Genomic DNA, 144,179 nt, shown 5'->3' with positions numbered 1-144,179 from the left:
GAAAAGTGAAAGTGAAAATCGCTCAGTCACGTCTGACTCTTTGTGACCCCATGGTCTATACAGTCCTTGGATTCTCCAGGCAAGAATACTGGAATGGGTAGCTTTCCCTTCTCCAGGAGATCTTCCCAACCCAGGGATCAAACACAGGTCTCCCGCATTGCAGGTGGATTCTTTACCAGCTGAACCCCAAAGAAAGCCCAAGAATACTGGAGTGGGTAAACTATCCCTTCTTCCCACCCAGGGGATCTTCCCAACCCAGGAATCAAACCAGGGTCTCCTGCATTGCAGGCAGACTGTTTACCAGCTGAGGTACCAGGGAAAACCATAACCGAAAAAGAGGAATGAAAACTGAGTATAGAAATCAATTAAGTAGAAAGCAAATACACGATCAAGAAAATCAACAGAGTCCATTAGTGATTCTCTTAAAAAGAACATTAACACTGATAATCTTTTAGCAAAACCAATTAAGAAAAAAAGAGGGAACACACATTAACAAAACCAGTAAGAAAAGGAGGAATATCATTATGGATCTTCCCAACATCTAAAGATACGAGATATGAACCAGTGCTCCTTAGATCTTGCCAACATCTAAAGATATAAGATATGAAACAGTGTTATTCTAATTTGAAAAACTCTTTATAAAATGGACCAAATCCTTGAAGACAAATTACTTGTGAAATATGACTCACCAAAATCTGATACAAAAAAAAGAGAGAAATATGAGTAATCTTATATTTGTTAAATAAACAGAATCCACTAAGAAAACTTCAACCTCCAAATGCTACCACTTCCACAGAGCTCAGAAATGACTCCCACAAGATAAAGGAAGAGAGGGAGGGAAGGAAGGAGGGCAGGAAGGAAGGGTAACACAGAGGCTACACTATGAATGTATGAGTTGACCTGGATCTTGATCTCCTTGAACTCCCCTCCTACAATCCTTGTATTTTCATCCCCTCACCATTTTGCACTTTAGTACTGTAGTCCCTGGTGGTTAGGACAATAATCAAGACTCTGTCTGCAATGTATGAGTCCCAGGTTTGATCCCTGGGTGAGGAAGATCCCTGCAGAAAGAAATGGCAACCCACTCCAGTAGTCTTGCCTGGAAAATTCAATGGACAGAAGACCCTGGTGGGTTACAGTCCATGGGGTTGCAAAAAGTAGGACAGGACTGAAGCAGCTTAGCACACTTGCACCGCAGTCCTTCTCAATTTCTATAGCCCCTCCCAAATCCTTTTCCTGAACCCCATGAAATCTCCTCATTATTTCAAACAAGCTTCTCTAGATTCTTCTTGGGTCATTGTTTCTACTCTAGATTTCTCCTAAACATGGTACTTCACTTCCAACAATCCACTACTGAGGCTGAAATTTCTCTTCCATACCTGACTCCTAAGTGTTCAATTTTGATTAAGATAATGAAAAGACATGCTATTCTAATATTATCTTGCTACATCACCACCACTTTGACTTATCTTCACATCATTAAAACATGTCTGAAAATACAGAAAAGACAGAACAGGGGGAGGAAACTAGTGACAGAAAGAGAAATAGAAGAAACCTGGAGCCATTCATAAAAATGTGAGAGCCTAAGTTAGAGCAATGGTAGTCAGGGAATACAAACCACAGTCAGTGCTTAAATATCAGAGCACTCTCCAATTCTCTACTTTTAAGTGTATCTTAACTGAAATTAATATCAAGATATCAGTATTCTTAGGATGGTAACATTGGGACTTCTAATTTCACAGAAAGTTTCAACAGCACACACTCCATTTTCATTCAGATGCTGATTTATCAAAATATGGTAGAGACACCTGTAGTGTTTCCACAAATTTATCTGCAGTTGGAACCATCATTAGGACTTTGTGACAATGAGGAAGTTTACTTGAGATGCCAGAAAATGGGTTTGTTTAAAAAAAAACTTCTAACTAAAATTCAAATGTATCTTGAAAATAATTATTTTTAATAAGAATGATAAAGAGAATGGAAGGAAATGTTGAAGAGATTAATAGATTTATGACATAAGTATTGTAAGAGTTTCACAAATGTATACTTATCAAGCAGTCTTGTATGTCAGTCATACCTCAATAAAGTACTTTTTAAAAAGGAAAAGAATTGTTTCCTTAAGGGCCTCAACTAGAATCATCAAATTTGCTGAAGGTGAGATTAGAAAAGATCACTTTTCCAAAGATCTTCCTGGACATAACACCAAGTAGCTGATTGGCTGTGGTGTTATGGGCCTACTGCAGATGACCTCAGGGCTCTCCTGTCTCATCAGATGGGATGATACTCCCCTAACCCGAGCCTCTTACCTTAGGGAATTCACTGTGATAACTGACGATATCTTCCTCCAGCCCAGCTGCTCTGATGGGATTAATATCCTGGAGATCCAATCTGCAATTGGGATAACAACTAGAAGCCCATGCCAAATACTGTGATTATCCACTCACACCATAGTTTCACTGTTGTCTTTACTGCATCCACCTTGGCACAGGTCAAACACACTTCAGTTCAGTTCATTTCAGTCACTCAGTCACGTCTGACTCTTTGTGACCCCATGAATTGCAGCACGCCAGGCCTCCCTGTCCATCACTGTCTCCGAGAGTTCACTCAAACTCACGTCCACCGAGTGGGTGATTCCGTCCAACCATCTCATCCTCTGTCTTCCCCTTTTCCTCCTGCCCCCAATCCCTCCCAGCATCAGAGTCTTTTCCAATGAGTCAACTCTTTGCATAAGGTGGCCAAAGTACTGGAGTTTCACCTTCAGCATCATTCCTTCCAAAGAACACCCAGGGCTAATCTCCTTTAGGATGGACTGGTTGGATCTCCTTGCAGTCCAAGGGACTCTCAAGAGTCTACTCCAACACCACAGTTCAAAAGCATCAATTCTTTGGCATTCAGCTTTCTTCATGGTCCAACTCTCACATCCATACATGACCACTGGAAAAAACATAGCCTTGACTAGACAGACCTTTGTTGGCAAAGTAACGTCTCTGCTTTTCAATATGCTATCCAGGCTGGTCATAAATTTTCTTCCAAGGAGTAAGTGCCTTTTAATTTCATGGCTGCAATCACCATATGCAGTGATTTTGGAGTCCCCAAAAAATAAAGTATGACACTGTTTCCACTGTTTCCCCATCTATTTGCCATGAAGTGATGGGACCAGATGCCATGATCTTCGTTTTCTGAATGTTGAGCTTTAAGTCAACTTTTTCACTCTCCTCTTTCACTTTCATCAAGAGGCTTTTTAGTTCCTCTTTTTTTTAGTTCTTCTTTTTGCCATAAGGGTGGTGTCATCTGCATATCTGAGGTTATTGATATTTCTTCCAGCAATCTTGATTCCAGCATGTGCTGCTTCCAGCCCAGGGTTTCTCATGATGTACTCTGCATATATGTTAAATAAGCAGGGTAACAATATACAGCCTTGGCATACTCCTTTTCCTATTTGGAACCAGTCTGTTGTTCCATGTCCAGTTCCAACTGTTGCTTCCTGACCTGCATATAGGTTTCTCAAGAGGCAGGTCAGGTGTTCGGGTATTCCCATCTCTTTCAGAATTTTCCACAGTTTATTGTGATCCACATAGTCAAAGGCTTTGGCATAGTTAATAAAGCAGAAATAGATGTTTTTCTGGAACTCTCTTGCTTTTTCGACGATCCAGCGGATGTTGGCAATTTGATCTCTGGTTCCTCTGCCTTTTCTAAAACCAGCCTGAACATCTCGAATTTCATGGTTCACATACTGCTGAAGCCTGGCTTGGAGAATTTTAAGCATCACTTTACTAGCATGTGAGATGAGTGTAATTGTGTGGTAGTTTGAGCACCCTTTGGCATTGCCTTTCTTTAGGACTGGAAAGAAAACTGACCATTTCCAGTCCCGTGGCCACTGCTGAGTTTTCCAAATTTGCTGGCATAATGAGTGCAGCACTTTCACAGCATCATCTTTCAGGATTTGAAATAGCTCAACTGGAATTCCATCACCTCCACTAGCTTTGTTCATAGTGATGCTTTCTAAGGCCCACTTGACTTCACATTCCAGGATGTCTGGCTCTAGGTGAGTGATCACACCATCGTGATTATCTGGGTCATGAAGATCTTTTTTGTACAGTTCTTCTGTGTATTCTTGCCACCTCTTCTTAATATCTTCTGCTTCTGTTAGGTCCATACAATTTGTGTCCTTTATTAAGCCCACCTTTGCATGAAATGTTCCCTTGGTATCTCTAATTTTCTTGAAGACATCTCTAGTCTTTCCCATTCTGTTGTTTTCCTCTATTTCTTTGCATTGATCACTGAGGAAGGTTTTCATATCTCTTCTTGCTATTCTTTGGAACTCTACATTCAAATGCTTATATCTCTCCTTTTCTCTTTTGCTTTTCACTTCTCTTCTTTTCACAGCTATTTGTATGGCCTCCCAAGACAGCCATTTTGCTTTTTTGCATTTCTTTTCCATGGGGATGATCTTGATCGTTATCTCCTGTACAATGTCACAAACCTCCGTCCATAATTCATCACGCTCTCTATCTATCAGATCTAGTCCCTTAAATCTATTTCTCACTTCCACTGTATAATCATAAGGGATTTGATTTAGGTCATACCTAACACACTTAGATAGCACTGAACACTTCTTAGGAGTCACTTCAGGTCCTCTTAGTTTCACTACCTCATATACGTGATGTGCTTCAGCTACTGTGTCGTAAACTTCAAGACTTCATTTTCCTGCTCCCTCAATATCCCTACAAATGTGATATGAGCTCCCCACTCAGTTGATTAGGTGCACCAGTGTGCTGAGACTGTTCCCTGCCACAAGTCCCACTTCTGGCTTCCTCCAACTGTGACCTAGGGACATTTAAATGCACCAGTGAAATCCTTTCACACCTTTTCCTTGTGTAACTGCATCTTGACCCCCAGTATGGTCATTTGTCCATGGGTCTTCACATGCCATTTGGGATCACCATTGCTTGGTTGAGCCTATTCTATTGTCACATCCTCCACATACCATCATGATGGAGTGTGTGACTCTGACATTTAGACCCTATGAGTATGATAAACTTTGTTGCCCACAACTCTTCTATGACCCCCCCCCACCATGTAGCCACACCCTAGTGACCACTACATCAAAGAAAATGGAACAATTACCATGATGAGACTATGTCACAGAAGTCGAACCCAGAAGCTGGATCTGTATGAAACTTTTGACCTCACCTCTCTGCCTCCTGTGACACATCACAAAGATCCTTCACCCAAGTATGTTCTAAAGGCTGTATCCATAATCTCGAGTCATTCTGGTAATAAGACAGAGGCTTTTCCTGTTAGAGATCCCCACACAGACCAGACAGGACTAACCTGAGCAGACTACTCCAGTATCCCAATCATGGGTATAGCTATCATTACGATGGTCTTTAATATTAGAATGCTTACAGTCACTGACAGTTGACTCCACCCCTTTACATGTATACAAAAGCCAAATGGGGCCAAGTCCTGGTCCAAAATAAGCCCCTCCAGGAAAACCAATGGCAGCTCCACACCCCAGCTGTCTGCACACTACAGATGCATCCTTCAAGCTCCAGTTGTGATCATCCACTGTGCCCCATTCTCCTTGGTGCTTCACTTCCACTCTCCCCTCACAGCGGTGGGCTCCATCCTTCAACCTCAGCTCCAGAGCTGCAAAAGAGACACAGACACAGGACACAGGACACAGGAAAGATTTTAGGAGATTTGCAGTGATATAAGTATTTAAAATATTAGCTCTCTGCAGAGCAAAAAATTGCATGGTATATAGTATTTGTTGACTTCTGTGGTATAAATATTCGCACTGTGGCACAACTCCCACTGTGCCATCACTGAACGTGGAGCAGGAAGGGAGGCACCAGGTGTTTCTCATGAGCCTGTAGAAACAGCTCTACAGATACCTCCAAGGATAGGCCTTCAGAGACTCTGGGTGCTGCCCTCCCTGTAGATGTGCCCAAGGCTACTAGGCCCCACCTTCTCTATCTTAGTTACAGCTCATGGCCTGGGATCCAGGGAGGAATCCTCCCTCTACTTCCCTGTCCATAGGGAGCATCTCATCCAGCTTAGAAACAGAGGGCTGTGGAAACAGGCTCTAAAATGTCCTGGCTATTCCTGCCATCTGGTGTTCATGTCCTTGTGTAATCCACACTCGAATGTACCTAACATGCATCTAACAAATGGAATTTGACAAAAGTGATCAGATGTCACTTTAGCAATTAAGTTAGACAACTCTGGTTTCTGCATATAAAAAGGAGTTCATTTGTAAGAACATCATAGATGGCGACATTACTAGTGTTCAGCAACACTTTATGAACATATGGAAATAGTAATACTTCCTTGCCTGTTTGAAGTTAAGCATAACCCTGTGATCTGGATCATTCAATGAAGTCAAGAACAAATGATGTCAGTTCCACACAGAAACAGCCAGTATATTTTTCTACCACAGCAAATACTGAAGCCTTGTGTTGCAGTGGTAGCATAATGAAATTGTGGAGCATTCAACAGCCTGAGTGCTTGAAGAATTATGATAGCAGAAGTCCTGCCAAAGTGAACAGAACTTGTCATACAAGGATAAATTTGGGTTGTGTTTTTTTTTTTTTTTTTTACTACAATATACCTAGCTTAACTTATATGCAGAGTACATGATGAGAAACGCTGGGCTGGAAAAGGCACAAGCTGGAATCAAGATTGCCAGGAGAAATATCAATTACCTCAGATATGCAGATGACACCACCCTTATGGCAGAAAGTGAAGAGGAACTAAAAAGCCTCTTGATGAAAGTGAAAGAGGAGAGTGAAAAAGTTGGCTTAAAGCTCAACATTCAGAAAACGAAGATCATGGCATCTGGTCCCATCACCTCATGGGAAATAGATGGGGAAACAGTGGAAACAGTGTCAGACTTTATTTTTTGGGCTCCAAAATCACTGCAGATGGTGACTGCAGCCATGAAATTAAAAGACACTTACTCCTTGGAAGAAAAGTTATGTCTGACCTAGATAGCATATTGAAAAGCAGAGACATTCCTTTGCCAACAAAGGTCTGTCTAGTCAAGGCTATGGTTTTTCCAGTGGTCATGTATGGATGTGAGAGTTGGACCATGAAGAAAGCTGAGTGCCAAAGAATTGATGCTTTTGAACTGTGGTGTTGGAGTAGACTCTTGAGAGTCCCTTGGACTGCAAGGAGCTCCAAGCAGTCCATTCTAAAGAAGATCAGCCCTGGGTGTTCTTTGGAAGGAACGATTCTAAAACTGAAACTCCAGTACTTTGGCCACCTCATGCGAAGAGTTGACTCATTGGAAAAGACTCTGATCCTGGAAGGGATTGGGGGCAGGAGGAAAAGGGGATGACAGAGGATGAGATGGTTGGACGGAATCACCCACTCGATGGACGTGAGTTTGAGTGAACTCAGGGAGATGGTGATGGACAGGGAGGCCTGGCGTGCTGCAATTCATGGGGTCACAAAGAGTTGGACATGACTGAGTGACTGAATTGAACTGACCTGAACCTAGCTTACTTTTACTAAAATGGACAATAACTGAAGAACATTGACAAAAAGAAAAACACTGAGATAAAGATTAGGTATATAAAATTGAGAAACACCTATACTAACATCTAAATCCCCAAGAACAAAAAGAGATGCCAGGGTAGAGTAGATTGAAACTTTTAATTTATCGAAAGGAAAAAAATAGTTGCCAGTCTAAAATTCTACACTCAAAACCAGTCTCTCAAGGAATAAAGACCTCAAACGTGCCATTACCAAAATGCTGAGGTAGGAGACAACAGCCTCCATCCTCTTAAAAATAAGACCAAAGGGTAGACAGTGATCAGTAATAAAAACAGCTCCAGAAAGATCTGGAATACTCTAAGATGTTTGACCATGCCAAGACACTGTCATTTTGGTGGCATCATTCCATCCTTCAAACCAGCATCACTCAGAGTTTCTCTCACCAGGAGAGTAAGAGCAGGCTGAGTAAGCAGTGTCCCTAGCCTTTGGGGGCACCATATGAAAGTCCTGCTTCAGGTTCACTTCACACAGACCTGCAAAGCTGAGCCAGTCTTATAGAGATGGCTAGGCATAAGAAAGAAGAGCAAAGGACCAATAGCAACCACATGGCAGGAGAAGTCACACTTCACAGTGACCTTCTCTGCAGACAGATGCAGCAGATTTTACCCCTGAAAGAATTAATAACAGCACAGATGATTGTTTCCAGTAGTCAGTCATGTATGGATGTGAGAGTTGGACCATAAATAAGGCTGAGCACTGAAGAATGGATGCTTTCGAACTGTGGTGCTAGAGAAGACTCTTGAGAGTTCTTTGGACAGCAAGGAGATCAACCCAGTCAATCATAAAGGGAATCAACCCTGAATATTGATTGAAAGGATGGATGCTGAGGCTGAAGGTCCAATACTTTGGCCACCTGGTACAAAGAGCTGACTCGTTGGAAAAGACCCTGATGCTGGGAAAGACTGAAGGACAAGGAGAAGAGCAGCACAGGATCAGATGGTTAGATAGCATCACCAACTAAATGGACATGAGTTTGAGCAATGAACCATTGTTGGTCTCAGTCTTTGCTGCATTCCTAGGCCTTCCCACAACCTGAACACCTGCAACCATAATCTCCCCCCACAGAGGCACCCACAACAGGCCCCTAAAGCCTAATGTGTGCACACCATTGGCTCTGGCCACCACCACTGCTGGTCATGATTTCTAGGCTTTGGAACCAGAGGCACTGTTGAGGATACCAACAACCATTCCAGTGACAGCAAGCCCCCTGCAACACTTGCAAAACACCACGCAGTTTTCAATGCTGTGGACATCAGCAGCCTGAGCCAAACGGATCTCATGTCCTACCAGACCCAATGCCACCTTATGCCTCTGCTTTTGGCACCCTGGTGAACATTCCAGTGTTCCCCTACCCAGAGGTGAAAGGCTTTCCCTACTGAAATCATAATATAGATTCTGGTACAGATGACTGCTATTTTAAATGTGCAGGCATCTACAAGAGAATAAGACATCAAGAAGAATCAGGGAAGCAAAATCCCACCAAAGGAAAACAGTAAACCTCCTGGGAAACTTGTTCTGGGATGCAGAGGAATAGGACGGGGAGACCACTTTCTACCCCACAAATTCATCAAAAGAACATTTAAACACCGAGTAATTCCACAAAACAACTTCTGAATGCTGGCAGAGGACATCAGGCACCCAGAAAAGCAGCCCATTGTCTTCGAAAGGAGATTTTGAATTTTTGCTTTTTGGTATTTGTTATCAATTTTGTACCTATATATTTATTAATAATTTTGGGGATTTTGGGTTTTTTTTTCTCTCTCTTTCTTTTTCTTCTTCTTTTCTTTAACATTGTATTTTTGAAATTCCAAACTCTACTCTAGATTTTTAGGTTTTGCTTTTTGGTATTTGTTATCAATTTTGTACCTATATTTTCTTTATAATTTTTGTGACTTTTTTTTCTCTTTCTTTCTCTTCTTCTTTTCTTTAACATTATATTCTTGAAACTCAAACTCCACTCTAGATTTTTAATTTTTGCTTTTTGGTATTTGTTATCAATTTTGTACCTTTAGGAACCCAATCTTCAGTACCCATTTTTACTTGGGAGTGAGATTACTGGCTTGACTGCTCTCTCCCCCTTTGGACTCTCCTTTTTCTCCACCAGGTCGCCTGTGTCTCTTCCCTAACCCTTCTCTGCTGTATCCAACTCTGTGAATTTCTGTGTGTTCCAGACGGTGGAGAACACTTAGGGAACTGATTACTGGCTGGATCTGTCTCTCTCCTTTTCATTCCCCCCTTTTATCTGCCTGGCCACCTCTGTCTCCTTCCTCCCTCTTCTCTTCTCTTCTCTTCTCTGTATAACTCCATGAACATTTCTGAGCAGTCCAGTTCTGGAGTGCACATAAAGAAGTGTTTCTTGGTTAGCCTGCTCTCTCCTCTATTGATTCCACCTCATCTCATTTGGGTCACCTCTAACTCCCTCCTTCCTCTTCTCTTCTCTTCTCCATGTAACTATGTGAACCTCTCTGGGTGTCCCTCACTGTGGAGAAACTTTGCATCTTTAACGTAGATGTTTTATCAATGATGTTGTATAGAATGATAAGTTTTGAGACTACTGGAAAAATAAGACTGAAAATCGGAAGCAGGAAGCTTAAGTCCAAACCCTGACTCCAAGGAACTCCTGACTCCAGGGAACATTAATTGACAGGAGCTCATCAAATGCCTCCATACCAACACTGAAACCAAGCACCACACAAGGGCCAACAAGTTCCAGAGCAAGACATACCATGCAAATGCTCCAGCAACACAGGAGCACAGCCCTGAGCTCCAATATACAGGCTGCCCAAAGTTACTACAAAACCATAGACATCTCATAACTCATTACTGGACACTTCATTGCACTACAGAGAGAAGAAATCCAGCTCCACCCACCAGAACACCGACACAAGCTTCCCTAACCAAGAAACCTTGACAAGCCACCTGTACAAACCCACACACAGCGAGGAAACGCCACAATAAAGAGAACTCCACAAACTGCCAGAATACAGAAAGGACACCCCAAACTCAGCAATATAAACAAGATGAAGAGACAGAGGAATACCCAGCAGGTAAAGGAACAGGATAAATGCCCACCAAACCAAACAAAAGAGGAAGAGATAGGGAATCTACCTGATTAAGAATTCCGAATAATGATAGTGAAAATGATCCAAAATCTTGAAAGCAAAATGGAATCACAGATAAATAGCCTGGAGACAATGATTGAGAAGATGCAAGAAAGGTTTAACAAGGACCTAGAAGAAATAAAAAAGAGTCAATATATAATGAATAATGCAATAAATGAGATCAAAAACACTCTGGAGGCAACAAATAGTAGAATAACAGAGGCAGAAGATAGGATTAGTGAATTAGAAGATAGAATGGTAGAAATAAATTAATCAGAGAGGAAAAAAGAAAAATGAATTAAAAGAAATGAGGACAATCTCAGAGACCTCCAGGACAATATTAAACGCTCCAACATTCAAATCATAGGAGTCCCAGAAGAAGAAAACAAAAAGAAAGACCATGAGAAAATACTTGAAGAACTAATAGTTGAAAACTTCCCTGAAATGGGGAAAGAAATAATCACCCATGTCCAAGAAACCCAGAGAGTCCCAAAACAGGATAAACCCAAGGCGAAACACCCCAAGACACATATTAATCAAATTAACAAATATCAAACACGAAGAACAAATATTAAAAGCAGCAAGGGAAAAACAACAAATAACACACAAGGGAATTCCCATAAGGATAACAGCTGATCTTTCAATAGAAACTCTTCAAGCCAGGAGGGAATGGCAAGACATACTTAAAGTGATGAAAGAAAATAACCTACAGCCCAGATTACTGTACCCAAAAAGGATCTCATTCAAATATGAAGGACAAATCAAAAGCTTCACAGACAAGGAAAAGCTGAGAGAATTCAGCACCACCAAACCAGCTCTCCAAGAAATACTAAAGGATATTCTCTAGACAGGAAACACAAAAAGGGTGGATAAACTCGAACCCAAAACAATAAAGTAAATGGCAACAGGATCATACTTATCAATAATTACCTTAAACGTAAATGGGTTGAATGCCCCAACCAAAAGACAAAGACTGGCTAATGGATACAAAAGCAAGACCCCTATATTTGTTGTCTACAAGAGACCCACCTCAAAACAGGGGACACATACAGACTGAAAGTGAAGGACTGGAAAAAGATTTTCCATGCAAATAGAAACCAAAAGAAAGCAGGAGTAGCAATACTCATATCAGATAAAATAGACTTTAAAACAAAGGCTGTGAAAAGAGACAAAGAAGGTCATTACATAATGATCAAAGGATCAATCCAAGAAGAAGATATAACAATTATAAATATACATGCACCCAACATAGGAGCATCACAATATGTAAGACAAATACTAACAAGTATGAAACAGGAAATTAACAATAACACAATAATAGTGGGAGACTTTAATACCCCACTCACACCTATGGATAGATCAACTAAACAGAAAATTAACAAGGAAACACAAATTTTAAATGACACAATAGACCAGTTAGACCTAATTGATATCTATAGGACATTTCACCCCAAAACAATGAATTTCACCTTTTTCTCAAGCGCACACGGAACCTTCTCCAGGATAGATCACATCCTGGGCCATAAAGCTAGCCTTGGTAAATTCAAAAAAATTGAAATCATTCCAAGCATCTTTTCTGACCACAATTCAGTAAGATTAGATCTCAATTACAGGAGAAAAAATATTAAAAATTCCAACATATGGAGGCTGAACAACACGCTGCTGAATAACCAACATATTACAGAAGAAATCAAAAAAGAAATCAAAATTTGCATAGAAATGAATGAAAATGAAAACACAACAATCCAAAACCTGTGGGACACTGTAAAAGCAGTCCTAAGGGGAAAGTGAGAGGGTAACAGGCAGGAAGGCCAGGGGTCTCCAAATAGAGGAAATAGCCTGCAAGTGTCAGACATTTTTATCTCTCTTAAGCGGCAGGAGGAAACAAACTAGCAATATTTTTTCCTTCTCTATACAAATTTAAAGGGAGGTTTCTCTTAAAATACTGTGTTGCCATAATGACACCCGGTTTCGCCTGAAGTTAGCTATTCTCGAGTCTAGAGATAACCAATGCCTTTTTCTTATGGAAATGTTTGTCTTAAGCTATGCTAATGTACTATGCCTTTACCCCAAAACTCTGTCTCCAAGTCGGTTCCGCCTCTTGGCCCAGAACCTACTTGACAAACCAGTATGGATATTGTTCCCCTAATCTATGTAAATGAAACTATTTGTATGGTGGTCTGCCCTTCTTCAAGATTCAAGTTAATCATTTTATGGCCCAGGATAAACCATTTATCCCAAAATGCATCTTATGGGTGAGGGGCCTGGTGCCATTCTGAATTTTAAGACATTCCTTTCTTTCATTAACAGACTGCTAGTGACTATATAACATCCAGCTAAACACTAGCAGGGGGGTACTCTTTCTGCCCCCTTCTGATGCCTATGTCAGAAGCTTTCTCTATCTTCTTTATACTTTAATAAAACTTTATTACACAAAAGCTCCGAGCGATCAAGCCTCGTCTCTGACCCCGGATTGAATTCTTCTCCTCCAGGGGCCAAGAATCCTGGTGTATTCGCGTGATTCAACAACAACCTTTCATCTTGGGGGCTCGTCCGGGATCCTTCAGGACAAGGTAAGGATGCTTGGAGCTTTAGTTCTTTGTTCTCTTAGCGAACACGTTTTCTGCTATGCTTTACTAACTCTACCGTGTGCTTGTGTGAATGAATGGCATGCCCTGCGTGAAACAAGTAAGGAGCCCTGCTCTGCGGTTCCACGGTGATCTCATACGGCTCATGGCAGAAACCTGTCGGGGCGTTATACCGACCTGCCAATGCCAAGAGGCACCCAATGTCTCCTTCGGGAACCGACCAGAAATGGGCAAAGCGTGTGGACCGAACTCTCCTTTCTTGGTCAAACTTTTCGGTCTCTTTGACCATTTCATAACTCCTTGGGAATTAGAAGTACTAACCTAATCTATCGGATCATAGACTTTCAAGGGACTTGTGATCTATACTGTTACTGTGTATTGTGGCTTAGGTCCCAAACTTGGATTGGTAGTCAAGAAAGTGTCTAGCCTCGCTAGGAATCGAAAGTTCGGAAGCTAGATGGAGCTCTAGCTCCCAGAACATCTCTGAGGTTAAAGGTTACTCAGATTGGGACTGCGATGGGTTTTTTTTTTCTTTGGTAATGCCGGCTCTTAGTGGATCAGAGGAGGCTGTTATACTGGTGTGGTGATGCTTGGAAAGAACATCTCAGTTTTATGTTCGCGTCGGTCTTATTGTGGTCAGGAAATACTCAGGGTCGTGCACAGGCACTCAGGTGACGAATGTTTCCCACAATGGTCTTAGCTTGGGAGGCATTCCGGAAGGTTACTCTGATTCACCCCGGGTGACATCAGAGGCAAGCAAGGTTAAGGGTGAAGAGCTGGACGTCAAGTAGGGATGCTATCAAGTCTACCCCTGGTACATCCCCACCCCATCTCGGTGGTAGAACCGGGAGGGACGAGTACGGCGCCTGCGTCGGTAAGGGACAGACTAAGTCCGACCAGGAAGGAAAAGCTTTTGGTGTAACGTCTGTCTACACCCCCATCTAGAGCAGGGAGGGACGCCTCCGGTAGAAAAAATGGCGCTGGTCGCTTTTTTTCTCTCTTACAGATGGGAGCTAACAATTCCAGCCTCACTCCTTTGAACTGTATCCTGAAAAACTGGGATAGATTTGATCCCCAGGGCTTAAAGAAGACACACCTGGTCTTCCTATGTGATACTGCATGGCCACGGTATCCATTGGAGGACGGCGAACGGTGGCCAGTTGGAGGGTCTCTTAAGTATAATACTGTTCTACAATTAGACCGGTTCTGTAAGGAACAAGGGAAATGGGTAGAAGTAGCATATGTGTTGCCCTTTTTCTCTCTGCGAAATATGCCAGACTTATGTCCTAAGGGTATAGATTTGGGTGTGAAACCTTCAGCTCCTCCCTATCCTCTTCCTTTGCCCCCGTACCTGGGACTCCAAACTGGGATTCAAATTGCCCACATGGAGGTCCAAACAACTCCTGTCTCAGTACGACCTCAGACTACTCTGGTTTCAGTAGAAACTCAGACCATCGAAGTAAGCGATGAGATGGAGGACAGGAGACAAAGAGAAGAGGAAAAACAGGTTTCTCCAATCTATCCCTGGGATCATATGCGCAGAGCAGCCAGAGAGACCGAGGAACAGCCACACAAGCTGTTGCCTCTTTATGAAACACCCACCGGGAGAAATAATCAGTCTGTGAGAGTTAATAAGCCTTTTTCTTATCAAGAAATACAAAGAATCAAGGAGGATCTGGGAGACTATTTAGAGGACCCAGAAAAATATATCAGAGCTTTTAAAGGTGTTACTTTGCTTTATGATCTCACTTGGAAGGATGTGATGTATATCTTGGGACAAACGCTGACTCCTGAGTCAAAGACTCGAGTTTTGGGAAAAGCGGTTGCTTATGGAGATGAGTGGCTTGGTAATGAATCAGTAGGGAAGAGGGAGAACGAGATAGCGGCCCTCCCCACTGGGAATCAGGCGGTCCCAACTATAGAACCAGACTGGGACTACAACACAGCTAAAGGAAAATGAGATCAGAGTCATTTTGTTAGATGTATTCTTGAAGGACTTAGGCAGGCGCGTTCTAAGCCTTTAAACTATGGCAAATTGGCAGATATAGAACAGGAAGAGAAAGAAGCTCCTGGTAAATTCCTAGATAGACTGAGAGAAGGCCTTCGCAGATTCACTGAGATTGATCCCGAAAGTGAAGAGGGAAAAGTGATCTTAAAGGATAGATTTCTCACTCAGTCGGCTCCAGATATCCGCCGTAAGCTATTAAAACAGGCGTATGGACCAAATCAGTCTTTAGATACTCTGTTACAACTGGCTCAGACAGTCTATTATGGTAGGGAATATGAGGAAAAGAAAGAAAGGCAAAAAAAGACAAAGGAAAAGGCGGAAGCCTTCGCCATGGCTATGAAAAACGTTCTTAAACAGCCTGAGAAAAATGCCCAGAGGGGCCCAGGTGAAAAGGGATGGGCTTGCTACTGCTGTAGAAAGGAGGGGCACCTCAAGCGGGATTGCCCTCAGGCATCTAAGCCGCCCCCGGCTCCATGTCCGGTCTGCAAAGGACCACACTGGAAGAGAGACTGTCCCCAGAGGCGTAGGTCTCCGGGGTCGGACTCTCAAGACAATCAGGACTGAAGGTGCCCGGGGGTCCCCACACAAGCTCCCGTCCTAATTACACCTGAGGAACCCCGGGTATTAATAGTTGTGGGGGGCCAATCCGTCGATTTCCTTTTAGATACTGGGGCAACTTATTCTGTGCTTACTGAAGCCCCTGGCCCACTTTCTTCCCGATCCGCTTCCGTAATGGGACTGTCTGGACAAGCCAAAAGGTATTATTTCAGTTATTCTTTATCTTGCAACTGGGATTCTGTGCTGTTTTCACACGAGTTTCTGATTGTGCCAGAATCTCCCTCACCCCTTTTGGGAAGGGATATACTGAGCAAGGTCCATGCCTCTGTTTTCATGAATATGGAGCCCTCCCTTTCTCTCCCTTTAGTTGAACAAAATGTAAATCCTAGAGTATGGGCTGATAGAAAATCTGTGGGTCGAGCACAAAATGCTATTCCTGTAGTTGTTAAGCTCAAAGACCCACACATATTTCCACATAAGAAGCAGTATCCACTGAAACCTGAAGTTAAAGAAGGGTTAAAACCCATCATCGAAAATTTAAAGGAACAGAGACTATTAATTCCCCAACAGTCCTTGCAACACTCCTATTTTGGGTATAAAGAAATCAAATGGTAAATGGAGACTAGTTCAAGATTTACGAATAATAAATGAGGCTGTAGTTCCTTTACACCCCGTGGTGCCTAATCCTTATACTCTATTGTCTGAAATTCCTGAACGGGCCAAATATTTCTCAGTAATTGATTTAAAGGATGCCTTCTATTCAGTGCCTTTGGCGGAAGAAAGTCAATTCCTATTTGCCTTTGAAGACCCTACTCAGCCAGCTTCTCAGTTAACCTGGACAGTTTTGCCCCAGGGATTTCGTGACAGTCCTCACTTATTCGGACAAAGTTTGTCACGGGATTTACAAAACTTTAACAGCTCTGAAGCAGTGGTGTTACAATATGTAGATGATATTTTGCTCTGTGCTGAGACAGAGGAAGCTTGTTCGCGAGCCTCAGAAGATTTCTTAAACTTTCTGGCAGGCTGTGGTTACAAGGCATCAAGAGAAAAGGCTCAGCTTTGTCAACAATCGGTTAGATATCTGGGCCTAATCATATCAGAAGGGACTAGGGCCATAGGCCCTGAGAGAATTAAACCTATACTAAATCACCCCCTACCTATGACTTTAAGACAATTGAGAGGATTTTTGGGAATCACAGGTTACTGTCGCATTTGGATTCCGGGTTATGGGGAACTTGCCCGGCCTTTATATAAACTTATAGCTGAAACTCAGCAGGCCCAAACCGACAAACTGGTTTGGTCTCCAGAAACTCAAAAGGCTTTTAAGGTTCTTCAGACTGCTCTCCTGCAAGCTCCAGCTCTGAGCTTGCCCACAGGGTCAGAATTTAATTTGTTTGTCACTGAAAGAAAAGGTGTGGCATTGGGAGTTTTGACACAACCCCGAGGGCCTCACCAACCTATTGCTTATCTAAGCAGAGAATTAGATGTAGTTTCACGTGGGTGGCCCCACTGCCTAAGAGTAATTAGGGCAGCGGCTTTATTAGCACCTGAAGCTTTAAAAATAATTAATGGACGAAACCTTACTGTACTGACTTCTCATGATGTGAGTGGAATCTTAAATTCTAAGGTTAATATTTGGATGACAGACAGTAGGCTTCTTAAGTATCAGTCATTGTTGTTAGAAGGACCAGTAACTAAGCTTAAAGTTTGTGGAAATTTAAATCCTGCCACTTTCCTTCCTGAGAAGGAAAATGAAACACCTGATCACGATTGTTCTCAATTCCTAACTTTAAACTATGCAGCTCGGGAGGATCTAAAGGATACCCCATTAGACAATCCTGACATGGAAATATTTACAGATGGCAGTTCTTTTGTTCAGGATGGAAAGCGTAAAGCAGGTTACGCCGTGGTGACTGCTGAACAGGTTTTAGAAGCAAAATCTCTCCCCCAGGAAACTAGTGCTCAGTTAGCGGAGCTTGTGGCCCTGACCCGAGCTCTAGAGTTAAGCAAAGGGCAGCGGGTAAATATCTATACAGATTCTAAGTATGCTTATTTGACTTTACATGCTCATGCTGCAATATGGAAAGAGAGACACTTTAAAACAGCAACAGGAGAACCTATTAAGCATTTCAGAGAGATCGAGAGACTTTTAACTGCTATATATTGTCCTAAAGAAGTAGCTGTTATGCACTGCAAAGGGCACAGCAAGGATGGGAGTAAAATAGCCGAAGGTAATCATCTGGCTGACTGTCAAGCCAGAAAAGCGGCACTTTACGAAACCCCTTCACTACAGACGCCTTTGATCTGGACAGGTCCTGTGGAACAGGAAAGACCACAATATACTGAGGAAGAATTAGAAAGATATGAGAAACGAGGAGCAAAGATTACTGATAAAGGATGGTTACAGTCCGAGGATGGACGATTAATAATTCCTGAAAATGCTCAGTGGAAAATTCTTAAGGGTTTACATCAGAGTTTTCATTTGGGTGCTGAGAGTACTTACCAAATGGTTTCTCGTTTGTTTGAAGGTAAAAATGTAATGAAAACTTTAAAGAATATTATCAAAAGGTGTGAGATTTGTCAAAAAAATAACCCAAAGACTGAAAAGCTAGCAAAATCTGGATTACAACGAAGTGGGAAGTATCCTGGAGAGGATTGGGAAATTGATTTTACTCATATGCCAAAAGCTAATGGATATTCTTGCTTACAAGTTTGGGTAGATACCTTTACTGGATGGATTGAGGCTTTTCCCTGTCGTAGTGAACAGGCTAAGGAGGTTATAAAGATTTTAATTCATGAAATTATCCCCAGGTTTGGGCTGCCACGGAGCCTTCAGAGTGACAATGGCTCCGCCTTTAAAGCTGCTGTAACTCAGGGGGTATCTAAAGCTCTAGGAATAGAATATCACTTACACTGTTCCTGGAGACCCCAATCCTCCGGGAAAGTTGAAAAAGCTAATGACATTATCAAAAGGCATCTGCGCAAATTAACTCAAGAGATGCAGGACAAATGGATTAAAGTCCTACCCATAGCTTTAATGAGGGCTCGAACTACTCCCAAAAAAAGAGAGACTGTCCCCCTTTGAATGTATTTATGGAAGGCCTTTCTTACGCACAGACATTGTTATAGACCCTGAAGCCTTGGAATTAACTAATTATGTAACTCAGCTCTCAGCTTTTCAACAGACATTAACAGAACTCCGGGAGAAGACTCCTGACCCAGCCTCCGAGTCAAGCAGGCCTCTATTTGAGCCAGGAACCGAGGTCCTCATAAAAACAGTGGGATCTGGGGGGCCATCCCTCGAGCCTCTCTGGGAAGGTCCTTACCAGGTTATTCTTTCCTCTCCCACAGCTGTCAAAGTGCCAGGAATTGATTCGTGGGTACATCATACTCGAGTTAAGAGGTGGCACCCTGACCAAAATTAAGTGACTTCATTTTATGTCTTTACTTTCTATGCTCTGACTTTGTACCTTTTAGATGGGCCTGATAACCTATGTGAGCTTACTTCTGCTGACTCCAAATATCCTGAGTCTGCCGTTGGATCCTCAAGACAATGTCTTCCTGTCCTGGGCTCACTCCTATGCTGCATTCCACAATCGGTCTAACTGCTGGGTCTGCGGAGCGCTCCCCTCTTCGTCAGTGGAAGGCTTCCCGTGGTGGACATCCCCACTTCAAGGAAAAGACTTTCTCCAAGTCTGTGAATACCTTCGACAACAATCACATGCGATGCCTCTTCTTCATCTGATGACATCTACCAACCCTAAAATGCACTGGTGCAACACTTTGTACTCTAACTATGGACATAATGTGACTTTTAATTTTGATTCTAAATGTTTTGTTCTTGCTGTTTGCTCCCTGCATCTGTAATTGTATAACTGGATTTGTTTCTAGCCGCATGAAAGCTTTTAAGTTACAAATGGTTGCTCAAACTCCTGCTACTACTGTAGCTTCCTCCAGCTATTATTTGGGGCCCCTGGATCAGATATCCTCAATATGAGGATTAGGAGAATATGTTGCCTCACCAATTTAGGGACAACGCCCCTTGTCAGCTCGGAAGTAGTTATGGAATGAGAACGACGCCCCTTTTCCCTAGGCAACATAATTCTCCTAAAAGAAAAGGGGGAATGAGAGGGTAACAGGCAGGAAGGCCAGGGGTCTCCAAATAGAGGAAATAGCCTGCAAGTGTCAGACATTTTTATCTCTCTTAAGCGGCAGGAGGAAACAAACTAGCAATATTTTTTCCTTCTCTATACAAATTTAAAGGGAGGTTTCTGTTAAAATACTGTGTTGCCATAATGACACCCAGTTTCGCCTGAAGTTAGCTATTCTCGAGTCTAGAGATAACCAATGCCTTTTTCTTATGGAAATGTTTGTCTTAAGCTATGCTAATGTACTATGCCTTTACCCCAAAACTCTGTCTCCAAGTCGGTTCCGCCTCTTGGCCCAGAACCTACTTGACAAACCAGTATGGATATTGTTCCCCTAATCTATGTAAATGAAACTATTTGTATGGTGGTCTGCCCTTCTTCAAGATTCAAGTTAATCATTTTATGGCCCAGGATAAACCATTTATCCCAAAATGCATCTTATGGGTGAGGGGCCTGGTGCCATTCTGAATTTTAAGACATTCCTTTCTTTCATTAACAGACTGCTAGTGACTATATAACATCCAGCTAAACACTAGCAGGGGGGTACTCTTTCTGCCCCCTTCTGATGCCTATGTCAGAAGCTTTCTCTATCTTCTTTATACTTTAATAAAACTTTATTACACAAAAGCTCCGAGCGATCAAGCCTCGTCTCTGGCCCCGGATTGAATTCTTCTCCTCCGGGGGCCAAGAATCCTGGTGTATTCGCGTGATTCAACAACAACCTTTCAAAAGTTCATAGCAATACAGGCATACCTCAAGAAACAAGAAAAAAGTCAAATAAATAACCTAACTCTACACCTAAAGCAACTAGAAAAGGAAGAAATGAAGAACCCCAGGATTAGTAGAGGAAAGAAATCTTTAAAACTAGGGCAGAAATAAATGCAAAAGAAACAAAAGAGACCATAGCAAAAATCAACAAAGCCAAAAGCTGGTTCTTTGAAAGGATAAATAAAATTGACAAACCATTAGCCAGACTCATCAAGAAAAAAAGGGAGAAAAACCAAATCAATAAAATTAGAAATGAAAATGGAGAGATCACAACAGACAACACAGAAATACAAAGGATCATAAGAGACTGCTGCTGCTACTGCTAAGTTGCTTCAGCCGTGTCCGACTCTGTGTGACCCCTGAGATGGCAGCCCATCAGGCTCCCCCGTCCCTGGGATTCTCCAGGCAAGAATACTGGAGTGGGTTGCCATTTCCTTCTCCAATAAGAGACTACTTTCAGCAATTATATGCCAATAAAATAGACAACGTGGAAGAAATAGACAAATTCTTAGAAAAGTACAACTTTCCAAAACTGGACCAGGAAGAAATAGAAAACCTTAACAGACCCATCACAAGCATGGAAATTGAAACTGTAATCAAAAATCTTCCAACAAACAAAAGCCCAGGTCTAGACGGCTTCACAGCTGAATTCTACCAAAAATTTAGAAAAGAGCGAACACCTATCCTACTCAAACTCTTCCAGAAAATTGCAGAGGAAGATAAACTTCCAAACTCATTCTATGAGGCCACCATCACCCTAATCCCAAAACCTGACAAAGAAGCCACACAAAAAAAGAAAACTACAGACCAATATCACTGATGAACATAGATGCAAAAATCCTTAACAAAATTCTAGCAATCAGAATCCAACAACACATTAAAAAGATCATACACCATGACTAAGTGGGCTTTATCCCAGGGATGCAAGGATTCTTCAATATCTGCAAATCAATCAATGTAATACACCACATTAACAAATTGAAAAATAAAAACCATATGATTATCTCAATAGATGCAGAGAAAGCCTTTGACAAAATTCAACATCCGTTTCTGATAAAAACTCTCCAGAAAGCAGGAATAGAAGGAACATACCTCAACATAATAAAAGCTATATATGATAAACCCACAGCAAACATTATCCTCAATGGTGAAAAATTGAAAGCATTTCCCCTAAAATCAGGAACAAGACAAGGGTGCCCACCCTCACCACTACTATTCAACATAGTTTTGGAAGTTTTGGCCACAGCAGTCAGAGCAGAAAAAGAAATAAAAGGAATCCAAATTGGAAAAGAAGAAGTAAAACTCTCACTGTTTGCAGATGACATGATCCTCTACATAGAAAACCCTAAAGACTCCACCAGAAAATTACTAGAGCTAATCAATGAATATAGTAAAGTTGCAGGATATAAAATCAACACACAGAAATCCCTTGCATTCCTATATACTAATAATGAGAAAATAGAAAGAAAAATTAAGGAAACACTTCCATTCACCATTGCAATGAAAAGAATAAAATACTTAGGAATATGTCTACCTAAAGAAACTAAATACTTATATATAGAAAACTATAAAACACTGGTGAAAGAAATCAAAGAGGACACTAATAGATGGAGAAATATACCATGTTCATGGATTGGAAGAATCAATATAGATTCAATGCAATCCCTATCAAGCTACCAACGGTATTCTCCACAGAACTAGAACAAATAATTTCACAATTTGTATGGAAATACAAAAAACCTCGAATAGCCAAAGCAATCTTGAGAAAGAAGAATGGAACTGGAGGAATCAACCTGCCTGACTTTAGGCTCTACTACAAAGCCACAGTCATCAAGACAGTATGGTACTGACACAAAGACAGAAATATAGATCAATGGAAGAAAATAGAAAGCCCAGAGATAAATCCACGCACCTATGGACACCTTATCTTTGACAAAGGAGGCAAGAATATACAATGGATTAAAGACAATCTCTTTAACAAGTGGTGCTGGGAAAACTGGTCAACCACTTGTAAAAGAATGAAACTAGAACACTTTCTAACACCATACACAAAAATAAACTCAAAATGGATTTAAGATCTAAATGTAAGACCAGAAACTATAAAACTCCTAGAGGAGAACATAGGCAAAACACTCTCCGACATACATCACAGCAGGATTCTCTATGACCCACCTCCCAGAATATTGGAAATAAAAGCAAAAATAAACAAATGGGACCTAATTAAACTTAAAAGCTTCTGCACAACAAAGGAAACTATTAGCAAGGTGAAAAGACAGCCTTCAGAATGGGAGAAAATAATAGCAAATGAAGCAACTGACAAACAACTAATCTCAAAAATATACAAGCAACTCCTGCAGCTCAATTCCAGATAAATAAATGACCCAATCAAAAAATGGGCCAAAGAACTAAATAGACATTTCTCCAAAGAAGACATACAGATGGCTAACAAACACATGAAAAGATGCTCAACATCATTCATTATCAGAGAGATGCAAATCAAAACCACTGTGAGGTACCATTTCATGCTAGTCAGAATGGCTGCAATCCAAAAGTCTACAAGCAATAAATGCTGGAGAGGTTGTGGAGAAAAGGGAAGCCTCTTACACTGTTGGTGGGAATGCAAACTAGTACAGCCACTATGGAGAACAGTGTGGAGATTCCTTAAAAAACTGGAAATAGAACTGCCTTATGATCCAGCAATCCCATTGCTGGGCATACACACTGAGGAAACCAGAATTGAAAGAGACATGTGTACCCCAATGTTCATCGCAGCACTGTTTATAATAGCCAGGACATGGAAGCAACCTAGATGTCCATCAGCAGAGGAATGGATAAGAAAGCAGTGGTACATATACACAATGGAGTATTACTCAGCCATTAAAAAGAATACATTTGAATCAGTTCTAATGAGGTGGATGAAACTGGAGCCTATTATACAGAGTGAAGTAAGCCAGAAAGAAAAACACCAATACAGTATACTAACACATATATATGGAATTTAGCAAGATGGTAACAATAACCCTGTATACGAGACAGCAAAAGAGACATAGATGTATAGAACAGTCTTGTGGACTCTGGGAGAGGGAGAGGGTGGGATGATTTGGGAGAATGGCATTGAAACATGAATAATATCATATATGAAACGAGTCACCAGTCCACGTTCGATGAATGATACTGGATGCTTGAGGCTGGTGCACTGGGACGACTCAGAGGGATGGTATGGGGAGGGAGGAGGGAGGAGGGTTCAGGATGGGGAACACGTGTATACCTGTGGTGGATTCATGTTGATATGGCAAAACCAATACAATATTGTAAAGTTAAAAAATGAAATAAAATAAAAATAAAAAAATAATAGAACTATTAAAAAAAAAAAAAAACCCTCCTGTAACTGGCTCAAAGTAATGCAGATCCAGGAATTGCCCAACAAAGAATTCAAAATAATACTTCAAAAGATGATCAGAGTGTTACAAGATAACTCAAATATTTAATGATACCAATAAAACAATGCAAATAAAATAAGAATAATAAAGGTATATAAAATATTTTTTTAAAAAAAGAACTAACCAGATATTTTGAAACTGAATAATAAATGAATGGACTTCCCAGTTGGAACTAGTGGTAAAGAAGCCACCTGCAAATGCAGGAGATATAAGAGACTCGGGTTCAATTCCTGGGTCCACAAGATCCCCTGGAGGAGGGCATGGCAACCCACTCCAGTGTTCTTGCCTGAAGAATCCCATGGACAGAAGAGTCTACAGTCCATAGGGTCACAAAGAGTCAGACATGACTGAGGCGACTTAGCATCCACACAATATAATGAATAATCTGAAAAATTCAATACAGAGATTCAACAACAGACTTGACTAAGGGAAAGAAAAAGAAAAAAGAACAATTGAGTTAGAAGAAAGATCAGTTGAAAGTATCCACGTAGAGAAGCAAAAAGAGAATGAAAGGAATATAGAAAGCCAGTGGGAACTATGGACACCATAAAGAGGAACAATGTATGCAATGGAGTCAGGGCAGGAGAAGTGAGGGAGAAAAGAATTAAGGGCTGAGGACTTCCTGGTGGTGCAGTGGATAAGAGTCCACCTGCCAGTGCAGGGGACATCAGTTCAATCCCTGGTCCAGGAAGATTCCACATGCCACAGGGCAACTAAGCCAGTGTGCCACAGCTACTGAAACCTGTGCACCTAGAGCCTGTGGTCTACAGCAAGAGAAGCCACTGCAGTGAGAAGTCTGTGCATTGCAGCGAAGAGTAGCCCCTGCTTACTACAACTAGAGAAATCCTGTATGCAAGGAAGGAGACCTAGTGCAGCTAAAAACAAATAAACCCTGTATACCAGACATCAAAAGAGACATTGATGTATAGAACAGTCTTTTGGACTCTGTGGGAGAGGGAGAGGGTGGGATGATTTGGGAGAATGTTATTGAAACATGTATCATATCATATATGAAACGAGTCACCAGTCCAGGTTTGATGCACGATACTGGATGCTTGGGGCTGGTGCACTGGGACGACCCGGGGGGATGGTATGGGGAGGGAGGAGGGAGGAGGGTTCAGGATGAAGAACACATGTATACCTGTGGCTGATTCATTTTGATGTATGGCAAAACCAATACAATATTGTAAAGTTAAAAAATAAAAAAGAAAGGAGAAAACACAGGCTGAGAATTTCCCAAACCTAGGGAAAGATCTGGACATCTAAGTTCAAGAAGCTAATAAGTCACCCCAAAATTTCAATCCAAAGAAACCTTTTCTAAGACTCAGAGTTAACTGTTCAAATGCAAAGACAAAGAATTCTAAAGGTCTAAAGAGAAGAAAAAATTCTGTGACCCAAGAGGACTCCCATAAGGAGATCAGCGGATTTGTCCAAGGAAACCTTGCAGACCATGAAGAAAGATTGATAACATACTCCACCCTCACTCAGTGGAAAGCAGCTCCAGAGAGGGACAGGAGAGGGCACGAGAGAAAGTGCTCCCTACAGAGTCACAGCAGATCCTGGGAGGGGAAAGGACCGTCCCAGGCCCCTAGCACATCAGGAAACATCAAAGGGACCAGGACAGGGACTTGGGAACTTATACGCCTGAGGGTGTGCTTCAACTGATCTCTACAGACGAAAGGTTCCCTCTCCTGACTGCAGACTCCTCTGCTCCACAATGAACACCTGGTGGGAAGAGGTGAGGCTAGCAAGCAGAGCCTCTCACTTTAGAGCCCAGTGCTTGGCAGACAGGGCAACAAGCAGAGGGGAGCCCGGGGGATGGGGGAGAGGAGCCAGAGAGGCAGGCAGGTGTGCCATTATCTCTGTTCTGGTCACATGCAGCAGCATGACACCCAGCCCTGTGGACACCCTGTGTGCTTCACAGTCCAACGGACTCAGCCTCTCTCAGCAGCCCCATTCCTGTCATACAGACAGGCTATACCGCCCCTTACACACACGTGCACACACACAAACACACACACACACACCCTCACACACACACACACATCACACACTCTCACACATTCCTCACACAGTCCACAAACACACACAGTCTTCACACCCTCACTCACACATTCTATTCACATACACACACACCTTCACATACACACACCCTCACACATTCCTCACATACTCACAGACATATTCCTCATGCCCTTACAAACACACACCCTCACATACTCCTTACCTTCACACACACATACATACAGAGCCTACAGGAGCACAGACATAGGAAACATGGGGACCCAGCAGGAGTGCTCACACACCAGGCACATGGGAGTATATGGGAACAGCCCAGAGTCCCAGCTGAGGTCAGTCGCTGGACCTTCCACACACTGGGAGCCACTGGGACTCCTAGAAGCTCCCTGAGAACAAGGGAGACAGTGGAGGGACTCAGGCTGACCCAGCTCAGTCTAGACCAAACCTCACTGCTCTGTAAAATCTGCCACTATGACCAGTGGACCCCCCCCCCACCACAGGAGACGGACCAGTATTCACAGTCAGCGTAGCTCCTTTTTGGTCAAAAATACTGAGACCGTGGCTCCACAGATCCAGACACCTTTCCTTTCACCACAATGTCCACTCCCTGCTGCGGACCCAGAACAAAGGGGCAGCCCTTACCTTAACCACCCACCACAATGCCGAGGAGGAGGACAGAGTCCCCGCAGGGAGAGGTGTGTGCCCAGAGCCATCCTGACCCCACGTCCTCAAAGTCACAGTCCCAGCTGCAGGATCAGCCTGTGAGGAGCGTCAGGCTGCCGACTGTGCCTATATAGACCACCCCTTAAACCCTCCCTCCTGAGAGCCAATAGCAACACCGTTCACCATTTCGGGCACTATCAGAGGCTGCATCTGCCCCTTGCTGAACACCAATGAGCTTCTGAATTTTCCACATCTCCTTATATGAGGGATACGGTCCTTTGACCTCCTGCTTCCGTGGTCCTGAGAGCCGGGTCCCATGACCGGAACTGGGACTCATGCATCAAAAACCATGAGAGCCTCTCTCTCCTAATCACCCTGGTCGACATCTGCAGACTATGAGATCTCACATGGTCTGGGTGTGGGATCTGTTGACCTGTGGAGAATATCTTTTGTACAATCAAGTAATGATTTTCCCCAGCACTGAGCTCAGGGTGGAAGCAGAGACCTACAAGAAGTCTTGAAATACAATAATATTTATCAGGTCAGCAGAAAATGAGGGCCAGGAGTACATGAATTCACAGGTGACTGTGGAGGCATGAAGTGAGACCCATCAAGTTGGGGGGATGAGATTGCAGGTCTTTTCACCCTTCTCAGAATGATCTGGAGATTGGGTCCTGGAGCACGTGCCTGCGTGCTCAGTAGTGTCTGACTCTTTGCAACCCCTGCACTGTAGCTCGCCAGCCTCCTCTGTCCAATGGATTTCCCAGGCAAGAATACTGGAGTCGGTGGTTATTTCCTTCTAAAGGGATCTTTCTGATTCAAGGATCAAAATCATGTTACCTATGTCTCCTGCATTGTCAGGTGGGTTCCCTATAGGGACGTTCAGACGTGTTAAATCCCTTTCCTTTTATTGCATTTCATTTTATGTGAAGTATCTCTTTCAGCTAGTCACTAAATGATGCTGACAGAGAGAAAGAGATTGCTATTAAAGGAAACAAAGAGAGGAGGAATCATCATTCAACTCTAGTCTTCCAAAATTGTAGCAGGGATCTCTAGAAGAAAGCATGGAGCTTCCCTGATGGCTCAGCAGTAAAGAATCTGCCCACAAAGCAGGAGATGTGGGTTTGATCCCTGGGTCAGGAAGATCCCCTGGATAAGGAAATGGCAACCCACTCCAGTGTTCTTGCCTGGAGAATTCTGTGGACAGAAGGGCCTGGTGGTCCTTTCATGTCCAATGCAGTCCATCGCATTGAAGAAAGTCAGACACAACTAAGGAACTAAACAACAACAAGAAAATTACAGTTTAGAAAGACTAAAGTTTTCTAAACTTCACATTTATCCCCCTCATAAGCTGAGAGTATGGGTTGATAAGATTCAGAATACTTTTGTATTATAAACCATAACTAAAGACAATGCAAAATGTAATTTAAGGCAACAGCTCAAGACAGAAGGGGAAATAGAAAGTCTTCTTATACATGATAGCTGCATGTGATGGGGAAGGAAGGGGTGAGTGAAGCAGAGAATAGAAGGGGTTCATGCTTCCTGGAACCATCAGTTGACCCCACCTCCTCAGTTTTGCATTTAAGAAGAAAGGTGGCGGTAAGAATGGAATCCCAGGTGGGTTGATGGGACAGATACAAGCAGAAGGGACTGATGTCCAGTATAGCCACTGATGCCTTGTTTTGTTTCCACTGATCAGAGAAGCTCTCAGATGCTTCCCAGAAAGTAATCCTGGGATGAGTATAGAACTGAGAAGGATCATAAGGGATGCAAGAGAGAGCTCCCCCATCAAAATTCAAGGTCACTAATGTGCTGCCCCCTTTCCTCATGCCCCCTCAGGCTCAAGATTCCCATGATGCAGCCCTGTGGTCCAAACAACCCCAGACTGAGGCCCCCTCATCCTGACTCTGTCTTTTCAGCACAGACGTGGAAGGAAGCATCTGTGACACACAGGCCCCAGGGTCCCCACCAGAGCTCAGAGACAGCTTCAAGAGCCACACACACATGCCCACCTTAATGTCTCAGCCTGGCCAACATCCAGGGCAGCTGCTGGCCATTTAACAGTCCTGCCACATCCCACACCAGAAGGACCCTCATCCTGGTCCACAGACACAGCTTCTCTGTCCTGCCATACCCATCCTTCCTTCTTGAGACTCAGGAGAAAAGACGATTGACACAAGCTTTCCTCCTTCTAAATATGCTAATATTTACCCATTATTTATACAAGATTCACTTCCTTGTCATCTGGTCCTCTCACTCTCAAACTCCGTGACTGTACCTGAGCCCCATCTCCTTCTATATCTGGACCTTTAACTCATTAATGATAAAAACTGATTATAAATATCAAAACCAAAATTTAAAGTCAGGGGCTGGAGAAGGACCAAGATCTGCTCAGTCACTTAGAATTGATGCTCTACTACCTGTGGGCCCAAAGTCACCATTCCTTACCCAGTTATGGACTCCACATCATCACCAGAAGCCGCCAGAAAGATACCTAGAACACAAGACGTGCTTTCTGGGGTTGAGTATCCCTCCCACGGGATGACACACAGATGCATTTAGTGAACCAGGTACACATGGTCTCACTCATCTTGGGATTGAGATCTCACAGGTAAGACACTGTTGAGGGTTCCAGACTCTGTTATAGGGAAGGAGGGGCTGGAAAGGAGGGGCTAACTCAGGGCTGGCAGGCTGTCCCCAGGCAGCACCCTCTACCCCAGAGCTGGGGGTGCAGGGTCAACATGGACCAACTCACCCTCAGAAGAAGTTACTTCTTCTCTGACACATAAGAAAATCTCAGTGTCCAATCTCATTCAAGATTTGAGAAGGAAAGTTTTAGAGAGGACACTAACCCAGCTGTGTCCACAGTGAACTTGAGAGAGTGGAAGGCAGGGGTCAGAAGAACAGACTGGGGAGCCAGACTGCCTGGTCTTGACTCACAGTTTAGCTGCATGCCATGTGTGGACCTTGAACAGGGTTCTTACACTCTCTGATTAGTAAAAGGAGGGTTGTGATCGTGCCTAGATTACTGAGTTTTGGTGAGGATTAGGTGAGTTGGCATTAGCATGTGGTATTACAACACTAGTTCACAGTAGTACATGCGCTGATGCTGATTTGCTCAGTCATGGCCGACTCTGCAGCCCCATGGACTGTAGCCCACCAGGTTCCTCTGTCCATGGAATTTTCCAGACAATAACAGTAGTACTTAGTAGTAGTATTATGTACTACTGTTATCTTGCCTTCCTGATGACTCAGATGGTAAAGAATCTGCCTGCAATGCAGATCTTAGTTCGATCCCTGGGTCAGAAAGATCCTCTGGAGAAGGAAATGGCAACCCACTTCAATATTCTTGCCTGGGAAATCCCATGGGCAGAGGAGCCTGGAAGGGCTACCATCCACGGAGTCACAAAGAGTTAGTCATTACTGAGTGACTAACACACACACACACGCACACACACACACACACACACACACACACACACAGTAGTAGTAAAGAAGCAGAGTTAGGGCATCTCCCACCATCTCATCGCAGGAATCCCAGGAGTCTAGAACAGGAATTCAATTCTGTTACCTGGAGCTTTGGCTGTGGCTCTTGGAATTCTCTCAGGAACTATAGGCTGTGATGGTGATTGGTGACAATCAGAGTTGTGAGTCTTCTACACATCACCCCTTCTCTCTGTGCTCCATGCAACCGGTCAAGAACCTCAATCTTACCATCAGAGAGCCTTTGTAAATTAACTTGTTTACTTAATTATTTTACTTTATAAATTCGAATGTACTTGGCAAAACATTTTGCATCTAATTCCCCTTCATATCCCCAATGCCTGGCTAATTAAAAATCCTAAATGATGACTTTTGTGTACCTGAATGAATGAATGTCAGCCTGATATTTTACACAAATCATTTCAATCAAAAAGAAATCTTTTGAGAAATAATTTAACTTGTTGTGAGGATGTAACAGCACAATGCAAGCTGCATCATTTGTTTTAATGATATTTCAATACTGTTAAATGGTATGAGCTATATAGGGTTCACTTCAACACCTTTCTGCAATGAATGCAGTAAATTACAATAACTAGAAACAACCTCGGAGAAGGCAATGGCACCCCACTCCAGTACTCTTGCCTGGAAAATTCCATGGACAGAGGAGCCTGGTAAGCTGCAGTCCATGGGGTCACGAAGAGTCAGACACGACTGAGCGACTTCCCTTTCACTTTTCACTTTCACGCATTGGAGAAGGAAATGGCAACCCACTCAAGTGTTCTTGCCTGGAGAATCCCAGGGACGGGGGAATCTGGTGGGCTTCCATCTATGGGGTCGCACAGAGTCAGGTACGACTGAAGCGACTTAGCAGCAGCAGCAGAAACAACCTAGCCCCAGTACAAGAGCAGTGCTGAGACAGCCAGTTCTAAACACGTATAAATGCTGCAAATCTCTTTGCATATCTGAAGATTAAAGAAGACAAACCACACTGCACTGACAGGTGAAGACCATGAAGCCTCCTGTTCTGGTCTTAATCAGATATGGCCAAGTGGTCAGGATGTTTACATATTTATCATTTGGCACTTTTTCAATTCAAACCACACACAACTGTAACAGGAAGCAATTTTGTTATAAAAAATGTGAACAGCTTCCGTGTTGAATTAGAAGTGCAGAAGTAAAGAGCAGAAAAAAATCTTGTTCTTTTACTTAGGCTATTTGTCCTTATGGATTATAAAGAAATAACAACGTGTAGCATTATTATTCCCAAATCACCATGAGAATATGGTGGTTTCAGAGGTTCAGTAGTCTCTTTGCTAGGAAAGTAAAATTAAAGCTTTTTGCTTGAGGAAAATTTCCTCAGGACCAGAGTGACTAAAATACAAAATATAAAGAGGCATACAACTCTAATGGAAAATTATTAACTGAGTTGTTATTCCAAAGCGTTGGAGACCTGCCTCACCATCTGTGTTCTTTGCATGGATGGGACCAAGGTTCATAAAGACTTATTTACCAAAGACCACTTCATCACCAGGGCATGAAGCAAAGTGAGGTTATGAGCTGGTGATGTCCAGCCTATCACCTCTGTTCAGCCCTTTATAGTCTGTAACCAGAAACATCAAACAAAGAGTGTGGCACTGAATTGGCCTCATTCACTCCTCCATAGTGCAACATCAGATACCCAGAGACAAGAGCAGATCAAAGCTAAGAAATCAAAAACAAGCAGATTCTAAGTGGAGAGCATGCAGACCAAGGATCCTTCCCCACTGCTGTTGGAAACAAAGAAGCCCTCCCACCCCAGACACCATCTGTGGGAGGAGAGACAAGAAGGTGCCTCCTTAAATATAGAAAAATCAGTCTGAGCAGGGAGCTTGAACTAGAAATGACAAGACAATTATACCATGAACCCAAGCTAAGTTGAGGGACAAATTTTAAATAGGAGAGTCTGTGTTAATGTTATGGAACTTTCAATCCACACAAACATCCCTTGCTAGTGCACAAGATGAAATCAGTGATAAAAATAGAGTATATTACATTTATGTATATTTGAATTCTAGAGGACACATTTTTAAGCCCACCACAGAAAGAAAACTCATAAATCTTCTCGTTTTTAAATGCACAGAGTTGTCACCTCTGTGAACTCTTTCTAATTTCTCCAGCTCAAAATTACCACTGTGTCTATTTAATCTATAAAATCTTGCCCCCTGTCTCTAAAGTGGGGGCTTCTTGAGAGCAAGTATTGTGTCTTATTCTTCAATATCTCTTTAAAGTCAAGTAAAGACACATAGAAAGAGCTTAACAAATAGTGGATAAATAAAGAAATGAATGCATGAACAAATGCTGAAAATCACCCAGAGTTAATGATACTGAGTGGGAAAAGGATAGGGGAGATACAAATCTGACTAATCCCACTCTGCACAGACTGAAGTGGAGTAAGGAGTCAGAGACACATCAGACAAAGGAACCAGATAGAAAATGCCTTCTTCAAATCTCACTCTGGGGAGGGTCTAATCACATTTAATTTCTGAACAAAGCTGTAGCTCAGAAACTTTACCAAGGGAAGAAAAAAACTGACAGCATTGCTATCAAGGATGTGGCATCGACAATAATACTCATCAAATAGCTGTTTTTCTAGCTCCCAGTGACTCATTCTGGCCAATGAAATGTGGGTGGTGTCACATGTGTCTCTTCCAAGTGGAGACATGAAAACCACATGTGACTCTCTAGTCTCTCTCTTTTCTGCCCCAGAAGTTGTGTGTTCCAAATAGTGCACATGCGAGCTGATGGTGCCTCACTGACCACGGTACATTTGTAGGCTGGTAATTAATGTATGTATGCATGTATGTGTTGCCTCTGAGATTTGGGGGTCAGTTGTTCCAGTAACAGAACAGAGTCTATTCTGACAGATGCAAAGGGGAAGGAAGACTTGAAAAAAAGACAATCTGTCACATGAATCAGTACTTTCCTGGTTCTCCTCTTCCTTCTGTGTCTTCATCCCAAGCTACTCTCTCAGGTGACCAGCTTGCGTCCTTTGTTGGGCCTGGTTGGTTCTCAGTCACCATTTCTGATTGACCAACAACTAGATCTAAGTCCTGTTTAAGAGCACCCACCCCTGGTGCATCTCCTGTTCCCTTTACATCACTCTGTGCTACAGTCAGGCTCAGTTTCCCAAATTTGTCTCTTAGTATCTCAACCTTCATCCTTAAACAGCTCTCCTTTGCTCTGAGTTAGTCAGTTCATCATATTTTTACTTCCTACCAATCCTGTACTAATGAAAAGACAGCATGTACTTTCTAAACCTCTTTAGTTTCTTCTTGATTTCCTGAACAAATCTGATTCCTGGATGTAGTGCTCTATGTAGTTAATTAATTTCTTCACCTTTGGGTAAGAAATAATTTTGCTGAATTTTTTCCTCTCAACTGAAGAAAATGGCACATTCAAAGCCTATCTCCTTGTGACCATGTTACTGAAAGGTATGTGTGTGGGGTCTGGCTGCTCACTGCTTAAAAGCCAGTATACAGGGCAGGTTGGTGGAAAAGAAAGTTTGCTTTATTTCATATGCCAGCAACTGGCAGGAGCAGCAGCAGCCATCTGTTCAAAGGCCAACGTTCACCCCCCATGACAAGCAGGCAGTGAAAGTTTTATAGACAAAGTGGGAGGGGGGTTACTTGCAGAAATTGTACAGTCATCTTCAAATTGGTCATGAGTGGTCTGACTAGTATCATCTTGGTTACTTTCAATTCAGTTCAGTCGCTCAGTCATGTCCAACTCTTTGCTACCCAGTGGACTACAGCACACCAGGCTTCCCTGTCCATCACCAACTCCTGGAACTTGCTCAAACTCATGTCCATTGAGTCAGTGATGCCATCCAAAACATCCATTGGTTGTTTTGGGTACAGTTAATCTTTAGTGCCTGTGTACTTGTTCCCATGTCTTTGTGGTCAGTTCTCAGAATTGTGGATGCTCAAGTCCTGGGTACAGTGTGGTCATCATGTAGTTCACTGCTCCGCCTGGTGATTTGTATCTATAAGACAGCTCACAGGACATGGCTCAGAATATCATCTATAACCCTTAAGAAAAAACTAAAGGTCCTTGACTGTGCTTAATGACTACATTGTTATTATTTAGTCTCCTCTGACTGTTTTCCTTTGATTCCACATTTCTCGCTTCTCCAATTAAACATATTCTTTGACTAAAGTTTTCCACAGGCAAAAGGCAAGCAGAAGACACGGTGAGGGGGCAAGGATCATAGAGTCCTCTCTGTTGCAACCACAGCCCTAGGGCCCCCTTGGGACTTGGAAGGGGCTGGTGCAAGGAAAAGCTCTGAAAAACATACTTCATTAACTTCATGATTAACCCACCTCTACTCAGAGCTGATGTAATTACCAACTGCAGAGCTATTGAGTTCTTGTGGGTGGTGATTCTTAAACCACTGCAACCTAAGGTTAGTGCCTCTGGGGTGGCACTCAGAGTTCAAAGCCTGAGTGATTGCTCAGACTCAAAGTCTATGAACTGAGGCTCTATTGCACATGGAGCTTTGGTGCAGCTGAGTCCTGCCCGCAGACCAGCCTCAGAACACTGGAAATACAGCAAAATGTGTTCCTCCTTTAACATCTAAGACTCTGTGAACAGATCTCTTTTCCTTGTCATCGAATGCTTCCCAATCTGGGCATGCTAACCAAGGTGCCTGCAGTCTGCAGGCATTGTCTGAGGCCTTGCCAGGCCCCAGGATTGGAGTGAGGCCTGTGCCTGTGTATAAGCTCTATATTTCCCCTCTCTATAACTTCACAGATGCTCAGCTAATATTTACTGAATGGCTGAATGGCACTGTACTAAATATTGAAGATAAATTGTCTTAAATATAAAGAAATCTTTCTGAGAACATCATTTACCTAATATTTTTGTGTTAAAGGCAAATGTTTCTGGCAATTAACAAGGCAAAATTTGATTTAAAAACAAGCAGCTATCACCAACAAATATGCCACAACAAACACTGCAAATCTCTCTCTCTAAGGATACACAAGACAAACCACAAAGTACCTACATGTGGCTTCTTAATAAGTCTTAATCAAACCCAAGTGAGGAGACAGGATATTCATATGATTTGTCATTGGCAGTTTTTTCATTAAAACCACACAGCAATATCACATGAAGAAAACTTGCGATTAAAAAAGTACAGCTGTACCATCGATATGACATAAGGAAGCAGATAAGGTGCCAAAAGACTTCTTTGGCTTAAAATAACAGACAGCTTAATTAGTGTTTCACTTTTAGAAGGAGAGTCCTCTTTGGCTGATCTTGAAAGATGATGTGGAGACCAGGACAATTCAACTGTTCTGCACAACAGTTAGAACTGTGAATTGATAATTTTGGATAATGTTGTTCTTTGAGTCCCTTCTTGTTACTTTTTGTGAATCTACTGTAGATTTTTACATTTTTGTTGCCACATGGCTCACATAAAACATCTTAGAGGGACAACAGTAAATACTACACTGATAACAAATTAATTCCAATAACATGCAAAAGCTCTACCTTTTTATCCCCTTCTACGCATTTTGTTTTTGATGTCACAATTTACCTCTCTCTATATTGTATATCCACTAACAAAATATTTCTCTCTTTAGCTATTTTAATACTTTCTTTAGACTAAAGCTAACTGATTAGCACACTACCATATGACAGTGTCAGAGGATGCTGAATTGAATTCAGTATTTACATTTACAAGTCTGTTGCATATTTTCACTTCTTTCATATAAAAATTAGCATCCTTCATTTAGTTTGAGGAACTCCCCTCAGCAATCTTGTAAGACAAGCCTAATGTTGGTGAATGTCCTCAACTGTTGTTTGTTTGGGAAAGTCTTTATATCATCTTCATTTATGAAAAACAACCTTCTTGAGAAAAATATTCTTGGTTGGTAGGCTTTTTTTTCTTTCTAAAGTTTCAATATATCATCCTTTCTCTCCTGGACAGTCAGGTTTCTACGAAAAAGTCCACTGATATTTTTAAGGGAATTTCTTTTTTGTGAGCACTTACATTTCTCTTGATGCTTATATTCCCTCTTTTTCTTGATTACAAGCAATGTGTCTTGGGGATGATGATTTTGAATGAACTCTGAGGAGTGACCTATTAGCTACATGAACTTGGATGTCTAAATCTCATCAGATGTGGGCCTTATCTGTTATTATTTCTTTAAGTACAGTCTGAGTCCCTTTCTCCCTCTCTTGTCCTTCTGGGACTCCAATAATATGCAGGTTGTTTCTGTGACTGTTACCCCATAGTTCACACAGGTTCTTTCACACTTTTTCATTCCTCTTTTCCTTTGTTCCCTGGCTGGGTAATCTCAATGGCCCTGCCTTCTCAGTTACAGAGTCTTCTGCTGTTGTTGATGCTCTAGGTAGCATTTTTCACTTTGTTGCATTCCATTCATTATAGTTTTAAGCAACTAATCCAACCAGTCCATCCTAAAGGAAATCAGTCCTGAATATTCATTGGAAGGACAGATGCTGAAGCTGAAACTCCAATATTTTGACAACCTGATGTGAAGAACTGACTCATTAGGAAAGACCCTAATGCTGCAAAAGATTGAAGGCAGGAGGAGAAGGGAATGACAGGGGATGAAACAGTTGGATGATGGCATCACTGACGCAATGGACATGAGTTTGGGCAAGTTCTAGGAGTTGGTGATGGAGAGGGAAACTTGGCGTGCTGCGGTCCATGGGGTCACAAAGAGTCGGACACAACTGAACCACTGAACTGAACTAAATCTTAAGCAACTGAATCTCTGTTTGGTTCATTTTTCTGTTTTGTTCCTTCTGTTATTCTCTTTGCCTCACTGCAAAGCTTAAGGGATCTCAGTTCCCCTACTGGGACTGAATCCAGACAACAGCAGCAAATGCATCAAATCCTAACCACTAAACCATCAGCAAACTCCCTGTTTAGTTCTTTTTTATGATTTCTATCTCTGTTAAAAAAAAATATGAGTTTATTCTGTGAAGTAACACCCTAGCTCAACAATTACTGAGCCCTAGCTCAATAATTACTGAGCCTGAGCTCTAGGACCCGCAAATCACAAATAGGAAGCGATGCTGCAACCCCTGAAGCCTGGGTGCCTAGAACCTGTTCACAATAAGAGAAGCCCACGCATAGAGAAACCTGCTGCCCACAAAGAAGAGTAGTGCCTGCTTGCTTCATTTGAAGAAAGCCCATGTGCAGCAACAAAGACTCATGCAACAAAAATTGAAAACAATAATAATGATCATGAGAAATTTTTTTTAATCTTATTTTCTTCATATATTGTCTTCCTGAATTTCATTGTTTATCTGTGTTTTCTTGGAGTTCACTGAGCTTCTTCGTGTGTGTGCCTTATTTCATCATATGTCATCTATTTCATCACTTTCCAAGTGAATAGCCATGTGAGCTGCCCTGGAAGAAGCCCTGGGCATCTTCCCATCCCCAAGCACAGCCTAGAACTATGAAGACTGCAAGTGTGAGTGTAGGTTGGACCCCTAGAAACCATCCAGAGTCGTCAACCAAGTAACTGGGTGGGTCCAGCTCACAACAAGGCCAGCACTTTCAGGTTTTATATTAGTTCAGCAGCTTCTCCACATGTCCACAATGGAATTGGCTGGGGGTGGGAGTGGGGGGTAGGGAGGGTTGCAGGGGTAGTGCTGTGTAAACGTAATCTTTACTTTGTCACTTCTTCATGACAGCTCTCTACACTGAGGCGTCACAGCAGGATCACAATTACATTTTCAATTCAGTTCAGTTCAGTCACTCAGTCGTGTCCCACTCTTTGTGACCCCATGAATCAGCACGCCAGGCCTCCCTGTCCATCACCAGTTCCTGAAGTTCACCCAAACTCATGTCCATCGAGTCGGTGATGTCATCAAGCCATCTCACCCTCTTTTGTCCCCTTCTCCTCCTGCCCCCAATCATTCCCAGCATCAGGGACTTTTCCAGTGAGTCAACCCTTCGCATGAAGTGGCCAAAATATTGGAGTTTCAGCTTCAGCATCAGTCCCTCCAATGAACACCCAGGACTGATCTCCTTTAGGATGGACTAGTTGGATCTCCTTGCAGTCCAAGGGACTCTCAAGAGTCTTCTCCAACTCCACAGTTCAAAAGCATCAATTCTTCAGCCCTCAGCTTTCTTCACAGTCCAACTCTCACATCCATACACGACCACTAGAAAAACCATAGCCTTGACTAGATGGACCTTTGTTGGCAAAGTAATATCTCTGCTTTTGAATATGCTATCCAGGTTGGTCATAACCTTCCTTCCAAGGATTAAGCGTCTTTTAATTTCATGGCTGCAATCACCATCTGCAGTGATTTAGGAGCCAAAAAAAAAAAAATAAAGTCTGACACTGTTTAAGCAATCTTGAAACATCTGAAAAATTGATGTTTTCAAAGAATCCCCTTGGTCTGAAATCCTTCCTCTAAGAGATCAGTCATGTCAGATGCTTCCATCCATATCTCTGAAACATAAATAGCCAAATGTTCCTGATCTTTCTATCTATATCCATTCTTCTGGATCCCCTCTGCCTAGGTCTCCACTTTCTTGCCCTCTTGTCCCATCTGAATACAGGGTGTGGGTGAGCACCAATTTGCCTTCCATCAACTTGAAGACATATATGAATTGATATAATTCACTTAGAAGGAGAGATCCTTGGAGAGAGAAGAAATAGCAGCATCCTAAAGAAATAGTAAGACGAGATGGAGAAGAAAGAATGGATTTATAAGGATTGGATAATCAAACAGACATGGGATATGTGCAAAGAGGTGTCTGGATCCACCAAAGGAATAAATGAGAGATGAAAAAGGAAGAGGTAGTTATGTTCAGTTAGATTTTTAATTGGCTTGTGAGTATTGAGGCAGGATAAGGAAAGCTGTATTCATTCTCTTCCACCAGCCAACCTTCCACTTTGAAACTCACACCCAGTCTGGTGTCCAAGAACAAGTTACAAAGTGGTGATGTGACATCTCAGAGGTGTTTAGAATTGTGTGTTTTTTTTTTTTCCCCATGAGTTCATCTTGTTAGGAAGGAGTATGTGAATATAGACCAAGTTTACATCCTTTTCTAAATAAGAGTGACCTGGAGCACTTGTGAGTGCTAATGCCCTCATTAGCCTCTAAGACAGGTGAGAAAGCAGGTCAGCTCACTCACTTGCATTTCCTTTGAGAAAGATGGCATTTGAGGACCAATCCTCTAAAAGCGTTTGACATGGAGCTTGCTAAGTTAACAGCACAGCAAAAAGTTAATTTATTCAGAATATTTCATTTTGAGCAATTTTCATATGACACAATTACAGGTCAGCACTACTCTATTGAAATACAGACAATTAAAATATCTGAGGCTTCATCTTATATTTAATACAACATCACGAAAAAGTCACTGGGGGTGTTCCCAGGGCACTGAGTTCAACATCATCGTACCCAGCACCTCTTTTTTCCCCTGGAGCAGCCAGAGGCTCTCTTCTCCTTGCCCAGGATCAGCTGCTTCTCTGGAGAAGTTCAGATAAGAGCCTGAGGTAGAAAAGAGAAGTTTGATTAGAACTGAGACACGAGGATGGGACAGAACCCTCTGGTGGAAGGGAGTCAAGCAAGTGCTTATGACAAAGCATCCCTGGGACCCAGGTGTGGGGAGGGAGGCTCAGGCTATTTCACATGAGTTCCAGTGAGGATGGATCCCAGCTGTCCTCTCAGATCCAGTGCATGTGGTCTCCTGGGCCTCAGTGCATGGGGAAATCCTGCATCACAGGAGATCCGTGCTCAGGAGCTCTGGGAGACCTGCTTCCAGGCAACACAATATCAAGGAGATGCCCAGCAACAGTAAGAATTATGAAAAGGAATTTAAATGTTCTCCTTTCACAGGTGATAAATGCAAATTCACAATAAGAGGGAGACTGGAAACAGGAAAAATTAGAATTCCTCACTCACAACCCATGTCTGCTCTTAGTTGACTTGACTCCTGTTCTCAAATGTCCACAAATAGTATCACAGGTGCAGCCACAGAAATCTCCTCCCCAGAAACTACACAGGCCCTCAGATGGAGAAACACTCTTTTCTAGAGAATGAGGGTCTTCTTGCAGCTACTGAAATATCAGTTTATTGTGATACACACAGTCAAAGGCTTTGGCATAGTTAATAAAGCAGAAATCGATGTTTCTCTGGAACTCTCTTGCTTTTTCGATGATCCAGCGAATTTTGGCAATTTGATCTCTGGTTCCTCTGCCTTTTCTAAGTCCAGGTGAACATCTAGAATTTCAAGGTTCATGTCCTGTTGAAGCCTGGCTTGGAGAATTTTGAGCATTACTTTGCTAGTGTGTGAGATGACTGCAATTGTGTGGTAGTTTGAACATTCTTTGGCATTGCCTTTCTTTGGGATTGGAATGAAAACTGACCTTTTCCAGTCCTGTGGTCAGTAAGTTTTCCAAATTTGCTGGCATATTGAGTGCAGCACTTTCACAGCATCATCTTTTAGGATTTGAAAGAACTCAACTGGTATTCCATCACCTCCACTAGCTTTGTTCCTACTGATGCTTCCTAAGGCCCACTTGACTTCACATTCCAGGATATCTAGCTCTAGGTGAGTGATCACACCATCGTGATTATCTCGGTCATGAAGATTTTTTTGTATAGTTCTTCTGTGTGTTCTTGCCACCTCTTCTTAATATCTTCTGCTTCTGTTAGGTCCATAACATTTCTATCCTTTATTGTACCCATCTTTGCATGAAATATTCCCTTGGTATCTGTAATTGTCTTGACCATATCTCTAGTCTCTCCCATTCCATTGTTTTCCTCTGTTTCTTTGCATTGATCAGTGAGGAAGGCTTTCTTATCTCTCCTTGCTATTCTTTGGAACTGTATTCAAATGGATATCTCTTTCCTTTTCTCCTTTGGCTTCACTTTTCGTCTTTACTCAGCTATTTGTAAGGCCTCCTCAGACAACCATTTTGCCTTTTTGCATTTCTTTTTCTTTGGATGGTCTTGATCCCTGCCTCCTGTACAATGTCACAAAACTCCATCCATAATTCATCAGGCACTCTGCCTATCAGACGTAATCCCCTGAATCCATTTGTCACTTGTACTGTATAATCATAAGGAATTTGATTTAGGTCATACCTGAATGGTCTAGTGGGTTTCTCTACTTTCTTCAGTTTAAGTCTGAATTTGGCAATAAGGAGTTCATTATCTGAGCCACAGTCAGCTCCCAGTCTTGTTTTTGCTGACAGTACAGAGCGTCTCCATCTTTGGCTGCAAAGAATATACTTAATCTGATTTTGGTACTGACCATCTGATGATGTCCATGTGTAGAGTCCTCTCTTGTGTTGTAGGAAGAGGGTGTTTGTTATGACCAGTGCGTTCTCTTGGCAAAACTCCATTAGCCTTTGCCTTGCCTCATTTTGTACTCCAAGGCCAAATTTGGCTGTTACTCCCGGTATCTCTTGACTTCCTACTTTTGCATTCCAGTCCCTTATAATCAAAAGGACATCTTTTTTAGGTGATAGTTCTAAAAGGTCATGTAGGTCTTCACAGAACGGCAACTTCAGCTTCTTCAGCATTACTGATTTGGCATAGCCCTGGATTACTGTGATATTGAATGGTTTGCCTTCATGTGTGCAACAATGCAAAGATATTATTAAAACACTTGTTCCATTTTTGAATTTGCTTTAGTTCAGTTCAGTCACTCAGTCATGTCTGACTCTCTGTGACCCCATGGACTACAGCACACTAGGCTTCCCTGTCTATCACCAACACCCAGAGCTTGCTCAAACTCATATCCATCAAGTCCGTGGTGCCATCCAACCATTTCACCCTCTGTCATCTCCTTCTCCTCCTGCCTTCAATCTTTTCTAAAGAGTCAGTTCTTCGCATCAGGTGGCCAAGGTATTGGAGCTTCTACTTTGGCTCAGTCCTACCAATGAATATTCAAGATTGAGTTCCTTTAAATTGACTGGGTTGATCTCCTGGCCATCTAAGGGTCTCTGAAGAGTCTTCTCCAACACTACAGTTCAAAAGCATCAATTCTTCAGCACTTAGCTTTCTTTTACATATGCTCAATTAATCGATAAGTTTCTCTTTCAGCCATGACACAATGCTTGTGGGATCTTAGTTCTTTGACCAGGGTTGAACCTAGGCCCTAGAAGTGAAAGTGCAGAATCCTAACCTCGGGACCACCAGGAAATTCCATAATCTATAAATCTTCATGCAAGTATATCACATACAAAGTGATAAGTTTATGTCACATTATGGAGACATAAATGCCAAAAGCAGAGTGATTCTCACTCCTTGCAAGGGGTCTGACAGCATTAAATATGGCATATGGTCAAGATGATGCTACCAAATGTATGAGATTACCTATATTTTGAATCTCTAGGGAGGCTGGGCATTGAGGAGCACAAATTCACTCTTTTCAGATAGAAAGATTACAGGAGATCAACTGACCCCAGTCACCTGTCTGAGAGGACCTCACCCCATCCTCCTTCTCTGGGGGCACTTCCTCCTCGCTCCCCTGAGAGGCAGAAGGAGTTCCAGGCACTGGTACTTCTTCAGCATCATCGTAATTTTCAGCAGGGACATCAGTCCTCTGATCTGGGGGTTCCAAGAGCAGACAAGGGAGTGGATGAAACCGCAGTAAGTGGGTTGGTCTGGGGAATACCTAAGATACCTTCTGACCCAGAGTTTCTGAGTTTCTGAATAGAGGCACCAGTTACTCCTTGTTTCAACAGACTTTTTTCTCTAAGACCATATTTCATTTTTACATGTCCATAAGCCAAAATACAATTTTACTTATCTCAATATTTTCTGGTGGAAAGTACATATCTCAAAGCAACTCGTCCACTATTGAGCATTGCTAAAGTACTTTGACAAATTGTGCTTTACAGATGTTATTTTTTAAAAACATTGTGTGCCTGTTGTGATTCTGGACACAGAGAGACCAGTCCCAACGTGACACATCACAGAACAGCCAGAGAAGGAGAAGGAAGAACCCCATCTGGACACAAGGGATGCCTCTGGTCCATCAAAGGAAAACCATTCCCCTTAAATCACCTCTTGATGAGGGAAACTCTCCTCCCCACAGCCCAGCCGAGGCAAGTCCACCTCTATTTCCTGGAGTGGATCTGTAATCACTGTTGTGCTCACCATCATGGTGTAATACAGTAGATTAGTCAGTGAGAAATCTGACGGGAAGCCTCATGTGGAGACAAACATCACACAACACACAGCATGACCCTCCCCACACCCATGGGACCTGTGTTAAGGCTGAGAAGGGACAGGCCTGGCTTCTGCAGTGTAGACAGAGGCTGGGAGGTCACGGGGCTCTGAGAGGCCATCCTGCCTCTTTGGAGGAGCCGGGGCACACATGGGGTTTGTAGATGCTGAGATGTGCACAGCCAGTGGGTGGTGACAACCAGAGATCCCAGGAGGGCAGACAGAGACACTCACCTGGGCTGCCCAGACCTTCCTTCTGTGTCAGAAGGTAATCGAGCTCCTCATACACAGCTTCAGCAAGAGCATCTTCATAGCTGGATAAGGCTGAGAGATTCCCCAGCAGGTCAGAGAAGCTTCCCCAGATACCCTGATCCAGCCAGCCCACCTTCATCTCCCTGGTGCTCACATGGGGGCTGCCAGGACCTCAGCATCGTCTCCTACCCCATGCACCATGTCAGCACCTTCTCCCCTCGTCTGACCCTGATTACAGCTCAGTGCCAACTCTGTCTGGTCTCACAGGAGAGGCCATGACTTATGAGAGTTCACAACCCAGTCCTAAGAACCTCTGTCTACTCAGCCCTTAGAGCTCAGCACGGAGCACATGGAGTCTGCAACTCAGAACAGTACCTGGCCCAGGTTCCCCTCCTCACACCTGCCCCATCTCCTGCCTTCACACACTCTCCCTGATCCCCAATTCCCCCTGCAGCCCACCTCTGCTCTCTGCTCTCCATCTGAGCAGCTGAGTCACCAGGATGACGAGGACCAGGAAGAGAAGAGCCCCCAGGATAAGGCAGAGGATCCCCGGCAGGGAGAAGATGCCAGGGAGAGAATTTGAGGTTGTTCTGGTTCCTAAGGAGAACAGGAAAAAGGGCTGGAAATAGTATTGGGCACAGAGAAATCTCTGTGTCAGCATTTTAAGGAGCTCTGGACAATGTCATCTCAGCCTCAGACAGTGTCAGGGCTCACCTGGGTCTCATCCTGAGACAAGTCAACTCCACCCTGGCCAGTGTGGCCCTGAGGCAGAGATGGGGATTGTCAGGGAGCTGCCCTGCCCGAGACAGCCTCTGAGGACCCAGCTCATCCCTTCTCCTTGGGCTTCAGGAGACAGAGCATCAAACAGTCCAGGGACTTGCACCTCTCTGATGAGGAGCAACACTCAAGGGCAGGTGGGAGATCCTTAGATTCTACAACATGGAAACCAGATTTCCTTGGACCCCGGGCATGAGAACATTTGACCCTGGACATCAAGGCAGAGGATTTCCCCAGTGTAATGCCCTGGCTCCTCCCCAATACCCACGGCTCCTCAGACTATTTCCTCTTCTGAGTTGTCAGAGAGCCCACAGAACAGGTCTCCAGTATTTGAGTATTCTCTCCTGCCCGTGGATGGATCACAGTACCTGCTGTAGTTGTGGGCACTGTTGTCCTTACACCTAAAGAGAAAAACAGTAGTGTGGAGAAGAAGAATTGGCCAGAACGCAGGGCAAACCTTTTCCGTCCTGAGCCTGAAATCAGACCTGAGTCTCCACAATATCAGTGTCCAGTCCTCCCAGCTCCCTCATCCTAGATCAGAGCCCCAGCACCTGGGATGTCTGAACACAAACTCCCCACCATGCCTGGCCCACCCCAGTGCCCCTGCGCTGCCCTGGCTCACCCAGGGTGGACCCCGAGCCCCTCACTCACCAGAGCACCTCACACCAGCATCCTCCTCGTGCTTGCAGTTGCTCTGCCCCCAGGGCTCTGCAGCACAGTCCCACAGGGAGGACTCCTGGCCCCCACACTGCACCTCATCCAGCCAGATGCTCCCATTTCCAGGGCCAAATGCTGCAGACCGCACGGCTTCTAGGGCCTGGCCACAGCCCAGCTGCTGACACACCACCTCAGCCTCTGCCAGGCTCCAGGAGTCATCGCACACAGTGCCCCAGGAGCCGCTGTGCCAGACCTCCACCCGTCCTGAACACTTGTTGTCTCCTCCCCTGAGCCGGAGCTTCTCTCTGTCTGAAAATGCAACAGCCCCTCCTGTGACTCCCTTGGTGGGAGGAAGGAGGCCCTGGGAGCCACAGGGGAGGGGCAGGCGGACATACCTGTGCAGGGGGCAGCAGTTGGACAGCTCTTGGGTCTTCTTCCTGCACACAACAGGGAAACAGTGGATCAGGAATAGCTGAGGGTGTTCTTGTCCCCACATAAGATTATCTAAGATTCATGGCTCAGTGCAAATGACATGTGAAAACACAGGCTCATTATCTCCTGGGCTGAAACATTCACTACATCTGATCACCAGCTGAAATTACTTTAAATATTTACTTGTCTATCAGTCTTCACACCCCACAGCAAATATAAACACAGACATCTACGAATGTACACACACCCCTCTGAATGAAAGTTCCATTAGAAGAAGGACCTTGTATATCTTATATGTGCCATGTTTCTGCTATTAGGAGAGTGCCTGCTCATTGTATGCACTCATTCAACAAATATCTATTGAAAACTATTTCGAAATACCTAGATAGGGGCTTGATAAATATTTATTATATGAATGGACAAATAAAATTCAGTGAAATAAAATATCTTTTTTTAAATTCATACTAATCAGTGAAATAGTAAACCAAATATAAATTAATGGTAACAGTCTATGATAATAGTTCATATTAAAAATAATCAGTGCAGAAGCACAGAGTCAATTTATATTCAAAATCTCATGTACATAATTTTAATGGGAAATTATTAGATAGATTATAAACTACTCTTACCTATTATTCAGTGTGACAAGTGGGCAAGTGAAGACTACTGTTGTAAAAGGAAACTCTTTTCTAAATTTATTTTTAATTGGAAAATAATTGCTCCACAATGTAGTGTTGGTTATGTGTGTGTGTGTGTTAGTCGCTCAGTCATGTCCAACTCTTTGTGACCCTATGGACTGCAGCCCACCAGGCTCATCTGTCCATAGGATTTTCCAGACAAACATACTGGAGTGGATTGCTATTCACTTCACTGGATCCTCCCTACCCAGGGATTAAACCCAGGTCTCCCACACTGCAGGCAGTTTCTTTGCTGTCTGAGCCACCAGAAAAGCTCGTAGTGTTGCTTAGGAATCTCTTAAAAAGAAAGTATACAGGAAAGACTTAGTAGAATTCTGGGAAGATATATGGACACATATATGTACACACTGAGTAAGCCAGAAATTTTTGCAATGGTTAAAAAACGCCTACTGAGAACAATTTGTATTGAGAAGATGCAGAAATAATAAACAAAAGACTGAAAATATATGTAAAAGAATTGAAGCTGAGAGAAATATAAATTCAAAAAAACAGAAGGGTAAATAGTACCTGTCATAAAGTATCAATATTTATATACTCTTTCCAGATCTTCCTATCAAAACTCCTACCCACTCTATGCAGAGAACCTCTGAGAAAACGATGGCAGGACCTCTGTGAGCAGTTTGCTCATTTTCATGGTCAGAGACTTTACCACATCTCAATTCATAGGGTTTAATTATAGGAAAAATATCATCATTAAAAGGTCTTACAGTTTAATGCCTCTTTGGCAAGGCAAATTGGAAGTGGTCAAACAAGAGATGGCAAGAGTGAATGTCAACATTCTAGGAATCAGCAAATGAAATGGACTGGAATGGGTGAATTTAACTCAGATGACCATTATATCTACTACTGTGCACAGGAATCCCTCAGAAGAAATGGAGTGGCCATCATGGTCAACAAAAGAGTCTGAAATACAGTACTTGGATGCAATCTCAAAAACGACAGAATGATCTCTGTTCGTTTCCAAGGCAAACCATTCAATATCACAGTAATCCAAGTCTATGCCCCAACCAGTAATGCCGACGAAGCTGAAGTTGAATGATGCTATGAAGACCTACAAGACCTTTTAGAACTAACACCCAAAAAAGATGTCCTTTTCATTATAGGGGACTGGAATGCAAAAGTAGGAAGTCAAGAAACACCTAGAGTAACAGGCAAATTTGGCCTTGGAATACGGAATGAAGCAGGGCAAAGACTAATAGAGTTTTGCCAAGAAAATGCACTGGTCATAGCAAACACCCTCTTCCAACAACACAAGAGAAGACTCTATACATGGACATGACCAGATGGTCAACACTGAAATCAGATTGATTATATTCTTTGCAGCTAAAGATGGAGAAGCCCTATACAGTCAGCAAAAACAAGACCAGAAGCTGACTGTGGCTCAGACCATGAACTCCTTATTGCCAAATTCAGACGTAAATTGAAGAAAGTAGGGAAAACCACTAGATCATTCAGGTATGACCTAAATCAAATCCCTTATGATTATACAGTGGAAGTGAGAAATAGATTTAAGGGCCTAGATCTGATACATAGAGTGCCTGATGAACTATGGAATGAGGATCGTGACATTGTACAGGAGACAGGGATCAAGACCATTCCCATAGAAAAGAAATGCAAAAAAGCAAAATGGCTGTCTGGGGAGGCCTTACAAATAGCTGTGAAAAGAAGAAAAGCAAAAAGCAAAGGAGAAAAGGAAAGATATAAACATCTGAATGCAGAGTTCCAAAGAATAGCGAGTAGAGATAAGAAAGCCTTCTTCAGCGATCAATGCAAAGAAATAGAGGAAAACAACAGAATGGGAAAGACTAGGGATCTCTCTAAGAAAATCAGAGATATAAAAGGAACATTTCATGCAAAGATGAGCTCGATAAAGGACAGAAATGGTATGGACCTAACAGAAGCAGAAGATATTAAGAAGAGATGGCAAGAACACACAGAAGATCTTCATGATCCAGATAATCACTATGGTGTGATCACTGACCTAGAGCCAGACATCCTGGAATGTGAAGTCAAGTGGGCCTTAGAAAGCATCACTACAAACAAAGCTAGTGGAGGTGATGGAATACCAGTTGAGTTCTTTCAAATCCTGAAAGATGATGCTGTGAAAGTGCTGCACTCAATATGCCAGCAAATTTGGAAAACTCAGCAGTGACCACAGGACTGGAAAAGGTCAGTTTTCATTCCAATCCCAAAGAAAGGCAATGCCAAAGAATGCTCAAACTACCACACAACTGCACTCATCTCACACGCTAGTAAAGTAATGCTTAAAATTCTCCAAGCCAGGCTTCAGCAATATGTGAACCATGAACTTCCTGATGTTCAAGCTGGTTTTAGCAGAGGAACCAGAGATCTAATTGCCAATATCCGCTGGATCATGGAAAAAACAAGAGAGTTCCAGAAAAACATCTATTTCTGTTTTATTGACTACGCCAAAACCTTTGACTGTGTGGATCACAATAAACTGTGGAAAATTCTGAAAGAGATGGGAATACCAGACCACCTGATCTGCCTCTTGAGAAATTTGTATGCAGGTCAGGAAGCAACAATTAGAACTGGACATGGAACAACAGACTGGTTCCAAATTGGGAAAAGGAGTTCATCAAGGCTCTATATTGTCACCCTGTTTATTTAACTTATATGCAGAGTACATCATGAGAAACGCTGGACTGGAAGAAACACAAACTGGAATCAAGATTGCCGGGAAAAATATCAATAACCTCAGATATGCAGATGACACCACCCTTATGGCAGAAAGTGAAGAGGAACTCAAAAGCCTCTTGATGAAAGTGAAAGTGGATAGTGAAAAAGTTGGCCTAAAGCTCAACATTCAGAAAATGAAGATCATGGCATCTGGTCCCACCACTTCATGGGAAATAGATGGAGAAACAGTGGAAACAGTGTCAGACTTTATTTTTCTGGGCTCCAAAATCACTACAGATGGTGACTGCAGCCATGAAATTAAAAGATGCTTACTCCTTGGAAGGAAAGTTATGACCAACCTAGATAGCATATTCAAAAGCAGAGACATTACTTTGCCAACAAAGGTCCATCTAGTCAAGGCTATGGTTTCTCCTGTGGTCATGTATGGATGTGAGAGTTGGATTGTGAAGAAGGCTGAGCACTGAAGAATTGATGCTTTTGAACTGTGGTGTTGGAGAAGACTCTTGAGAGTCCCTTGGACTGCAAAGAGATCCAACCAGTCCATTCTGAAGGAGATCAGCCCTGGGATTTCTTTGGAGGGAATGATGCTGAAGCTGAAACTCCAGTACTTTGGCCACCTCATGCAAAGAGTTGACTCATTGGAGAAGACTCTGATGCTGGGAGGTATGGGCGCAGGAGGAGAAGGGGACGACAGAGGATGAGATGGCTGGATAGCATCACTGACTCAATGGACGTGATTCTGAGTGCACTCTGGGAGTTGGTGATGGACAGGGAGGTCTGGCATGCTGCAATTCATGGGATCGCAAAGATCCCATGACTAAGTGACTGATCTGATCTTATCTGATCTGGCCTTCAAATGAAAAAGACAAAGAGATTAGCAAAGAGAGGCAAGGAAGGGAGTGAGCTTCTGATTTTGAAGTATCTGATCCCACATTCTCTTAGCTATGGGTTTCAGGCAACATCCAGCATACCGTGTACCTGAATGGGGTGTGTGTGTTTGTGTATGTGGAGGGGGAGGGAAGGAGAAAAAGAAACACAGAGAGAAATGTTGAGGGAATAAGTTGCTATGGTTTAACTATTTGTCACCTTCACCAACATTTATTTATTTCATTCAAAATTTACTGCTGAAATCTCAGTTCCCAGTGTGACAGTATTTAGTGGTGGAGCCTTCTCCAACTCTTCCAAAAACAGAAGAAAAGATCACTTCCAAATTCATTTTATGAAGCCAACATCAGTCTGATACCAAAGCCAGATAAGGACACCATGAGAAAAGAAAATTATGGGCTAATACTCTGATAAGTACAGGTGCAAAAATTGTCAACAAAATATTAGAAAACTGAATTTGACAATACACTACAAGAATCATACACCATGATCAAGTGATATTTGTTCCAAGGATACAAGGATAGTTCAACATTCACAAATTAATCAATGTGATACACCAAATAAACAAAATGAAGGTAAAAATCATATCCTCAAAGGATGCAGAAAAAGTGTTTGACAAATTCAACATCCACTTACAGTAAAAACTCTTTTACAAAGTAGGTATAGAAAAGGATTGCATCTCAACATAATTAAGGCCATATGAAAAGTACACAGCTAACATCATACTTGACTGTAAAAAACCAAACACTTTTCCTCTGAAATCAGACACAAGACAAAAATGTCTACTCTCACCACTTTTAACTCAACTTAGTTTTGGTAGTCCTATCCAGATCCATCAGGCAATAAAAAGAAAATCAAGATATCCAAATCTGGAAGGAAGAGGCAAAACTGACACTATTTGCAGATTGAAAAGTGAAAGTGTTAGTCACTCAGTCATTTCTGACTCTTCACAACCCCAAGGACTGCAGTCTGCCAGGCTCCTCTGTCCATTGGGATTCTCCAGGCAAGAATACTGGAGTGGGTTGCCATTCCCTCCTCCAGGGGATCTTCCTGACCCAGGGACTGAACCTGGGTCTCTTGCATTGCAGACAGATTCTTTACCATCAGAGTCATGAGGAAAGAACCCCCGTTACATGATATTATATGTAGAAAACACTAAAGATTTCAGCAAAATGAGAACTAATACACTTAGTAAAGTTGTAGAAGAAAAATCTGTATACAAAAATCATATACATTTCTTTACATTAACAACAAATTGCTATAAGAGAAACTGAGAAAATAATTCTACTTATTTGCATGAAAATGAATAAAATATCTAGGAATAAATTTAACCAAGGAGGTGAAAGAGCTGTACACTGAAAACTATAAACACATTGATGAAAGATACTGAAGATGACTCAAATAAATGGAAAGATATTCTGTACTCATGGATTGGAAGATCTAATATTATTAATATGGCCATACTACCGAAAGCATCTACAGATTCACCACAATCCTTATCAAAATTCCAATGGAAATTTTCACAGATACAGAAGAAACGATCCTAAAATTTGCATGGAACCACAAAAGTCGCTCAATACCAAAGCAATCTTGAGAAAGAATAACAAAGCTAGAGGTGTCGTGCTTCCTGATTTCAAACTATATTACAAAGCTATATTAATCAAAACAGTATGTCATTGGTATAAAAATGAACACAGAGATCAATGGAACAGAACAGAGAGTCCATAAATAAACCCACATTTCTATGGTCAATTAATTTTTTACAAAGAAGCCAAGAATATACAGTGGGAAAAGGACAGTTTTTTCAGGAAATGGCATTGGGAACACTGGACAGCCACATGCAAAAAATGAAACTGGACCACTATCTTACACCATTCACAAAAATTAACTCAAAATAGATTAAAGACTTGATCACAAGTCCTGAAGACATAAAATTTCTACAGGAAAAAACATAAAATCCTCAACACCAGTCTTTGTGATGATTTTTTGGATCTGACACCAAAAGCAAAGGGAACAAGAGTAAAAACAAGCAGTTGTGATGACATAAGGCTAAAAAGCTTCTGCCCAATTAAGGAAACCATCAACAAAGTGAAAAAGCAACCTATGGAATTGGAGAAAATATTTGCATATTATAGTTCCGGTAAGGATTATTATCCAAAATACACAAGGAACTCATACAACTCAGCAGCAAAAAACAAACAGTCTGAGTTTTTTTAATGGACAGAGAACATGAATAGATATTTTTAAAATAATACATACAACTTGCCAATAGGTACATGAAAACGTGCTCAACATTATTAATCATCAGAAAATACAAATCAAAACCACAATGAGGTATGACCTCATATCCTCTATAAAGGCTTTTATCAAAAAGAAGAAAGAACAGGAGTTTTGGAGAATGTGAAGAGACAGGAAAGTTTTTGCAAAGTTAGAGGGAATGTAAGTTGATGCAGCCCCTATGGAAGCAGTATTGAGGTGCATCAAAAATTAAAAATAGAACTGCCATATGATTTAGGAATTTCACTTTGGGGTATTTATCTGAAGAAAACAAAAACACTAACTTGAAAACCCAATGTTCATTGCAGCAACATATGTTCAGTTGCTAGGTTGTGTCTGACTCTTTGCAACCCCATGGACTGCAGCATGCCAGGCTCCTCTGTCCTTCACTAACTCCCAAAGTTTGCTCAAATTCATGTCCACTGAACTGGTGATGCTATCTAATTATCTCATCCTCTGTGGCCCCCTTCTTCTTTTGCCTTCAATCTTTCCCAGCATCCGGGTCTTTTCCAATGAGTCAGCTCTTCTCATCACATGGCCAAAGTATTGGAGCTTCAGCTTCAGCATCAGTCCTTCCAATGACTATTCAGGGTTGATTTCCTTTAGGATTGATTGGTTTGATCTCCTTGCTGTCCAAAGGACTCTCAATTCAATTGTGGCATCCAAGTACCACAGTTCAAAAGAATCAACTCTTTTTAGCTTCTTCTATAACCCGGCTCTCACGTCCAGATTTGACTACTGGAAAAAATATAGCTTTGACCATATGGACCTTTGTCATATGGTGATGTCTCTGCTTTTTAATACACTGTCTAGGTTTGTCACAGAGGAGCAAGCCTCTTTTAATCTCATGGCTGTAGTCACCATCAGCAGTGATTTGGGAGTCCAAGAAAAGAAAATCTGTCACTGTTTCCACTTTCTCCCCTTTTATTTGCCATGAAGTGCTGATGATCTTAGGTTTTAGAATGTTGAGCTGTAAGCCAGCTTTTTCACTCTCCTCTTTCACCCTCAATGAGAGGCTTTTTAGTTCCTCTTCACTTTCTGCCATTAGAGTGGTATCATCTGTGTATCTGAGGTTGTTGATATTTCTCACAGCAATCTTGATTCCAGCTTGTGATTCATCCAGCCTGGCATTTCCTATGATGTTCTCTGCATATAAGTTAAATAAACAGGGTGACAATATATAGCCTTGATGAACTATTTTCACAATTTGGAACCAGTCGGTTGTTTCATGTCCAGGTCCAGCTGCTGCTTTTTGATCTGCATACAGGTTTCTCAGGAGGCAGGTAAGGTGCCCTGGTATTCTCATCTCTTTAAGAATTTTCCACAGTTCATTGTGGTCCACATGGCCGAAGGCTTTATGTAGTCAATGAAGCAGATGTTTTTCTGGAATTCTCTGGCTTACTCTATGATCCAACAAATGTTGGCAATTTGATCTCTGGTTTCTCTGCCTTTTTTAAACCCAGCTTGTATATCTCGGAAGTTCTCAGTTCACTTACTGCTGAAGCCTAGCTTAAAAGACTTTGAGCATAACCTTGCTAGCATGTGAAATGAGCACAATTGTGAGGTAGTTGACCATTCATTGGCATTGGCCTTCTTTGAGATTGAAATGAAAACTGACCTTCTCCAGTCTTGTGGCCACTGATGAATTTTCCAAATTTGCTGACATATTGACTGCAGCACTTTAACAGTATTACCTTTTAGTATTTTATAACAATATATATTAGTCAAACAATGTAAGTCTTCACTGATGAATGGATAAAGAAAATGTAGTATAGACTTATACCCACCCATAAAAAAGAAGAAAATCTTGCCAGTTTCAACAACATGGATGGAATTTGAGGGCATTATGTTAAGTGAAACAAATCAGACAGAGAAAGAAAAATACCATATAATCTCATTTATATGTGTCATATTTTTAAAAAAGCAAGTTCAGAGATGCTGAGTAGTTGGTTGCTGCCAGAGGTGGGGGATTTGGTGTGGGCCAAGGTAATCAAAAGGTATAAATTTGAATTATAAAATTAATAGGTGAAGAGATATAACATACAGCATGGTGAATACTGTATTGTCTATTTGAAAGAGGGCAAGAAAATACATCTTAAACATTCTCATCATGTAAGAAAAGATTTTAACTATATATATGGATCTATATGGAGAAGGCAATGGCAACCCACTCCAGTACTCTTGCCTGGAAAATCCCATGGATGGAGGAGCCTGCTAAGCTGCAGTCCATGGGGTCCCTGAGGGTCAGACACGACTGAGCGACTTCACTTTCACTTTTTGCTTTCATGCATTGGAGAAGGAAATGGCAACCCATTCCAGTGTTCTTGCCTGGAGAATCCCAGGGACGGGGGAGCCTGATCGGCTGCCGTCTATGGGGTCGCACAGAGTCGGACATGACTGAAGTGACTTAGCAGTAACTGCATGGATCTATATATATGGAGCCATATATATAGATATAACTAGACTTAATGTAGTGATCATTTATCAATACACACAAATATATAAGCATTGTGTTGTACACAGCAAAAAATATATAATGTATCAATTATATAAATTAAAAAATTTTAATAAAGCAAGTTTAGAAAATGTAGATTAAATTAGCTCCATCCAGACTTCATTTTATAAACTCAATTTAAACCCATCACTTAGATTTTAAAATATCAAATCTCACTAACAACATCCTACAGGGTTGGGAAAGACACAGAAACAGACATAAGTCACCTTCACATGAGATGTAGGCTTCCTCCTTTGGAGAGCATGAACTGTATTTCCATGGGCCAGAAGGACACTGCCAGAGAGAGGCATCCGTTTTCCGACACCGAATTAAATCTACCCACTGGGGTCTAGAACCTTCCCTGAGACCAACAGAGGTGTTGAGACTTCCACTGTCCCCACAGCCAAGCTGTCTGCAGATGATGGACACGGTGACATCATCCATGGGGCTGCGGCAGACACTGCCCCACGTCCCGTTGTAGAAAACTTCCAGCCACCCAGCACACTGCTGGTCCTCGCTCACCATCCTGAGGGCCAGGAACTCTAAGATTGAAAGAGAGGAGACAGGACACAGTGAGCACCCCACTCAGTGCTCTGGGTTTTCCTCTCTCCCCAAAATTGTGAACATTCATCTGTGACCCAGCTGAGGAAGCAAATCCATTAGATGACCAGAGTGAAACTTGTCTCCTTTTCACCTGACTTTGTCCATTTGTGTCTGTCTTTCTAAATATTTCTACCACCATGATGTAGTGGATATGAACTGAGAGGAAGACCAACCTGGACACCTGCAGGGAGAGGGAGCTGACTCCTGCTTCCTGACAAAACATCTAAAAGAGTGTATGAAAGGGGTGTGATGTGGACAGTGTGGAGGCAGATGGAATAATGGACCCACAGATGTCTACATGGAACCTGTGTCTATGTTTCCTTATCTGGCAAAAGGGACTTTACATATATGATTAAGGTATGGTGCTTGGGATGGTAAGAGTAACCTGAAATATGGCAGATTAACCACCTGAGCACGGTCTAATCACATTCTTAGACTCACTGTCCTTTAAAGTGGAATCCTTTTCCTCGTTCTGGTTAGAAGAAGATGTGAATATGGATAATGGTTAGAGAGGTGGAGCATTGCTGGTCTGATGATGAACAGAATGGGATTATGAGTGAAGGAGGGCAGGCGGTTTCTAGAAGCTTGAAAAGACAGGAAACAGATTCTTTCTCAGAGACTCAGAAGTGATGTGGCCCTGCTGAAACTTTTATCACAATCCAGTGAGATCCCTGCTGGACATCTAAGTTACAGAAGTGTAAGGAAATAAATATGTTGTTTTAAACCATTAACAATGTAGCAATTTGTTATAGAACAAGCAAAAACTAGCACAGTGGCTTTAAGACTTCTCTACTATACGTACCAGAAGGGTGAGCCCTGATTTCAAGAAAAACTGTGACAAAAGGCTCTGCCAGGAAACACTACTGAGAAGAAAGGACCAGAATCTCAGCTGCTGCAGGAGGCAGTGAAAGCACCTCATCTTCACCTCTGTTGGAAACACAGGCTTCACAGGAGGAAGCCTCCTTCTCTGGTCCTTTCAGCATCTCTCCCTCAGGGCTCAGACCCCCGTCCTTCTGGGCCCTCCCCTCCCCCAAACTGTGGACAGTGTGTAGCACAGACCTGAGCAGATGACCCCGGCGTCCTCCTTGTGTCTGCAGTCGTGCCTCCCCCAGCCCCGGGAAGGGCACGTCCACACCTGGGACTCATTTCCAGCGCAGTTCAGGTCGTCCAGCCAGATGGGCCCTGATCCTGCCCCAAAGTGGGCAGACCCCGTGGCATTAAGGGCTTCTCCACAGCCCAGCTGCCTGCACACCACGCGGGCATCGTCCAGGTCCCAGCCGTCATCACAGATGGTGCCCCAGGAGCCCTGGTCAAGGATCTCCACTCTCCCGGCGCAGGGACCACCCCCGTTCACCAGGCGGAGCTGTCTGCTACCTGAGGAGAGAGAAATGGGACAATGCAGCGTTGACCTGGGGAATGAGAAGGGTCTTCTGTCCTGTGGGACACTCACCTGAGCAGTAGGGGGTGCTCTCCTCTGAGGCCGCAGATCCTGCTGGTTCAGACACAAAGTGGTCGCAGTGGGGCAGCAGCACCTGGGTCTGGTTTCCTGAAGAAACAGCGATGATTAGAGGGTTTGGAGGGTTAAAGAACAGGAAAGTCAGTTAAACTAAATAATTTTTAGGAGGGGAGGGAAGTTTGGGGGAAAATGGATACGTGTATGTGTGTGGCCGAGTCCCTGGCTGTTCACCTGAAACTATAACAACTTTGTTAATCGGCTATACACCAATACAAAGTAAAAGGTTCAAAAGAAAAAAAATAAATAATGACCTAGTGATGGAGCTGAGATGAAAGCTGGAACATACTGGTAAAGTTACCATAATCTTCACGTTCCCTTTCTCCATGAAGAGCCCTGGTCCTGACAATGGCACGATTCCTGTTTTAAGCCAAGCTTTGCCCTAAGAATGAGTTAAACAAGTTGTTCTATCCTTCAGTTCAGCCCAGTTCAGTTCAGTTCAGTCACTCAGTCATGTCCAACTCTTTGCGACCCCATGAATTGCAGCACGCCAGGCCTCGCTGTCCATCACCAACTCCCGGAGTTCACTCAAACTCACGTCCATCGAGTCTGTGATGCCATCCAGCCATCTCATCCTCTGTCATCCCCTTCTCCTCCTGCCCCCAATCCATCCCAGCATCAGAGTCTTTTCCAATGAGTCAACTCTTCACATGAGGTGGCCTAAGTACTGGAGTTTCAGCTTTAGCATCATTCCTTCCAAAGAACACCCAGAACTGATCTTTAGAATGGATGGTTGGATCTCCTTGCAGTCCAAGGGGCTCTCAAGAGTCTTCTCCAACACCACAGTTCAAAAGCATCAATTCTTTGGCACTCAGCTTTCTTCACAGTTCAACTCTCACACCCATACATGACTACTGGGAAAACCATAGCCTTGACTAGATGAACCTTTGTTGGCAAAGTAATGTCTCTGCTTTTGAATATGCTATCTAGGTTGGTCATAACCCTCCTTCCAAGGAGTAAGTGTCTTTTAACTTCATGGCTGCAATCACCATCTGTCTTGGTGATTTATTTTTTGGAGCCCCCAAAAATAAACTCTGACACTGTTTCCACATCTATTTCCCATGAAGTGATGGGACCAGATGCCATGATCTTCGTTTTCTGAATGCTGAGCTTAATCTACCCCTAAATAGAAGAAGCAAAACAAAAGCCTTTCTGAAGAAGTTGTACAATTATTTATCTACAATGTTTGTGATTTTAAAAATACTTATATAAAAGAGATCTCATGGAAAACCAGAGCAAAAAGAAACATTAAAAAATTTCCCAGGGTATTTGGCTCTTAAAGTTACCTGACAATTTGTTTTATTTATTTATTAATTTTTGAGTATAATTGCTTTACAATGTTGTGGTAGCTTCTGCTGTACAGCAAATTTAGTAAGTTATACATTTACATATGGGCTTCCCAGGTGACTCAGTGGTAAAGAATCTGCCTGCCAAACAGGAGACTGGGGTTCCATCCCTGGGTTGGGAAGAGCCTTTGGAGAAAAAAATGTAATCCACTCCAGTATTCTTGCCTGAGAAATCCTATGGACAAAGGAGCATGGCAGTCCATGAGGTCACAGAAGAGTCAGACACAACTCAGTGACTAAACAACAACAACTCTATCTATATATCTATCTATCTATTCATATCTATCTATCTATTTATCTCTATCTATCTATGTATATGCATATATATATATACATATATATATATATATATACATATATATATATATATATATATATACACATATCCCCTCTTTCTTGGATTTACTTCCTATTTAGGTCACCACAGAACACTGAGTAGAGTTCCCTGTGCTATAAAAAAGTTATTATTTATCTATGTATATGTGCATGCATGCTAAGATACTTCGGTAGTGTCTGACTCTGTCAGTAGTGTCTGACTCTGGATTGTAGCCCATCAGGCTCCATGTCTATGGGATTCTCCAAGCAATATCTATTTTGTACTTAGTATCAATAGTGTAGGGCTTCTGAGTCTGGTGGCTCAGACAGTAAAGAATCCGCCTTCAATGTGGGAGACCTGGCTTTGATCCTTGGGTTGGAATGTCCCCTTCAGGAGGGCATGGCAACCCACAGTAGTTGTACCAATTTACATACTCATATGTAGGAGGATTCCTTTTTCTGCACATCCTCTCCAGCATTTATTTGTGGATTTTTTTAATGATAGACATTCTAACTGGTGTGAAGTATTACCTGCCTGTAGTTTTGACTTGCATCTCTCTAATAGTTAGTGATGTATTTGTTAGCCATCTGTATGTCTGGAAAAAATATCTATGTAGGCCTTTTTCCCATCTTTTCATTGGATTGTTTGGTTTGTTGATATTGAGTTGTTTGTGTATTTTGAAGATTAATCCCTTGTTAATTGCTTCATTTGCAAATATTTTCTCCCATTCTGAGAGTTGTCTTTTTGTTCTGTTTATGGTTTCCTTTGATATGTAAAAGCTTTTAAGTTTAATTAGGTCCTAATTTTTTTATTTTTGTTTTTATTTTCTTTAGGAGGTTGATCAAAAAAGATCTTGTTGCAACTTACGTCAAAGAATGTTCTGCCTATGTTTTCCTCTAAGAGTTTTATAGTCTGACAGAGAATTTAAATAGCCATGATTAAAGTGCACAAAGAATTAATTAACACGATGTGTATCTTGGCAGAGAAATGATAACAAAAACAAATGAAAATTTTACAGCTGAAAAAGTTAACAACTGAAATTAAGAACTAGAGAATGAGTGTATCAGCACATTAGATCAACATAAATAGAAATAGTAAAATGGAAAATCAGAGGATAAATATTCCTCTATTCAGAAATGTTGGTCCTATGGTAAGTGCCTGGTTAATAATGCTATATAACAGTTTTCCCACAAACTTAGTCATTGAAGGAATTTGTTTTTTTTTAACTTTGCTCATGATTTCCTGGGTCAGTAATTTGGGAAAGACTCAACTTGGCAGTTCTATCTTTGGGGTTTCTCATGTGGTTGCATTTAGATGTCCTCTGGGACTGACATCTCTAAAGGTTTGACTGAACTGTGGTTGTGTAAGGAAATTCCCAGAAGTATTTTTGTTGTTGTTGGGAGGGAGGGATAAAGGAGCATCATGTCTGCAACCTAATCTAGAAAGATTGTACATACTCAGGGAAAAACAGGGCAGGAGGGGAACAAATAAGGAGAGAAAGGGAAAGCTAGAGCAAGAGAGAGAGAGAAAAGAAAGAAAGAAGGATTAAAGCAAAATACTAATCTAATATTTGGGGTATCCAGGTAAAGTTCAGAGAGAATTCATTCCTAGAAAACCTTCACTAAAAGAAATACTAATAACATCAAACTCATAAAATGCCTAGGAGAAAACCTAGTTAAAGATGTGCAAAACATCTGAGAGAAATTCAAGACCTAACTGAATGAAGGGATATATTTTGTCAGTGAATTGTGAAACTCAGTGTTGTCAAAGTCAGTCATTCTCAAATTTACATACAGATTAAATCTAACCTCAATCAAATTCCCTTGTGCTTTTGTTTGTCTGAAACATGACAAGCTGATTCCAAATTTCTGTTGCTGTTGTTCAGTCACTTAGTCGTGTCTGACTCTTTGTGACCCCAAGAACGGCAGCACACCAGGCTTCCCTGTCCATCACCAACTCCTGGAGCTTGCTCAAACTCATGTCCTCTGAGTCAGTGATGCCATCCAACCATCTCATCCTCTGTCATCCTCTTCTCCTCCTGCCTTCAGTCTTTCCTAGCATCAAGGTCTTTTCTAGTGAGTCAGCTCTTCGCATCAGGTGGCCAAAGTATTGGAGCTTCAGCTCAAAAATGTATACAAAATACAAAAACCAAGATTGACCAAAGAAGTTGGCAAGAAAAGCAACAACATAACTTCTTTAAATTTAAGTTACCCAGACTTACTATGTGTGCTTAGTCAATCAGTCATGTCCAACTCTTTGTGACCCAATAGACTATAGCACGCCAGGCTCCTCTGTCCACAGGGATTCTCCAGGCAAGAATACTGGAGTGGATTCTCATGCCCTTCTCCAGGAGATCTTCCCAACCCAGGGATCAAATCCAGGTCTCCTGCCTTGCAGGAAGATTCTTTACTCTCTGAGACACCAGGGAAGGTTCAAGACTTACTATAAAACTACAATAATTAAGAAAATGTGGTACAGGTGCAAGGAGAGACAAAGGATACAGTGGAACAGAATAGAGAGTATAAACAATGTATTCAGACATGTGTGCCCTTTGGCTTATCACAAAGGTGGCACTGCAGTGGGGAATAGTCTTTTCAGAAAAAAGATTTTGAGTCAACTGGATACCCATATGAAAACAGGATACTTGACCCCTATCCTACACAGATGTCAATCCTAGAAGCAATGTACAATTATATGCAAAAAAAAAAAAAGTAATTACAGTTCTGTGAGATACTCTCAGAGAACATTTTTGTAATTTTGGAGTAGACAAAGTTCATTTAAGAAGAATATAAGGAGTTCTAGGGACTGGATCAATGGACTAGCTCAAAATTGAGACAGAAGTACGTCAAGGCTGTATATAGTCACTCTGCTTATTTAATTTATATGCAGAGTACATCATGCAAAATGCTGGGCGGGATGAAGCACAAACTGGAGTCAAGATTTCTGGGAGAAATATCAATAACCTCAGATATGCAGATGACACCGCCTTTATGGCAGAAAGTGAGGAGAAATTAAAGAGACTCTTTTTTAAATTTATTTTTTAATTTTTTAATTTTTTTTTACTTTAAAATATTGTATTGGTTTTGTCATACATCATGAAACTGAAAGAGGAGAGTGAAAATGTTGGCTTAATACTCAACATTCAAGAAACTAATATCATGGCATCTGGTCCCATCATTTTATGGCAAAAAGATGGGGAAACAGGGACAGACTTTATTTTCTTGGGCTCCAAAATCACTGCAGATTATGTCTACAGCCATGAAATTAAAAGATGCTTGCTGCTTGGAAGAAAAGCTATGACCAACCTAGTCAACATATTAAAAAGCAGAGACATTACTGACAAAGGCCCATCTAGTCAAAGCTGTGATTTTTCCAGTAATCATGTACGGATGTGAGAGTTGGACCATAAAGAAAGCTGAATGCTGAATAATTGATGCTTTTGAACTGTGGTGTTGGAGAAGACTCTTGACAGTCCCTTGGATGGCAAGGAGGTCCAATCAGTCAATCCTAAAGGAAATCAGTCCTGAATATTCATTGGAAAAACTGATGCTGAAGCTGAAGCTCCAATACTTTGGCCACATGATGGGAAGAACTGACTCATTGAAAAAGACCCTGAAGCTGAGAAAGATTGAAGGCAGGAGGAGAAGGGGACGACAGAGAATCAGATGACTGGATGGTTTCACCAACTCAATGCATACGAGCTTGAGCAAGCTCCAGGAGATGGTGAAGGGCAGGAAAGCTTGGCATGCTGCAGTCCATGGGGTTGCAAAGAGTCAAACATGACTGAGCAATTGAACTGAACTGACTGACTGCAAGAGCACTACATGTACAGAAAAAAAGTTGATAAGTCAAACCTAAGATGAGTAACTTGGCTCATTGAAGTACAGCATACCATTAAGAAAATAAAAATATAAGACCAAGAATTAAACACACAAAAATCATAATAAATACTTTTGCCAAAAGTCATCATCATGGTAATTTGCACCATTGTATTTGTAATAGTCAAGAACTGGAAATAAACTCAAATTTCTGCCATTAGTTGAATGGTTCAATGCAGGGTCATGTGATCATTCAAAGGAATACTCTATAATAATAAAAGTGAATGAAATGTTGCCATAAACAACATCATGAGTGAATCTCAAACACAGTTTGGAGTCAAAGAAATTAGACACAAAAGAAAACATATTGTATGAATTTACATACAGTTCAAAAACTGAGAAAATATTCTATGGCAGTACAAGTCTTAGGTAAGCAGTCTTCCCTGGAGAGGAGGAGGACACAGCTATTGGGAGGCAATAGTGATTCTGTGGTGCTGTGAATGTTTTCTTTGTGGATCTGGGTTGGGGAACATGACCTAAGGATACACTTATTGTTTGTACTTTGTTCTCTATTATTATCCTCAAATAATAAGGTTTCATAAAAAAATATTATTCATCTAGGTATTTCTTTCCCTGACATAGCACTTCTTAGCATTTCTTAGCACTTCTTTCCCCTGAAAAAAAATGAGTGAACAATGAGAATGCTATGGAGCAGGACCTTACAGAGCCTTCTCAGGACAGACCACCCTCCTGTCCTCCACCTGCCTCTGTTTGTAGAAAAACCTAGCTAAAGAATGAATTTGATCACAGAAATGAAAAACAATCAGAAACAAAGGAAAACAGTCAAATAGTACAAAATAACAATAGTTTAGCCCTAAACAAAGTCAAGGACCTTTAGTTCCTTCTCATGGGCTGTAGATAACATTCTGAGCCATATCTTTTGAGCTATTTTGCAGATACTGAAATCCCAAACAGGTGGTAGCAATAAATTACATGATGACTAGACTAGTGGGGAGCCAGTTCCTTCTCCAGGGGATCGTCCCAACCCAGGGATCAAACCTGAGACTCTTGCATTGCAGGCAGGTTCTTTACCATCTGAGCCAACAGGGAAGTTCATAATCTTCATCTTACACAATTCCAAGATCGGCCTCAAGGAAATGGGAACAAACCAACACTAGAACTGATGATTAACTGTAATTCAAACAATAAAGGTGACACTGACCAGACCTATTTCAAGATGATTGTCAGAGCTAGCTGTGCTACTCTGCAGGTAACCTGTCCCCTACTTCCACCTGTGCACTCCTGATTAGCAAAGAGGAGCTGGTTCTTTGGTACATTAGTCCTCTATCTCCCCAGAATAGTCCTTTATTCTCCTCAATAAAGCTGTCTTTAATTTTACCCCACACTTGTCTCTCACTGTTGGATTCTTGAGTAGTGAGCAGCTGAAACTCGAGTTCAGTAACAAGATTAAACATTTCACTACAGAATATCTTTCTTTTTAAGCCTGTTTTCCCTTACTCTCTGCTCTGGGGAAATTTCACTCCAGGAGCATCCTAAGTATAGTAGCCCTTCCCTGTCTTACCTGAGCAGATCACAGAGGCCGTGTTGCCATGGGAACAGTCAGGAACACCCAGGGTAGTCACAGGGCATTTCCACAGGAAGGACTCAGTCCCTGAGCAGTGAAATCGGGCTTTCCAGAGTTGATCACTTCCTTCTGCTCCATTTGGGGTGGAGATGGCGACTCCACAGCCGAGCTGACGACAGACAACATTGGCATTGGCCAGACTCCAGTGGGAGGCACAGAGCACTCTCCATTGTCCAAAAATGTTCATCTCCACCTGCCCCTCACACTGAGAGGAGCTGTTTGTCACGAGCCGGACATCTGTGTACACTGATAGAAACAGACAGGATTTCAGAAAAATCGTATTTCTTTTTTAGCTTGAAGTGAGTGTACACAGAGGTTAAGTCCTGATGTGCATCTCACCTGAACAGACAACCTGAACAGCTCCACTGTGGTGGCAAGTGACCCCTGGACAGGGCACTCTGGGACAGAACTGGAGCTCAGGCTCCTCCCCTTCACACCTGAACTCTTCAGCCCAGACCCGGGCATTGGACTCTCTGAAGGGCACATGTCCCAGGACAGACACAGCCTTGCCACACCCCAGCTCTGCACAGATGACCTGGGCAGTGGGAAGTGTGAAGTTTCCATCAGACACTGGGATCCAGGCTTCTCCAGAATGCACTTCTACTCGCCCTGAGCAGGGTCCATCCCCTCCAGCCAGACGCAAAAATCCTAAGAGAAACAAAGAACAAACCCAGTGACTGTTCATGAAACTGGCTTGACAATTGGAAACAACACCTCACAGGCAATGGTGGGAAAGCTTTTTCCAGCAGTGGAATAAGAGGGGATAAGAAGAGAGAATTTGACTGTCGTTGTCAAATTGCATTTTCATGAGCAAGTTTCTGAAGAGATATCCAGAAGGATTGCAGGGTCAGTTTGGAATGGCTGAATCCAGAGAATATATATTGGTTAGGAATGTTAATTCTTATCTGGGGGCCTAGAAACTACAAAGGCCCAAAGAAACTGCACAGTGGTAGACATTCAAACTTGAGTGCAATGCTGAACTAACTGAGAGTGAAAGAAGATCATGGGATTCGAGAGGTCAGAGGCCTAAGAGTCAGAGAAGTTTAGGTCATCCTGAAATTTCTGGGGCTAGAATTTTGGGCACTTTTCTCTGAGCCAGTATTCAAGTCACTGGGGATGTGAACATCATGCGGGCTGGATCTGAGTGCAGGCATTAGGTCACAATTAGGTAACCTAATTGTGAAAGAAGTTGTTCACAGATAAGTTTGGAAGTGATGAAAGCTCAGAGAGTCATAGGAGAGGGAGGGAATGATCCTAGCCATCTTTCTTAAAAACCTAGGGTGTATGAACACACCTGAGAGAAAGTGAAGTCTCAGTGGGATTATGCAAGACAACTGAGTTAGTTGATTACTTCATCCTAGACATGAGATTCTTAACAAATGTGAAGGAGTGATGACAATTGAATGTATTCTAACCCTATCTGTATGCCTACTGCATATTCCTTTCCTATTTGGATTTCTGAGATAAGAAGCCAGCAAGCTACGAAAAAGGAGAGTGAGAGGAAGATAGCAGAGAGCAAGCAAGCCATATATATTTTAGAGATTTCTAAATTGCAAAAGCGTCAATAGTGATGAAACAGATTTGGAAACCAAATACTTGTTCAACAAGATTTTAACACCTTTTATCCCCTGGGCTGCTCCCATTTGCCACCTAACACTCCTACCCTTTCCCAATTCCCCCAATGCAGAAAAGAAGAAATTATCTTAAGAGCTACAAATAGATGGAAAGGATACTCCAAAAGGGAAGAACTTCTGTAGGGAGTGAGGTGGGGTGAGTGGTAGGTTAAATGGGGAGTGGATGGGGTATGAGAGAGAGACCGAAGAAAAGACACATGATCATGATTTCATGCTTCAGGGACCATATTTGGACAGAGAAAAGGTAATCCAATGGGAAAAAAAACCCTGCAAATCATAAAGAACAATTTTTAAAATAATTTGCCTGGTTTCTGAGTGTGCTCATGGTTATGTACGTAACGGTGGAATTTGTCCTGGTAAAGGACTCTGATTGCATAAGTATGTGAACTTTGAAGTCTCAAAAAGAATGATGTAACAGAATAAAAATCTACTATACAGAGCAGGAGAGGACAGAAAAGACACCACAGAAATTAAAGAATTGAAGGATTAGCTTGACCACTGATATAAGAATGAATGATAAGGGAGAGGATGATCTGCTTGCTTTTTACTATTTATCCACTTCCATCTCCCCAGAGAGGCCCAGGTTAGGACCCCTAGGCTCCTCTGGCTGGGAGTTTGGGTCACAGGCTACACATTCTAATTAAAGCATTTTTATTTAACTGGTTGTTTTGTTGCTCAGTTACTCAGTCGCGTCCGACTCTTTGTGACCCCACGGACTGCAGCACTCCAGGCTTCCCTGTCTTCACTATCTCCCTGAGTTTACTCAAACTCATGTTCATTGAGTCAGTGATGCCATCCAATCATCTCATCCTCTGTTGTCCCCTTCCTCTCTGGTCTTCAATCTTTCCCAGCCTCAGGGTCTTTTCCAATGAGTCATTTCTTCTTATCATGTGGCCAAAGTATTGGAGCTTCAGCTTCAGCATACATCCTTTCAATGAGTTATTCAGGGTTGATTTCCTTTAGGATTGACTGATTTGATCTCCTTGCAGTCCAAGGGACTCTCCAGAGTCTTCTCCAGCACCACAGTTCAAAAGCATCAATTCTTCAGCGCTCAGCCTTCTTTATGATCCAACTCTCACATCCATACATAACTACCAGAAAAAAAAAAAAAAACATAGCTTTGACTATATGGACATTTGTCACAAAGTAATGTCTCTGCTTTTTAATATGCTGTCCAGGTTTGTCATAGCTTTTCTTCCAAGGAGCAAGCGTCTTTTAATTTCATGGCTGCAGTCACAGTCTGCAGTGATTCTGGAGCACAAGAAAATAAAGTCTGTTGCTGTTTCCATTTTTTCCTCATCTCTTAGCCATGAAGTGATGGGACTGGATGCCATGATATTAGTTTTTTGAATGCGGAGTTTCAAGCCAGCTTTTTCACTCTTCTCTTCCACTTTCATCAAGAGGCTCTCCTCTATTCCTCTTTACTTTCTGCTATTAGGGTGTTGTCATCTGCATATATGAGGTTATTGATATTGTTATATTAATTCTATGAGATTAAAACCTTAGAAAGAACAAGAAAAAAGTATTTCTTGTATTCTGTTTTATGTACCCTGATACATGGGAAATATTCAAATATATGCTGAATACTCAATAAAGTCTTATACATATCAGGATAGAGACTTCTGAGATATAGTATATCTTTTTTATTTTCTACTTGATTTTAAAATTTACATGGAAGAATAAGTGTGTGATAATTCCAAGAAAATTATTAAATAGAAAGCCAATGTGAATAATAGGAAAGACATATCCTTGTCTGGTCTCTTGCTGTGTACACATCCTGTGTCCTTAGACATACGTAGCACCCTTCACACCACACCTGGCCCCTCAGTGCTGCTCAGAGAACCTCACAGTTAGCTTCATCAGCTCCCATTGCCATTCACCTTCCTCCCAGCTACTATAAAACCTTTTCCACCTTCTTCAAAAATTAAATGTGTCCACTTACCCCAAATAAGCCCCTAAATGCAATTCTCTTATATTTTTGAAGCCATCAGATATAAACTTTATAATCTCTTAACATAAAACACAGAAATACAAGTTTTATTACCTCCACCTTTGACTTGTCAGTGCATGGCTAAGTGTTCCTCCAAAGTTTGCATTTATATAGATGTTTTAAAGGAAAAATTGAAGAGAGAGACTTTTCTAGTAACAATGGAAGAATATATGACTCAGAGCATTTCATCAACAATTCTCTACCATCAAAGAACTATAAACATTTATGTCTAAATTTGCAAAGGAAACTTGAAATCTGGCACAAATCCATAAGAATCTCTGATCTGTTAAATGATGACCCTTGTAGGGATACCCTCTATACATGTAAATGATATCCTCCTATAGTAGGAGTAGCCTCCACTCACACTAACCTAGTGCAAAATAATGTCTCACACTGTTTGTATAGAAACAGCTCCACCCAGGAAAGTACATCCTGATTTTTTGTCCCTCCCTCTCATAGCCTTCCTATGCAAAGGGAGTGTGTATGTGGCTGTTAGCAAATGTTTCACTTTTACAAAAAGTGAATTATGAAAAAAATTATGAGGATTTATTTTAACTGGGAGAGTAAATAAAGCTATTTTAGTGTCAGGTAAGACCACTGGAGAAGAAAAGAATAGCAGAGACTTGTAAGAGGAAAGTATAGAAGCTCATTGCCACAGCTACAGGGCACTCACGGAGGATGGGTAGTTGTCTCAGCCCTCTCTAGCCCACCCATCCCCTATTGTCCCTCTGATCAGACACCAGCTTTCTTGGAACTTTCCATTCTCTCAGCTGGTGGGCAATGAACTGACCATACCTGAGCAGATGACTCCTGCATCCCGGCTATGATCGCAGTGGTGCTTCCCCCAGCCCCGGGAAGGGCACCTCCACACGTGGGACTCCTTTCCCGTGCACCTCACGTTGTCCAGCCAAATGGGCCCTGATCCCGCCCCAAACGAAGAAGAGACAGTGGCATCGAGGGCTTTTCCACAGCCCAGCTGTCTGCACACCACGTGGGCATCGTCCAGGTCCCAGCTGTAGTCACAGATGGTGCCCCAGGAGCCCTGGTTAAGAATCTCCACTCTCCCGGCGCAGTGACCGCCCCCGTCCACCAGGCGGAGCTGTCTGCTGTCTGAGGAGAGAGAAATGGGACATGGGTTGTTGACCTGGAGAATGAGAAGGGTCTTCTGTCCTGTGGGACCCTCACCCGAGCAATAGGAGGCGCTCTCCTCTGAGGCTGCTGACCTTGCTCGTTCTGATACAGAGTCTTTGCACTCGTGCAGAAGGCTATGGCAACCCACTCCAGTACTCTTGCCTGGACAATCCCATGGACAGAGGAGCCTGGTAGGCTGCAGTCCATGGGGTCGCTAAGAGTCGGACATGACTGAAGCGACTTGGCAGCAGCAACAGCAGCATTGCCCTGGGGCAGCAGCTGGGTCTGGTTTCTTATAGCGGTGGCAAGAGAATTAATAAGGTTGAAAAGTAGGAGGAAAGGTTAAAAAAAAAAAAAAAGTAGGTAAAGAAAGGTTAAATAATGTCTATCAGTGCTGCACTTTAAGTAAATAATGAAGTAGAGAATTAAACCTAAAATTTTCCACTTCCAGGGAGAATGGAGTTCACAGCAGGCCAATGTGTCTTGCTGGGTCTTTCTGGATACAACTTTAAAAGCTGGAAACTATTTTTTAAGAAACAGTAAATGTATTCGACATTTGTTAACACAACATGGACTAAATATGCTAAAATTCTAAAGAGTGGAGATTATTTCAATGTTAGTCCAGGATCTATAGCTTCTTTTTCTCTGTGGGAATTTGCCAATTCGTTGCATAATTTAATGATTCAAAATGTGGGCTCGGACAAGCAGAGGACTACTGTTGTGACAGGAAGCCAGCATAATTTGGGGGTGACCTGGTGCTGGAGAGACAAAATTAGGGTCTTGAGAGCCTCTCTCACACAGCAGGTTTTCTCCTCAAATATTTGCCCAGTATATAAGCTGTGAAGGGCAGGAAGCTAGAGAACTATATAAAAAGACTTGGAAAGCAGAGTCTTTTTCATTATTTTGGGTACTTAGCTACCAAAGAATCTAGGCTCTGAACTGAAATCTCTGAAGGCTTATGTCATAGGGACAGAGAAATCAGAGGTGGACTGAGTGCTACCAAAACTGCAACCCATACTGTTACAGCTCAGTTTTAGGTTATATTTAGATGTTTGAGTGAACACACCCCCTCCCCCTACCTGCCTAGGAAAACAAAGGGTAAATCCTTTCAGGTGTTAGAAAATGTATCAGGAATATCTTACTTTTTCATATATAATTTATAGCATTCAATAAAAAATGACATGACATTTGACAAGCTAGGATAACATGACAAATGACCAAAGTGAAAAAAGATAAGAGAATGCAGAGACACCTATGATAGAAATGGTGGACTTAGCGACAAGGATTTTAACTACAATCAATGTATTTACGGGAAAAGAGAGAAGGAGAGAATAAACAGGTAAAAAGATTAAAAAATAACAAATAATCATAAATAAATAAAAATATCTAAGAAACTATTGCCAACCTAAAATAAAATATCTAGGTTTAAAAAGTGAATGAATAAGTTAAAAGAATTTTATATAGAACTTAGAATATAGTGATTTAGAGGAGTCCTAAAAATGAGAGATGAGAAAGAGAAGAAAGAGGAGGAGGAGAGAGAGAAGAGATACACAGACAGAGAGACAGAACTGCAGAAGTAATATCTGATGATATAACAATAGATAACTTTTTAAAAAAATAAATGAAGGAGTATGAAAACCCCCACTCTTAGTAAAGCTGCTTAAAATCAAATGGAAAAAGGAAAATCTGGAATAATAACAGATTTATTTAATACAAAAGGAGGAAAAATAAGGAGACAAAAGGGAACATAAAGCAGGTGGATCAATTAAAAACAAATGGCAGATACCAACACATCAATATCAGAAATTGCATTTACAGTAAATGGATTAAAACAAAATTGACACAAATGTTACTTGCAAAATGCCCACCTTGTATTATGAAAGCAAAGAATGCTTGAAAGTAAAATGATGGAAAAAATGTACTAACTGTAACAAAACTGGAGTAGCTATATCAATGTCCCAAAAAGTAGACTTTAAGCAAAGATACACTAATTGAATTAAAGAGGGAATTTTCATGATTATAATGAGATGCACCTTTAATAAAGATATTTTAGACAAGAAAATTCAAGAATGGTAACAGAACATAACTTTGAAACATACTTGACAGTGAAAAGAAGAAATAGACAAAATCACAATCAAAATGGGGGATTATTACCATATCTTTTTCAGTAGCGTGCACACCAAACATACAAAAAACAAAGAATACAGTAGATGTACAACAACATAATCAGCACATTTAACTAAGTAACAGAGAGCAATGCACCCAACAATGCAAGAGTTCACATTATTGTAAATGCACTAGGAACAATTATCAAAATGACCACATAATAGGACAAAATCTTTCACTCTTTGAATTCATACAGAATATTTACTCTGGCCACAGTGGAATAAAATTAAGAACTAATAAGAAAATATTTATATATTTCTATTTGGGGAAATTCAGCAAGATCCTTCCAAAAGCCACATGAGTCTGGGAATAAATTTAAAACTTATAAAATACTGTGAAATAATGATAATAAACACAAAATAATGGTATGATAAATTCTTCTAATGAAACTCAAGTAGTGCCTACAGGAAATTTATACCCTAGATTTAGAGAAGAGGAAAGACTGAAAGTGAAAAAAAAAGTAAGCTTCCAATTAAGAAACTAGATGAGAAATTCAAGAATGTAGAATGTTTGGGGTTAATTTAAAAAGGACCAAAAATTAATGGAAAAGAAGGTAAGCATAAGGTAGAAAATATAGAAGAAAACCCTTTAAACGTGGCTCATTGAAAATTGATGACACTGAGCAACACTAATGCAGAGCAGAGAGAAAATGAAGTTGACAATACCAAGAATGAAAAGCGACATCAGTATAAATCATACAGATATTTTGGTCATAGTTTTTGTGCTGGTGTTTGTTTGTGTTTTGGCTGTGCTGTTGCTCATGGGATCATAGTTCCCAGGTCAGGGATTGAACCTGGATCCATGACAGTGAAAGCCCAGAGATTTAACCCCTGGATTACATAGCTTTATTAGTACAATTTATACATTTAATGTGGATAAGTGCACATAAAGTGTCAGTTTCTCCACAGCCTTGCCAACACTAAGTGTCTTTAAAAAAAAACAAAAAACAGTCATTCTGACATGTGTGAGATGATATCTCTTTGTGGTTTTAATTTACATGTCCCTGATGATTGACAATGTCAAGCATTTTTTTATATACCTATTGCCATTTGTATGTCTTATTTAGAGAAATGTCTATTCAAGCCCTTGGCCAATTTTTTAATTGAGTTATTAGTTTTAAGTTTGTTGGGTTTTTTTTCTCTTAAGTTAGAGGACTTCCTTATTATTTTTGGAAATTAATACCTTATATAATTTGCGCTAGCTTGCTTTTTCACTCTGTTGATCTTTCATTTGGTTTGCAGAAGCTTTTTAGTTTGCTGTATCCGCACTTGTCTATTTTTGCTTTGTTGCCTGTACTTTTGATGTCATATCCATGAACTCATGAGACAATGTGCTTTTATTTTGTGATGGAGCTAAGATATCACATATCTAAAATGTAATTCCTGGTGATGATGTTTCGCCATCACACATAGTAAAATAAATTCAGATAAATACATAAATTTTAAATTAGGTTTTGAATATTCTTTAGTGGAACTATTAAATTGTTTGCAGAAAATAAAACTTGATTCAATGTTATTTTGAGATGAAGAATGGCATTTGAAACATTGCACTAAAGGCAGAAGTCAAAAAAGTAAAACATTACAGATTTGATCACATAACCCACCCATACACATATACAACCTTAAAAATATATGTAAAATATGGGGAAAATCTTACAAAAATATTTAAGAGAAACAGTAAGTGATGTTTGTTTATAAAGAGTTCCTATGAATAAATAAGAAATTTTAAAACATTCTAGAGAAAAAATATTGTCATGAAAGATATCTTAAGACAGTAATATAGGAAAGAAGATAATATTTCTGTATATAGCGTTTGTGAAAGTCACTTAGTCATGTCCAACTCTTTGAGACCCCATGAAGTATACAGGGAATTCTCCAGGCGAGAATACTGGAGTGGGTAGCCATTCCCTTCTCCAGGGGGTCTTCCCAACCCAGGGATCAAACCCAGGTCTCCCACATTGCAGGCAGATTCTTTACCAGCTGAGTCACAAGGGAAGCCCAAGAATACCGTAGTGAGTAGCCTATCCTTCTCCAGCGGATTTTCCAGACTCAGGAATCAAACCAGGGTCTCCTGCATGGCAGGCGGATTCTTTACCAGTTGACCTACCAGGGAAGCCCTTATGTGGATAAAAAACCATGATGCTATGAAGAAAATAATAGTCTCTTTTATTTTTTTTTTTTTTTTTTTTTTTTTTTTATTCTTCCAATTTTATTTTATTTTTAAACTTTACATAATTGTATTAGTTTTGCCAAATATCAAAATGAATCCGCCACAGGTATACATGTGTTCCCCATCCCGAACCCTCCTCCCTCCTCCCTCCCCATACCATCCCTCTGGGCCGTCCCAGTGCACCAGCCCCAAGCATCCAGCATCATGCATCGAACCTGGACTGGCAACTCGTTTCCTACATGATATTTTACATGTTTCATTGCCATTCTCCCACATCTTCCCACCCTCTCCCTCTCCCACAGAGTCCATAAGACTGTTCTATACATCAGTGTCTCTTTTGCTGTCTCGTACACCGGGTTATTGTTACCATCTTTCTAAATTCCATATATATGCGTTAGTATACTGTATTTATGTTTTTCCTTCTGGCTTACTTCACTCTGTATAATAGGCTCCAGTTTCATCCACCTCATTAGAACTGATTCAAATGTATTCTTTTTAATGGCTGAGTAATACTCCATTGTGTATATGTACCACAGCTTTCTTATCCATTCATCTGCTGATGGACATCTAGGTTGCTTCCACGTCTTGGCTATTATAAACAGTGCTGCGATGAACATTGGGGTACACGTGTCTCTTTCCCTTCTGGTTTCCTCAGTGTGTATGCCCAGCAGTGGGGTTGCTGGATCATAAGGCAGTTCTATTTCCAGTTTTTTAAGGAATCTCCACACTGTTCTCCATAGTGGCTGTACTAGTTTGCATTCCCACCAACAGTGTAAGAGGGTTCCCTTTTCTCCACACCCTCTCCAGCATTTATTATTTGTAGACTTTTGGATCGCAGCCATTCTGACTGGTGTGAAATGGTACCTCATAGTGGTTTTGATTTGCATTTCTCTCTTTTAAAATTAAGTATTTATTAGGTTGTGCTGGGTCTTAGTTGCAGCATGCAAATTCTTACTTGTGGGATCATAAGAGAAAAAAATTGTAACTGCATGTGGTGATGGATATTACTGTATGTGTGGTGATTTACCAATATGTACAAATACATAAACACTATGTTTTACACTTAGAACTAATATAATGTTACAAGAATTACGTCTCAATTAAAAATTTTAACAAACAAGGTTGGAATATGTGGATTAAATTAGTTTCATTCTTACCTCATTTAAGCTTCTCTGATGGCTCAGACAGTAAAGAATCTGACTGGAGTGTAGGAGACCCGATTTTCATACCTAGGTCAGGATGATCCCCTGGAGAAGTGAAGGGTAACCCATTCCAGCATTCTTGCCTGGAGAATCCCATGGACAGAGGAGCCTGCTGACTACAGTCCACATGGTCGCAAAGAGCACAACTGAGCAACTAACATTTTCACTTTATATCATTTTGTGGACCCAAATTAAACTCATCACTTAGATTTTAAAGTATCAAATCTCACTGCATTCTACAGGGTTGGGAAAGACACACAGAAATAGTAAGTCACCTGCGCACGAGATATAGGCTTCCTCCTTTGGAGAGCATGAAGTGTAATTCCAAGGGTCAGAAGGACACTGCCAGAGAGAGGTGTCAGTTTTCTGACAGCGGATTCCATCCACCCACTGGGGTCTAGAACCTTCCCTGAGACCAACAGAAGAGTTGAGGGTTCCACTGTCCCCACAGCCAAGCTGTCTGCAGATCACGGACACAGTGATGTCTTCCATGGGGCTGCGGCAGACACTACCCCAGGTCCCGTTGTAGAAAACTTCCAGCCACCCAGCACACTGCTGGTCCTCATTCACCATCCTGAGGGCTAGGAACTCTAAGGTTGAAAGGGGAGGAGACAGAACAGAGTGAAAATTTTGCTGGATGTTCTAGGTTTTCCTTTCTTCTAGAAATGGTGAACATTCATCTCTGATCTTCTTCAAGAGATACCCACTAGATGACAAGACTGACGTTGCCTCCCTTTTAACTGCCTTTGTCCATTTGTGTCTGTCTTTCTATTTCTACCACAATGGTGTAGTGGATATGAACTGAGAGGAAGACCAAACTTCATGGACGCTAGTCAGAGAGGGGCAGCTGAATCCTGCTTCCTGACGATATATTTAAAGAATACGTCAAAGGATTGTGATGTGGATATTAGGGAGATAGGGATAATAATTAACCCAAAAATGTAAATGTCCACATCCCAATCTTTGCAACCTGAGAATATGTTACCATACCTGACAAGAGGGATTTACAGATGTGATTAAGGTAAGGACCATGGGATGGTGAGATGATGTATTAACAATTTGAGCCCAGTCTAATCACATCCTTAGACCCACTATTCTTAAACGTGGAATACTTTTCTTAGCTCCGGCTAGAAAGAGAGATGTGATTCTGGATAATGGTTGAAGGCCTGCAGCATTGCTGGTCTGTAATGGATGAAGGGTGCTGTGAAGGAAGAAATGTAGGTGGTTTCAAGAAGTTTGAAAAGGCAAGAAACAGATACTCCCCTAGAGCCACAAAAGTGATGTGGCCCTGCTGAAGCCTTGATCTCAGCCCAGTGAGATCCCTGCTGGACATCTAAGCTAGAGAAGAGTAAGGAAATAAATATATGCTGTTTTACACCACTAATTGGTATATTGTTAGGGAAGCAAACAGAAACTAGTCCGTGGGTTTAAATTTTTTGTATGTAACTGGAGAGAGAGCCCTGCTTTCAAGAAAAACTGTAAGAAACAGCTCTGCCAGGAAACACTGCTGACAAGAAAGGACCAGAACCTCAGCTGCTGCAGAAGGAAGTGAAAGCACCTCGTCTTCACATCTGCTACAAAGACAGGCTTCATGGGAGGAAGCCTCCTTCTCTGGTCCTTTCAGCATCTCTCCCTCAGCGCTCAGACCCCCGACCTCCAGGGCCCAACCCCTCTCCCAGCCTGTGGACAGTGTGCAGTGCAGACCTGAGCAGATGACCCCCGCGTCCTGCTTGTGTCTGCAGTCGTGCCGCCCCCAGCCCCGGGAAGGACACCTCCACACTTGGGACTCCTTTCCTGTGCAGTTCAGGTCGTCCAGCCAGATGGGCCCTGATCCTGCCCCAAAGTGAGCAGACCCCGTGGCATTGAGGGCTTGTCCGCAGCCCAGCTGCCTGCACACCACGTGGGCATCGTCCAGGTCCCAGCCGTCATCACAGATGGTGCCCCAGGAGCCCTGGTCAAGGATCTCCACTCTCCCGGCGCAGGGACTGGCTCCACCCACCACGCGGAGCTGTCTGCTGTCTGAGGAGAGAGAAACGGAACAATGCGGCGGTGACCCCAAGGGTTGAGAAGGGTCTTCTGTCCTGTGGGACCTTTACCTGAGCAGTAGGGGGCGCGCTCCACTGAGGCTGGAGAGCCTGCTGGTTCTGCCATAGAGTCGTTGCACTGGGGCAGCACCTGGGTCTTGTTTCCTGAAGAAACAACAATGATCAGAAGTCTGGAAGGGTTGAAGAACAGGAAACTGAATTAAGGAAAATAATGACCCACTGATGGAGCCTAAGATGAAGGCTGTGACCCAGCAGTAAATTATCATACTCTTAGTGTTCACCGTCTCCCTGGAGAGTTCTGCTTCAGACGGTACCACAATTTCTGTTTTAACCCAAGTGTTGCTGTAAGAATGAGTTAAGTAAATTGTATCCCTAAATTTATCCCTGTGCTGGGCTTTAGTTGCTCAGTCATGTCGGACTCTTTGTAACCCCTTGGACTATAGCCCACCAAATTTTTCAGGCAAGAATATTGGAGTGGGTTGCCAAGCCCTCCTCCAGGGGATCTTCCCAACCCAGGGATCAAACCCAGGTCTCCCGCACTGCAGGCGGATTTTTTACCATCTGAACCACCAGGGAAGCCCAAATCTATCCCTAAGTAAAAGCAAAACAAAATTCTTTCTGAAGGATTTCTACAAGTTCTTTAATGTGTATCTTTAAAACAAACACTTATATAAAATAGATCTCATGAAAAATGGAAAGGAAAAAGGAGACCTTAGAAAGAATTTCCCAGGGTTTTCAGCTGCTAGAGTTACCTGATGAGAATATACATAGCCACAGTTAAAGCGCTTATGGAATTAATTGACAAAATGTGTATCTTTGCAGAGAAATGATAACAAAAACCAAATACTTCTGAAAAACTTGTTAGCTGAAATTAAGAACTAAAGAATAAGTGTAGCCACACATTAGCTCAACATAAACTAGAAACATCAAAATGCAAAATCAGAGGATATTCTTCAATTAATTCAGGTCATGTAGCAAGAGTTCTGGTCATATTGTTGCATGGCAGTTTTTCCAAAAAAACTTGGTTCACTTCAGTTCAGTCCCTCAGTCATGTCCAACTCTTTGTGACCCAATTAACTGCAGCTGGCCAGGCTTCCCTGTTCATCACCAACTTCTGGAGCTTGCTCAAACTCATGTCCATCAAGTCGGTGATGCCATCCAACATCTCATCCTCTGTCATCCCCTTTTCCTCCTGCCCTCAATCTTTCCCAGCATCAGGGTCTTTTCCAATGAGTCAGCTCCTCTCATCAGGTGGCCAAAGTATTGAAGATTCAGCTTCAGTATCAGTCCTTCCAATGAATATTCAGGACTAATTTCCATTAGGATCCACTGGTTTAATCTCCTTGCAGTCCAGGGGACTCTCAAGAGTCTTCTCCAACACCACAGTTGAAAAGCATCAATTCTTCGGTGCTCAACTTTCGTTATGGTCCAACTCTCACATCCGTACATAACTACTGGAAAAATCACAGATGGACCTTTGTCAGCAAAGTAATGTCTCTGCTTTTTAATATGCTGTCTAGGTTGGTCATAGCTTTTCTTCCAAGGAGCAAGCATCATTTAATTTCATGGCTGCAGTCACCATCTGCATTGATTTTGGAGCCCAAGAAAATAGTCTGTCACTGTTTCCATTGTTTCCCCATCTATTTGCCATGAAATGATAGCACCGGATACCATGATCTTTGTTTTTTGAATGTTGAGTTTTAAGCCAGCGTTTTCACTCTCCTCTTTCACTTTCATCAAGAGGCTCTTCAGTTCCTGTTCGCTTTCTTCCATAAAGGTGGTATCATAAGCATATCTGAGACTATTGATAGTTCTCCTGACAATCTTGATTTCAGCTTGTGCTTCATCCAGTCCAGCATTTCACTTGATGTACTCTGCATATAAGTTAAATAATCAGGGTGACTATATACAGTCTTGACGTACTCCTTTCCCAATTTGGAAACAGTCTGTTGTTCCATGTCCAATTCTAACTGTTGCTTCTTGACCTGCACACAGATTTATCAGGAGGCAGATAGGTGGTCTAGTATTTCCATTTCTTTAAGAATTCTCCACACATTGTTGTGATCCACAAAGTCAAAGGCTTTGGCATAGTCAATAAAGCAGAAATAGAGGTTTTTCTGGAACTCTTTTGCTTTTTTTGTGATCCAACCAATGTTGGCAATTTGATCAATATGAAAAGGTAAAACTTAGTAGCTGAAGAAAAAAATATGTACTTAGTTTTGCTTATGACTTTGGGTCATTAATCAGAAAAAAACTCAGTTTGGCAGTCTTTCAGTGGGGTCTTTCAGTGCTGCAATTAGATGTCACCTGGGGCTGAGGTCATTTAAAGACTTGACTGAACTCTGGTTCTGTAAGGAAATTCCCAGAAATGTTCTAAGGATAAAGGAACATCATGTCTTCAACTGAATTCAGAAAGAATTTACATATTCAGGAAGAAATGGGGCAGAAAAGGAACAGAGAAGGAAGGACACACACAGATTAAAGCAAAATATTGATATTAACATTTAGAAACCCTCATAAAGGAATTTTTATATTGTTTTCCCAACATTTTTATGTCTCAACATACATCAAAATTGAAAGAATTAAAAGATGAAAACAAGTCAAAGATAATTCATTGCCAGGACACTTTCACAAAAATACTCATAACATCAAAAATAAAATACCTAGGAGAAATCTTAGTAGAAGATGGGCTGCTGCTGCTGCTAAGTCACTTCAGTCATGTCCAACTCTGTGTGACCCCATAGATGGCAGCCCACTAGGCTCCCCCGTCCCTGGGATTCTCCAGGCAAGAATACTGGAGTGGGTTGCCATTTCCTTTTCCAATGCATGAAGGTGAAAAGTGAAAGTGAAGTCGCTCAGTCCTATCCGACTCTGAGTGACTCCATGGACTGCAGCCTACCGGGCTCCTCCATCCATGGGATTTTCCAGGCAAGAGTACTGGAGTGGGGTGCCATCGCCTTCTCCAAGAAGATGGGCAAAACCTCTGACATTCAGGATCTAACCGAATGGAGGGATGTATTATGTCAATGATTTGGAAAACTCAACATTGTCAATGTCAATCATCCTCAAATTTCTATGTCTACTCTCAAATTTTTAAATCTAATCTCAATGACACCCTTAAGCTTTTATTTGGTTAAAATGACAAGCTGATTTCTAAATTCATACAAAATACAAGCAACCGAGAACGAACAGCACAGTTGGTAAGAAAAGCAACGATATTAGAGGAGTTAATATAAAGTAACTCTTGTAAATTAAAATTATTCAGACTAACTACAAAGTTTGAAATTCAGGGAGATAGTGAAGGACAGGGAAGCCTGGTGTGCTGTAGTCCATGGGGTCACAAAGAGTCAGACATGACTTAGCGATTGAACAACAACAACTCCGAAGTTATGATAATTAAGAAAATGCAGTATTGGTGCAAGGATAGACAAATGATAACATGGAACAGAATAGAGAGTCTCAGATAAGACAGACATAATTGCCCGTCTGCTTATGACAAAGGCAGCACTGCAGTGGGGAAGAGTATTTTCAGGAAAAGATTCTGAGTCAACTGGATGTCTATATGAAACCTGATCCTTATCTTACACAGATATCAATCCCAGAAGGAATGCACAATAATATGCAAAAGAAATACAATAAAATTTCCATAAGATACTCTTAGAGAATGTTTTTAAGATCTTCGAGTAGGCAAAAAAAATTTTTAAAGGATATAAGAAGCATTAAATGTACAGGAAAATGTTGGTAAGTTATATTTACATAAGCTTAAGAAATGAGTTCATCAAAGGACACCATTTGATTAAGAAAATAAAAATAAAAGACCAAGGGTTAAACATGGAAAATAAGTAACACATATTTGCACCCAAAGACATTGTCATGGTAAGTTATAATATCATATTTGTAATAGTCAAGAACTGGAAATAACTCAGATATATACTGTCAGTAGAATGGATCACTACATGGCCATTTGATCATTCAAAGCATACTCTACACTAATAAAAAAAATAAAGTGCTCAATATACAACATCATGTGTGAATCCCAAACATAATTTTGAGTCTATGAAATTAGATACAAAAGATGAAATATTCAGGATCATTTTATATGAAGTTCAAACACTGATAAAACTCTCTATGTTAGTAGAAGTTCAGTAAGCGCTTTTCCCTGTCGAGGAGAGGGGACAACAGTGACTGTGGTGCTGGGGACATTGTCTCTGTTGCTCTGGGTTGGGGTTCATACTGAGGTCTATACTTACTGCTCCTACATTGTTTTCTATGATTTTATGTAAGCAACAATGTTGCTTAAAAATATATTATTCCCCTTCACACTTCTTGCCCTGGCCTGAAAAATGAATGAACAATGAGAAGATCCATATTTCACCACAAAATCTCTGACTTTTAAGCCTGTTAACCTCACTCTCTACTCTTGGAGACATTTCACTCCAGGAGCATCCTGTGTACCAGTAGCCCTTTCCTCTCTCTTACCTGAGCAGATCACAGAGGCCATGTTGCCATGGGAACAGTCAGGACCACCCAGGGCAGTCACAGGACAACTCCATAGGAAGGACTCAGCCCCTGAGCAGTGAAATCGGGCTGTTAGGATCTGATCACCTCCTTCCACCAAGTGTGGTCCTCCGGGGGTGGAGATGGCAACTCCACAGCCAAGCTGATGACAGACAACATTAGCATTGGCCAGACTCCAGTGGGAGGCACAGAGTGCTCTCCATCGTCCAGAAATCTTCATCTCCACCTGCCCCTCACACTGAGAGGAGCTGTTTGTCATGAGCCGGACTTCTGAGTATGCTGGTAGAAGAAGACAGAGTTTCAGCAAAATCACATGACTTTCTCACCTGAGCAGGGTGTTCACAGAGGTGAAAGGCCTGACCTGCATCTCACCTGAACAGACAACCTGAACAGCTCCACTGTGGTGACAAGTGCCCCCTGGACAGGGCACTCTGGGGCAGACCGAGAGCGCAGGCTCCTCCCCCTCACACCTGAACTCTTCAGCCCAGACCTGGGCACTGGACTCTCTGAAGAGCTCATGTCCCAGGACAGACACAGCCTTGCCACACCCCAGCTCTGCACAGATGACCTGGGCAGTGGGGAGTGTGAAGTTCCCATAAGACACTGGGATCCAGGCTTCTCCAGAATACACTTCTACTCGCCCTAAGCAGGGTCCATCCCCTCCAGCCAGGTGCACAAATCCTAAGAGGAAACAACAACAAAACCAGTGAGTGTTCATGGTACTGACTTGGCAACTGGGAACCGCACATCACAGGCAGTGGAGTGAAAGTTTTTCATTTTAGGAGTGGAGCATGTAGAGAGTCTTTGACAGTTAGTGTCATAATTGAATTTTCTTTTTTTTTTTTTTCTTTATCTTGTAGTTTTTTTTTAATTTTATTTTATTTTTAAACTTTACATAATTGTATTAGTTCTGCCAAATATCAAAATGAATCCGATTTTCATGAGCAGGTTTCTAAAGAGAAATCCAGGAGGATTACAAGGTCAGTTTGGAATGGTTGAATCCCAAGAACATACAGTTTGAAACTGGTTAGACATGTGAATTCCTTGGTCTAGGAGCCTGGAAACTACAGAGCCCAATTTAGATCATTGGAATGGCTGAATACTGGAAACACATCTTTTAGCATTGGTTGGAGAAGTTAATTTCTCATTTAGCAGCCTAGGACCTATATACAGATCCAAGGACACTGTATAATATTCAGGCACTTAAACTTGAACATAGAGATATGCAGACCAGAAGCCACTGAGAGGAATGTGCACTATAAGATTAGAGACTTAGCATCCAGACAAGCTTAGAAGCTTTCATGGGACTTGTGGGGCTAATATTCTGACCAGTTTTCTCTCCCAGAAGCTAGTCCTCAAATGACTTAGGTTAAGGAAAGTCCTGAGGCTGGATCGATGAGGGCATGCCAACCTGTAGATGGGTGACAACTCCAGAGAAGAAATATGGACACTATCACTAATTCAAGTTTATGGCATCACATCTTGTCTTTCTGATACTTTCTGATGCCAAAAAATTCCATGAATTCCTTCAGTGACCTCAGTGGGAAGGAAAATGAGTTAAGAAAACTCAGAGAGTCATAGAGAGAGAGTCCCAGCCATCTCCCTTGAAATCCTAGGGTTTGTCAAAGAATCTGGGGGAGAGTGTGCTCTCAGTGGGAGTTTACCAGATAGCTGAGTTTCCAATCGTCTCCTAGTAAAGATTTTTCTTCTCAAACAGGACTCATAGAAAATGCTAAGGGCTGATAAAAATTGATTTTAGTACTATCATTGTACTAACTCTAACCACAGAAAAATATGCATTCTTCTCAAGCACACATGGAATAGTCTCCAGGCTAGGTTACAAATAAGCCTTAACACATTCAAAAATATTAAAATAATTCCAAGTATCTTACATGACCATAATGGAATGGAACTAAAATTCAATAATGATCAGACAACAGAATTCATGAATCTATAAAAATTAAACCACACACTCATATTTTAACATTGTTTTCCTATTTCTATAAAGAATGCTATTTAGATAGGAATTGCATTAAATCTATAGATCACTTTGAGAAGCATAGGCATTTTAACAATACTAATTCTTTCAGGCCAGAAACACAGAATGACTTTCCATTGATCATATTGTCTTTAATTTCTTTCATGAATGTTTTACAATTCTAAAAGAAGATGGCATGTTGCCAAAAAGAAGGAGGAAGAAGAAGGAGAAGGAGGAGGAAATGAGCAAACAAGCCATAATTTGAAGAGTTCCAAGTTGAAAAAGCCTCAATATGGATAAATATGCAAATATTTGTGGGGAAACACTTGTTGAATAGGTTGTTAGCATACTACATCACCCCCTGCTCCTCCCATCTACCACCTAAACTGTTATCCTTTCTCATTTCTCCCACTTCAGACAAGCAAACACCATTTTAAAAGATACAGATGGATGGAAAAGAAAATCAGAAAGGGTAGCTACTGCTGAAGAAGTAGGATGTAGCTGGGGTATATGGCATGCAAGGGGGGATCAAGGAAGTTTTGAAACTAAAGGAGGAAAACCAAAATAAAAGTTCATCATTTGGTCATCAAAGGAACACATTTTTTTTTTAATTTTATTTTTAAACTTTACATAATTGCATTAGTTTTGCCAGATATCAAAATTAATCCATCACAGGTATACACATTTTGAACTGAATGAAGATAAGCCAATGAAAAAACTTTATTTAATTCATCAAGTACAATTTCCTGATTTCTGGGTATGTTCTGATTATTTACTTCTGAAGTTCTTCCTGGTGAAGGACTGCTTAGTGATGCCCAACATCCAACCAAAAAATTATTAGAATTTCAAAAAGAGACCGCTTTAAATGATTGTTTTTAAAAAAATGTGTTATGTAACCCATAACACATGTTTTTAAAAACAATCATTTAAAGCGGGTTCAGAAATTACAGAAATGATTGAATTGGCTGAAGAGCTCCTTAAATCCCTAATATCAATATGCTTAATGAAGCACAAAAATAAACAGGGAGAAAAACTAGGAAAAATAAACAAATGAGACTTCTGAAACTGAAAAATATAGTATTGGAATGAACATTTGGATTAATTACACAAGAGACTACACATTGCAGAATAAAAGAACTGGGAAGTAAAACACAGCAGTAGAGACCATCTAAATTGAACCAAAGAGAGTAAAAAGGCAGAAAATATGAATGGAAACACAATGGCATGTAGGATAATATATAAAATATGTGTATTTGGAGATTCAGAATAAGGGATGTGTAGAAAAATATTAAGAAAAGATAAATGACATTTTCCCAAAGTTATTGAAAACTGTAAACCCACTTATCCAAAAAGCGAAACAAACCCCAAGCAAGATAGTGAAACCATTCTCAGAAAACTTGACGATGTAATTACAGATGTTCATTGGTAAACAAACAAACAAACAAAAATATGTTAAGAGCAGCCAGGGAAGTTTGACACATTATATACAGGGAACAAAAGGATAAATATTACTTACTGACTTTTTGTTGGAGGCAATGAAAGTCAGATGACAATGTAAAAACATATGTAAAGTATTGGGGTTTGGCATTTGTTAACCTAGAATGGAATCACCCAAGAAAATACTTTTCAAAACTGAATGAAAATTAAAATGATTTCAGGTAAATGAGAGATGATAGAATTGGAGGCCACCAGACACACACTACACAAAACTGCCTCAGAAAGTTCTTCAAGCTAAAAGGAGATGACAGCAGATGAAAACACGGATCCTGTCAAAGCTATAGAGACTGCGTTGGTTCTCTATTAGAAGATTTAAAGCAAAAATATTAGCAACAAACTATAAGATTCATAATAAATTTATGAGTAGAATGTATGACAATGACAGCACCAATGACAGGAACAGGAAAGTGGAAGAAAAGTATAGTGACTGACATTGCAAGTTGTGACATAATATCATTTCAAGGTAAAATGTAACTGAAGATTAATAATTCAACATTGGGCTTTCCCAGTGGTTCAGTGGTGAAGACTCCACCTGACAATGCAGGAGACGTGGGTTCAATCCGTGGTCTAGGAAAATCCCACATACCAGGGAGCCACTAAGCCTGTGCACCACAACTAGTGAGCCTGTACTCTAGACCCCAGGGGCCACGACTGCTGAAGCTTGTGCACCATAGAGCCTGTGCACTACAGCAAGAGAGGCCACTGCAATGAGAAACTCATGCCTGCAACTAGAGAGCAGCCTCTGATCTCCACAACTAGAGAAAAGCCCATGCAGCAGTGAAGACCCAGCCAGCAACAAATAAAAATTACTTTAAAAATTTTTTTAATTAAACATTATAATCACCTAAAAACCTGATACAATTAATAAATCAATACAGTATTTAAATTAAAATGATAAAATATACTCGAAGATTAAAATAAGAACAAAGATATAACATATAGCAGCTGCTGCTGCTACTGTTGCTAAGTCACTTCAGTCGTGTCCGACTCTGTGCAACTCCATAGATGGCAGCCCACCAGGCTCCCCGGTCCCTGGAATTCTCAAGGCAAGAACACTGGAGTGGGTTGCCATTGCTTTCTCCAATGTATAAAAGTGAAAAGTGAAAGTGAATTTGCTCAGTCGTGTCCAATTCTTAGCGACCCCATGGACTGCAGGCTACCAGGCTCCTCCATCCATGGGACTTTCCAGGCAAGAGTATTGGAGTGGGTTGCCATTGCCTTCTCTGACAAATAGCAGGCAAGTACACTTAAACCCAGTTATATCAATAATAACATTAACTGTAAATAATTTAAGTACTCCAAATAAAAAACAAGATGATCAGACCAGATAAAATAAGACAAAACACTATACTGTCTACAAACTTATATGTGTTTGAATATATACACAGAAACATATTAAAGAGGTAAAAACTACATACCATGCAAACACAAATCAGAGAAAACTCTATATAATATCTAAATTAATATCATACAAAGTCAGACTATAAGACAAAGAATTCATACAGAGAAAAAGAAACATTTTATGATAATAAAATACAAAAGAAATTATATAGTATTGAAACTGGTGGGTTAAAAATAAAGTGATGCTTAGAAGAAAATTTAGAACCTTGATGCTTCCTTGATGATTACATTAGAATAAAAATAGAAACACAAGGAAATGATCCAAGACTCCATCTCAAGAAGCTACAAAAGCAATCACAATCATAACTGAAAAAGAGGAATGAAAACTGAGCATAGAAATCAATTAAGAAAAAAGCAAATACACAATCAAGAAAATCAATACAGTCCATTAGTGATTCTCTTAAAAAGAACATTAACACTGATAATCTTCTAGCAAACCAATTAAGAAAAAAGAGGAACACATTAACAGCACCAGTAACAAAAGGAGGAATATCATTGTAGATCTTCCCAACATGTAAAGATATGAGATATGAACCAGTGCTACTACTTTGAAAATTTTTTGTAAAATGGGCCAAGTCCTTAAAAACACATTACTTGTGAAACACAATTCACCAAAATCTGATACAAAAAAAGAGAAAAATATGAGTAAACTTATTTGTTAAATAAACAGAATCCATATTATAAAAATTTTCCACTAAGAAAACTTCCAGCTACAAATGCTAGCACTTTCACGGAGCTCAGAAATGACTCCCACAACAGGATAAAGGAAGAGAGGGAGGGAAGGAATGAGGGCAGGAAAGAAGTGTAACACAGAGGCTGTGGTGAATGTAGGAATTGACCTGCATCTTTCCAACTCTCCCCTCCTGCAATCCTTGCATCTTTATCCCCTCACCATTTTGCACTTCAGTACTGTAGTCCCTGGTGGCTCAGAAGATAATCAAGATTCTGCCTGCAATGCTGGAGACCCAGGTTTGATCCCTGGGTGAGGAAGATCCCCTAGAGAAAGAAATGGCAACCCACTCCAGTATTCGTGCCTGGAGAATCCTATGGTCCATGGGATCACAAAGAGTAGGACAGGACTGCAGGAACTTGGAATGCTTGCATCACAGTCCTTCACAATTTGTGTGTTCCCTCCCAGATCTTCCACTTGAACTCCATGAAATCTCCTCATTATTTCAAACAAGCTTCTCTACATTCTCCTCTGGTCATTGTTACCACTCTAGATTTATCCTAAACACGGTACTTCACTTCCAGCAATCCACTACTGAGGCTGAAATTTCTCTTCCTTACTTGACTCCTAAGGTTGAGCAGAAGAAAACCCAAGAGTTTTGATTAAAATAATGAAAATACATGGTATTCTAATCTTATTTCTGCTATATCACCACCACTTTGACTTATCTTCACATCATTAAAATATGCCTGAAAATACAGAAAGAACAGACCAGGAGGAGGAAACTAGTGACAAAAAGAGAAAAAGAAGGAACCTGGAACCATTCATAAAAGTGTGAGAGTCGAAGTTAGAGCAATGGTAGTCAGGGTGTACAAACCACAATCAGGGCTTAAATATTAGTTCAGTTCAGTTCAGTCACTCAGTCATGTCCGACTCTTTGCGACCCCATGAATCGCAGGATGACAGGCCTCCCTGTCCATCACCAACTCCCGGAGCTCACTCAAACTCATGTCCATCGAGTCAGTGATGCCTTCTAGCCATCTCATCCTCTGTCGTCCCCTTCTCCTCCTGCCCCCAATCCTTCCCAGCATCAGAGTCTTTTCCAATGAGTCAACTCTTCACATGAGGTGGCCAAAGTACTGGAGTTTCAGCTTCAACATCAGTCCTTCCAATGAACACCCAGGACTGATCTCCTTTAGAATAGACTGGTTGGATCTCCTTGCAGTCCAAGGGACTCTCAAGAGTCTACTCCAACACCACAGTTAAAAAGCATCAATTCTTCGGTGCTCTGCTTTCTTCACAGTCCAACTCTCACGTCCGTACATGACCGCGGGAAAACCACAGCCTTGACTAGACAGACCTTTGTTAAATATCAGAGCACTTCCAATTCTATACTTCTAAGTATATCTTAACTGGAATTAATAACAAGACATCAGTATTCTTAGGATAACATTGGGAGTTCTAATTTCACATAAAGTTTAAACATCACACACTCAGATGCTGATTTATCAAAATATGGTAGAGACACCTGTAGTATTTCCACAAATTTATCTTCAGTTGGAACCATGATTATGACATTGTGACAATGAGGAGGATTACTTGAGATGCCAGAAAACAGGTTTGTTTAAAACAAAAGTTTCTAACTAAAATTCAAATTTACCTTGAAAATAATTATTTTTAATAAGAATGATAAAGATAATGGAAGAAAACATTTTGAAGAGATGAATAGATTTATGACATAAGTGCTGTAGTGGTTTCACAAATGCATACTTATCAAGCAGTTTTGTATGTCAGACATACCTCAATAAAGTACTTTTTAAAAAGGAAAAGAATTGTTTCCTTAAGGGCATCAACTAGAATCATCAAAGATCTGCTGAAGGTGAGATTAGAAAAGATCACTTTTCCAATGATCTTCCTGTACATAAACACCCAAGAGCTGATTGGCTGTGGCTGTTAAGGACCTACTGCAGATGTCTTCAGGGCTCCCCTGTCCCACCATCCCATTAGATGGGGTGGTACTATCCTAAGACCAGCCTTCTACCTTAGGGAATTCACTGTGATAACTGACAATATCTTCCTCCAGTCCAGTTGTTCTGATGTGATTAATAACCTGGACATCCAATCTGCAATTGTGATAACTAGAAGCATCTCTGCCAAATACTCTGAGCACCCATTCACACCCTGGTTTCACTTCTTTCCTGCATCCACCTTGGCATAGGTCAAACACACTTAGATAGCACTGAGTACTTCTTAGGAGTCACATCAGGTCCTCTTAGCTTCAATTCAGTTCAGTTCTGTTCCTCAGTCATGTCTGACTCTTTGCAACACCAAGGACTGCAGCATGCCAGGCCTCCCTGTCCATCACCAACTCACGGGGTTTACTCTATCTCACGTCCATTCAGTTGGTGATGCCATCCAATCACCTCATCCTCTGTAATCCCTTTCTCCTCCCACCTTCAATCTTTCCCAGAATCAGGGTCTTTTCCAGTGAGTCGGTTCTTCGCATGAGGTAGCCAAAGTACTGGAGGTTCAGCTTCAGGATCAGTCCTTCCAATGAACACCCAGGACTGATTTCCTTTAGGAGGGACTGGTTGGATCTCCTTGCAGTCCAAGGGACTCTCAAGAGTCTTCTCCAACACCACAGTTCAAAAGCATCAATTCTTCCGTGCTCAGCTTTCTTTAGAGTCCAACTCTCACATCCATACAGGACTACTGGAAAAACCATAGCTTTGACTAGACTGGTCTTTTTTGGCAAAGAAATGTCTCTGCTTTTTAATATGCTGTCTAGGTTGGTCATAGCTTTTCTTCCAAGGAGCAAGTATCTTTTAATTTCATGGCTGCAGTCACCATATGCAGTAATTTTGGAGCCAAAAAAAAAAAAAAAAGTCTGTCACTATTTCCACTGTTTCCCCATCTATTTGCCAGGAAGTGATGGGACCAGATGCTATGATCTTAGTTTCTGAATGTTGAGTTTTAAGCCAACTTTTTCACTCTCCTCTTTCACTTTCATCAAGAGGCTCTTTAGTTCTTTGCTTTTGGCCATAAGTGTGATGTAATCTGCATCTAAGTTTATTGATATTTCTCCTGACAATCTTGATTCCAACTTGTGCTTCATCCAGCCCAACATTTCTCATGGTGTACTCTGCATATAAGTTAAATAAGCAGGGTGACAATATACAGCCTTGACGTACTCCTTCCCCGATTTGGAACCAGTCTTTTGTTCCATGTCCAGTTCTAACTGTTGCTTCTTGACCTACATACAGATTTCTCAGGATGCAGGTCAGATGGTCTGGTATTCCCATCTCTTGAAGAATTTTCCAGTTTGTTGTGATCCACACAGTTAAAGGCTATGGCATGGTCAATAAAGTAGAAGTAGATGTTTTTCTGGAACTCTCTTGCATTTTCAGTGATCAAACAGATGTTGGCAATTTGACCTCTGATTCCTCTGTCTTTTCTAAATCCAGCTTGAACATCTGGAAGTTCACAGTTCATGGACCACAGCCTTGTCTAACTCAATGAAACTATTAGCCATGCCATGTAGGGCCACCCAAGACAGACGGGTCTTAATGGACAGTTCTGACAAGACATGGTCCTCTGGAGAAGGAAAGGCAAACCACTTCAGTATTCTTGCCTTGAGAACCCCATGAACTCTTAGCTTCACTGCCTCTTATATGTGGTGCGCTTCAGCTACTGTGTTGTAAACTTCAAGACTTCATTTTCCTGCTCCCTCAACATCCCTACAAATGTGGTGTGAGCTCCCCACTTGATTCATCAGGTACACCAGTGTGATGAGATTTTCCCTGCCACAAGTCCCACTTCTGGCCTCCTCTGACTGTGACCTAGGGACATTTAAATGCACCACTGAATTTCTCTCACACCTTTTCCTTCTGTAACTGCACCATGACTTCGGGTATGGTCACTTATCCATGGGTCTTCACATGCCCTTGTGGGGTCACCATTGCTTGGTTGAGCCTGTTCTATTGGCATATCACCCACATATCAACCTGATGGAGTGTGGTGACTCTGACTTTTAGGACCAACTTGTTGCCTACAACTCTCCTGTGACACCCCGCCCCCATCAATGTAGCCACACCCTACTGACCATTATGTCAAAGAATACAGAACAATTACCATGCTGAGACTGAGTCACAGAGGTCGAATCCAGAAGCTAATCTGTATGAAACTTTTGACCTCACCTCTGCCTCCTGTGACACATCACAAAGACCCTTCACCCAAGTATGTTCTAAAGGCTGTATCCATAATCTCAAATCATCCCGGTAATAAGACAAAGGCTTTTCCTGCTAGAGATCCCCACACAAACCAGACAGGACTTACCTGAGCAGACTACTCCAGCATCGCAATCATGTGAAAGGCTATCATTACGATAGTCTTTAATATCAGAATGCTTACAGTCACTGACAGTTGACTCCACCCCTTCACATGAAACATACAAAAGCCAAATGGGGCCAAGTCCTGGCCCAAAATAAGCCCCTCCAGGAAAACCAATGGCAGCTCCACACCCCAGCTGTCTGCACACGACAGATGCATCCTTCAAGGTCCATTCCATATCATCCACTGTGCCCCATTCTCCTTGGTGCTTCACTTCCACTCTCCCCTCACAGTGGTGGGTTCCATCCTTCAGCCTCAGCTCCAGAGCTGCAAAAGACACACACAGCATGAAAGATTTTAGGAGACTTAGAGTGGCATAATATTTAAAACATTAGCTCTTTGAGGAGCAAAACAGTGCATGGGATATAGTATTTCCTGACCTCTGTGGTATGAACATTCCCAGTGTGGCCAGCTCTAAGCCCCCAATGTGCCATCACTGAACACAGAGCAGGAAGGGAGGCACCAAGTATTTCTCAGGAGCCTTTAGAACCAGCTCCAGGGACAACACCGAGGACAGGCCTTCAGAGACTCTGGATGCTGCCCTCCCTGTAGATGTTCCCAAGGCTACTAGGGTCCAGCTTCTCCATCTCAGTCGCAGCTCATGGCCCAGGATTCAGGGAGGAATCCTCCCTCTCCTTTCCTGTCCATAGGAAGCATGTCATCCAGCTCAGGAACAGATGGCTGGGGTAACAGGCTCTAAAATGTCCTGGTTATTCCTCCCATCTGGTGTTCATGTCTTTGTGTAATTCCACACTCCAATGTACCTAGTAACACGCGTCTAACAAATGGAATTTGATGAAAGTGATCAGATGTCACTTTAGTGGTTAAGTCATAAGATGACTCTGGTTTCTGCATATAAAAAGGAGTTCATTAGTAAGAACATCATAGATGGAGACATTACCAGTGTTCAGTTCAGTTCAGTTCAGTCGCTCAGTCGTGTCTGATTCTTTGAGACCCCATGGACTACAGTACGCCAGGCCTCCCTGTCCATCACCAACTCACGGAGTTTACTCAGACTCATATCCATTCAGTCAGTGATGCCATGCAAGCATCTCATCCTCTGTCTTCCCCTTTTCCTCCCACCTTCAATCTTTCCCAGCATCAGAAGACTCTATTTAAAAAAAAAAAAAAAACAAGAAGAACTAACCAGATATTTTGTGATTCTCTGATAGCTCAGTTGGTACAGAATCCACCTGCAATGCAGGAGACCCTGGTTCAAATCCTGCATCAGGAATATCTGCTGGAGAAGGAATAGGCTACCACTCCAGTCTTCTCTTGTGGCTCAGCTGGTAAAGAATCAGTCTGCAATGCTGGAGACCTGGGTTTGATCCTTGGGTTGGGAAGAGCCCCTGGAGAAGGGAAAGACTACCCACTTCACTAAGGCCTGGAGAATTCCATGGACTGTATACAAAGAGTCAAACATGACTGAGTGACTTTCACTTCTTCAATTCTTCAACCAGATATTTTGAAGCTGAATAATAAATGAATGGTCTTCCCAGGTGGTGCTAGTGGTAAAGAACCTGTCTGCAAGTGCAGGTAATGTAAGACTCGGGTTTGATCCCTGGGTCCGGAAGATCCCCTGGAGGAGTGCATGGCAACCCACTTCAGTATTCTTGCCTGGAGAATCCTATGGACAGAGGAGCCTGGTGGGCTACAGTCCATAGGGTCACAAAGAGTCAGACATGACTGAGGCAACTTAACATACACAATACAATGAGTAAACTGAAGAATTCAACACAGAGATTCAACAACAGACTTGACCAAGGGAAAGAAAAAGAAAAAAGAATCAATGTGTTAGAAGAAAGATTAGTTGAAAGCATCCAAATAGAGGAGCCAAAAGAAAATGAAAGGAATATAGAAAGCCAGTGGACACCATAAAGAGAAACTGTATGGACAGGAATCATAACAGAAGAAGTGAAGGAGAAAACAATTAAGGGCTGAGGACTTCCCTGGTGGTATAGTGGTTAAGAATCCACCTGCCAATGTAGGGGACATGGGTTCAATCCCTGGTCCAGGAAGATTCCACATGCCGCAGAGCAACTAAGCCAGTGTGCCACAGCTGCTGAAATGTGTGCACCTAGAGCCTGTGGTCTCCAGCAAGAGAAGCCACTGCAGTGAGAAGCCTGTGCACTGCAGTGAAGAGTAGCCCCTGCTTACCACAGCTAGAGAAAGCCCGCATGCAGCAAGGAGACCTAGCACAGCCGAAAATAAATAATTATAAAAAAGAAAGAAAGACAGGCTGCGAATTTCCAAACCTGGGGAAAGATCTGGGCACCTAAGTTCAAAAAGCTAATAAGTCACCTCAAAATTTCAATCCAAACAACCTTCTCCAAGACTCACAGAATAAACTGTTCAAATGCAAAGAGAAAGAGAGAATTCTAAAAGTCTAAAGAGAAGAAAAAAATCTGTCACCCAAGAGAACTCCCATAAGGAGATCAGTGGATTTGTCCAAAGAAACCTTGCAGACCACGACAGAAGGAGTGGTAACATACTCCACCCTCACTCAGGGGAAAACAGCTCCCAGGGAGGGAGGGACAGGAGAGGGCACAAGAGAAAGTGCTCCCTACAGAGTCACAGCAGATCCTGGCGGGGGGAAGACCATCCCAGGCCCCCAGCACATCAGGAAATGAGTCACAGGGACCGGGGCAGGAACTTGGGAACTTATACACGTGGGGCTGCACATCAACTGCTCTTTACAAACAGAGGGACAAATCGTTCATTGGAAGGACTGATGTGGAAGCTGAAACTCCAATACTTTGGCCACCTGATGTGAAGAGCTGACACATCTGTAAAGACCCTGAAGCTGGGAAAGAGAGAAGGTGGGAGGAGAAGGGGATGACAGAGGATGAGATGGTTGGATGGCATCACCGACTCAATGGACATGAGTTTGGGTAGACTCCGGGAGTTGGTGATGGACAGGAAGGCCTGGCATGCTGCGGTCCATGGGATCGCAGAGTCAGACACCAGTGAGCGACTGAACTGAACTGAACTGAACAGACAAGAGGTCCCCGCTCCTGGATGCAGGCTTCTCTGCTCCCTAATGGACACCTGGTGGGAACAGGTGAGGCCAGCAGGCAGAGCCTCTCACAGAGCCAAGTGCTACGCAGACATGGCAACAAGCAGAGGGGAGCCCGAGAGATGGGGGACAGGGCCAGAGAGAGGCATGCAAGTGCAGGATTATCTCTGATCCAGTTACATGCAGCGGCCATGACACCCAGCCCTGTGGACACCCCGTGTGCTTCACAGAGCAATGGACTGGACTCACTACCTGCTCTGCAGCTCTGTTCCTCTCACACAGACAGGCTCCACCTCCCCTCATACACACACACACACACACACACACACACATACACACAGGCTCACACACTCCCCCCACATACACAGCCTCACACAGCCTCACACACAACTCACACACTCCTCACTCACCCTCACTCACCCACACTCACCCACACATACTCCTCACACACCTTAATACTTGCATACTCCTCACACACTCCACAAACACATACACTCTTCACACCCACATACACCCTCACACATACATACCTTCACACACTCACACACACACATTCTTCATACCCTCACACACACACACCCTCACGCACTCCTCACTTGCACACATACACACACAATCACAGAGCCTACAGGAGCGAAGACATGGGAAACACAGGGACCCAGGGGCAGTGCTCACACACCAGGCACGTGGAGCGTGTGGGAACAGCCCAGAGTCCCAGGTGAGCTCAGTCACTGGAACTTCCACACAGTGAGAGCCACTGGGACTCCTAGAAGCTCCCTGAAAACAAGGGAGACCGTGGAGGGGACTTAGGCTGACTCAGCTCAGTCCAGACAAAACTTCACGGCTCTGTAAAATCTGCCTCTATGACCAATGGATGCCCCCCGCCCCGCCTCCATAGGAAAGGAACCAGTATTCACATCAACATGGTTCTTTTTGGTCAGAAACACTGAGGCCAGGTTCCACAAGTCCAAACACCTTTCCCTTCATCAAGGCGTCCACTCCCCTGCTGTGAACCAGGAGAGAGGGGCAGCTCTTACCTTGACCACCCACCACGATGCCGAGGAGGAGGACACAGAGTCCCCGCAGGGAGAGGTGTCTGCCCAAAGCCATCCTGACCCCACGTCCTCAAGGTCACAGTCCCAGCTGCAGGATCAGCCTGTGAGGAGGTGTCAGGGTGCCGACTGGGGTCTATATAGACCACCCCTTACACCCTCCCTCCTGAGAGCCAATAGCAACACCTCTCACCATTTCAGGCACTATCAGAGGCTGCATCTGCCACTTTCTGAAGCTCAGACACCAATGAGCTTCTGAATCTTCAACATCTCCTTATATGAGCAACACGGTCCTTTGAGCTCCTGCTTCCGTAGTCCTGACAGCTGGGTCCCACCACTGGGACTAGGGTAGAAACGGTTCATCAAAAATCATGAGTGCCTTTCTCTCCCCTGATCACCCTGGTCAATATCTGCAGACTGTGAGATCTCACAGGGTCTGGGTGTGGGATCTGTTGACCCGTGGAGAATAACTTTTGTAGAATCAACTATTGATCTTCCCCGGCACTGAGCTCAGGGTGGAAGCAGAGAACTACAGGAAGTCTTGAAATACAAGAGTATTTATCAGGTCAGCAGAAAATGAGGACCAGGAGTACAGGAATTCACAGGTTAAGGCATGAAGTGAGACCCATCAAGTTGGGCGGATGAGATTGCAGGGTTTTCCCCCTTCTCAGAATAATCTGGAGACTGGGTCCTGGAGCACGTGCCTAGATGCTCAGTCGTGTCTAACTCTTTGCAACCCATGGACTGTAGCTCACCAGCCTCCTCTGTTCAGTGGATTTCCCAGGCAAGAATACTGGAGGGGGTTGCCATTTCCTTCTAAAGGGATCTTTCTGACTCAAGGATCAAATCTGCTTCTCCTGCATTGGCAGGCGTGTTCCCTATAGGGACATTCAGACGTGTTAAATCCCTTTCCCTTTATTGCATTTCATTTTATGTGAAGTATCTCTTTCAGCTAGTCACTAAACGAGGCTGACAGAGAGAAAGAGATTGCTATTAAAGGAAACAAAGAGAAAGTAGAAGTCGTCATTCAACTCTAGCCCACCAAATTAGGAGCAGGGATCTCTAGAAGAAAACATGGGGCTTCACTCTTGGCTCAGCAGTAAAGAATCCTCCCACAAAGCAAGAGATGTGGATTCGATTCTTGGGTCAGGAAGATCCCCTGGAGAAGGAAATGGCAACCCACTCCAGTATTCTTGCCTGGAGAATTCCGTGGACAGAATGGCTTGGGCAGCTACAGTCCATCGTGTCAAAATGAGTTGGACATGACTAAGTGACTAAACAATGAAAACAAGAAGAAAATTATACTTTAGAAAGACTAAAGTTTTCTAAACTTCCCATGTACTCCCTTTATATGCTGAGAGTATGGTTTGATAAGATTCAGAATACATTTGTATTATAAAACCATAACTAAAGAAGATGCAAAATATAATTTAAGGGAAGAGCTCCAGAGAGATGGGGAAATAGAAAGTCTGCTACATGATAGCTGCAGGCAGGGGGCAAAGAAGGGGTGAGTGAAGCAGAGAAGAGAAAGGGGTTCATGCTGCCTGAAACCACCAATGAACCCATCTCCTCTGTTCTGCATTTAAGAGGAAAGGTGACGGCAAGAATGGAATCCCAGGTGGGTTGAGGGGACAGATCCAAGCAGAAGGGATGATGTCCAGTGTAGCCATTGCTGCCTGGTTCTGTTTCCACTCATTAGAGAAGCTCCCAGATGCACCCCCAGAAGGTATCCCAGGGATGAATAGAGAGACTGAGAAGGGCCGTAAGTAATGCAAGATAGAGCTCCCCCATCGAAATTCAAGGTCACTAAAGTGCTGCCCCCTTTCCTCATGCCCCCTCAGGCTCAAGATTCCCATGATGAAGCCCTGTGATCCACACAAGCCCACCCTGAGGCCCCCTCACCCTGATTCCGTCTTTTCAGCACAGACGTGGAAGGAAACATCTGTGACACACAGGCCCCAGGGTCCACACTGAAGCTCAGAGACAGCTTCAAGAGCCACCCACGGCCCACCTTAAGGTCTCAGTAGGGCCAACACTGAGGGCAGCTAGAGGTTAGTCCACAGCCCTGCCACATCCCCCACCAGAGAACCCCTCATCCCAGTCAGCAGACACAGCTTCTCTGTCCCGCCATGCCTGTCCTTCATACTTGAGACGGGAGAAAAGACAGTTGAACACATGCTTCTCTTCCTCTAAATATGCTAATATTTATCCATTATTTATGCAAGAATCACTTCCTTGTCATCTGGTCCTCTCATTCTCAAGCCCCGTGACTGTACCTGACCCCGTCTCCTTCTATATCTGGACTTTAACACATTAATGATAAAAACTTATTATAAATATCAAAACCAAAATTTACACTCAGTTGCTGAAGTAAGACCAGGATCTGCTCAGTCACTTAGAATTGATGCTCTACTCCCTCTGGGCCCAGAGTCATCATTCCTCACCCAGTTGTGGAGTCCACACCATCACCAGAAACCACGAGCCAGACAGGGAGAACATAGGACGTGCTTCCTGAGGTCCAGTCATCCCTCCCACAGGGTGACACAGGGATGCGTTTAGTGAACCAGGTGCACATGGTCTCAACTTGGGATGGAGATCTCACAGGTAAGATGCTGTTAGCAGCTCCAGACCCTTTATAGAAAGGGATGGGCTATAAGGAGCGGCAAACTCAGGGCTGGCAGCCTGTCCCCACAGCACCCTCTACCCCAGAGCTGGGGGTGCAGGGTCAACATGGACCAACTCACCCTTGGAAGAAGCTACATCCTTCTGACACATAAAGAAATCTCAGTATCCAATCTCATCAAAGATTTGAAGGAGGAAAGTTTTAGGGAGGACACTAACCCAGCTGTGTCCACAATGAACATGAGAGAGTGCAGTACAGGGTCAGGAAAACAGGCTTGGGAGCCAGACTGTCTGGTCTTGACTCACAGTTTAGCCACACGCCAAGTGCAGGCCTTGAACAGGGGGTTCTTACACTCTCTGATTAGTAAAAGGAGGGTGATGATCCCACCAAGATGACTGATTTTGGTGAGGATTAAGTGAGTTGGCATTAGCATGTGATATTACACCACCAGTTAACAGTAGTACATGTGCTGATGCTGATGTGCCCAGTCGTGGCCAGCACCTTGGGAACCCATGCCAGGTTCCTCTGTCCATGGAACTTTCCAGGCAATAGCAGTAGTACATAGTAGTAGTATTATGTACTACTGTTAACTTGCTTTCCTGATGGCTCAGATGATAAAGAATCTGCCTGCAATGCAGGAGATCTGAGTTCGATACCTGGGTCAGGAAGATTCTCTGGAGAAGGAAATGACAACCCAATTCGGTATTCTTTCCTGGGAAATCCCATGGACAGAGGAGCCTGGAGGGGCTACAGTCCATGGAGGCACAATGAGTTGGTCACAGCTGAGTGACTAACACACACACATATATACACACGTAGCAGTAGTAGAGAAGCAGTGTTAGGGCATCTCCCACCATCTCATCCCAGGAATCCCAGGACTCTAGAGCAGGAATTCAATTCTGTGACCTGGAGCCTTGACTGAGGCTGTCAGAACTCTCCCAGGAACCACATGCTGTGATGGTCATTGGTACCAATCAGAGTTGTGAGTCTTCCACACATCACTCCTTCTCTCTGTGCCCCATGTAACTGCTCAAGAACCTTGACCTGACCATTGGTGAGCTTTTGTGAATTAAGTTGTTTACTTAATCATTTTACTTTATAAACTCAAATATACTTGGTAAAACATTTTGTGTCTAATTCACCTCCATATCCCCAGTGCTTGGCTAACTAAAAATTGTAATGATGTCTCTTGTATACCTGAATGAATGAATGTCAACCTGGTATTTTACACAAATCATTTCAATCAAAAAGAAATCCTTTGAGAAATAATTTAACTTGTTATGAGGATGTAACAGCACAATGCAAGCTGTATCATTTGTTTTAATGATATTTCAATACTGTTAAATGGTATGAGCTATATATGGTTCACTTCAACATCTTTATGCAATGAATGCAGTAAATTTCAATAACTAGAAACAACCTAGCCCCAGTACAAGAGCAGTACTGAGACAGCCAGTTCTAAACACGTAAAAATGCTGCAAATTTCTTCGTATATCTGAAGATAAAGAAGACAAACCACAGAACACTGACAGGTGAAGACCATGAAGCCTCCTGTTCTGGTCTTAATCAGATATGGCCGAGTGGTCAGGATGTTTATGTATTTATCATTTGGCATATTTTCAATTCAAACCACACACAACTGTAACAGGAAGAAATTTGGTTATAAAAAGATTTAAACATCTTCCATGTTGAATTAGAAGTACAGAAGAAAAGAGCAGAAAGAATCTTGTTCTTTTACTTAGGCTAACTATTTGTCCTTATGGATTCTAAAGCAATACAATATGTAGCATTATTATTCCCAAATCACCATGAGAAAATGGTAGTCAGAGGTTCACTAATCTCTTTGCTAGGCAAATTAATAATTAAACCTGCTTGCTTGAGGAAAATTTCCTCAGGACCAATAAGACAGACTAAAATACAAAATATTTTTAAATTAAAAAAGAGGTATACAACTCTAAAGGAAAATAATTAACTGAGTTGTTACACCAAAGCGTTGGAGACCCCCTTCACCATCTGCGTTCCTTGCATGGATAGGACCAAGGTTAGTAAAGACTCCTTTACCAAAGACCAGTTCATCACAAGAGCATGAAGGAGAGAGCAAGGTCATGAGCTGGCTGAGGTCCAGCCCATCACCTCTGTTCAGCCCTTTACAGTCTGTACCCATCAAACAAAGAGTGTGGCACTGAATTGGCCTCATTCATTCCTCCATAGTGCAACACCAGATACCCAGAGACAAGAGCAGATCAAAGCTAAGAAATCAAAGACAAGCAGATTCTAAGTGGAGAGCATGCAGACCAAGGGTCTTCCCTGCTGCTGTGGGAAAGAAGCCCTCCCACCCCAGGCACCACCTGTGGGAGGAGAGACAAGAAGATGCCTCCTGAAAGAGAGGAAAACCAGTCTCAGCAGGGAGCTTGAACTAGAAATGACAAGACAGTTATTACCATGAACCCGAGCTAAGTTGAGGGATAAATTTTAAATGGGAGAGTCTGTGTTAACTTTATGGAACTTTCAGTCCACATAAATATCCCTTGCTAGTGCACAAGATGAAATCGGTGATAAAAATAGAGAATACTACATTTATGCATATTTCAATTCTAGAGGACACACTTTTAAGCCCATTACAGAAAGAAAATTCATAAATCTTCTCTTGTTTTTAAAAGCACAAAGTTGTCACGTCTGTGAACTCTTTCTAATTCCTTCAGCTCAAAATTACTGCTGTGTTTATTTAATCTGTAAAACCTTGCTCACTGTCTCTAAAGTGGGGGCTTCTTGAGAGGAAGTATTGTGTCTTACTCTTCAATATCTCTTTAAAGTCAAGTAAAGACACATAGAGAGAGCTTAACAAATAGCAGATAAAGAAATGAATGCATAAACAAATGCTGAAAATCACCCTGCACTTAGTGATACTGGTTGGGGAGGGTGGTGGGGGCAGGGGAGACACGAATCTGACTACTCCCACTCAGCACAGACAGAAGCGGAGTAAGGAGCCAGAGACACACCAGATGAGGGAACCAGATACAGAAAGTCTTCTTCAAATCCCATTCTGGGGACAGTCTAATGACATTTAATTTCCACACAAAATTGTACCTCAGAAACTTCACCAAGGCAAGAAAAAAAAACTGACAGCATTGCTACCAAGGACGTGGCATCAATAGTAATATTCATCAAATAGCTGTTTTTCTGTCTCCCAGTGACTCATTCTGGCCAATGAAACGTGGGTGTTGTCACCTGTGTCACTTCTGAGTAGAGGCATGAAAACCCCATGCGACTCTCTGGTTTCTCTCTTTCCTGCCCCAGAAGCTGTGTGTTCCACTTGGTACACGTGTAAGCTAGTGGAGCCTCACTGACCACAGCACGTTTGCAGGTTGGTAATGAATGTGTGTATGCATGTGTGTGTTCCTTCTGAGATTTGGGAGTCAGTTGTTCCAGCATCAGAACAGAGCCTATTCTGAAGATATGAAAGGAAGACAAAATCTGCCACATGAAGCAGGTACTTTTCTGGATCTCCTCTTCCTTCTGTGTCTTCATCCCAAGCTGCTCCCTCAGGTCTCAACTTGATGCCTCTCTGGGGCTTGGTTGATTCCTAGTCACTATCACTGATTGACCAACAACTGGATCCAAGCTTCTGCTTAAGAGCATCCACACCTGGTGCAGCTCCTCCTCCCTTTGCATCAGTCTGTGCTGACACTTGTGCTTCTATTTCCCCATTTTTGTCTCTGAGCATCAGGACCTTCATCCTTAAACAGCTCTCCTTTGCTCTGAGTTAGTCAGTTCATCTTTGATCTTATTTTTACATTCCACCAATCCTGTACTAATGAAAAAGCAGCATGTACTTTCCAAACCTCTTCTGTTTCTTCTTGATTTCTGGAACAAATCTGATTCCTGGATTTAGTTCTCCATGTAGTTAATTAAATTCCTCACCTTTGGATAAGAAATAATTTTGCCGAATTTTTTTTTTCCCTCAACTGAAGCAAATGGCACATTCAAAACCTATCTCCTTGTGACCATGTAATCAAAAGGTATGTGTGAGGGGTCCGGCTACTAACCGCTCAAAAGCCAGTATACAGGGCAAGTTGGTGGAAAGGAAAGTTTGGTTTGTTTCAGATGGCAGCAACTGGCGGGGACGGTGGTGGACATCTATACAAGGGCCGATTCCACCCACCCCATGACAAGAAGAGGGTGAGAACTTCTATAGACAGAGCTGGAGTTGGGGGAGATTATATGCAGAAACAGCACAGTCATCTCTAACAGTCATCTTCAAATTGGTTATCAGTGGTCTGATTAGCATCATCTTGGCTGTTTTCAGTTCATTTCAGTCGCTCAGTCGAGTCTGACTCTTTGTGACCCCATGGGCTGCAGCACGCCAGGCTTCCCTGTCCATCACCAACTCCCAGAGCTTGCTCATACTCATGTCCATCAAGCTGGTGATGCCATCCAAAGCATCCACTGGTTGTTTTAGGTACAGTTGATCTTTTTTGCTTGGGTGTACTTGTTCCCATGTCCTTGTGGTCAGTTCTCAGAATTGTGGATGCTCAAGTCCTGGGTACAGTGTGGTCACCATGTAGTTCACTGCTCCGCCTGGTGTTTTGTATCTATAAGACAGCTCACAGGACATGGCTCAGAATATCATCTATAACCCTTGAGAAAGAACTAAAGGTTCTTGACTGTGCTTAATGACTACATTATTATTTAGTCTCCTCTGACTGTTTTCCTTTGTTTCCACATTTCTCGCTTCTCCAATTAAACATATTCTTTGACTAAAGTTTTCCACAGGCAAAAGGCAGGCAGAAGACACGGTGAGGGGACAAGAATCATAGAGTCCTCTCTGCTTCAACCACAACCCTAGGGACCCCCTCGGGACTTGGAAGGGGCTGGTGCAAGAAGAGGCTCTGAAAATCATGTTTCATTAACTTCATGATTAACCCACCTCTGCTCAGAGATGATGTAATTACCAACTGCAGAGCTATTGAGTTCTTGTGGGTGGTGATTCTTAAACCACTTAAACCTAAGGTTAGTGCCTCTGGGGTGGCACTCAGAGTTCAAAGCCTGAGTGATTGCTCAAAGTCTATGAACTGAGGCTCTATTGCACATGGAGCTTTGGTGCAGCTGAGTCCTGTCCGAGACCAGCCTAAGAATACTGGAAATACAGCAAAATGTGTTCCTCCTTTAACATCAAAGACTCTGTGAACAGATTCTCTTCCTTATCATCAAATTCTTCCCAATCTGGGCATGCTAACCAAGGCTCCTGCAGTCTGCAGGCATCTTCTGAGGCCTGCCAGGGCCCAGGATTGGAGTGAGGCCTATACCTGTGTATAAGCTCTGTATTTCCCCTCTCTATAACTTAATAGATGCTCAGCTAATATTTATTGAATGGCTGAGTGGCATTGTACTAAATGTTGAAGAGAAATTGTCTTAAATATAAAGAAATGTTTCTGAAAACATCATTTAGCTAATATTTTTGTTTTAAAGGCAAATGTTTCTGGCGATTAGCAAGGCAAAATTTGATTTTCAAAAGCAAGCAGCTTATTACCAACAAATACGTCACAACTAACACCGCAAATCTCTATCTCTAAGGATACACGAGATAAACCACAACATACTAACATGTGGATTCTTACTAAGTCTTAATCAAACGCGATTGAGGAAACAGAATATTCATTCATATGATTTATCATTGACAGTTTTTTCATTAAAATCACACAGCAATATCACAGAAAGAAAATTGGGGGTTAAAAATGTACAGTTACACCAACTATATGATATAAGAAAGGAGATGAGGTGCAGAAAGAGTTCTTTGGCTTAAAATAACAAACAGCTTAATTAGTCTTTCACTTTGCAAAGGAGAATCTTTGCAGGATTCTCCTCTGGGGCTAATCTTGAAAGATGATGTGGAGACCAGGACAGCTCAACTGTTCTACACAACAGTTAGAATTGTGAACTGATAATTTTGGATAATGTTGCACTTTGATTCCCTTCTCTTTACTTTTTGTGAATCTACTGTAGGTTTTTACATTTTTGTTGCCACATGGGTCACATAAGACATCTTACAGAGACAACAGTATATACCACACTGATAACAAATTAATTTCCATGACATACAAAAGCTCTACCTTTTTATCCCTTTCTACACTTTTTGTTTTTGATGTCAGAATTTACCTCTCTTTATATTGTATATCCACTAACAAAATATTTTTCTCTATAGCTGTTTTAGTACTTCCTTTAGACTAGAGCTAACTGGTTAGCACACTACCATACTACAATTTAGAGTATGCTGAATTGGATTCAATATTTACATTTACAAGTCTGTTATATATTTTCACTTCTTTCATATAAAAATTAGCATCCTTCATTTAGTTTGAAGAACTCCCCTCAGCAATTTTGTAAGCCAAGCCTAATGTTGGTGAATTCCTGCAATTGGGAAAGTCTTTATATCATCTTCATTTATGAAAAACAGCCTTCCTGAGAAAACGTATTCTTGGTTGGTAGGCTTTTTTTTCCATAAGTTTGAATATATCATGCCTTTCTCTCTTGGCCTGTCGGGTTTCTTCTAAAAAGTTCACTGACATTTTTAAGGGAATTTCTTTTTTGTGAGCATTTACTTTTCTCTTGCTGCTTATAAAATTCTCTCTTTTTCTTGATTACAAGCAATGTGTCTTGGGGATGATCATTTTGAATGAACTCTGAGGAGTGAGCTATTAGCTACATGAACTTGGATGTCTAAATCTCATCAGATTTGGGACTTATCTGCTATTGCTTCTTTAAGTACCGTCTCTGTCCCTTTCTCCCTCTCTTCTCCTTCCGGGACTCCAATAATGTACGGGTTGTTTCTGTAAATGTTACCCCATCATTCACACAGGTTCTTTCACACTTGTTCAATAATTTTCTTCTTTGTCCCCTGGCTAGATAACCTCAATAGTCCTGCCTTTTAAGTTACAAAGTCTTCTGCTGTTGTTGATGTTCTCTGTAGCATTTTTCATTTTGCTGCATTTCAATCATTGTAATCTTAAGCAACTGATCCAACCAGTCAATCCTAAAGGAAATCAGTCCTGAATATTCATTGGAAGGACTGATGCTGAAGCTGAAGCTGAAACTCCAATACTTTGACCACCTAATCCAAAGAACTGACTCATTGGAAAAGACCCTGATGCTGGTAAAGATTGAGGGCAGGAGAAGAAGGGGATGACAGAGGATGAGATGGTTGGATGGCATCACTGACTGAATGGACATGAGTTTGAGCAAGCTCCAGGAGTTGGTGAAGGACAGGGTAGCCTGGTATGCTGCAGTCCATGGGGTCACAAAAAGTCAGACACGACTGAGCCACTGGACTGAACTGAACTGAATCTTAAGCAACTAAATTTTGTTTGGTTCATTTTTCTGTTTGGTTCCTTCTGTTATTCTCTTTGCCTCACTGCAAAGCTTGAGGGATCTCAGTTCCTTACTGGGATTAAATCCAGACCACAGCAGTAAATACATCAAATCCTAACCACCAAACCATCAACAAACTCCCTGTTTACTTCCTTTTTTATGATTTCTATCTCCGTAAAAAAAAAAAAAAATCTGAATTTATTCTGCAGAGTAACTCACCCTAGCTCAACAATTACTGAGCCTGAGCTCTAGGACCTGCAAACCACAAATAGGAGGCAGCCTGCTGCAACCCCTGAAGCCCAGGTACCTAGAGCCTATTCTCCACAATAAGAGAAGCCTGTGCATAGAGAAGCCTGCTCTCCACAAATAAGAGTGGTGCCTGCTTGCTGCAACTAGAGAAAGCCCATATGCAGCAACAAAGACCCAATGCAACCAAAAATTAGAAAGAATAATAATGATGATGAGAAATATTTTTTAATCTTATTTTGTTCATATATTTTCTTCCTGAACTTGTTTTGTAGTTTATCTGAGTTTTCTTGGAGTTCAGTGAGCTCCTTGGTGTGTATGCTTTATTTCATCATATGTCATTTATTTCACCATTTCCCAATGGTGAATAGCCATGTAAGCTGCCCTGGAAGAAGCCCTGGGCATCTTCCCATCCCCAGGCACAGCCTAAAACTATGAACCTGCAAGCATGAGTGTAGTTTGGAGTCTTCCAGAGTCATCAACCAAGTAACCGGGTGGGTCCAGCTCACAACCAGCCCAGCACTCTCAGGTCTTATATTAGTTCAGCAGCTTCTCCATGATCTCCACAATGGAATTGGTGTTGGTAGGGGTTGGGGTGTGGTGTAAACGTAATCTTTACTTGGCCACTCCTACATGACAGCTCTCTTTACCCTGAGGAATCATGGCAGGATCACGATTACACTTTCAGTAGTAAACAGATTAAAACAACCTTGAAACAATCTTGAAACATCTGAAAATAGATGTTTTCAAAGAAGCCCATTGGTCTGAAATTCTTCCTCTAAGAGATCAGTTATATCAGACCCCTCCATCCACATTTCTGAAACATAAATAACCAACTGTTCCTGATCTTTCTGTCTACATCCATTCTTCTAGATCCCCTCTGCCTAGGTCTCCACTTTTGCCCTCTTGTCCCACCTGAATACAGGGTGTGGGTGAGCATCAATTTGCCCTCCATCAACTTGAAGATATATATGAGCTGATATAATTCACTTAGAAGGAGAGATATTGGAGAGACAACAGCATACCTGAAGAAATAGCAGCATCCTGAAGAAATAGCAGCATCCTGAAGAAATAGTAGGAAGGGATGGAGAGGAAATGAAGGATTTATAAAGATTGGATAATCAACTAGACGAGGGAGAAGAGCAAAGAGGTGTCTGTATCCACTTAAGGAATAAATGAGAGATGAAAAAGGAAGATGTGGCTGTGTACAGTTAGATTTTAAACTGGCCTGTGCACATTTAGGCAGGATAAGGAAAGTTGTATCCATTCTCTCCTACCAGCCAACCTTCCACTTTGAAACTCACACCCAGTCTGGTGCCCGATAACAGGTTACAAACAGGTGATGTGACGTCTCAGGGAGAGCACCCAGGAAAGTTCAGGATTGGGTTTTTTCCCATGAGTTCATCTTGTTAGGAAGGAGTGTGTGAATGTGGACCAAGTTTACATCCTTTTCTAAATAAGAGTGACCTGGAGCATTTGTGATCCAGGATAAAATCATGCTCTCATTAGCCTCTAAGACAGGTGAGAGAGCAGGTCAGCTCATTCATCTTGTATTTCCTGTAAGGAAAATGGTGTTTGAGGACCAATCCTCTAAAAGCATTTGACATGGAACTTGCTAAATTACCAACACAGCAAAAAGTTACTTTATTCAGAATATTTCATTTTGGACAATTTCCATATAAAACAGTTACAGGTCAGCACTACTCTACTGAAATACAGGCAGTTAGACTATCTGAGGCTTCATCTCATATTTAATACAAGATCATGGGAAAGCTACTGGGGGTGTTCCCAGGGTGCTTAGTTCAACGTCATCATACTCAGGGTCCCCATCCTTCCCCTGGAGCAGCCAGGGGCTCTCTTCTCCTTCCCCAGGATCAGCCACCTCTCTGGAGAAGTTCAGAGAAGAGCCTAAAATAGTAAAGAGAAGTTTGATTAGAACTGAGACTTGGGGACAGGACAGAGCCCTACGGTGGAAGGGAGTCAAGCAAGTGGTTATGACAAAGCATCCCTGGGACCCAGGTGTGGGCAGGGAGGCTCAGGCTATTTCACATCAGTTATAGTGAGGATGGATCCCAGCTGGCCTCTCAGATCCAGTTCATGTGGTTTCTGGGGCCTCAGCTCATGTGGAAATCCTACATCACAGGAAATCTGTGCTCACACAGGAGCCCTGGGAAGACCTGTTTCCAGGCTACACAGTACCAAGGAGATGCCCAACAATAGTAAGAATCATAAAAAGGAATTTAAATCTTCTCCTTTCACAGGTCATAGGTGCAAATTCACAATAAGAGGGAGACTGGAGACAGGAAAAATCTGAATTCCTCACTCACAACCCAAGTCTGCTCTTAGTTGACAATGTTCACAAATAGTATCACAGGTGCAGCCACAGATGGCCCCTCCCCAGAGACTACACAGGCCCTCAAATGGAGAAATATTCTTTTCTAGTGAATGAGTGTCTTCTCCTGGCTACTGAAATAACTGGAGCAAATTAGACCTTCAGTTCAGTTCAGTCGCTCAGTCGTGTCCGACTCTTTGCGACCCCATGAATCGCAGCATGCCAGGCCTCCCTGTCCATCACCAGCTCCTGGAGTTCACTCAAACTCATGTGCTTCAAGTCTGTGATGCCATCCAGCCATCTCATCCTCTGTCGTCCCCTTCTCCTCCTGCCTTCAATCTTTTCCAGCATCAGGTTCTTTTTCAATGAGTTAGTTCTTCACATCAGATGGCCAAAGTATTGAAGCTTCAGCTTCAACATCAGCCCTTCCAATGAATATTCAGAACCGATTTCCATTAGGATTTACTGGTTTGATATCCTTGCAGTCCAAGGGACTCTCAAGAGTGTTCTCCAACACCACAGTTCCAAAGCATCAATTCTTTGGCACTTAGCTTTCCATATAAATATGCTCAATTAATCAATAAATTTCTCTTTTGGCCATGACACAATGCTTGTGGGATCTTAGTTCCTTGACCAGGATTGGACCTGGGCCCTAGCAGTAAAAGCACAGACTCCTAACCACTGGACCACCAGGAAATTCTGTAACCTATAAATCTTAATGCAAGTATATCACATATAAAATGATAAGTTTATGTCACATTAGGGAGACATAAATGCCAAAAGTAGAGTGATTCCTCACTCCTTGCAAGGAATCTAACAGCATTAAAGATGGCATATGGTCAAGATGATGCTATCAAATGTATGAGATTACCTATATTTTGAATCTCTAGGGAGGCCGGGAATTGAGGAGCACAAATTCACCCTTTCCACATAGAAAAATAGTAAATCAGCTGACCCCACTCACCTTTCTGGGAGGACCTCACCCCATCCTCCTTCTCTGGGGGTACTTTCTCCTCACTCCCCTGAGAGGCAGGAAGAGTCCCAGGCACTGATACCTCTTCAGCATCATCATAATTTTCAGCAGGGACATCAGTCCTCTGATCTGGGGGTTCCAAGAGAGACAAGGGGATTTGATGAAACCACAGTAAGTGGGTTGGTCTGGGAAATATCTAAGATCCCCTATGATCAAGAGTTTCTGAATTGCTAAATAGAGGCACCAGTCACTTCTTGATTTAAAAGACTTTTTCTCTAAGACCATGTTTCATTTTGATGTACCCATAAACCAAAACATGATTTTATATATCTTAACATTTCCTGAAGGAAGCTACATATCTCAAAGCTACTCTTATGCCACTGAACACTACTAAAGTACTTCAACAAATTGTGCTTTACAGATGTTATTTTTTAAAACACTGTGTGCCTGTTGTGATTCTGGACACAGAGAGCCCGGCCCCAATGTGAGACATCACAAAACAGCCAGAGAAGGAGAAGGATGGACCCCATCTGGACACAGGGTTGCCTCTGGTCCATCAAAGGAAGACTGTTCCCCTTGCATCTCGTCACTATGAGGAGGGAAACTCTCCTCCCCAAAACCCAGCCGAGGTGGGTTCACCTCTATTACCTGGTTCAGATCTGTAGTCACTGTACTCCTCACCGTCCCTGGTGTAATATGGCAGTTTAATCACTGAGTCATCTGACAGGAAGCCTAACGTGGAGATAAATATCACACAACACACAGAATGACCCTCCCCACACCCACGGGACCTATGTTAAGGTTGGGAAGGGACAGGCCTAGCTCCTGCCATGTAGACAGAGGCTGGGGGCTCATGGGGCTCGAGAGGCCACCCTGCCACTTTGGAGAGCCACCTCTGTGAGCCTGGGGCACATGTGGGGTCTGTGGATGCTGAGAAGATCCGCACACCCATTAAGTGGTGACAACCAGAGGTCCCAGGAATGCAGACAGAGACACCCACCTGGGCTACCAAGAAGACCCTCCTTCCGAGTCACAAAGTCATCAAGCTCCTCATACACGGCTTCAGCAAGAGATTCTTCATAGCTGGATAAAGCTGAGAAATCCCCCAGCAGGTCAGAGATGCTGCCCCAGACACCCTAATCCAGCCACCCACCTTCACCTCCCCAGTGCTCACATGGGGGCTGCCAGGACCTCGGCTTAACCTCCCACCCCGTTCACCGTGTCAGCACCTTCTCCCTTCATCTGATCTGAATCCACAGCTCAGCCCCAACTTGTCTGGTCTCAAAGGAGAGGACATGACTTATGAGAGTTCACACCCCAGTCCTAAGAACTTCTGTCTATTCAGCCCTTAGAGCTCAGCATGGAGCACGTGGAGCTCTACAGACTCAGAACAGAGACCTGGCCCAGGTTCCCCTCCTCACACCTGCCCCATCTCCTGCCTCCACACACTCTCCCTGGTCCCCAGTTCCCCCTGCAGTCCACCTCTGCGCTCTGCTCTCCATCTGAGCAGCTGAGTCACCAGGATGACGAGGACCAGGAAGAGAAGGGCCCCCAGGAAGAGGCAGAGGACCCCAGGCAGGGAGAAGATGCCAGGGAGAGGATTTGAGGTTGTTTTTGTCCCTAAGGAGAACAAGGGAAGAGGGTTGGAGAAGGTCACACAGAGAAACCCCTGCCAGCATTTCCAGGGAGCTCTGGATGATGGCATCCCAGCCTCAGACACAAGTACACTAACAGACTGGGCTCCTCTGGGTCTCGTCCTGAGACAAGTCAACTCCACTCTGGCCAGTGTGGCCCCAAGGCAGAGATGGGGATTGTCAGGGAGCTGCCCTGCTGAGACAGCCTCTGAGGACCCAGCTCATCCCTTCTCCTTGGGCTTCAGGAGACAGAACATCAAACAGTCCTGGGACCCGCACCTCACTGATGAAAAGCAACACACAGGGGCAGGTGGGAGATACTTCGATTCTGCAACATGGAAACCAGACTCACTTGGACCCCCAGGCATGAGAACATTTGACCCTGGGAACCAAGGCAGGGGATTTCCCCAAAGTAATGCCCTGGCTCCTCCCCAACAGCCACGAGCTCCTCAGGCTCTTTCTTCTCCTGAGTTGTCAGACAGCCCACAGAACAGGTCCTCAGAATCTGAGTATTCTCCCCTGTCCGTGGATGGACCACAGTACCTGCTGTAGCCAGGGGCAATGTTGTCCTTGCACCTAAAGAGAAAAAGAGCAGTTTGGAGCATGGTGATTGGCCAGAATGCAGGGCAGCCCATTTTTCCCTTCTGAGCCTGAAATCACCCCTCAGTCTCCACAACATCAGTGTCCAGTCCTCCAAGCTCCCCTGTCCTAGATCAGAGCCTCAGCACCAAGATGCTGTCTGGATACAAACTCCCAACCACACCCAGCTCAGCCTGTTACCCCGTGCTGCCCCAGCTCACCCAGGGTGGACCCCGAGCCCCTCACTCACCAGAGCACCTCACACCAGCATCCTGCTCATGCTTGCAGTCGCTCTGCCCCCAGGGCTCTGCAGCACAGTCCCACAGGGAGGACTCCCGGCCCCAACACCGCACCTCGTCCAGCCAGATGCTCCCATTTCCAGGGCCAAATGCCGCGGCCCGCAGGGCTTCCAGGGCCCTGCCACAGCCCAGCTGCTGACACACCACCTCAGCCTCTGCCAGGCTCCAGGAGTCATCGCACACGGTGCCCCAGGAGCCGCTGTGCCAGACCTCTACCCGCCCTGAGCACTCGCTGTCTCCTCCCCTCAGCCGGAGCTTCTCTCTGTCTGAAAAGGCAGCAGCCCCTCCTGTGACTGCCCTGGTCTGAGGAAGGAGCCCCTGGGAGCCATGGGGAGGGGGCAAGGCCGACATACCTGTGCAGGGGGCAGCAGTTGGACAGCTCTTGGGTCTTCTTCCTGCAAACAATGAACAAAAGACTGAAAATACATATACATAAGAATTGAAGCTGATAGAAATAAATACAAATTCAAAACAACACACACACACACACAATGAGGGTAAATCGAACCTGTCATAAAATATCAAAACTTGTATATTCTTTCCAGATCATCCTATCAAACCTCCTACCCACTCTATGCAGAGAACCTCTGAGAAAATGATGGCAGGACCTCTGTGAGGGGGTTGCTCATTTTCATGGTCAAAGACTTTACCACCTCCCAGTTTACGGGGTTTAATTGTAGGGAAAACATCATCAATAAAAGGTCTAACAGTTTAATGCCTCTTTGGCCTCAAATGGAAAAGACAAAGAGATGAAAAAAGAGAGGCAAGGAAGGGAATGAGCCTCTGCTTTTGAAGTATCTCTCGCCACATTCTTAGCTGTGGGTTTGTGTATGTGGAGGGGGAGGGAAGGAGAGAAACAGAGAGAGAAATGTAGAAGGAATAAAGTGCTTTGGTTTGACTATTTGTCGCCCTCCCCAACATTTATTTATTTCATTCAACATTTACTATCAAAATCTCAATTCCCAATATAACAGTATTTAGTGGTAGAGCCTTCTCAAACTCTTCCAAAAACAAAAGAAAGGAACACCTCCAAATTCACTTTATGAGGCCAACATTATTCTGATACCAAAGCCAGATAAGGACACCATGAGAAAAGGAAATTATGGGCTAATACTCTGATAAATATAAGTGCAAAAATCCTCAACAAAATATTAGAAAACTGAATTAATTTGACAATGTGTTAAAAGAATCATACACCATGATCTAGTGATATTTGTTCCAAGGATGCAAGGATAGTTCAACATTCACAAATTAATCAATATGATACACCAAATAAACAAAATGAAGATAAAAATCGTATCCTTAAAGGATGAAGAAAAAGTGACAAATTCAACATCTATTTATGGTAAAAATTCTTTTACAAAGTAGGTATAGAAGGATTTCATCTAAGCATAATTAAGGCCATGTGAGAAATTCACAGCTAATATCATACTTGACTGTAAAAAAACAAAAGCTTTTCCTCTGAAATCAGACACAAGACAAAAATGTCTATTTTCACCACTTTTATTCAACTTAGTTTTGGTAGTCCTATCCAGATCCATCAGGCAATAAAAAGAAAATCAAGATATCCAAATCTGAAAGGAAGAGGCAAAATTGACACTATTTCCAGATTGAAAAATGAAAGTGTTAGTCACTCAGTCATGTCTTGTCTCTTTGTGACCCCAAGGACTATAGCCCACCAGGCTCCTCTGTCCATGGGTTTCTCCAGGCAAAAATACTGGAGTGGGTTGCCATTTCCTCCTCCAGGGGATCTTCCCAACCCAGGAATTGAACCCAGGTCTCTTGCATTGCAGACAGATTCTTTACCATCCAAGTCATGAGGAAAGAAACTCCCAAACACTAAAGACTTCACCAAAAATATGAGAACTAATACAATCAGTAAAGTTGTAGAATGAAAAATCTATATACAAAAATCAGTTGCATTTCTACACACTAACAACAAACTGCCATAAGGAGAAAACAATTCTATTTACATTTGCATCAAAAATGGATAAAAAAATCTAGTAATAAATTTAACCAAGATTGTGAAAGACCTGTACACTGAAAACTATAAGACGTTGATGAAAGATACTGAAGATGACTCAAATAAATGGAAAGATATTCTGTGCTCGTGGATTGGAAGATCTAATATTATTAACATGCCCATACTACCCAAAGCAATCTACAGATTCACTGCAATCCATTTCAAAATTCCAATGGAAATTTTCACAGATACAGAACAAACAATCCTAAAATTTGCATGGAATCACAAAAGATGCTGAATACCAAAGCAATCTTGAGAATGAATAACAAAGCTAGAGGAGTCATGCTTCCTGATTTCACACTACATTACAAAGCTATATTAATCAAAACAGTATGTTGTTGGTATAAAAATGGACACAGAGATCAATGGAACAGAATAGAGAGCCCAGAAATAAACCCACATTTCTATGGTCAATTAACTTTTGACGTGGAAGCCAAGAATATACAGTGGGGAAAGGACAGTGTTTTCAGTAAATGGCATTGGGAATACTGGACAGTCACATGCAAAAGAATGAAACTGGACCACTATCTTATACCATTCACAAAAATTAACTCAAAATAGATTAAAGACTTGATCACAAGTCCTGAAGCCATAAAATTTCTACAGAAAAAAAAAAAAACAGAAAATAAAGTCCTTGTTGTCATTCTTTGTGATATTTTTTGGATCTGACACCAAAAGCAAAGGGAGCGAGAGTAAAAACAAGCAGTTGTGATGACATAAGGCTAAAAAGCTTCTGCCCAATTGAGGACACCATCAACAAAGTGAAAAAGCAACCTATGGAACTGGAGAAAATATTTGCATATTATATTTCTGTTAAGGATTATTATGCAAAGTACACAAGGAACTCAAACAACTCAGTAGCAAACAAAAATCTGATTTTTAAAAAATGGGCAGAGAACCTGAATAGACATTTTCTTAAAGAATACATACAGCTAGCCAATAGGTACATAAAAACGTGCTCAACACTACTAATCATCAGAAGATACAAATCAAAACCACAACGAGATATCACCTCATATCCTCTAGAAAGGCTTTTATCAAAAAGAAGAAATAACAGGAGTTGAGGAGAATGTGAAGAGACAGGAAAGCTTTTGCACAGTTAGAGGGAATGTAAGTTGATGCAGCCCCAATGGAAACAGTATTGAGGGTGCATCAAAAATTAAAAATAGAACTGCCATATGATTTAGGAATTTCACTTTGGGATATTTATCTGAAGAAAACAAAAACACTAACTTGAAAACCCAATGTTCACTGCAGCAACATATGTTCAGTTGCTAGGTTGTGTCTGACTCTTCGCAACCCCATGGACTGCAGCATGCCAGGCTCCTCTGTCCTTCACTAACTCCCAAAGTTTGCTCAAATTCATGTCCACTGAACTGGTGATGCTATCTAACTATCTCATCCTCTGTGGCTCCCTTCTCCTTTTGCCTTCAGTCTTTCCCAGCAGCAGGGTCTTTCCCAATGAGTCAGCTCTTCTCATCAAGTGGCGAAAGTACTGGAGCTTCAGCTTCAGCATCAGTCCTTCCAAAGAATGTTCAGGGTTGATTTCCTTTAGGGTTGATTGGTTTGATCTCCTTGCTGCCCAAAGGACTCTCAATTCAATTGTGGTGTCCAAGCATCACAATTCAAAATCATCAACTCTTTAGAATTCAGCTTCTTTATAATCCAACTCTCACATCCATACATGATTAATGGAAAAACCATAGCTTTGACTATATGGATCTTTGTCAGCAAAGTGATGTCTCTACTTTTTAATATTCTGTCTAGGTTTGTCATAGCTTTCCTTCCAAGGAGCAAGCCTCTTTTAATCTCATGGCTGAAAACAGCATTGGCAGTGATTTTGGAGCCCAAGAAAAGAAAATCTGTCACTGTTTCCACTTTTCCTTGCCATGGGGCCAGATGCCATGATCTTAGTTTTTAGAATGTTGAGCTTTAAGCCAGCTTTTTCACTCTCCTCTTTCACCCTCAACAAGAGGCTCTTCAATTCCTCTTCACTTTGCCATTAGAGTGGTATCATCTGCGTATCTGAGGTTGTTGATATTTCTCACAGCAATCTTGATTCCAGTTTGTGATTCTTCCAGCCAGGTATTTCCCATGATGTACTCTGCATATAAGTTAAATAAACAGGGTGACAATATACAGCCTTGACATACTCCTTTCCCAATTTGGAACGAGTCGGTTGTTTCATGTCCAGTTCTAACTGCTGCTTCTTGACCTGCATACAGGTTTCTCAGGAGGCAGGTATGGTGCTATGATATTCTCATCTCTTTAAGAATTTTCCACAGTTCGTTGAGATCCACATGGTCAAAGACTTTAGTGTAGTCAGTGAAGCAGATGTTTTTCTGGAATTCTCTTGCTTACTCTATGATCCAGGAAATGTTGGCAATTTGATATCTGGTTCCTCTGCCTTTTTGAAACCCAGCTTGTACATCTTCGAAGTTCCCGGTTCACTTACTGCTGAAGCCTAGCTTGAAAGACTTTGAGTATAACCTTGCTAGCATGTGAAATGAGCACAATTGTGGGGTAGTTTGAACATACTTTGACATTGCCCTTCTTTGAGATTGGGATGAAAACTGACCTTCTCCAGTCCTGTGGCCACTGCTGAATTTTCCAAATTTGCTGACATATTGGTTGCAGCACTTTAACAACATCATCTTTAGTATTTTATAGCAGTATTTACAAGAGCCAAACAATATAAGTCTTCACTGATCGATGAATGAATAAAAAAAATGTAATGCAGATATATATCCACCCATAAAAAAGAAGAAAATCTTGCCAGTTTCAACAACATGAATGGACATTGAGGGCATTATGCTAAGTGAAACAAATCAGAGAAAGAAAACAACATATGATCTCATTTATATGTGTAATCTTAAAGCAAAAAGCAAGTTCATAGATGCTGAGTAGTTCGTGGCTGCCAGAGGTGGAGGATTTGGTGTGGGCAAAGGTAGTCAAAAGGTATAAACGTGAGTTATAAAATTAATAAGTGAAGAGAGCATGGTGACCGTAATGAATACCATATTGTCTATTTGAAAGATGGTGAGAAAATACACCTTAAACATTCTTATCATATAGGAAAAATATTTAGCTACGTATATGGTGATGGATATAACTAGACTTACTGCAGTGATCATTTATCAATATACAAAAATTCATAACCACTATGTTGCAATGGCAAACAATAGTTATGTCAATTATATCAAAAATTTTTAATAAAGAAAGTTTGAAACATGTGGATCAAATTAGCTCCATCCAAAATTCATTTTATAAACTCAACTTAAACCCATCACTTAGATTTTAAAATATGAAATCTCACTAATAACATCCTACAGGGTTGGGACAGACACAGAAACAGACATAAGTCACCTGCACATGAGATGTAGGCTTCCTCCTTTGGAGAGCATGAACTGTATTTCCAAGGGTCAGAAGGACACTGCCAGAGAGAGGTATCCATCTTCCGACATTGGATTAGATCTACCCACCGGGGTCTAGAACCTTCCCTGAGACCAACAGAAGAGTTGAGACTTCCACTGTCCCCACAGCCAAGCTGTCTGCAGATGATGGACACGGTGACATCGTCCATGGGGCTGCGGCAGACACTGCCCCAGGTCCCGTTGTAGAAAACTTCCAGCCACCCAGCACACAGCTGGTCCTCACTCACCATCCTGAGGGCCAGGAACTCTAAGATTGAAAGAGAGGAGACAGACACAGTGAGCACTCCACTCAGTGCTCTGGGTTTTCCTCTCTCCCCAAAATTGTGAACATTTATCTGTGACCCAGCTGAGGAAGCAAATCCATTAGATGACCAGAGTGAAACTTGTCTCTTTTCTATCTGACTTTGTCAATTTGTGTCTGTCTTTCTAAATATTTCTACCACCATGATGTAGTGGATATGAACTGAGAGGAAGACCAACCTGGACATCTGCAGGGAGAGGGAGCTGACTCCTGCTTCCTGACAAAACATCTAAAAGAGTGTATGAAAGGGATGTGATGTGGACAGTGTGGAGGCAGATGGAATAATGGATCTGTGACTGTTTCCTTATCTGGCAAAAGGGACTTTTGATTAAGGTAAGGACCTTGGGATGGTGAGGTGGATTAACCACCTGAGCACAGCCTAATCACATTCTTAGACTCACTGTCCTTTAAAGGGGAATACTTTTCTTCAGTCTGGCTAGAGGGAGATGTGAATATGGATAATGGTTAGAGAGGTGGAGCGTTGGTCGTCTGATGATGAACAGAATGGGGTTATGAGTGAAGGAAGGCAGGCAGTTTCTAGAAGCTTGGCAGGAAACAGACTCCCAGAGGCTCAGAAGTGTTGTGGCCCTGCTGATACCTTGATCCCAGTCCAGTGAGATCCCTGCTGGACATCTAAGCTACAGAAGTGTAAGGAAATAAATATGTTGTTTTAAACCATTAACTATGTGGCAATTTGTTACAGAACAAACAAAAATTAGCACTGTGGCTTTAAGACTTCTCTACCATATGTACCAGAAGGGTGAGCCCTGATTTCAAGAAAAACTGTGAGAAAAGGCTCTCACAGAAAAACTGTGAGAAAAAGCTGCCAGGAAACACTATGGAGAAGAAAGGACCAGATTGTCAGCTGCTGCAGGAGGAAATAAAAGCACCTCATCTTCTTGTCTGCTGGAAAGACAGGCTCCATGGAAGGAAGCCTCCTTCTCTGGTCCTTTCAGCATCTCTCCCTTGGGGCTCAGATCCCCGTCCTCCAGGGCGCCATCCCTCCCCCTGCCAGTGGACAGTGTGCAGCGCAGACCTGAGCAGATGACCCCCGCGTCCTCCTTGTGTCTGCAGTCATGCCGCCCCCAGCCCCGGGAAGGGCACCTCCACACATGGGACTCATTTCCTGTGCAGTTCAGGTCGTCCAGCCAGATGGGCCCTGATCCTGCCCCAAAGTGAGCAGACCTCGTGGCATTAAGGGCTTCTCCACAGCCCAGCTGCCTGCACACCACGCGGGCATCGTCCAGGTCCCAGCCGTCATCACAGATGGTGCCCCAGGAGCCCTGGTCAAGGATCTCCACTCTCCCGGCGCAGTGACCGCCCCCGTCCACCAGGCGGAGCTGTCTGCTGTCTGAGGAGAGATAAATGGGACAATGGGGCGTCGACCTGGGGAATGAGAAGGGTCTTCTGTCCTGTGGGACCCTCACCTGAGCAGTTGGGAGCACTCTCCTCTGAGGCTGCAGACCCTGCCGGTTCAGACACGGAGTCGTTGCACTGGGGCAGCACCTGGGTCTGATTTCCTGAAGAAACAGCAATGATTAGACGGTTGCAAGGGTTGAACAACAGGAAACTCAGTTAAACTAAATAATTTTTGGGAGGGGAGGGGAATTTGGGGGAAAATGGATACATGTATATGTATGGCTGAGTCCCTGGCTGTACACCTGAAACTATAGTAACACTGTTAATCGGCTATACCCCAATATAAAGTAAAAAATTTCAAAAAAAAAATAATAATATTAATAATGACCCAATGATGGAGCTGAGATGAAAGCTACAACATACCAGTAAAGTTATCATAATTTTAGTACTTCCTTTCTCTATGAAGAGCCCTGAAACTGACAAGGCCACAATTCCTGTTTTAAGCCAAGCTTTGCCTTAAGAATGGGTTTAAATAAGTTGGTCTGTCCTTAAATCTATCCCTTAAACAGAAGAAGCAAAACAAGATCCTTTCTGAAGGATTTGTACAATTTCTCATCTACAGTGTTTGTGTTTTTAAAAATATGTATATAAAAGAGATTTCATGGAAAACCAAGAGGAAAAAGAAACATTAGAAAATTTCCCAGGGTATTTGGCTCTTAGAGTTACCTAACAGATAATTTATTTTATTTATTTTTATTAATTTTTATTTGAGTATAATTGCTTTACAATATTGTGGTAGCTTCTGCTGTACAGCAAATTTAGTAAGTTATACATATGGGCTTCCTAGATGACTCAATGGTAAAGAATCTGCCTGCCAAACAGGAGACTGCGGTTCCACCCCTGGGTTGGGAAGATCCCCTGGAGAAAAAAATGGCAAGCCACTCCAGTGTTCTTGCCTGGGAAGTACTATGGACAAAGGAACATGGCAGGCTGCAGTCCAAGAGGTCACAAAAGAGTTGGACACAACTCAGCAACTAAACAATAGCAACAACATACACACACACACACACACACACACACACAAATATATATATATATATATGTATGTATATCCCCTCTTTCTTGGATTTACTTCCTATTTAGGTCACCACAGAACACTGAGTAGCGTTCCCTGTGCTATACAATAGGTTATTATGTGTGTGTGCATGCTAAATCACTTCAATCGTGTCCGACTCTGTGACACTATGGATTGTAGCCCGTCAGGCTCCATGTCTACGAGATTCTCCAGGCGATATCTATTTTATACTTAGTATCAATAGTGTAGGGCTTTTGAGTCTGGTGGCTCATACGGTAAAGAATCCACCTGCAATGCAGGAGACCTGGGTTTGATCCTTGGGTTGGGAAGATCCCCTGGAGAAGGGCATGGCAAGCCACTCCACTATTCTATCCTGGAGAATCCCCATGGACAGAGGAGCCTGGAGAGCTACAGTCCACAGAGTCACAAAGAGTTGGACACGACTGATGGACTAAGCACAAAGCACAGCACATCAATAGTATGTATATGCCAGTCTCAATGTCCCAATTCATCCCACTCTTCATTTTCCTTCTTAGTATCCATATATTTGTTATCTATGTGGTGTTTCTATTTCTGCTTTGCATTAAGTTCATCTCTACCATTTTTCTAGATTCCACATAGAAGTGATGTTATACAATATTTGTTTTTCTCTTTCTGATTTACTTCACTCTACATGACAATCTCCAAGTCTATCCATGTCTCTGCAAATGGCACAACTTTTTTTCCTTTTTATGGCTGAGTAATACTCCATTTTATATATGTATCACATCTTCTCTATCCATTCCTCTTGTGAGGGACATTTAGGTTGCTTCTGTGTCCTGACTGTTGTAAATAGCACTGCAGTGAACATCAGGATGAATGCATTTTTTTGAATGATGATTTTCTCCAGGTATATGGCCAGGAGTGGGATTGCTGAGTCCTACAATGGTTCTATTTTTAGTTTTTTGAGGAACCCTCCATACTGTTCTCCATAGTAGTTGTGCCAATTTACATACCCATATGTAGGAGGATTCCCTTTTCTGTGCATTCTCTCCAGCATTTATTGTTTGTAGATTTTTTTAATGATAGACATTGTAACTGGTGTGAAGTAATACCTGACTGTAATTTTGACTTGCATCTCTCTAATAATTAGTGATGTTGAACATCTTTTCATGTATTTGTTACCCATCTGTATGTCTGGAAAAATGTCTATTTAGGTCTTTTTCCCATTTTTTCATTGGGTTGCTTGGTTTGCTGATATTGAGTTGTTTGTGTATTTTGAAGATTAATCCCTTGTCAGTTGCTTCATTTGCAAATATTTTCTCCCATTCTGAGAGTTGTCTTTTTGTTTTGTTTATGGTTTCCTTTTCTATGCAAAAGCTCTTAAGTTTAATTAGGCCCTACTTGTTTATTTTTGTTTTTATTTTCCTTACTCTAGGAGGTTGGTCAAAAAAGACCTTGTTGCAATTAATGTCAAACAGTGTTCTACCTATGTTTTCCTCTAGGAGTTTTATAGTCTGACAGAGAATTTAAATAGCCATGATTAAAGTTCTCAAAGAATTAACACAATGTGTATCTTGGCAGAGAAATGACAACAAAATCAAATGAAAATTCTACAGCTGTAAAAGTTAATAACTGAATTAAGAACTAGAGAAGGCGTGTATCAGCACATCAGATCAACATAAAGTAGAAACAGTAAAATGCAAGATCAGAGGATAAATATTCCTCTATTTAGAAATGCTAGTAATATGGTAAGTGCCTGTTTAATAATACTGTATAACAAAATTTCCCCCAAACTTAGCAGTTGAAGGACTTTTTTTTTTTTTTTTAATTTTGCTCATGATTTCCTGGGTCAGTAATTTGGGAAAGATTCAACTGAACTGTAGTGTTGGAGAAGACTCTTGAGAGTTCCTTGGACTGCAAGGAGATCCAATCAGTCAATCCTAAATGAAATCAGTCCTCAGTATTCATTGGAAGGACTGAAGCTGAAACTCCCATACTTTGGCCACCTGATGCAAAGAACTGACTTATTGGGAAAGACTCTGATGCTGGGGAAGACTGAAGGCAGGAGGAGAAGGGAACGACAGAGGATGAGGTGGTTGGATGCCATCATCAACTCAATGGACAGGAGTTTAAGTAAACTGCTGGAGTTGGTGACGGACAGGGAGGGCTGGCATGCTGCAGTCCATAGGGTTGCAAAAGGTCAAACATGACTGAGCGGCTGAACTGAACTGAGACTTACTGTGTGTGCTTAGTCACTCAGTCATGTCAAACTCTCTGTGACCAAACAGAGTGCAGCCCACCAGGCTCCTCTGTCCATGAGGGTTCTCCAGGCAAGAATACTGAAGTGGGTTTCCATGCCCTTCTCAAGGGGATCTTCCCAACCCAGGGATCAAATCCAGGTCTTCCACAATGCAGGCAAATTCTTTACCATATGAGCCACCAGAGAAGGTTCAAGACTTATTGAAGTTACAATAATTGAGAAAATGTGGTACAGGTGCAAGGATAGACAAATGATACAGTGGAACAGAATAGAGAGTCTAAAAGAAGTGCTCAGACATATGTGCCCTTTCACTTATCACAAAGCTGACACTGCAGTGGGGAATAGTCTTTTCAGAAAAAAGATTCTGAGTCAACTGGATGCCCATATGAAAACATGACACTTGACCCTATCCTACACAGATATAATCCTAGAAGCAGTGTACAATTATATGCAAAAGAAAAATAATTACACTTCTGTGAGATATTCTCAGAGAACATTTTTGTGATTTTGGAGTAGACAAAGTTCTTTACAGAAGGATATAAGGACCTCTGTGGACTGGAACAATGGACTGGTTCAAAACTGAGAAGGAGTACTTCAAGGTTGTATATTGTCACTCTACTTATTTAACTTATATGCAGAGTACATCATGTGAAATGCCAGGCTGGATGAAGCATAACCTGGAGTCAAGATTGCTGACAGAAATATCAGTAATCTCAGATATGCAGATGACACCACCCTTATGGCAGAAAGTGAAGAGGAATTAAAGAGCTTCTTGATGTAAGTGAAAGAGGTGAACGAAAATGTTGGCTTAAAACTCAACATTCAAAAAATGAAGATCATGGCATTTGTTCCCATCCCTTCATGCAAATATATGCAGAAACAGTGGTAACAGTGACAGACTTTCTTTTCCTGGGCTCAAAAATCACTGCAGATGATGACTGCAGCCATGAAATTAAAAGACGCTTGCTCCTTGTAAGAAAAGCTATGACCAACCTACATAGCATATTAAAAAGTAGAGACATTACTTTGCCAACGAAGGTCCAACAAACCTTTGGTTTTTCCAATAGTCAAGTATGGATGTGAGAGTTGGACCATAAAGAAAGCTGAGTGCTGAAGAATTGATGCTTTTGAACTGTGATGTTGGAGAAGACTCTTGAGAGTCCTCTGGACCGCAAGGAGATCAAACAGTCAATCTTAAAGGAAATCAATCCTGAATATTCATTGGAAAGACTGATGCTGAAGCTGAAGCTCCAATTCTTTGGCCACATGATAAGAAGAACTGACCCGTTGGTAAAGACTCTGATGCTGGGAAAGATTGAAGGCAGGAGGAGAAGGGGATGACAGAGGATGAGATGATTGGATGTTATCACTGACTCAATAGATATGAGCTTGAGCAAGCTCCAGGAGATCATGAAGGGCAAGGAAGCTTGGTGTGCTGTAGTCCATGGGGTCGCAAAGTGTCGGACATGACTGAGTGACTGAACTGAACTGACTGACTGAAGGAGCACTACATGTACAGAGAAAAAGTTGATAAGTCAAACTTAAGATTAGCAACTTGGCTCATTTAAGTACAGCATACCATTAAGAAAATAAAAATATAAGACCAAAAATTAAACACACAAAAATTATAAAAAATATTTCTGCCAAAAGTCATCATCATGGTAATTTGCACCATTGTAATAGTCAAGAACTGGAAATAAACTCAAATCTCTGCCATCACTTGAATGGATCAGTGTATGGTCATGTGATCATTCAAAGGAATACTATATAACAATAAAAATGAATAAAAATGTTGCCATAAACAACATCATGAGTGAATCTCAAACACAGTTTTGAGTCAAAGACATTAGACTCAAAATAAAACATACTGTATGGTTTTACATAAAGTTCACAAACTGACAAAATATTCTATGGCAGTACAAGTCTTAGGTAAGCAGTCTTCCCTGGAGAGGAGGAGGACACAGCTATTGGGAGGCAATAGTGATTCTGTGGTGCTATGAATGTTCTCTTTGTAGATCTGGGTTGGGGAATATGACCTAGGTGTACACTTATTGTTTGTACTTTGTTCTCTATTATTATCCTTAAATAATAATGTTTCATAAAAAATATTATTCATCTAGGCATTTCTTTCCCTGACATAGCACTTCTTAGCATTTCTTAGCACTTATTTCCCCTGAAAAAATGAGTGAACAATGAGAATGTTATGGAGCAGGACCTTACGGAGCCTTCTCAGGACAGCCTACCCTTGTGTCCTCCACGTGCCTCTGTTTGTAGAAAAGCCTAGCCAAAGAATAAATTTAATCACAGAAATGAACAAAAATCAGAAACGAAGGAAAACAGTCAAATAGGACAAAATAATAATAGTTTGAAAGTGAAAATGACATCGCTCAGTCGTGTCCGACTCTTTGCAACCCCATGGGCTGCAGCCTACCAGGCTCCTCCGTCCATGGGATTTTCCAGGCAAGAGTACTGGAGTGGGCTGTCATTTCCTTCCCCAGGGGATCTTCCCGACCCAGGGATGGAACCCAGGTCTCCTGCATTGCAGACAGATGCTTTACAGTCTCAGACACCAGAATTCTAGCTTGTGCTTGATCCAACCCTACGTGTAGCTTGATGTACTCTGAGTATAAGTTAAATAAGCAAGGTGACAATATACAGTCTTGACATACTCCTTTCCCTATTTGGAAACTGTCTCTTATTCCATGTCCAGCTCTAACTGTTGCTTCTTCTTGACCTGCATACAGATTTCTCAAGAGGCAGATAAGGTGGTCTGGTATTCCCATCTCTTGAAGAATTTTCCAAAGTTTGTTGTGATCCACACAGTCAAAGGCTTTGGCATAGTCAATAAAGCAGTAGATATTTTTCTGGAACTCTCTTGCTTTCTTGATAATCCAATGGATGCTGGCAATTTGATCTCTGGTTCCTCTGCCTTTTCTAAATCCAGCTTGAACATCTGAAATCTCATGGCCCATGTACTGTTGAAGCCTGGATTGGAGAATTTTGAGCATTACTTTACTAGCACGTGACATGAGTAGTTGTCACACACTACAACTACACAAACTGTGCTGTAGTTTGAGTGTTCTTTGGCATTGCCTTTCTTTGATATTGGAATGAAAACTGACCTTTTCCAGTTCTGTGGCCACTGTTGAGTTTTCCAAATTTGCTGACATATTGTGTGCAGCACTTTCACAGCATCATCTTTTAGGATTTGAAAGAGCTCAACTGGAATTCCATCACCTCCACTAACTTTATTTGTAGTGATGCTTCCTAAGGCCCATTTGACTTTGCATTCCAGGATGTCTGGCTCTAGGTGAGTGAACACACCATATTAGTTATCTGGGTCATGAGGATCTTTTTGTATATTTCTTCTGTGTATTATTGCCACCTCTCCTTAATATCTTCTGCTTCTGGTAGATCCCTACCATTTCTTTCATTTATTGTACCCATCTTTGAAGATTTCCCTTGATATCTCTAATTTTCTTGAAGAGATCTCTAGATTTTCCCATTATATTGTTTTCCTCTGTTTCTTTGCATCAATCACTGAAGAAGGCTTTCTTATCTCTCCTTGCTATTCTTTGGAACTCTACATTCAAATGAGTATTTCTTTCCTTTTCTCCTTTGCTTTTTGCTTCTCTTCTTTTCTCAGCTATTTGTAAGGCCTCCTGAGACAGCCATTTTGCTTTTTGGCATTTCCTTTTCTTGGGGATGGTCTTTCTCACTGCTTTCTGTACAATGTCACGAACCTCCACCTATAGTTCATCAGGCACTCTGTCTATCAGATCTAGTCCCTTAAAGCTATTTCTCACCTCCACTGTATAATCATAAGGGATTTTATCTAGGTCATACTTGAATGGTCTAGTGGTTTTGCCTACTTTCTTCAATTTAAGTCTGAATTTGGCAATAAGGAGTTCATGATCTGAGCCACAGTCAGCTCCCGGTCTTGTTTTTGCTGACTGTATAGAGCTTCTCCATCTTTGGCTGCAAAGACTATAATCAGTCTGATTTCAGTGTTGACCGTCTGGTGATGTCCATTTGTAGAGTCTTCTCCTGTGTTGTTGGAAGAGGGTGTTTGCTATGACCAGTGCATTCTCTTGGCAAAACTCTTTTAGCCTTTGTCCTGCTTCATTTTGCACTCCATTTTGTACTCCAAACTTACCTGCTACTCCACGTATCTCTTGACTTCCTACTTTTGTATTCCAGCCCCCTATAATGAAAAGGACATCTTTAGTTGTTGTTGTTAGTTCTAGAGGGCCTTGTAGGTGCTTCATAGAACCTTTCAACTTCAGCTTCTTCAGCATTACTGGTTGGGGCATAGACTTGGATTACTGTGATATTGAATGGTTTGCCTTGGAAACAAACAGAGATTATTCTGTCATTTTTGAGATTACATCCAAGTACCACGTTTAGGACTCTTGTTAACTATGATGGCTACTCTGTTTCTTCTAAGGGATTCTTGCCCACAGTAGTAGATATAATGGTCATCTGAGTTAAATTCACCCATTCCTGTCCATTTTAGTTCACTGATTCCTAAATGTTGACGTTCACTCTTGCCATCTCCTGTTTAACCACTTGCAATTTGCCTTGATTCATGAACCTAACATTCTGGTTTCCTATGCAATATTGTTCTTTACAGCATCAAACTTTGCTTCTATCACCAGTCACATCCACTACTGTGTGTTGTTTTTGCTTTGGCTCCAACTCTTCATTCTTTCTGGAGTTATTTCTCCACTGATCTCCAGTAGCATATTGGGCAAATATCTGCCGACCTGGGGAGTTCATGTTTCAGTGTCCTGTCTTTTTGCCTTTTCATACTGTTCATGGGGTTCTCAAGGCAAGAATACTGAAGTGGTTTGCGATTCCCTTCTCTAGTGGACCACATTTTGTCAGACCTGACAAAACCTCCACCTGTGCACTCCTGAAATTTCAATTAAAAAACTCTTGCCGAAGATGGCGGAGGAGTAGGACGGGGAGAACACTTTCTCCCCCACAAATTCATCAAAAGAGCATTTAAACGTCGAGTAAATTCCACAAAACAACTTCTGAATGCCGGCAGAGGACATCAGGCACCCAGAAAAGCAACCCAACTCTTCGAAAGGAGGTAGGAAAAAATATTAAAAACAAAAAAAAAGAGACAAAAGAGGGAGGGACGGAGTTCCGTCCCGGGAAGGGAATCTTAAAAAGAGAGAAGTTTCCAAACATCAGGAAACCTTCTCACTGCCGAATCTGTGCCGAGCTTTGGAAGCACAGAGGGCAACATAACAGGGAGAAAAAATAGATAAACAATTTAAAACTCGCAGATTGCGAGCCCTACGGTAACTCCCCCAGCAGAGAAGCAGCGCAGACGCCTGCATCCGCCATTAGCGAATCGGGGCTGGGCAGGGAGGCGCGGCGTGGGCTGCATCGCTGAGAGTAAGAATCTGGCCTGAATACCCTGAGCGCTATCTGAGCGAAATAATTTGGGCTAGCAAACCAGACTGTGGGATACCTACCACGCGAAAAGCCAGCCCTAACCTAAGACCGCCAGGCCCGCGCACGGAACAAAGGACTGAACAGAGATAGCCGGCTGCAGATCTTCCCCCTCCGGTGACAGGCAGCCAGAGCCGGAAGGGGGCAATCGCAGCCCCAGAGAGACATTATCTATAAAATTGTAAGCAGGCTTCTTTGCTAACTAAAACTTCTTGGGGGTCTGGACGGTCAACATCTGCCTGAGAAGGTGCGCCGGTTTTACATCCAGATAACCGAGTGGCGGGGAGGCGATAAGTCGCAGCATTGGCGCTTGCCTGGGAAGAGCAAATTGGCGCTCGGACCTGGGAAGAGTACAAAACGCAGGCCCAACTGAGTCTGCGCCTCTGAGGACTACCCGAGTGCCTGAACCTGAGCGGCTTGGACCTGGGAGGTGCATGCAGCCCAGGGCCAGCCTCGGATTGTTCCCGGCGGAACAACCTAGAGTCCGAGCAGTGTGGACAGGGAGGCTACACGCGCCGTGAGCGGGGGCAGACCCAGGGTGGCTGAGGCACTGCGAGCCCACGCCAGTGTTATTTGTTTGCACCCTCCCTCCCTCCCTCCCCACAGCGCGACTGAACAAGTAAGCCTAAAAAAAAAAAAAAAAAAAGTGTCCTCCACCGTGCCCTTTGAGTCAGGGCGGAAACCAGATACTGAAGAGACTAGCAAACAGAAGAAGATATAACAGAGGGAAACGCCTTGGAAGCTACAGGCAATAGATCAAAACCCTGTGGTTACTACGGACTACATAGGAAGGGGCCTATAGATCTTGAGAAATATAAATCTGACCAAGGAACTAGCCAAAAATGAACTGAACCCACAACACCCACAAAAAAAGAAACAAAAAAGTCCTAGATATATTTTTATTATTTTTACAATCATTCTTTCTTTTTTTTTTTTTAATTAAAAAAAAAAATTTTAAGTCCCCTATTGTTCCTTTAATTTTCACTTTTATAACCTATTACTCTGCAAAAAAAAAAAAAAAGACCCTATTTTTTTCTTCTTCAGCAAACTTCATATATATATATTCTATAATTTTTTGACCTTGTTGTTTTTTTTTGTTGTTGTTGGTTTTTGTTTTTTTCTTCTTTTCTTTAACATTGTATTTTTGAAATTCCAAACTCTACTCTAGATTTTTAATTTTCGCTTTTTGGTATATGTTATCAATTTTGTACCTATAGTTTTTTTTTATATAATTTCTGTGATTTTTTTTTTCTTCTTCTTCTCTGTTTCTTTCTCTTCTTCTTTTATATAACATTGTATATCTGAAATTCCAAACTTTACTCTAGATTTTCAATTTATGCTTTTTGGTATTTGATATCAATTTTGTACCTGTATTTTCTTTATAATTTTTGTGACATTGTTCGTATTTGTTTGTTTGTTTTCTCTCTTTATTTTTCTTCTTCTTCTTCTTCTTTTTTTTTTTCTTAACATTGTATTTTTGAAATTCCAAACTCTACTCTAGATTTTTAATTTTTGCTTTCTGGTATTAGTTATCAATTTTGTACCTGTACTTTCTTTATAATTTTCGCGACCTTGTTTGTTTTTGTTTGTTCATTTTTTCTCTCTTTCTTTTCCTTCTTCTTTTCTTTAACATCGTATTTTTGAAATTCCAAACTCTACTCTAGATTTTTAATTTTCGCTCTCTGGTATTAGTTATCAATTTTGTACCTGTACTTTCTTTATAATTTTCGCGACCTTGTTTGTTTTTGTTTGTTCGTTCTTTCTCTCTTTCTTTTCCTTCTTCTTTTCTTTAACATCGTATTTTTGAAATTCCAAACTCTACTCTAGATTTTTAATTTTCGCTTTCTGGTATTAGTTATCAATTTTGTACCTGTACTTTCTTTATAATTTTCGCGACCTTGTTTGTTTTTGTTTGTTCGTTCTTTCTCTCTTTCTTTTCCTTCTTCTTTTCTTTAACATCGTATTTTTGAAATTCCAAACTCTACTCTAGATTTTTAATTTTTGCTTTTATGTATTTGTTACCAATTTTGTACCTTTAAGGACCCAATCTTCAGGACCCATTTTTCACTAGGGAGTGAGATTACTGGCTTGACTGCTCTCTCTCCCTTTGGACCCTCCTTTTTCTCCACCAGGTCGCCTGTGTCTCCTCCCTAACCCCTCTCTACTCTACCCAACTCTGTGAATTTCTGTGTGTTCCAGACGGTGGAGAACACTTAGGGAACTGATTACTGGCTGGATCTGTCTCCCTCCTTTTCATTCCCCCCTTTTATCCTTCTGGCCACCTCTGTTACCTTCCTCCTTCTTCTCTTCTCTGTATAACCCCGTGAACATCTCTGAGTGGTCCAGTTGTGGAGTGCACATAAGGAAGTGACTACTGGCTAGCCCACTCTCTCCACTATTGATTCACCTCATCTCATTTGGGTCACCTCTAACTCCCTCCTCCCTCTTCTCTTCTCCATGTAACCCTGTGAACCTCTCTGAGTGACCCTCACTGTAGAGAAACTTATCATTTTTAATGTAGATGTTTTATCAATGGTGCTGTATAGAAGGAGAAGTTTTGAAACTACTGTAAAAATAAGACCGATAATCGGAAGCAGGAGACTTAAGTCCAAACCCTGACTCCAGGGAACTCCTGACTCCAAGGAACATTCATTGACAGGAGCTCATCAAATGCCTCCATACCGACACTGAAACCAAGCACCACACAAGGGCCAATAAGTTCCAGGGCAAGACATACCAAGCAAATTCTCCAGCAACAAAGGAACACAGTCCTGAGCTTCAAGATACAGGCTGCCCAAAGTCACCCCAAAACTATAGACATCTCATAACTCATTACTGGACATTTCATTGCACTCCAGAGAGAAGAAATACAGCTCCACCCACCAGAACACCGACACAAGCTTCCCTAATGAGGAAACCTTGACAAGCCACCTGTACAAACCCACACACAGTGAGGAAACGCCATAATAAAGAGAACTCCACAAACTGCCAGAATACAGAAAGGACACCCCAAACTCAGCAATTTAAACAAGATGAAGAGACAGAGGAATACTCAGCAGATAAAGGAACAGGATAAATGCCCACCAAACCAAACAAAAGAGGAAGAGATAGGGAATCTACCTGATAAAGAATTCCGAATAATGATAGTGAAATTGATCCAAAATCTTGAAACTAAAATGGAATCACAGATAAATAGCCTGGAGACAAGGATTGAGAAGATGCAAGAAAGGTTTAACAAGGACCTAGAAGAAATAAAAAAGAGTCAATATATAATGAATAATGCAATAAGTGAAATTAAAAACACTCTAGAGGCAACAAATAGTAGAATAACAGAGGCAGAAGACAGGATTAGTGAATTAGAAGATAGAATGGTAGAAATAAATGAATCAGAGAGGATAAAAGAAAAACGAATTAAAAGAAATGAGGACAATCTCAGAGACCTCCAGGACAATATTAAACGCTACAACATTCGAATCATAGGGGTTCCAGAAGAAGAAGACAAAAAGAAAGACCATGAGAAAATACTTGAGGAGATAATAGTGGAAAACTTCCCTAAAATGGGGAAGGAAATAATCACCCAAGTCCAAGAAACCCAGAGAGTCCCAAACAGGATAAACCCAAGGAGAAACACCCCAAGACACATATTAATCAAATTAACAAAGATCAAATACAAAGAACAAATATTAAAAGCAGCAAGGGAAAAACAACAAATAACACACAAGGGAATCCCCATAAGGATAACAGCTGATCTTTCAATAGAAACTCTTCAAGCCAGGAGGGAATGGCAAGACATACTTAAAATGATGAAAGAAAATAACCTACAGCCCAGATTATTGTACCCAGCAAGGATCTCATTCAAGTATGAAGGAGAAATCAAAAGCTTTTCAGACAAGCAAAAGCTGAGAGAATTCTGCACCACCAAACCAGCTCTCCAACAAATACTAAAGGATATTCTCTAGACAGGAAACACAAAAACGGTGTATAAACTCGAACCCAAAACAATAAAGTAAATGGCAACGGGAACATACTTATCAGTAATTACCTTAAATGTGAATGGGTTGAATGCCCCAACCAAAAGACAAAGACTGGCTGAATGGATACAAAAACAAGACCCCTACATATGTTGTCTACAAGAGACCCACCTCAAAACAGGGGACACATACAGACTGAAAGTGAAGGGCTGGAAAAAGATTTTCCATGCAAATAGGGACCAAAAGAAAGCAGGAGTAGCAATACTCATATCAGATAAAATAGACTTTAAAACAAAGGCGGTGAAAAGAGACAAAGAAGGTCACTACATAATGATCAAAGGATCAATCCAAGAAGAAGATATAACAATTATAAACATATATGCACCCAACACGGGAGCACCACAGTACGTAAGACAAATGCTAACAAGTATGAAAGGAGAAATTAACAATAACACAATAATAGTGGGAGACTTTAATACCCCACTTACACCTATGGATAGATCAACTAAACAGAAAATTAACAAGGAAACACAAACTTTAAACGATACAATAGACCAGTTAGACCTAATTGATATCTATAGGTCATTTCATCCCAAAACAATGAATTTCACCTTTTTCTCAAGCGCACATGGAACCTTCTCCAGGATAGATCACATCCTGGGCCATAAAGCTAGCCTCGGTAAATTCAAAAAAATAGAAATCATTCCAAGCATTTTTTCTGACCACAATGCAGTAAGATTAGATCTCAATTACAGGAGAAAAACTATTAAAAATTCCAACATATGGAGGCTGAACAACACGCTGCTGAATAACCAACAAATCACAGAAGAAATCAAAAAAGAAATCAAAATTTGCATAGAAACGAATGAAAATGAAAACACAACAGCCCAAAACCTGTGGGACACGGTAAAAGCAGTCCTAAGGGGAAAGTTCATAGCAATACAGGCACACCTCAAGAAACAAGAAAAAAGTCAAATAAATAACCTAACTCTACACCTAAAGCAACTAGAAAAGGAAGAAATGAAGAACCCCAGGGTTAGTAGAAGGAAAGAAATCTTAAAAATTAGGGCAGAAATAAATGCAAAAGAAACAAAAGAGACCATAGCAAAAATCAACAAAACCAAAAGCTGGTTCTTTGAAAGGATAAATAAAATTGACAAACCATTAGCCAGACTCATCAAGAAACAAAGGGAGAAAAATCAAATCAACAAAATTAGAAACGAAAATGGAGAGATCACAACAGACAACATAGAAATACAAAGGATCATAAGAGACTACTATCAACAATTATATGCCAATAAAATGGACAACGTGAAAGAAATGGACAAATTCTTAGAAAAGTACAACTTTCCAAAACTGGATCAGGAAGAAATAGAAGATCTTAACAGACCCATCACAAGCATGGAAATTGAAACTGTAATCAAAAATCTTCCAGCAAACAAAAGCCCAGGTCCAGACGGCTTCACAGCTGAATTCTACCAAAAATTTAGAGAAGAGCTAACACCTATCCTGCTCAAACTCTTCCAGAAAATTGCAGAGGAAGGTAAACTTCCAAACTCATTCTATGAGGCCACCATCACCCTAATACCAAAACCTGACAAAGATCCCACAAAAAAAGAAAACTACAGGCCAATATCACTGATGAACATAGATGCAAAAATCCTTAACAAAATTCTAGCAATCAGAATCCAACAACACATTAAAAAGATCATACACCATGATCAAGTGGGCTTTATCCCAGGGATGCAAGGATTCTTCAATATCCGCAAATCAATCAATGTCATACACCACATTAACAAATTGAAAAATAAAAACCATATGATTATCTCAATAGATGCAGAGAAAGCCTTTGACAAAATTCAACATCCATTTATGATAAAAACTCTCCAGAAAGCAGGAATAGAAGGAACATACCTCAACATAATAAAAGCTATATATGACAAACCCACTGCAAACATTATCCTCAATGGTGAAAAATTGAAAGCATTTCCTCTAAAGTCAGGAACAAGACAAGGGTGCCCACTTTCACCATTACTATTCAACATAGTTTTGGAAGTTTTGGCCACAGCAATCAGAGCAGAAAAAGAAATAAAAGGAATCCAAATTGGAAAAGAAGAAGTAAAACTCTCACTGTTTGCAGATGACATGATCCTCTACATAGAAAACCCTAAAGAGTCCACCAGAAAATTACTAGAAATAATCAATGACTACAGTAAAGTTGCAGGATATAAAATCAACACACAGAAATCCCTTGCATTCCTATACACTAATAATGAGAAAACAGAAAGAGAAATTAAGGAAACAATTCCATTCACCATTGCAATGGAAAGAATAAAATACTTAGGAATATATCTACCTAAAGAAACTAAAGACCTATATATAGAAAACTATAAAACACTGGTGAAAGAAATCAAAGAGGACACTAATAGATGGAGAAATATACCATGTTCATGGATTGGAAGAATCAATATAGTGAAAATGAGTATACTACCCAAAGCAATTTATAGATTCAACGCAATCCCTATCAAGCTACCAACAGTATTCTTCACAGAGCTAGAACAAATAATTTCACAATTTGTATGGAAATACAAAAAACCTCGAATAGCCAAAGCGATCTTGAGAAAGAAGAATGGAACTGGAGGAATCATCTTACCTGACTTCAGGCTCTACTACAAAGCCACAGTTATCAAGACAGTATGGTACTGGCACAAAGACAGAAATATTGATCAATGGAATAAAATAGAAAGCCCAGAGATAAATCCACGCACATATGGACACCTTATCTTCGACAAAGGAGGCAAGAATATACAATGGATTAAAGACAATCTCTTTAACAAGTGGTGCTGGGAAATCTGGTCAACCACTTGTAAAAGAATGAAACTGGACCACTTTCTAACACCATACACAAAAATAAACTCAAAATGGATTAAAGATCTAAACGTAAGACCAGAAACTATAAAACTCCTAGAGGAGAACATAGGCAAAACACTCTCTGACATACATCACAGCAGGATCCTCTATGACCCACCTCCCAGAATATTAGAAATAAAAGCAAAAATAAACAAATGGGACCTAATTAACCTTAAAAGCTTCTGCACATCAAAGGAAACTATTAGCAAGGTGAAAAGACAGCCTTCAGAATGGGAGAAAATAATAGCAAATGAAGCAACCGACAAACAACTAATCTCAAAAATATACAAGCAACTCCTGCAGCTCAACTCCAGAAAAATAAACGACCCAATCAAAAAATGGGCCAAAGAACTAAATAGACATTTCTCCAAAGAAGACATACAGATGGCTAACAAACACATGAAAAGATGCTCAACATCACTCATTATCAGAGAAATGCAAATCAAAACCACTATGAGGTACCATTTCACACCAGTCAGAATGGCTGCGATCCAAAAGTCTACAAATAATAAATGCTGGAGAGGGTGTGGAGAAAAGGGAACCCTCTTACACTGTTGGTGGGAATGCAAACTAGTACAGCCACTATGGAGAACAGTGTGGAGATTCCTTAAAAAACTGGAAATAGAACTGCCTTATGATCCAGCAACCCCACTGCTGGGCATACACACTGAGGAAACCAGAAGGGAAAGAGACACGTGTACCCCAATGTTCATCGCAGCACTGTTTATAATAGCCAAGACGTGGAAGCAACCTAGATATCCATCAGCAGATGAATGGATAAGAAAGCTGTGGTACATATACATAATGGAGTATTACTCAGCCATTAAAAAGAATACATTTGAATCAGTTCTAATGAGGTGGATGAAACTGGAGCCTATTATACAGAGTGAAGTAAGCCAGAAGGAAAAACATAAATACAGTATACTAACGCATATATATGGAATTTAGAAAGATGGTAACAATAACCCGGTGTACGAGACAGCAAAAGAGACACTGATGTATAGAACAGTCTTATGGACTCTGTGGGAGAGGGAGAGGGTGGGAAGATGTGGGAGAATGGCAATGAAACATGTAAAATATCATGTAGGAAACGAGTTGCCAGTCCAGTTTCGATGCATGATGCTGGATGCTTGGGGCTGGAGCACTGGGACGACCCAGAGGGATGGTATGGGGAGGGAGGAGGGAGGAGGGTTCGGGATGGGGAACACATGTATACCTGTGGCGGATTCATTTTGATATTTGGCAAAACTAATACAATTATGTAAAGTTTAAAAATAAAATAAAATTGGAAGAATAAAAAAAAAATAAAAAAATAAAATAACAACAACAACAAAAAAAACTCTTGCCTCTGATCATCAAGAAGGAGCTGGTTCTTGGTACATTAATCCTCTGTCTCCCCAGAACTGCTGATTTCCTCAATAAAGCTGTCTTTAATTTTACCCCACACTTTTCTCTCAGTATTGGATTCTTGAGTAATGAGCAGCTAAAACCTAAGTTCAGTAACAAGAATAAACATTTCACTACAGAATATCTTCCTTTTTAAGCCTGTTTTCCCTTACTTTCTGCTCTGGGGACATTTCACTCCAGGAGCATCCAAGGTATAGTAGCCCTTCCCTCTCTTACCTGAGCAGATCACAGAGGCTGTGTTGCCATGGGAACAGTCAGGAACACCCAGGGCAGTCACAGGGCATTTCCACAGGAAGGACTCAGTCCCTGAGCAGTGAAACCAGGCTTTCCAGAGTTGATCACTTCCTTCTGCTCTGTTTGGGGTGGAGATGGCGACTCCACAGCCGAGCTGATGACAGACAACATTGGCATTGGCGAGACTCCAGTGGGAGGCACAGAGCGCTCTCCATTGTCCAGAAATGTTCATCTCCACCTGCCCCTCACAACTAGAGGTGCCATTTTTCATGAGCCGGATGTCTGTGTACACTGATAGAAAAAGACAGGATTTCAGCAAAGTCTTATTTGTTTATTTATTTTTAGCTGAACCGACTTTACATGGAAGTTAAGTCTTGCCATGAATCTCACCTGAACAGACAACCTGAACAGCTGCACTGTGGTGACAAGTGCCCCCTGGACAGGGCACTCTGGGGCAGACCCGGAGCTCAGGCTCCTCTCCCTCACACCTGAACTCTTCAGCCCAGACCCGGCCATTGGACTCTCTGAAGGGCATATGTCCCAGGACAGACACAGCCTTGCCACACCCCAGCTCTGCACAGATGACCTGGGCAGTGAGGAGTGTGAAGTTTCCATCAGACACTGGGATCCAGGCTTCTCCAGAATGCACTTCAACTCGCCCTGAGCAGGGCCCATCCCCTCCAGCCAGACGCACAAATCCTAAGAGAAACAAAGAACAAACCCAGTGACTGTTCATGAAACTGGCTTAACAAATGGAAACAACACCTCACAGGCAATGGTGGGAAAGCTTTTCTTTCCAGCAGTGGAATAAGAGGGGATAAGAAGAGAGAATTTGACTGTCATTGTCAAATTGCATTTTCATGAGCAAGTTTCTGAAGAGATATCCAGAAGGATTGCAGGGTCAGTTTGGAATGGCTGAATCCCAAGAATATATATTGGTTAGGAATGTTAATTCCTATCTAGGGGCCTGGAAACTACAGTGCCCAAAGAAACTGCACAGTGGTAGACATTCAAACGGGTGCAGAGCTGAACTAACTGAGAGTGAAAAAAGACCATGGGATTCAAGAGGTTAAAGGCCTAAGAGCCAGAAAAGTTTAGAAGGTCATCCTGAGATTTCTGGTGCTAGAATTCTGGCCAGTTTTCTCTCGGAGCCAATGTTCAAGTCACTGAGGACAGGAAACATCATGAGGGCTGGATATGAGTGCAGGCATTAGGTCACAATTAGGTAATTTAATTGTGAAAGAAGTTGTTCACTTAAAGTTTGGAAATGATGAAAGCTCAGAGAGTCATAGGAGAGGGAAGGAATGGTCCTAGCCATCTTTCTTAAAAACCTAGGATTTATAAACACCCCTGAGAGAAAGTGAAGTCTCAGTGGGATTATGCAAGACAACTGAGTTAGTTGATTACTTCATACTAGACATGAGATACTTAGCAAATGTGAAGGAGTGATGATAATTGTATTCTAACCCTAACTATATGCAAACTGCACATGCCTTTCCTATTTGGATTTCTGAGATAAGCCAGCAAGCTATAAAAAAGGAGAGTGAGAGGAAGAGAGCAGAGAGCAAACAAGCCATATATATTTTAGTGATTTCTAAATTGCAAAAGACTCAATAGGGATGAAATATAGATTTGGAAACCAAATACCTGGCCAGCAAGATTTTAACACCTTTTATCCCCTGTGCTCCTCCCATTTTCCACCTAACAGTGCTACCCTTTCCCATTTCCCTCAATGCACAAAAGAATAAACAATCTTAAGAGCTACAAATAGATAGAAAGGACACTCCAAAAGGGAAGAACTTCTGTAGGGAGAGGTGGGGTGAGTTAAATGGGGAGTGGATGGAGTATGAGAGAGAGACCAAGGAAAAGACTCTTGATCATGATTTCATCCTTTAGCGACCCTATTTAGATACAGAAATGGTAATCCAATGAGAAACAATCCCTGCACGTCATAAAGAACAATTTTTTAAATAATTTGCATGGTTTCTGAGTGTGCTCATGGTTATTTATGTACATGGTGGAGTTTGTCCTTGCCAAGGACTCTGATTGCATAAGTATGTGAACTTTGAAGTCTCAAAAAGAATGATGTAACAGAATAAAAATGTACTGTAGAGATCAGGAGAGAACAGAAAAGATACCACAGAAATTAAAGAATTGAAGGATTAGCTTGACCACTGATATAAGAATGAATGATGAGAGAGAAGATGATCTCTTTGCCTTTTATTATTTATCCATTTCCATCTCCCCAGAGAGGCCCACAGTTTATTGTGATCCACACAGTCAAAGGCTTTGGCATAGTCAATAAAGCAGAAATAGATGTTTTTCTGGAACTCTCTTCCTTTTTCCTTGATCCAGCAGATGTTGGCAATTTGATCTCTGGTTCCTCTGCCTTTTCTAAAACCAGCTGGAACATCTGGAAGTTCATGATTCACATATTGCTGAAGCCTGGCTTGGAGAATTTTGAGCATTACTTTACTAGCGTGTGAGATGAGTGCAATTGTGTGGTAGTTTGAGCATTCTTTGGCATTGCCTTTCTTTGGGATTGGAATGAAAACTGACTCTTTCCAGTCCTGTGGCCACTGCTGAGTTTCCAAATCTGCTGGCATATTGAGTGCAGCACTTTCACAGCATCATCTTTCAGGATTTGAACTAGCTCAATTGGAATTCCATCACCTCCACTAGCTTTGTTCGTAGTGATGCTTCCTAAGGCCCACTTGACTTCACATTCCAGGATGTCTGGCTCTAGGTGAATGATCACACCATCGTGATTATCTTGGTCATGAAGATCTTTTTTGTATAGTTCTGTGTATTCTTGCCACCTCTTCTTAACATTTTCTGCTTCTGTTAGGCCCATACCATTTCTGTCCTTTTCAAGCCCATCTTTGCATTAAGTGTTCCCTTGGTATCTCTAATTTTCTTGAAAAGGTCTCTAGTCTTTCCCATGCTGTTGTTTTCCTCTATTTCTTTGCATTGATGGCTGAGGAAGGCTTTCTTATTTCTCCTTCCTATTCTTTGGAACTCTGCATTCAGATGCTTATATCTTTCCTTTTCTCCTTTGCTTTTCACTTCTCTTCTTTTCACAGCTATTTGTAAGGCCTCCCTAGATATCCATTTTGCTTTTTTGCATTGTTTTCCATGGGGATGGTCTCGATCCCTGTCTCCTGTACAATGTCACGAACCTCCGTCCATAGTTCATCAGGTACTCTGTCTATTAGATCTAGTCCCTTAAATCTATTTCTCACTTCCACTGTATAATCATAAGGGATTTTATTTAGGTCATACCTGAATGGTCTAGTGGTTTTGGTACTTTCTTCAATTCAAGTCTGAATTTGGCAATAAGGAGTTCATGATCTGAGCCACAGTCAGCTCCCAGTTTTGTTTTTGCTGACTGTATAGAGCTTCTCCATCTTTGGCTACAAAGAATATAATCAGTCTGATTTCGGTGTTGACCATCTGCTGATGTCCATGTGTAGAGTCTTCTCTTGTGTTGTTGGAAGAGGGTGTTTGCTATGACCAGTGCATTCTCTTGGCAAAACTCTATTAGCCTTTGACCTGCTTCATTCCGTATTCCAAGGCCAAATTTGCCTGTTACCCCAGGTGTTTCTTGACTTCCTACTTTTGCATTCCAGTCCCTATAGTGAAAAGGACATCTTTTTGGGGTGTTAGTTCTAAAAGGTCTTGGGGGTCTTATAGAACCATTCAACTTCAGCTTCTTCAGCATTACTGGTTGGGGCATAGGCTTGCATCACCGTGATATTGAACGGTTTGCCTTGGAAATGAACAGAGATCATTCTGTCGTTTTTGAGATTGCATCCAAGTACTGCTTTTCGGACTCTTTTGTTGACCATGATGGCTACTCCATTTCTTCTAAGGGATTCCTGCCCACAGTAGTATATATAATGGTCATCTGAGTTAAATTCACCCATCCCAGTCCATTTTAGTTTGCTGATTCCTAGAATATCGATGTTCAATCTTGCCATCTCCTGTTTGACCACTTCCAATTTGCCTTGATTCATGGACCTAACATTCTGGGTTCCTATACAATATTGCTCTTTACAGCATCAGACCTTGCTTCTATCACCAGTCACATCCACAACTAGGTACTGTTTTTGCTTTGGCTCCATCCCTTCATTCTTTCTAGAGTTATTTCTCCACTGATCTCCAGTAGCATATTGGGCACCTATTGACCTGGGGAGTTCCTCTTTCAGTATCCTATCATTTTGCCTTTTCATACTGTTCATGGGGTTCTCAAGGCAAGAATACTGAAGTGGTTTGCGATTCCCTTCTCCAGTGGATCGCATTATGTCAGACCTCTTCACCATGACCCGCCCTTCTGGGTGGCCCCACATGGCATGGCTTAGTTTCATTGAGTTAGACAAGGCTGTGGTCCATGTGATTAGATTGACTAGCTTTCTGTGATTATGGTTTGTGTGTCTGCCCTCTGATGCCTCTCGCAACACCTACCGTCTTACTTGGGTTTCTCTTACCTTGGACATGGGGTATGGACTTTGGTGATGGACAGGGAGGCCTGGTGTGCTACAATTCATGGGGTCGCAAAGAGTCGGACACAACTGAGTGACTGAACTGAACAGAGAGGCCCAGGTTAGGACCCTTAGTCCTCTGGCTGGGAGTTTGGTCACAGGCTACACATTCTAATTAAAGCATTTTTATTTAACTGGTTGTTTTTGTTGCTCAGTCACTCAGTTGTGTCAGACTCTTCGTGACTCCATGGACTGCAGCACACCAGGCTTCCCTGTCCTTCACTATCTCCCGGAGTTTACTCAAACTCATGCCCATTGAGTCAGTGATGCCATCCAACCATCTCATCCTCTGTAGTCCCCTTCTCCTCCCATCTTCCACCTTTCCCAGCCTCAGGGTCTTTTCCAGTGAGTCAGTTCTTCTTGTGGAGGAACTTCTTGTGGCCAAAGTATTGGAGCTTCAGCTTTAGCATCCATCCTTCCAATAAATTATTCACGGTTGATTTCCTTTAGGATTGACTGATTTGATCTCCTTGCTGTCCAAGGGACTCTCAAGAGTCTTCTCCAACACCACCATTCAAAAGCATCAATTCTTCAGCGCTCAGCCTTCTTTATGATCCAACTCTCATGTCCACACTTAACTACTGGAAAAAAACATAACTTTGACTATATGATATGGACCTTTGTCACAAATTAATGTCTCTGCTTTTAATATGCTATCTAGGTTTGTCATAACTTTCCTTCCAAGGAGCAAGCATCTTTTAATTTCATGACTGCAGTCACTATCTGCAGTGATTTTGGAGCCCAAGAAAATAAAGTCTGTCTCTGTTTTCATTTTTTCCTTATCTTTTTGCCATGAAGTGATGGGACTGGATGCCATGATATTAGTTTTTTGAATGTGGAGTTTCAAGCCAGCTTTTTCACTCTTCTCTTCCACTTTCATCAAGAGGCTCTCCTCTGTTCCTCTTTACTTTCTGCCATTAGGGTGGTGTCATCTGCATATATGAGGTTATTGATATTGTTTTATTAATTCTATGAGATTAAAAATTTAGAAAGAATAAGAAAGGAGTACTTCTTGTATTCTGTTTTATATACCCTGATACATGTGAAATATTCAAACATATGCTGAATAATCAATAAAGTCTTATACATATCAAGATAGAGACTTCTGAGATATAATGTGTCATTTTTATTTTATACTTGATTTTAAATTTTACATGGAAGAATAAGTGTGGGAATATTCCAAGAAAACTATTAAATAGAAGTCTGATGTGAGTAAAGATATTAAATATCATAAAGATATATCCTTGTCTAGTCTATTTCTGTGTACACATCCTGTGTCCTTAGGCACATGCAGCATTCTTCACACCACACCTGGTGCCTCAGTGCTGCTCAGAGAACTTCACAGTTACCTTCATCAGCTCCCATTGCCATTCTCCTTCCTCCCAGCTACTATAAAACCTTTTCCACCTTCTTCAAAAATTATATTTGTCCACTTTTTCCAAATAAGCCCCCAAATGCAATTCTCTTATATCATTGAAGTCATCAAGTATAAACTATATAATCTCTTATCATAAAACAGAAATTCAAGTTTTATTGCCTCCACCTTTGACCTGTCAGTACATGGCTAAGTGTTCCTCAAAAGTTTCATTTATACAGATATTTTAAAGGAAAAATTGGAGAGAGAGACCTTTCTAGTAACAATGGAAGAATATGAGTCAGAGCATTTCATCAACAGTTCTCTACCATCAAAGAACTATGAACATTTATGTCTAAATTTGCAAAGGAAACTTGAAATCTGGCACAAATCCATAAGAATCTCTGATCTGTTAAATGATAACCCTTGTAGGGATACCCTCTATACATGTAAATGATATCCTCCTATAGTAGGAGTAGCCCCCACTCTTACTAACCTAGTGCAAAATAATGTCTCACACTGTTTGTATAGAAACAACTCCACCCAGGAAAGTACATCCTAATTTTTGTCCCTGCCTCTTATAGCCTTCCTGTGCAGAGAGAGTGCATATGTGGCTGTTAGTAAATGTTTCACTCTTACAAAAAGTGAATTATGAAAAAAAAAATTATGAGGATTTATTTTAACTGGGATAATAAATAAAGCTATTTTAGTGTCAGGTAAGACCACTGGAAAAGAAAAGAATAGCAGAGACTTGTAAAAGGAAAGTGTATGAAGCTCATTGCTCACAGCTACAGGGCACTCAGGGAAGATGGGTAGTTGTCTCAGTCCTCTCTAGCCCACCCATCCCTTATTGTCCCTCTGATCAGACACCAGCTTTCTTGGAACTTTCCATTCTCCCAGCTGGTGGGCAATAAACTGATCATACCTGCCGGGAGCCAGTGAGAGACATTCCACTCGTGACAAAGGTCATGAGGAAGGAGGCTCAGCATTCGCAAAGGCGGGATCGAGCCTCGGGAGTCCCCCCCCCACCCGATATTCTCGAGCATCTACCCCCAAAAAACCAGAGTCTGCCTACTTTATTGCTTTGTGCTCTCACCTCTGACTTTACTGCAGGCTGTCCCCCACCACCATCTCACTCTCTCTGTCAAAGAGTTAACTTACAGCTCCAATTAATAAAGTTCCTGGGCAACTAGGAGTGTTTAAATCCAAACCCCTCAGATGGCTCTCTAACTCGCCTGACAAGTTTACCCGCACACCTACAGCTATGTATATGATTGTTTACAGTCTCCCAGCCTCGAGAGGCACAGAGATATTCAAATAGCTTAGAGCCTCTCAGAGAGTTAGAAACTGTCAGAATAAAACTAGTAAAAGACTTCATTGATGAGCCAATGTTTGTTGCCAAGTTTCCACATCCCCTGAATTGTATCCTTGAATGTGTATTAATTAATATAGTTGGTATGTAGAAAAAATAAGTAGTGGCCTTGGTGTTAGTAACTTTAGACCCTTAAGGTAATAAATTCTTTCCTTTGTTGTAAACCCATTACACATCAGCCCTATAGGAATGTAATTTTATCTTCAGAAGATGGCGCCAAACCTTAAAATAATTACTCTTAGAGAAAATAAGTCTTTGTTGATAAGTCTTTGTCAAGAGTCATAAAATGTTAATAGGCCTTCTGGCCAGAAGATGATGTAAATCACCTAAACCATTTGTATACGATAAATTTGCAGGAATGAAACCCTGGTTTTTGATAAGGATCAAAGACTGCTGACTTTGCATCCCCTATTATCCTCTATGTGTAACTTAGGGTATATAAGCCCCTGCTGAAAATAAAGCTACGGGCCTTGCTCACCAAAGCTTGGTCTCCCCATGTCATTCTTCCCCTCAATTTCCAGCTGAGTCTCCATCTGGAGCGCGAATATCCTCTGCGACCATTTATTTGCCTGGGCTTCTAAGACCCACTTGAGAAGGTGTCTAAGGTGGAGCACCTTCCGCTATTCGAGAGGGCACCTGCGGCCTCCGTGGTCAGAGCTAACCTGGTGTCACAGGTTATATTGATCTTCCGCGTAAACCAAGCTATTCAGCTTCTTTTCTCCACTGAATTTTCCTACTGAGCTATCCTCATTCTATTACTCTTTATATCTTTGATGAATAAATAAATAAATAGGTCGCCTAAGCCGTCTCTCCTTCAAATACCCTGTATCAGCCAGGGCTGGACCCTGGCACATACCTGAGCAGATGACTCCTGCATCCTCACTATGATCACAGTAGTGCTTCCCCCAGCCCCGGGAAGGGCACCTCCACACGTGGGACTCCTTTCCTGTGCACCTTACGTTGTCCAGCCAAATGGGCCCTGATCCCACCCCAAAGGAAGAAGAGACAGTGGCATCGAGGGCTTCTCCACAGCCCAGCTGTCTGCACACCACGCGGGCATCATCCAGGTCCCAGCCGTCATCACAGATGGTGCCCCAGGAGCTCCGGTCAAGGATCTCCACTCTCCCGGCGCAAGGACTGCCCCCGTCCACCAGGCGGAGCTGTCTGCTGCCTGAGGAGAGAGAAATGGGACAATTGGGCGTTGACCTGGAGAATGAGAAGTGTCTTCTGTCCTGTGGGACCCTCACCTGAACAGTAAGGGGCGCTCTCCTCTGAGGCTGCAGACCCTGCTGATTCTGAACTGGAGTCATTGCACTGGGGCAGCAGCTGGGTCTGGTTTCTTATAACAGTGGCAAGAGAATTAATAAGGTTGAAAAATAGGAGGAAAATAAAACAGGAAATATTAAGTTGAAAACACTCTAGAGAGTAGTCTGAAACAGAAGGTGTTACAAGGTCATATCAGAGTTAACATTCTGATCTGTAGAGTTCTGCACAGCATCTGAGAAAGATTTACAGGAAATGTTGGTCTCTCTTCCCAGAGCAGTTAAATGAGTTCAGAGTCACAGGAACGAGTTGGCAGCTGGATGGATTCCTTACAAACCACAAACACTTTGACCTAAGAGTTAAAGGGGTTGATTAAAGGGAGTGGAGTCAGGA

General features: G+C 41.9%; 3 protein-coding genes across 3 annotated transcripts; 1 reads left to right on the top strand and 2 right to left on the bottom strand.

The window, feature by feature from the left end:
* The first annotated feature begins 12,455 nt into the window (after positions 1-12,455).
* LOC133248184 (uncharacterized) lies at positions 12,456-19,614 on the top strand. Its single transcript, XM_061418009.1, has 2 exons — positions 12,456-15,099; positions 19,296-19,614. The coding sequence occupies exons 1-2, from the start codon at positions 14,259-14,261 to the stop codon at positions 19,421-19,423; spliced, it is 969 nt and encodes a 322-aa protein (XP_061273993.1). The 5' UTR covers positions 12,456-14,258; the 3' UTR covers positions 19,424-19,614.
* Positions 19,615-39,580: 19,966 nt separating this feature from the next.
* Positions 39,581-94,949, bottom strand: LOC133248186 (antigen WC1.1-like). Its single transcript, XM_061418011.1, is given in 21 exon segments — positions 39,581-39,781; positions 39,784-39,861; positions 42,793-42,930; positions 43,786-43,875; positions 44,263-44,400; positions 44,949-44,981; positions 45,232-45,546; positions 45,633-45,674; positions 54,912-55,226; positions 56,347-56,661; positions 56,738-56,833; positions 63,863-64,171; positions 64,265-64,573; positions 68,345-68,659; positions 74,493-74,807; positions 75,922-76,236; positions 76,314-76,406; positions 80,742-81,059; positions 81,153-81,461; positions 90,662-90,982; positions 94,769-94,949. Coding segments are annotated over 21 exon segments (4,302 nt in total). The 5' UTR covers positions 94,842-94,949; the 3' UTR covers positions 39,581-39,716.
* Positions 94,950-106,633: 11,684 nt separating this feature from the next.
* On the bottom strand, positions 106,634-143,833 carry LOC133248775 (antigen WC1.1-like). The gene is made up of 14 exons (XM_061419082.1): positions 143,380-143,833; positions 135,647-135,955; positions 135,239-135,547; positions 118,020-118,112; positions 117,629-117,943; positions 116,224-116,538; positions 111,188-111,229; positions 110,786-111,100; positions 110,500-110,532; positions 109,805-109,942; positions 109,323-109,415; positions 108,971-109,054; positions 108,314-108,451; positions 106,634-106,925 (listed from the first exon to the last, which is right to left on the bottom strand). The coding sequence occupies exons 1-14, from the start codon at positions 143,831-143,833 to the stop codon at positions 106,780-106,782; spliced, it is 2,784 nt and encodes a 927-aa protein (XP_061275066.1). The 3' UTR covers positions 106,634-106,779.
* Positions 143,834-144,179: the final 346 nt, after the last annotated feature.

Source organism: Bos javanicus, chromosome 5, assembly GCF_032452875.1.
Source record: "Bos javanicus breed banteng chromosome 5, ARS-OSU_banteng_1.0, whole genome shotgun sequence".
NCBI classification, from domain to species: Eukaryota; Metazoa; Chordata; class Mammalia; order Artiodactyla; family Bovidae; genus Bos; species Bos javanicus.
Note: the sequence above shows the minus strand (reverse complement) of the source record. Positions and strands in the feature narration are given on the sequence as shown.

What these genes read in the sequence shown, in the direction of transcription:
- LOC133248184 (XM_061418009.1), top strand. Translation starts at nt 14,259, where the DNA reads ATGGGAGCTAACAATTCCAGCCTCACTCCTTTGAACTGTATCCTGAAA. An exon ending in TTATGGAGATGAGTGGCTTG is followed by an intron (nt 15,100 to 19,295) that starts GTAATGAATCAG and finishes TGTACCTTTTAG; the next exon opens with ATGGGCCTGATAACCTATGT.
- LOC133248775 (XM_061419082.1), bottom strand. Translation starts at nt 143,833, where the DNA reads ATGACTCCAGTTCAGAATCAGCAGGGTCTGCAGCCTCAGAGGAGAGCG. An exon ending in TGTTCAGGTTGTCTGTTCAG is followed by an intron (nt 135,548 to 135,646) that starts GTGAGATTCATG and finishes TTTTTCTATCAG; the next exon opens with TGTACACAGACATCCGGCTC. An exon ending in AGCCTACATCTCATGTGCAG is followed by an intron (nt 111,230 to 116,223) that starts GTGACTTATGTC and finishes CATTGTTTGCAG; the next exon opens with GAAGAAGACCCAAGAGCTGT.